At 43.3% G+C, this 144,179-nt stretch overlaps 5 protein-coding genes across 5 annotated transcripts in view; 1 reads left to right on the top strand and 4 right to left on the bottom strand.

Moving 5' to 3' along the window:
• Positions 1-4,268, bottom strand: part of rxfp2b (relaxin family peptide receptor 2b) — a gene marked incomplete at both ends in the record, with an annotated part of 20,411 nt that extends 16,143 nt beyond the window's left edge. Inside the window, 5 exons of the mRNA XM_084460899.1 lie at positions 1-47; positions 629-647; positions 3,167-3,217; positions 3,390-3,467; positions 4,130-4,268. The exon at positions 1-47 is cut by the window's left edge and continues 28 nt beyond it. Coding sequence (XP_084317025.1) covers positions 1-47; positions 629-647; positions 3,167-3,217; positions 3,390-3,467; positions 4,130-4,268 — 334 coding nt within the window. The remainder of the gene's footprint in view (positions 48-628; positions 648-3,166; positions 3,218-3,389; positions 3,468-4,129) is intronic.
• Positions 4,269-10,615: 6,347 nt separating this feature from the next.
• b3glcta (beta 3-glucosyltransferase a) lies at positions 10,616-75,891 on the bottom strand. The gene is made up of 15 exons (XM_084448750.1): positions 75,766-75,891; positions 59,166-59,209; positions 52,819-52,858; positions 46,699-46,808; positions 44,237-44,313; positions 43,569-43,680; positions 33,715-33,851; positions 30,718-30,781; positions 29,009-29,140; positions 28,237-28,306; positions 24,584-24,697; positions 16,682-16,781; positions 16,318-16,437; positions 15,118-15,262; positions 10,616-11,136 (listed from the first exon to the last, which is right to left on the bottom strand). Exons 1-15 carry the CDS (start codon positions 75,827-75,829, stop codon positions 10,972-10,974), a joined length of 1,494 nt encoding a protein of 497 aa, XP_084304876.1. The 5' UTR covers positions 75,830-75,891; the 3' UTR covers positions 10,616-10,971.
• Positions 75,892-88,474: 12,583 nt separating this feature from the next.
• Positions 88,475-102,324, bottom strand: wdr95 (WD40 repeat domain 95; the record flags this gene model as incomplete). The annotated part of the gene is made up of 29 exons (XM_084461010.1): positions 88,475-88,628; positions 88,739-88,842; positions 88,987-89,171; positions 90,337-90,425; positions 90,524-90,563; positions 90,647-90,785; positions 90,881-90,939; positions 91,039-91,137; positions 91,320-91,482; positions 91,597-91,656; positions 92,500-92,545; positions 92,673-92,727; positions 92,808-92,887; positions 92,988-93,094; positions 93,212-93,314; positions 93,997-94,148; positions 94,467-94,572; positions 95,755-95,995; positions 96,535-96,604; positions 96,956-97,073; positions 97,337-97,383; positions 97,487-97,532; positions 97,653-97,745; positions 97,919-98,004; positions 98,216-98,446; positions 98,633-98,698; positions 99,407-99,460; positions 101,239-101,500; positions 102,257-102,324. 29 exons carry the CDS (start codon positions 102,322-102,324, stop codon positions 88,475-88,477), a joined length of 3,123 nt encoding a protein of 1,040 aa, XP_084317136.1.
• A 599-nt stretch (positions 102,325-102,923) lies between these two features.
• tex26 (testis expressed 26) lies at positions 102,924-105,080 on the bottom strand (the record flags this gene model as incomplete). The annotated part of the gene is made up of 7 exons (XM_084461117.1): positions 102,924-103,048; positions 103,427-103,588; positions 103,690-103,866; positions 104,030-104,186; positions 104,540-104,702; positions 104,788-104,872; positions 105,068-105,080. 7 exons carry the CDS (start codon positions 105,078-105,080, stop codon positions 102,924-102,926), a joined length of 882 nt encoding a protein of 293 aa, XP_084317243.1.
• A 4,673-nt stretch (positions 105,081-109,753) lies between these two features.
• hmgb1b (high mobility group box 1b) lies at positions 109,754-115,335 on the top strand. The gene is made up of 5 exons (XM_084443172.1): positions 109,754-109,842; positions 111,031-111,184; positions 112,754-112,899; positions 113,001-113,175; positions 114,798-115,335. The coding sequence occupies exons 2-5, from the start codon at positions 111,038-111,040 to the stop codon at positions 114,912-114,914; spliced, it is 585 nt and encodes a 194-aa protein (XP_084299298.1). The 5' UTR covers positions 109,754-109,842; positions 111,031-111,037; the 3' UTR covers positions 114,915-115,335.
• Positions 115,336-144,179: the final 28,844 nt, after the last annotated feature.

Consider the following 144,179-nt stretch of genomic DNA (forward strand, 5'->3'; position numbering starts at 1 on the left):
ACAGTTTAGCCTCAGGCAAGTGTTCCACAGAAGTGTTCACCATGGACCTGCAAAGAGATTAACATCACAGTTAAATAACTGAACATTCTACCTGTAACCTGTCCTATCATGCTCCAGTTCCTCAGAAACATGCATCCTTTTAAATCCAATAGAAAATGTCATTCATTCATTGATTCATTCATTGATTCATTCATTCAAAGAGGACTGCCAGGGACAGTGCATCACACAGTAATTTGTGAGGTGCAGTGAACGCATGTGCGTTCTATCGAATCATGGATAATAGATTAAAGTAGATATATAGAGACGTTAATTTCATTGAAGGATTTCTTATACTCTGGGAGTTAGCGTATCAATTTTAATTGGGGCAGCACAGTGAACAGTATGACTGTACTGTACAGTAGATGTACTTACAAGAAATATAGTGACTCCAGCCCGATGAATATGTCTTGAGTGATTATATTTAATGGATTATTATCCAAGATTCTGAAATGAAACAGAGGATACAGTAGGATAGATATCAATGTGCAGATATAGCCCAGGTGGTAGCTTCTGCTGTAAGGTTGCTCCTAGACACATGAACAATCAGCTAACCCTCCCCAAACCATGAATTAGAAGGCCAAATGCAAACCTGACCCAGTTAAGGGCCACTGCAATGATAAATCACACAGGGAATGCTAGAGAAGAAAACATCAATTGTAAAACAATTTGTATTACTGTAGCAATTATAGTAGTCATTACACAATCAGCATGTACATTTTTCCTACACATTTACCCTTCCTCTTGTCCCCAGGGCCCCTTCTAGATTAGATATAGATCCACCATGCTAGCATATGCCGCAGTGCAGGCTTAGGTTTTGTTTAACAATGGTCAAACACTTAAAGCTACTGTATGTAACCTTCGGGCTACAAGCCAGCTATGACCTAGCAGCAAGAATACATTCCGTGTGCCAGGGTAAATTCAGTCTGCTTCACATGGTTTGTGGATTTGGGTAGACCCACACCTCCAAATAAGTTCATAAATGTCCTATAATACTCTGGTGTAATTCCCTGACACCAAATTAATATTGTAGCAGCAGAGCCAAACAGCAGCTGTGGTTTTCACAGAGCTCATTCGCTGATCACTTGATTTATCATGGCAAGATATACCTATTATCTATCCCTACATCAAAGCTGATAGACTGATACATTATGTCTGACATTCTTCTAATTCTTCACATGAATGTGCCTAATGGTAGCCTATCTATTACAGGAGCTCTATTAATCGACTAAACTTAATTTAATTTCATTTATTTATTTGCACCATTAAAAAAGAAACAGAACAATAAAAACAAAAACAAAATCAAAACAAAACTGAAATAGGTGCCGGAGAGGTTTGAAACCCTAAAGGGCTTATAATAGTACTTCACACATGTAACAAATAATAGCAAAACTCCTTGGTGCCCTTCACACAGAGACTGGCCTGTGTGTCGGCTCCACCAGCCATCTACTACCCTTTCTGGGGCAAGTTAAATCCCGCTATGAGGTAATGACCATTGAGTAGAAACCAGATCCAGCTGTGAATGGACAGTTGATTGCATACTCACAGCCAGTGTAATCTTTGGAGGTCCCTAAACACACCAGAAGGTAATGATGTAATACAATTCTAGTTGAGATATCTGCAAAAAAAAAGGACACATAAATGATGATTTTATTAACGGAGTCTTCAAAAAGATGGCAATACGACTGTGTGGCGGAGCGTAATGCCATGTAAATGCTTTGTTTTTGCCAGTTCAGTACAATATGTGAGCCTAAATCATGTGATACACACTGTAATTCAGACAAAAATAGAGAGTTGTCCAAGCTTTCTAAGCACATTGCTACGCAAGATCATAGCATCCATCATACAATGGATGTGGGTGGGCACCTTGAAAAATCAAAAATCGAGAGTTTAACATGTTTTTGAAAGATTTTTCAAGGTGCCCACCCACATCCATTGTACGTCCAAAATGGTGGTAGAGCAATTATGAGACTTTCTCAAAAGTGCTAGTTTTGTCAACGTTTTGATCTGAACCATTGTATATGATCATAAGTAACCTTAAAACAGGGCTAAACATGTATTTTCCCTGTACTACTCCTTTAATGCACTGAATACTGAAATTATGATTTTTTCACTGTTGTTGCAATGAGCATTTGCCCCTCAATGGCATGATAATCAGCTAAATGTAAAATGGACTCACAGTTTAAATAGTTTATATAATCCACTGAACGCTGATGGGGAAATAACCTCTATGTAGTTATCTGAAAGAAATCTGCAGATTTGCAGAACAACATACACAATGATCACAGGACTGCTTACATACTGTAGTTACACACTGAAAATCTGAATAGTTTCTACCACATATCTGCACTTACAACTACAGTATTATATTGAGTCTGATGCGATTCAGCTCCTGTGATAATTTAAAATCAGGCTGGATTTTGGCAATCTTCACACGCTGTGCTAGAGATAAACAGGGATTTGCATGTTTAGGGATACATTTCGACTAGACTGATCACACTAGCTAAATGAATGAATGAGTCCCTGTGACTGAGCCTCTTTCCAGGACCAGCAGACACACAGCCAGCTGCTCTCTTCTCACTCTTTCTTCCCTTGATAGACCACGGACTAAAGCTGGGTGCCAGTTAAGGGTATACTGCTCGGGCAGGATGCAAAATAGTGAGATATTCTCTATGAATATCCTTATTTCTTTGGCATTATGTACAGTAAATCACTGCTCTAAAATTAGAAGAGAAATGAGCATCGTATTTGTTTTATGTGACAAAACCCAGAAGCAGCTGGGTCCGTGAGCCATATTTCGTTACATTTCAAGGAAAGCTATTTGGATCAAGCATGTATGGAGTAGACATATGTCTTAAATTATACTCAGAGGAAGCTCTTTTTTTACTTATTGCATGAATACGTACAGTCTCTCAAGGTCAGAGTATCTGGAGAAGGCCCTGTCTTCGACATTTCTAATTTCATTACTCATGAGTGACCTGTTGAGACAGGCAAATGTAAACACATACATGTTAGTAGCTAGTACAGTATAAATCTATAAAATGTTGAATAAATACTGATTCAAAGTTTGCTCACAGAAAGGTAACGTTAGTTGACACCAGTGGGACAGCTTCCAAATGTAAGAGCTCACATTTGAGTTCGGTCTCAACACACTGGCAACCCTCGGGGTACAGCTGTGAATCTGAGAAGAAATAGGTTGTTTTACTACGACCAACAGAGACAAACACCAACTAAATCTATCTGGTCTATGACAAAAATAATCCTATGTAAATGAAAATGTTAATTTCCAACTCAATTGAAACAGGCTTGTACATGATGTGTCATTAAAAGGGTTTTTTGATTAGTTTACTTACAGCAGGAGCTGAGGGCCTGCTGAGGCTGCTCTCTCATTATGGTCCTGAAGAAGAAGGCTGCCCAGCCACTATTGTCCCCTGAAGGTTTATGGCCAAGAGAGAGAGAGAGAGAGAGAGAGAGAGAGAGAGAGAGAGAGAGAGAGAAAGAGAGAGAGAGAAAGAGCAAGGCTATACAATTATTCTCACGCCATTTCAACACATAAACGCAATACTCCCGTTAACTCAGGCTGTACATTTCAATACAGAGCCATATTAGTGGGAGTCACTGCACTCAGAGTCAGCGCAGGACTGATCAGAATAAGGGATGAGGGTCTGTATGGTTCTGTATTGGAATAAGGGACGAGAGTCTGTATGGTTCTGTATTGGAATAAGGGACGAGGGTCTGTATGGTTCTGTATTGGAATAAGGGACGAGAGTCTGTATGGTTCTGTATTGGAATAAGGGATGAGGGTCTGTATGGTTCTGTATTGGAATAAGGGATGAGGGTATGTATGGTTCTGTATTGGAATAAGGGATGAGGGTCTGCACTCAAAACTACTTTAATACACAAACTTTATTTCATACACACGTGACAGACCTCCTGTCTGGTCATGTATGAAATAAAGAGCATATTGAAGTAGTTTTGAGTGCGGACCCTCATCTCTTATTCCAATACAGAGCCATGGAAATAACCTGGGGACATACTGTACAACTGCTTGAGTGAAGACCATGGTACGTTGATGTAATGAAACAGCACTAACCACAGTTCTCCTCGTCCGCCCTGTTCGGGCAGTCCTGCTGGCCGTTGCAGTGGAGCACCTGTGGAAGACACACACTCAGGTTCCCACATTGGAACTGACCCAGCGGGCAGTCCACCAACGACGGCCAGACAGCAGCCATTTCCGCATCTTAAAAAGAAAAAGTAAGGTAATTTGCACTGCAGCAACTTTCAAGTAAATACTTTCAACATGCCTGTCATATCAGCCACCTCAAGTAGACTGGGCTGACCTTATCTGTGAGCTCAACCATTATGCCTTTTGCCACAATTAATTTGTGTCCTTTATTGCCACTGTAATCCTACACTACTCTCACCTTACCCTACAAAGCTCATTCCTAATTATTCACTAATGTGCTTTAAATTCAAGAGGACTTACAGTAGAAGGAATTAAAACTCAGTGCCAAAGGACAGCTTATTGGCTGACATCCAGTTATGAAAAAAAACAACCCATCAGCCCAGGCATACATTCACTCAGCATTAACCCTGAGACAGAGGCCATGGCTACCTGCTTGCCCCCCCCACCCCTTCCTCCCAAATCAAAACCATCCCAAAAACAACTCTCATCCCATACCACTACTATATTTCATAACAACTGCACAGTAAACCTTGTTGTCCCCCACCAATGATGGATCACCCCTTTGTGTCAGTGAAAACGTGGAAGCAAGTGTACATTTGATGCAAACTTGAATTGGAGTGCACAAGAAAACATCCCACAATGCATCTGCGCGCATGACACAATGATGTCCAAAACGACTTGAAAACAACGGCCGATAAAATTATCTCTGATGCGAGAGAAAACTATTTATAACACCACCACTACAGTATATTTTTGACATTGTCAGCTCTAATTGTCGGTAACCTAATGTCAAGTTAAATAAAGCACAATACTGCTCTCTGTGCATCATATTTGCTGTTTATGAGCAGCTGGGTTTGCTCTCATCCACATCCCTTAACAGGCACTACTTGACATATCCTTTCACAGACCGGTGGAGACGCTTCCCCTGACTGTACATGGTACATTACACATGACGGATAAAATAATCTGTATCCGTATCACTAGTACTCATGCTCCAGAGGATGCAGTCAGAGAGTGAACCCCGAGCATGGAACCCAGCTCCATGTGAGCATCGGTTCACCCACAGACACACAACCTATGATCATGACTGTCTAACGGTTGGACACATGCATGACCTAGCCATACACTATCACTAGTCTACTCTAATCTATCCAAGATGATCAAACTTGAGGAGCAAGGAGATTCCTCAAATTCTGAACTCTGGATTTGTAAAGTAAAATGGCCGTGAAGTAGAATGGACTATCTAGTGACATAAAGTATTTTTTTTGTGTGTGTGTACAATGCAATACTATTGGCAAAGATAAAAAATGAACTGTGGCTAGCACCCCCATGGTGGGCTCTGGTACCCCTTTGTGGCGGACGAACAAATGCATGGATGGACATAGACTGTTTTAATAGGCCACAACACCCGGGAACATGGTCGGCCTTATATATCTTTTTTTATATATTAGTGAGATTCACTTGCCCAACGGTGTGTAGCCTACAGAGTCGGTTGAATAAGGAGTGAGGCAAAACATCATAACAATCTATTTTTTTTATCAACTGTTCTATACACGTTAAATGAATATGTGGGTTGTGATATTGCTTATGTACTGTTTTCCTCTAAAGCTACAGTAACCTATGAAGTCTTTATACTGTATAGGTGCATCTGAATAGAGCTATTAGTAGGCTACAGGGTCTTCAGTCTCTATAGAATTGCCAGGATGAAAGCAAAGAGGAGTAGCAGCTCTTATTTTCGAGACAAAGAGGGTTTCTATTGTGGAAAATGACTCAGCCATTCATTCAACACCAAGGCAACACTACAGTACTGTGTGAGAATAGTTGTATCTGTTCATCTATCATGCAGTGCATTCATTTCCTAATTTATGTCTGAATGTGAAATAGCCTTGTTAGTCAAACTATTGTCAGTGCACAATAAGCAGATTTTAGAAAATAATCACAAAACTATCCATATTAGTCTCAAAACAACCCATCATCTCTAATGAACAATCAGCTAAAGCCAAGTTATTCCATTACACCTCTCACATTTACCGTAGCCATTGTTCTCTGTATATCCAGACCATCATGAAATAGAAGAGTGAAAATGAGAAAGAGAAATATACAATTTGTTCATATTTTACACCCCATTAAGAATATTGCATTGGTAATGAAAATCAATTTGACATACTCAAAACACCTCCAGCACCAAAGAGCAGACGTATAGCCGTATATCCGTCTTATTAGGGGATACATTGAGCATGAAAGCAAGGAGGAAGGCAACGGGATAAGACGCAGCGAGAGAATGGGATTGAGGGAAGTAGAGAAAGAAAGATTATCATATTGAATAAAAATGTATAGGCATGGCACACAGAAACGTTAATAAATATATAGAATAATATAGCCTATATAGAAGACTGAGGACCCGTTTCATTGACAACCACAGATGAATCAGTGACAACCGGTCCTGTAGACAACTCCGTATTTAGGGGGCAAATACTTTGAAATTACTTTTCATAAGGAGCTGGGTTGACTTTGCATTTAGGTCATAGGCCTACAGTTGGAGCAGTTTCCAATGGGTTACTGAATCAATATCATCAATACCGAGGAATCACAAAAGTAGCGAATTAATTTCTGAAAGTTTATATAGCCTTGTCATTTTTTCACGCACACAGAACTGTTGGTAGCCTACTTCAAACTCAATGCCAAATCTTACCTTTGATATAATATGTTAAGAGAAAGCTGATGATCATGAACAGATCCGAAAAAGCACCCGGTCGTATTACGATCATATTAACAACTCCAAAAGTCCGCGCTTCGCACAGAGATTGAACGGCATCAAGATCACATTTGCGCGTATGCTGACGCTGGTGGTTTGATGAGGTGCATGGTATTGCGTCGCTGGTCAAATATCGCATGGGAGCTTCAGTCACTTCAGCACCGTTCAACTGGCTAGTGTTTCAATGGGAACAGTTACCATTTAGGTCTATGGGAAAGACATCAGTAAAATGGGACGTACAATGTTGTCGAATTCGCGTGCTCCTGCATTAATGCGATATAAGAAAAATACACCTTCCTCAGGTGACAGTGTCAATGCAGGGCGTGATGGGCTTGTGTCAGAACAGTCCGTCGAAAAATGCATAGAGTGTTGCAGCATAAGCACCTCATTACAAAGAGAATGCACATTGAAACATAGGCACTGGTCGACATGTGGAAAACAAGACCAGGTTCAGCCTGTCTTATGTGCGTGGCTGGCTTGTTTCTGTTTCTGGGGGGGGGGGGGGGGGGGGGGGTGCTGACAGCGGTTTACTTCGCTGAGTTTTTTCTGCTCCTCTTGCCGCCCCCCACGAGATGGCCGTAATCTCTGAAAATGTCCCGCGTGGGAGTCCAATGCTCTGACCACTACTCTACTTGTGGAATTTAGGTAAGGGATGAAAAGGTTGGAGTGAAAGGATGAACGTGTGGAGGTTTGGGTTATAGTCCCATAAAGTTATCCCCACCGGGTCTTGAACCCCAGTCTCCAGGGTGGGAGTCCAATGTTCTGACCCCTACTCTACTTGTGCAGTGGAGATCAGTGGGTTGGTTTTGGTGTCCTTCTTCCAATCCTTAGTGTGGATTGGGGTTAGAAAAAGGGTTGGGACAGGATCTGACCTATAAGGCAAGGGGTTAAGGTTGGAGTGAAAGGATGAACATGTGAAGGTTTGGGGTATAGTCCAAAGTCATCCCCACCGGGTCTTGAACCCCAGTCTCCCGGGTGGGAGTCCAATGCTCTCACCACTACTCTACTTGTGCAGTGGAGATCAGCAGATTGGACCTCATTCCTGAACATTTTCTTAAGTGTCTTCTTAAATGTCTTCTTACGAACTTCGTAAGACCAACCCTAAGAAAGATCCCTGCCGGATTCCTGAACGTGTGGAAATGTGTTCTCAGCTGTGCTCCCCTTCTTAAATTGAATGTGCGTTCTCGTACACCTGAATTTGCCCCGCCAGCTCCTTACTACAGGGCCATGTGCACACAGAATCCCCAGACAGCGCAGAAAAAGTTGAGAGGTTCCCAATTGACATGATTGATGTTCAAGTTCACATGCAAATTATTTTATTACATTTTATTTGTCACATGCAACATACCAGTAAAATGAGCAGTGAGATGTTTCTCTGCTGGCTCTTACAATGTGCACACTAAGCTTAAGCAAGGTGGAAAAAAAACACAATACAAAATAACAATAGAAAACAAGACGGTATATGGACTTTTAATACAAAATGAAAAATATATAGCCTACAAGGGATGGGATGTGCTGAGAGCAGATTAAATTGTACAGTGAGGAAAATGGCTGTTTTCAGAGTATTGTGGCTTAACCTGATCCTGTTAGCTGTTTCTAATTATGATGTTGACTCCTGAGTGTGGCTTTATGCTTGAGTTTTCGGTAAGAAACTGTGTCTCCCTTCCATAGACCTATGATAAGGGTGACATTCCATGGTTGGTACATTCTGTGGACAACAGCAATTGTTGTGGTTAGAGATAGAGACCTGGGCGCAGAACCACTGGCCGGTTATCTCGACAAAGCCATAAGCCACGGGAGAGACCAGACCAGTCTGATCGGGGAAGGGCGGGGGGTGGAACGCCCCGAACCATAAGAACCGTGCTCGAGCACAGATGCTTTGATTTGGGTTAAACAGCCATAAAAACAGGCCAGCTGAACACTAGACTATATGCCATCGTCTTTTGTATGCTAAACCTTCTGTAATAAAACAGCTTTTGATTGTCGCTCAAATCCCATGTTGGAGAGATTCATTTGGAATACACCTGGAAAAGGGACACTGGACTGTGTGGTATTATGAGAGATTGGGGGCCGTCTTTTATTGAAATCAAAACACAACGCAGAGCTGAATAAGGACAATAGCCTAATAAAAGACAACGAAAGTCAACAATTGGTGCCGGATCCTGGATTGGACATCGAATCCTGAAAAAGTCCAAGACTGGTCGTCATCTACAGCCACGGGAGACGCCTGGCAGTGGAGCTGTGACCTGAACGACCCCGGACAGACAATCAGACCCAACTGGGTGAGTGGGTTCGGTATCCCGATCATAAAAACTAATCAGTAAATCTCAGTATACCACACATACAGTAGTCTCTCAACACGTAAAACGAACCAGTGCTGGATATGGATGTGAATGTATGTAGCTACATGTCTTATGTTTGTAATGCCAAGGTATCTGCAAAGGTGCTTGCATTGCTTTGTCTTGTGAAGTACTTCCCCTATATATTTAGCCTTTAGGAACCCCATAATTCATGCTAAATATTTAAAAAAGCCTTTCCAGATGAACTAGAATCGTACTTTATGGCGAATTATATGTCAGAACGCCAACTAACACCTCGGTGAGTTTCTTGTCTTTGAAATTGAGAGTTTAACATGTTTTTTGAATGATTTTTCAAGGTGCCCACCCACATCCATTGTATGACCAAAACGGTGGTAGAGCAATTATCAGACTTTCTCTGAAGTGCTAGTTTTGTCAACGTTTTGATCTGAACCATTGTACTGTATATGATCATAAGTAACCTTAAAACAGGGCTAAACATGCATTTTCCCTTTACTACTCCCTTTAACTCAGGTCCGGTGACATAGGACCGGTAGAAATTGTCTTCTGCAGCCAGGAGCAGTGGGCAGCCATCATTCTTGGCCCCCGGGGACCAAGTCCAAGTGCTCATGTCAGGTCCTGGTCAAGGACCGGAATGAAGAGCATCTGTTCTTCTGCATGTTTTTCCTATTGGGTTCTTTGGGAAGCTAACATGTAAACTCCGCACAGAAAGGCCTGGAGAACCTCTTGCTGTGATGCAACAGTGCTACAGTTAGTACTGCGCCATGTGCTGCACGTGAGCGATTTTGGGATGGAACCGAACCGAGGACCTTGCGATCCCCTGCTAGCCGCTCTACCACCCGAACTACATTTCCCTATTGTGAGTTGATTCAACGCTGAAATAAAACAAGACATTCCTTTCTTTCTTTAAATAATGACACATTTATATCAAAATAGAACACATAGCTATTAGTAATACTGTTGAAATATGTTCTTTAAAAAAAGAGTTTTGACTTACACATGGCAAGGAAGATTATATGATAAAATGTCAAATATTCCTAAACAGGATCCCACGCATACTAAATAACCTCAACATGCAACTCAATTAAAGTGACTATGTATCCTATGCTGTGAGGGTAATTCAGTTTATGCCTGATGCCTGGAGCCTACTTTGAGCAGTCTGGGTACGTCGACAGTCCCAAATACAGTCATAAAAGAATGTTCTGTTCCTGATTTTCCTTAAACTGTGGTGTCGACTGGATACGTTCTGGTAGAATTTTCTGTAGCAGAGTCAGAAACGGTTTTCATGGAGGTCTTCATTGACTGATTCCTCTTGATTCATCATAGCAATATAGAAATATTTAATCACTTAAAACTCATGAAAAAGTTCTCAAACACAAAGTCATGGACAGAGGCGTACATGGTCCTTCCTCATCTCTGCAAGATTCACTATATATATATATATATATATATATATAACATTTACAACTACAGTATGAAGGATACATGTTGACAATACTTGTCCATGACATCAGAAAATACAGACATACATTTGCATACTCTCTTTCTCTCTCTCACACACACACACACACACACACACACACACACACACACACACACACACACACACACACACACACACACACACACACACATACACATACACATACACACACACACACTAGTTGTGTGTCTGATTATAATTCCTCCCTGGTGCTCTTATGTAGTCCAGCCGTCTTTGGCCTGGAGTCATCCTTTAACCACTTGTTGAAGACTGCTATGGGGTCAATGTTCCAGTGTTTGTGGAAGGAGATAGGAACTTGGTGGGCGAGGAAGTCTCTGGCGTAGTCCTCTGGTCGGGCCTGGAAGGGAATAAATTAAAATAGATTAGCTACAGTCAGTCAGAGGAGATCACAAAAGGGAAAATCTGCACTCAATACGTTTAATTGCTCATTTTAATGCATATTACGGCAGACAATGAACGCGTTTCAGCCCTCTGGCCTTTGTCAGCATTTGCCTGATTGAGAAACGCTGATGAAGGCTGGAGGGTTGAAACGTGTTCATTGTCCGAGTTGTTCGACACCCACAGCGAGTGAGTCTCGTGGCTCAAATCTTGCCATGTTTGCAATGGTAGGTAAGTCGTTGCCGTTAATACGGGATTGTCCCATGTTGAAAAATAAAATCCACTTTCAATACTGAATCAACACGAGACGTGAGGATTTTCCTGTATACAGTATGTACATCACGTACAGGGTGTATGTACACCACAAGCCCTGAAAACTGCAGTCGTCAAGCCACTCTTAAAAAAGAATAGTCTAGATACCTCACAAATGAAAAATTATAGGCCCATATCAAACCTCCCGTTTTTAAGTAAAATAATTGAAAAAGCAGTTTTTCAACAGCTGAACAACTTCCTGGCAGTAAATAATTGTTTTGATGTCTTCCAATCAGGATTTCAACCACACTACAGTACCGAGACTGCTCTTGTTAAGGTCTTCAATGACATCCATTTAAACACAACAATGGCAGAATTTCAGTCTTAGTATTACTGGATCTCAACGCTGCATTCGACACAGTTGACCACAACATATTACTAGGCCGACTGGAAAGCTGGCTTGGAATTTCTGGCACAGTGCTAGACTGGTTTGAATCCTACTTGAAGGACAGGGACTACTTTGTGTCTATAGACAATTACAAATCTGAGCAGACAAAAATGACCTGTGGAGTTCCAAGGCTCCGTTCTGGGGCCTCTTCTGTTTAACATTTACATGCTCCCACTAGCTCAAATTATGGAAAACAACAAAATATGTTACCAAAGCTACGCAGACGACACACAAATGTATATTACCATATCACCAGGCGACTATAATCCCATACAAGCGTTGAGTAAGTGCATTGAACAAATCAACGATTGGATGTGCCAGAACTTTCTTCAAGTAAACACAAACAAACACGATTAAAAGTCAGTGCTCAGCTCCGATTAGTAATGCTAAAAACCACAAACAAAGCCATAAATCTTGGTGTAGTCATGGACTCTGACCTGAATTTCAACAGTCACATTAAGACAATTACAAATTCCACCTTCTATCACCTGAAGAATATATAATATCAAGGATTAAAGGATTTATGTCTCAGCAGGATCTGGAAAAACTTGTCCATGCGTTTATCTTCAGTACTCGACTACTGTAACAGTGTGTTTACAGGTCTCTCTAAAAAATCGATCAGACAGCTGCAGCTGATTCAAAACGCTGCTGTTCAAGTCCTCACTAAGACTAATAAAGTGGATTGCATCACTCCAGTTCTGAGGTCCTTACACTGGCTTCCTGTCTGTCAAATAATTTACTTTAAAATACTACTATTGGTTTATAAAGCACTGAATGGTTTGGGGCCAAAATATATTTCTGATCTGCTGCTACAGTACGTTATGAACCATCCAGACCTCTCAAGTCGTCTGGCACAGGCCTGCTTTCTGTCCCCAGAGTTAAAACAAAACATGGAGAAGCAGTGTTCAGTTTTTATGCTCAACATATCTGGAACAAACTTTCAGAAAACTGCATGTCTGCTGCAACTCTCAGGGGCGAATTCACTAAAGGATTGCGCAGCTTTTCCTGACGCAAAGCCTGTGCAAATAAGTCAAAAATTATGTTTGCTATTCACAAAGCCCTCGCAAAGGGTGAAATACGGTGTTAACTGCGTTGCGTTCGTCATTGCGTTTCTCTGCGCCGGTGTTATTAGCTCATATTTAAATTAGGTAATATGGGCGGAGAATGTTCCCCTTTCTATGCAAATGAACATTATTGCAAAACCCGCCCAATTCACAAAGATCGGCGCAAATTGCCTCACGCAGTTAAAGTGAAATTAATTGCGTTTTCAGAGACGTGGTGGTATTTAAGCGCAAGGGGTGTCATGGTCAGCCTTTCCACTGATCATGGCAGCAGTGATTGTTGCGAGGCGAATTCGGCATCGCAATGCCAGGCATGTTGTTCGTGAGAGAATATTTAGAAGAAGGTCACAGATTTTCCTGTATACAGTATACAGTATGTACATCACGTACAGGGTGTATGTACACCACAAGCCCTGAAAACTGCAGTCGTCAAGCCACTCTTAAAAAAGAATAGTCTAGATACCTCACAAATGAAAAATTATAGGCCCATATCAAACCTCCCGTTTTTAACTAAAATAATTGAAAAAGCAGTTTTTCAACAGCTGAACAACTTCCTGGCAGTAAATAATTGTTTTGATGTCTTCCAATCAGGATTTCAACCACACTACAGTACCGAGACTGCTCTTGTTAAGGTCTTCAATGACATCCATTTAAACACAACAATGGCAGAATTTCAGTCTTAGTATTACTGGATCTCAACGCTGCATTCGACACAGTTGACCACAACATATTACTAGGCCGACTGGAAAGCTGGCTGGGAATTTCTGGCACAGTGCTAGACTGGTTTGAACTTGGGAAGACGTAACACAACCTAAAGCCCATTGAATTTGAATATTCTATTGTACGCGGATGACAATTATCCTAGCAGAAAATGAGAATGAGTTGCAGTGTATGTTAAATGAGAAGAGATTATTAGTTAACAGAGAAAAGACTCAAATTGTGCATTTCCGGAGATCAGGAATAGGGAGGAGCACTTTTGATTTTCATCTTGGAACTGATTCCTTGGCATATACAAATTCATAATTATAATTAATTAAAGAATCCTCAATTATTTTGGTTAGACGATGTTGTTAAGTTGGAATGGTTATTTAGAAAGGAAGTATTCAGTTTGGCCAGTTTTATTGGGAGAGCTTGGAAACTGAGATGTGACACTTTGTTTATTTGATTGTACTATGTAATTGTATTGATATACATTTTGTTGCTGACTTGTCAATTTGTTTGTTTTGATGAATCTGAATGGATTGCATCTTGTAAGCCCATGTGGGCTGGGAGCCATATGGCATATGACACAGAAATAAAACTTTCTCTATCTATCTATCTATCTATCTATCTATCTATCTATCTATCTATCTATCTATCCCAGTCTTGTGTGTGTTTTATATAATGTTGCCTTCTGTGTGTTAGGGTTTGTTTGTTTGTATATGTTGTTGACTTTTGTTGACTGGCTCCCTGTAGCGGCTCGCATCCAGTTTAAAACTCTGGCGCTAACCTACAGGGCAATGAAAGGAACAGCCCCCTCCTACCTCCAGGCCATGGTCAAACCCTACATCCCCTCCCGACCACTACGCTCTGCTACCTCAGGGCGACTGGTTGCCCCGTCACTCCGAGGCTCCTGCGGTCGATCGACACGGTCACGGCTCTTCTCTGTCCTGGCCCCGCAGTGGTGGAATGAGCTGCCCACTGATGTCAGGACAGCAGAGTCGCTGCCCATCTTTCGTCGCAGGCTCAAAACTCATCTCTTCAAGAAGTACTACAACAATCCTCCCACCTAAGCACTTATTATATTTTATTGCACTGTACTTTAGATTGTGATTCTTGCACTTTGCCTTCAGCACTAGATTATGCTCTTAGTCACTTGTTTGTTTTAGAAAGAAGATGCACTTGTGAGTTCTGGCAAGTAGTAGTACATTGGCTCTTCCTATGTTAAATGCAATTATTGTTAGTCGCTTTGGATAAAAGCGTCTGCTAAATGACTGTAATGTAAATGTAATGTAATGTTGTATATGTTGATGTTTTTAATGCTGTGTAATCAGGGCACCATCAAAAATGAGACCTTGGTCTCAATGGGTTCCCCTGGATAATTAAAGCTGAAATAAAAATATAAAAATGTGACAGAAACAGAGGGCCTTGTGGGAAGTATGGGACCCCCAGGCGTTGTGTTGGGGGGCGCGGTGGTTACCTGGTGGAACAGCGGGCTGTGAGTGACCGGCAGGCCCAGGGCATTGAGGCACATCCCCAGCACCATGTCATCAGGGGCGTCATTGCTGTAACACTTACAGCCACTCCTCAGGAGTCTCACCACCACCTCCCTGCTGAACACCATGCTGAGGATCACAGAGAACAATATCAGCATTCTGACCCTCGGAGAACGCAAGACGGCAAAGGGGAAAGAAAGTTGGTCAAATAAACTGATAGATAATAATCTAAACTGCCCTTAGAGTGAACTTATTCAATAAAGAATAACAAGTCCAAGACAAAGATTTATGGATTTAATTATATAATTAGAATGGGAGCATCAGATTGAGGATATTAGCTCCAAATCCTGCAAGCTGTGGCAGTTTAAAAATGCTACTGAAAATGGAGGTTGGGTTAAGAACTAATTTCCTCAGGCAGGAGGTTCAGGTGGACAGATTCCAGTATGACAGGTGCAAAATCAAAGTTTGGGTTTTCGGTTTTATGCTGCTCTGTTTAGCGGTTTGCAATCCTAGACGTTCCAGAACATAAGGTTTTGCATTTGTAAGATTAAGAAGCTATCTGAGAAGTACTGCACCAGATGTACCTCCCTCCTGGACCCGGGCAGCAGGAGTTCCTTTGCTAGGTTTTCTCCTTTCTCCTCATGAGGCGAGAACGCCTGGGAACATGTTATGTAAATGGATTCCTCCTAAATATACAGCAGTTCCTCCTGCCTCGCCAATTCAGCGCTAACTTGCATCCTGCTCATGGTAAAGATATATGGCATGGAACCTTTCCTGTTGTTCACAACAATCAATGCGGTTACTTTTATCCACTGTCAATTTTGCACATGCCTCTTCTTCTTCCTGACTTCAGCTGGCCTCATCAACAAGGCCCAGGAACCCCGCTGACATTGGTACACTGACTGGTACTGTATCTTGACCCAAACAGACATATCAGATGTGTATTTTCTTCTATTGTTAATTTGTCACTTATGTTATTGTATTTTATATTTTTACTGCATTACTTTGTACAATGGTATTGCATATTTGTATTGCATCAGTCACTTATGTTATTGTATTTTACACTTGCTTGTTTTGTCCTTCCATGTTTATTGTTATTCATCATCAGTCTAATTGGCAATAAAGCTGTTTCTGATTCTAAGAAACCACCCTATAGTGATCTTCCAGTGAGGGACGTGACTCACCCTCCTCCTCCAGTGATGTAGCTGTAGCCCCCCTGGCTGAGCCCGTAGCCATACCTCTCCCCAAGACACACCGGTTCAGACGGATCGTAGCAGCTCAGCAGGACCTGAAGTCTGGGAAGGCTGAAGTGGCAGAGAACACACTTGTTACACACATGCACACGCATGCACGGATGCACGCACGCACGCACGCACACACACACGTGATCCCTCATAGTGGATTCACACATCCAACACATTGACAAATCAAGCTCTTGTAAAAATAGGATACTTGGAACATCACATACAGTACATTTACAATGTGACATTTTAGACATCAGATAACACATGATCAGATCATGCCATGGTGATATTGATGAACTGATACCTAATAAGTGTGTCATCGTCCACAACTAGCAGCCAGTTTGTCTTTGGTATTGCGTCACTGACAAATCTCTCAAGGATGGCGAATGTTTTCCCACAGTGACCTGCAAATCAACAGACTCTTTTCAGATCGTTGTCTAGAAGCTTGAGATTTGCACATACTGACATGGTCCAACATGGTGACACTTTTATCCAAAGCAACTTAAGATTATCTGGAGAAAGTGAACTGACTGTACATCCGAAGAAGAAGAACAAGAACAAAAACAAGAACAATTCTTTGTTATGCGGCATGCTAGTGCACTTGATTCAAACACACGTGTTATGATGGGCAACACAGGGAACACGCATAAACAAACATGCATCAGGGCCTCATGCACTTATCCTGTCTTCCTTCCCTCAAGAGCAGCCCGGAGAAGACAGTAGGCAGCGTGCCCGGGGGCCAACCAAGTGCTCCTGTCCGTCTTCGTCAGGGAAGCTGGGATCGAACCGGGGACCTTGCAATCCCCAGCCGGCTGCTCTACCTCCTGAGCTACACGCCGTCATTTGCCGATACGGAGGGCTGTACCCTCCTCCTCATGACATTGATTGTTTAGTCCACTCTTTCAACTTGCACTGCTCTGCCATTTTAGATGAAGTTTCTCCTCTAAAATCCTGTACTGTCACCAAATTAATCTCCCTGGTTAAATGATGACATTCATTGCTTTAGGTGCAACTGTCGGAGAATGGAGTGTCTGTGGAAGTCCACAAATCTCCAGGTCAATCGAATTTATTTTAAAGAACTTAACTGAATTCAAAACTATGGTCAAGGTGGTGAGGGCTTCCTATTTCACAAATTGTATCTCTTCAAGTAGGTGAAATCCCAAAGTCCTTTTTTACATTATAAAGAATATTTTCAGTCCCCTTGCCTGCTGGACCCGTGCTCTCTGAAAATAACTGCAATCATTTCCTCTTGTTTTTTGTGGACAAGGTTGCCAGTGTTAGATCTAGTAGAATCCCTTCCACCTCCCCCCTTCCGGTCTGCCCTAACTGGCAATCAATTCTGGGATGTTTCTTGCCCATCTCTCTGCAAGATTTAACTGAGCTAATGAGCAGCATGAAAATCTCCTCCAGCCCTTTAGACATCCTACCAATGTCTCTGCTAAAAGATGTAATTAGGTCCATTGGCCCCTCTACGCTCTCATCATCGCTGGTTTCTGGTTGTGTCCCTTCCTATTTTAAACAGGCTGTTGTTCAGCCTCTCCTTGAAAAGCCTACCTACCTATCAGCCTATTTCTATGCAGACATTTATTTAAAAGATTTTAGAAAAAGTTGTTTCTAACCAGCTCACTGTTGCCATGAATAATCACAATATTTGTAACAAATTCCATTTTACAGAGACATCTCTTCTTAGTCTCAAATGATATCATGATGTGTGGATCACCACATCTTGCTAGACAGGCTTAGAGAGTGGGTGAGCGTCTCAGGGAGCCCTCGACTGGTTTGCCTCTCAGGTAGAAGTTTCTCTGTGGCTGTTGGGCCTCATATGTCTGAGTCCACTCCCCTATCCTGTGGGGTGCCCCAGGGATCGGTTTTAGGTCCAATTCTGTTCGCTTTGTACATGCTTCATCTTGGCCTCATTATCAGCAAATTTGAAGGCAGTTCATATCATTATCATAACAATATTCAATTGTGCTTTTCCTTTAAACCTGACATGACTGATACTTTTAATGTATTGCATGATTGTTTGTCTGCTATTAAGGACTAAATGGCCAGTAACCTTCTTCAACTAAATGCTGACAAAACTGAAGTTCTCATTGTTGCTGCTGACTGCATTGCTTCTATGGTGGCCAGCTGTATTGGGTCCCACAACTGTAATGTCCGCTCTAACCTGAGAAATCTTGGTGTCATCTTTGATCAGGCTATGCACCTTGACACATCACAGCACATCTAGTCCTTGACCCGTACATGTTTTTTCCTCCTAAGAAACACTGCAAAACTCAGATCTATGCATCACACTGAGTTAGAAATTATTATCCATGCCTTTGTCTCATCACGCTTGGATTATTGTAATTCTCTTTTTACTGAATACAAAAAATAAACTACTCTGAACTTGTGTTAAATGTTAGATGAGTGAGTTTAGTATCAGTCATGCTGCCTTGTCACAAACCCTGATGAATATCCTGCTGCATTTGATTGAATTGACATGGTTCAGGTCAGCTTCATTAGAAACAAACAATTACTGTATGCAGGGATTTGACTTTGTAAACAGTTGAGCTGATGAGCCAACCTTTTGTAAATGTGCAGATTATGGTTCTGTCACGGACTATTCAACTGACAGACTCATGAATAAACAGCTGAGCTAAAAAGCTCATATAGCATACATACATAGCATTTCTTTGCTACTTCAAACAAGAGATAGATCAGACAGAAAGCCTGCTGATTATTGATTGAATCATAAAATGATTAATATTGCATGATATGTCGTATAAATAGCAGGAAAAGTGTGCGCTCTTTGATCCTAGCTGATTAGAGAGTCAGGCACGTAAGGCCAAACAAGGTGGTACCAAAAATGGAGGAACTACTTGCACACTGTCAAACATGAGGAGGCATCCAAGTTACAAAAATATGTTTTTAGCGCATAGGGAATAGTGACAAACTGGAAATGTTTCAGTCGTTCAGATCACCGTCAGCCCTAGTACCAGCTATATACTATTGGCTATAAATGGAAAATCAGCCATTGGCAGAAGCCAATAGGAGAGAGGCTGGCACAAGCAAACAATCAGGACAACTGAAGCATGAAGTATGCACATGAAGTACGCAGAATGATAAACATATAGAACCCAAACTAACCCATTATACACAGTAGTCATCCAGAATAGATAGTAGCCTACATGTATCAAAGGATGTAAGATACAGGTTATACAGATGACCGGGACCTGACATGTTCAACACACAGACAGTGTAGTGATGAAAACACGTCAGAGACTGTACCACCTCAGACAACTGAGGAAATTCAGAGCGTCCCAACATATCTGACGGAGCTTCTACTCATCCACGATCGAAAGCATCCTGACTGGGAACATCGCCACCTGGTACGGGAACAGCAGCTCTCAGGATCGCAAGGTTTTACAGAGAGTGGTACGGTCAGCTGAACCTACCCAGGGCTGCGGGGGGCACTCCCCCACCTTGAATTGAACTCTACTCCAGAAGTTGCAAGCCCAAGGCCAACACTATCTATCCATCTATGCAGCAACTGCAAATTCTCGTTCAATAAATCTCCAGTATTCATGAATTTTCAAGACATGGTAGATGTAGTCTGAGGTTTTCAGCACTTTATCAAAAACTGAATTTTTGACAGTATTTTGAAATCTGTACTCATTTTGTCTCCTCAAACTATTGCTGCTCATAGATAAAATAAAATGACGACCCACAAACCTACAGTGCAACCGCAATGTCTCCACCATTCAGAGACGTTGTTAGCAACACCGCCCAAAAAGCGGATCCTAACAGTACAACTGGCTAAATTGACTTTGATTGAGAGGACACCTGTGCCACTGAATGTTTGATTGGTTTCCACCTGTGTCTTTTTAGTGTGTGTACATACAGTATGGCCTACATGTAGCGCCCCCAGTCCAGTTCTCGGTCTGTTCAATATTTGCTGTAGCTGTGTGTTTGAGAGTTACTCATGTGTGTCCGCCACTACAGTACCTACTCTCTCCTCTGTGAGGATATCAAGGGCCTTATTAGAAAACACTGCGATCTTCGTTCTGTAGATCTGTAAATCCTGTAGTTCTGTAGATCCTAAAAGACTGTTATCTGATCATCCTCTCTTCTCACTACAGACCTAGAAATCTAAGAGACTTCCTTGTGCGTGCGGACACTGCGATCCAATCTGGTCCTGTCCAGAGGCGTTTCATTTCAAACCTTTATTTATACTGGTAAAGCACTGAGGTTTCCCTCATTTACAGTGTTGACAAGTTCACACATACACAAATAACAACAGAACAAATACAATATACAATAGTTTGAACGGGATGACTGGCTTCTTCCTTCGCCTCAACTGTACGGCATGTGAGAACTCTGAGAACCAGCACTTTTGCCAGTCATTAGACAATGCCTCACATACAGTATAAATCTGCTGGAGCAGTTTGCCTTCTCTCATGCCCATGCGGGCTACAATATATAGCTAAAACTCTCAAGATATGCATTATCCAACACAAGAGTGCTATACGGAGGAATTATATTAAATCACCCGTTGCCAGGCACGTCCATGGAGCCGGCCATCCTTTGTCAGCACTCTCATTCTGTGTAATACAATAGGTCTGTAAAGCATGCAGAAGAGGTGATGCTAATCTGAGAGTCCTTCAGTCTGAATGCAAATTTATATTTTATATGAAGACAACTGTACATCCAGATGGGGTCAATGAAGAGCTGTCTCTCTCATTCTCGCATTTTATAACTTGTTCTCCTTCTTTTCTCTCCTCAGGGCTTTAGCCTTTAACAATGCCATCACCGCAGGAGCTGTAGGTTACTCTGCAATTGAACATAGACTATTATCTGTTTAACCTGTATATTCTGTCCTTTGATGTATACATGTACTATCTATTCTTGATGACTACTGTGTATAATGGGTTATTACATTACCCTCCCCCATGGAAATCAGTTAGAGTGGAAGTAATATCGGACTGAAGTTCTCAACAGAGTGTAACGAGTTGGCAATTCTGTCATGTTATGCTAGACTTGGCTTGTACCAATGTACAGCAGCCACTGCCAGAACAAAGATGATTCCCAACCTGTGATACACGCAAGCAATGATAATGATGATGATGATGATGTATAGAGACTGTCTAATGAAAAAATTGCTTAATCATGATCATACTGTGGTCTAAACGTGCATGTCATGATGGTGAAGATGGTTACAGAAACATCCATAGTTAACACTTGCCAAAAAATCTCTTAAAACAAATAAACCCCCTAAAGCCTCCACCACCTTCATGTCCGACCTGTCTGAACTCATCTCTACTGTCTGAACTCATCTCTACTGTCTGCACTATGTGCTCATCCACACTCCTGCTTGGGGACTTCAATATCGACATGGACAATTCCAGCTGCTCCACAGCCATTGATTTCCTGTCATTATTGGACTGCTTAAACATCTCACAGCACATCAAAGGTCCCACCCACACCAAAGGCCACACACTAGATCTTGTGTGCTCCACTGGCACAACCCCATCCGATCTACAGTGTCTCGACCACGACCACCGTGCTGTCCTTTTCACAATTCCTGCTTTCCTGCCCAAGCTGCGAAATGCATGCACCATCACTTACAGGAACATTAAAACAGTAAGCGCGCCAGCCCTGACCAACCTTCTAACCACCCACCTGGCTTCAGCTCCCACCAGCACCCTGGTGGATGGTCTGGCTGCCCACTACAACTCCGCCTTATCCCACAGCCTGGACTCTCTTGCCCCCGTCAAAACCCGGACTGTCACTTACACCCGTCCTGCCCCCTGGTTCACCACTGAACTTCGCACCTTGAAGGCTGTTGGCCGCCAAATGGAGTGGCTCCATAAAAGATCTGGCCTCACTATCCACCTTGAGGCCTACAAGGACCATGTGCAGTCCTATAAGGTAGCTCTGTCCAAGGCCAAAACACAGTACTATTCCACCCTCATTGGTAACCAGAAAAACCACCCCAGGATGCTATTCTCCACCATCAACCGGCTACTTCTCCCCCTCGATCCCCCCCGCCCGTCAGGTGCCCACGACCTCTGCTCCAGGTTCCTGGTTTTCTTCCAGGCCAAAGTGAACACCATCCACCAGCAGCTTGTGATGCCCTCCTCCTCCCCTCCACTCGCACTTCCTCCTGGATGCCCCCCCCCAATGCAGCCTCTCCTCCTTCTCCCCTGTGGATGCTCCTCAAGTTGCCAAGCTTATAGTTTCGGCCAATGCCTCCACCTGCTCACTCGACCCCATGTCTACTACCCTGGTCAAGACCTGCCTCCCTGCTCTCTGCCCCACCATGGTCAACATCATCAACTCCTCACTAGAATCTGGTCTCGTCCCCCTCTGCTTCAAAACAGCCTCCGTCACTCCCATCCTCAAGAAGCCCGGCCCCGACCCCGACGAGCTCAACAACTACCGCCCGATCTCTAACCTTCCTTTCCTTAGTAAAATCTTGGAAAGAGCAGTGGCCGCCCAACTCCATCAACATATGTCCAACCATGAGCTCTATGAGTCTCTTCAATCCGGCTTCAGAACTCACCACAGCACAGAGACCGCCCTCATCAAAATCACCAACGACCTTCTCCTCGCAGCTGACTCCGGCCACATCAGCATCCTCATCCGCCTGGACCTTTCTGCAGCTTTTGACATGGTTTCCCATACTATCCTCCTCAACCGCCAATCCGACCACCTTGGCATCACTGGCTCTGCACTCTCCTGGTTTCAGTCCTACCTCACCAACCGGAAACAGTTCATCACCATTGGCGATTCCAGCTCCACCCCGGCCCCAGTCAACCAAGGCGTTCCCCAAGGTTCTGTACTTGGCTCAATCCTATTCACCATTTACATGCTCCCCCTTGGTCAGATCATCCGCCGCCACGGCTTCAGTTTCCACTCCTACGCCGACGACACACAACTTTACCTCTCCACCAATCCATCCACCCAGCTCCCTCCAAGCTCCCTTGTCAACTGCCTTCACGACATAAAAACCTGGATGTCATTTAACCTCCTCAAACTAAACAGAAATAAAACTGAGTTCATGGTTGTGGCACCCAAGGCCCTGCTCCAGAAGGTTGGATATCTCACTCCGGACATTGACAGCTGCTCCATCTGCCCTTTCCCAAAGGTCCGCATCCTGGACTCCACCCTTTCCTACCAAGCCCCCATCAGTCCTGTCACCAAATCCACCTTCTATCACCTCAGAAATATCTCCAGACTCCGACCATCACTCTCCGAGTTCACAGCAGAGACCCTCCTCCATGCCTTCGTCACCTCCCGTCTGGATTACTGTAATGGGGTCCTGTCCGGGGTTCCAAGCAAAACCCTGGACAGGCTCCAGTACATGCAAAACTCAGCTGCTAGGGTTCTCACCCACACCAAACGCTGGCAGCACATCACCCCCACCCTCATCCACCTTCACTGGCTCCCCATCAAATCCCCGCATCACCTACAAAACCCTCCTCATCACTTACAAGTCCCTCTGGCACCTTAGTACCTCACTGACCTCCTCCACCCCTACACTTAGTCACGGTCCCTGCGATCCTCAGACACCGGTCAGCTCTCCATCCCCTGAACCAGACTGCGGACCTTTGGGGACAGAGCTTTCAGCGTGGCAGCTCCCACCCTCTGGAACTCCCTCCTTGTAGAACTCTGCAACGCCCCAACTCTGGACTGCTTCAAGAAACTTCTTAAAACTCACCTCTTTAACATGGCCTTTGACCTCTAGCTTCCCTTTCTTAATGTTGTGTGTCTCTGTCTACCATGTTTGTCTCTTGTCTGTTACTGCCCCTATGTAAAGCGACCTTGGGTTTTATGAAAGGCGCTATATAAATGAAAGTTATTATTATTATTATTAAATGATTTGTTACTCCTTAGAGTATGTTAAAATGCATTTTAGTCAGTTCTGCCTCAATTTTGTTGGCACAATTGGATTCCTTAACCCAGAAAAGATAGGTTTCGCAGTCATTATCAATGTTCTATCTTATTTAGAAGCCGAGATATTACAAAATGCATGTTTTAAGTCGGACACTTTGTAAATTCCAATATGGCCTGGGCATCTGGGCAAATGGAAACAGTTGCATGGTTTTCTGCATCCTTATCCAATACCCTTTCCAAAAATGTAAATCCCCCCAAAAATCCTACGAAAGTTAAAATCCAAACCTAATGACTAGTTGTCAGCCTCCGCCCATCAGCCAAACATTACCTCTCTCTGTGTTGGGAACTCCCAGGTTGATGGTTGGTATTGAGGGGTCAGCATGGTCGCTGTAGTACTCCAGTCGAGAGGCTTCCTTCTCCCAGGTTTTCTTTACCACTGGGACTGGGACAAGGCAATAGGGCAAACAGCAGATCAATACCACACAGACACCGTCACCGGGTATGGGTTCATTACTGAGATGTTACTGTACACCTGGTATAGGAGAAATAACTACAGTACTTTGTAAGCTTGCAAAACAGCAGTGAATACACTGTACATCTTAATATTCCCATTAATCCAACCCTTGTGTTTATTCTATATGACTTTGCAGAGGATACAGTAGTTATAGTAATTAGGGCAATTAGATGTGATTGACATTTGATAGGGCATTTTCTGGATGCTTCCGCATTCAAACTAGAGCACTTTGTCTCATTAAGTGTAAAATTATTTCTGGTACTTAAAGGACTATGCTCGTTTTTGACAACCTGGACCTTATTTACGACATATTATAAGAAGTTTGACTCACCCAGATCACTTTTGTGTTGTTCGGAGGCAGGTAGAAGAAATTTAAAATCCAGCGCGAGCCAGTATATCCATGTAATGGCGGCGCACGGGGCAAAGGGAATGCAGCTTCTAAAAATCCATTTTCGGCCGTTAAACGGTTGTTTTCATCAATCACATTGCATGAATCGACAGTTGATATTCCTCTACGCGAGCCATTCTTTCGGTTTTCAAATACGTGGTCTGTAGCCACTGTAATATGATCTTTACACTGGCTATGCTCCCTCACATTCTCTGCGCTACGATCGGATTGTTGCTGACGAATGACGACGACAATATTCTCGGCACCAACTACGATCGTAGCGCAGAGAACGTGAGCCGGAGAATAGCAGGCTGCGCGCTGGCCTGTGCGCATGCGTGCTGGAGCAAGTGGGGGAGAGGCTTCTAAAGATCATATTACAGTGGCTACAGACCACGTATTTGAAAACCAACCGAAAGAATGGCTCGCGTAGAGGAATATCAACTGTCGATTCATGCAATGTGATTGATGAAAACAACCGTTTAGCGGCCGAAAATGGATTTTGAGAAACTGCATTCCCTATGCCCCGTGCGCCGCCATTACATGGATATACTGGCTCGCGCTGGATTTTAAATTTCTTCTACCTGCCTCCGAACAACACAAAAGTGATCTGGGTGAGTCAAACTTCTTATAATATGTCGTAAATAAGGTCCAGGTTGTCAAAAACGAGCATAGTCCTTTAAGGTTTGCCCAGCGCTGCCATAAAAATTATAGTACAATAACGGTGAAGCTGCTGGAGATGACCACGAGACCTTAACAGACAATTACTCTATGCTGCAGAATGAAGTTAAGGAATAAAGAAGTGACTCTTCTTTTGCTGTTAACCACCCTCAAGGGTGAATGTGCAGGTGTGTGTGTGCATATGCTCTTCCATCATTAACCACTCTTTATGTTGATCAACAGTACAGATGAACACTTGCTACACGAGTGGTGATGCAAAGACTTTGATAGAAATTATAGAAATTATATATCTTTTTAATCATATAAATTCTCTTTTTATATAAATTATAATAATTATAATAGAAATGTCTCCTCCTTGAAGATATTATCGCCCCTAGCCAATCAAGAAATAATATTTCCCCAAGCTGGACTGCGTTCTGTTGAGGCTGCTTGATGCCGTCTCACTATTTAGCAATGATGATGAAATAGTACTTGTCGTTGTAAAATAATGTGTTAGTTAGCTACATTTTCTAAGATTAGTGTAGCTTATTGTCATCAAAACTGTAAGGTTCTTTATTATGATCTCCATGTCTGATAAATGGATGAGCAGATGCTCGCTCACGTTATTTAACAAGTGCTAGCTAGTAACATTAGCTATGCTAGCTAACGTTAGTGCAACACGTTAGTATACGATTAGTTGTAATTGCCATAAAGATCGGAAGGTTTTTTGTTAGCTATGATCTCCATCTTTAATAAATAGATGGCTAGCAGGTGACGTTTGCTAGCTAACGTTAGTTAGACAGTGCTAGCTAGTAGTAGTTAGCTTGCTAGCTAGTGCAGCACATAGTAGCTAACATTTTACATCTGCTATAGATCCATAACTGAACATGATCAGATTCACTAGCATTAATAGCAACTAGTTGGCTTCCTAAAATGACCAACAATTTTTTAAATGTTTGGATGCTAGCCAACTAATCAGCAAACTAGACTGACGTTACTCTACACTAGTTTGACAGAGTGGTGTGCTGCTTTGCCATTTTGTCATTCACAGGCAATCCTGCAAAGTCTACAACCACCAGCTTCTGTCCCAGGCTCTCTCCATCACCAGACTGCCCCAAGCCTCTACTCACCAGACTCTGCCTCAGACATTCCAAGTCCTATGCCCTCTTTTGAGGTGAGTGTGAGAGACATTATATTTGTGGGTGACTAAAGTATCCTTTCTGAGCATGTCAGAGGCCATACACTGTATTATGTTGTCTCACATTCTGTTGCAAAGTCTACAACCACCAGCCTCTGTCCCAGGCTCTCTCCATCAACATCATCTGTCCCAGGCTCTCTCCATCACCAGACTCCTATGCCAAAGTCATATGCCCTCTTTAATGAAATAATGTTAGATAAAAAAAAATTGGTGTTTCACCACACCTCAGCACCATAACTTGAATACTGTAGGTGATTTTTTTTAAAGAACAGGGTAGTACACAGAATTACATTTTCATGTATGTGAAAATGGAGCAACCTGTCGTCCAGGTCACAGAGATGCTATTTTAATGGCAGTCTATCAAACAGTAGATTTAAACTGTGGTGTTACACAGCGGAGCTGCCTTGGCCCGCTCCTTTATTCCATATTCACAAATGATTTGCCATCTGCTATTAGGGAAGCATCCCTGACAATGTACGCAGAGGATTCTACTCTTCATTGTGCCGCTCCCACATGTTTTGACTGAGTATTTGAGTTACGTGCAGTCTGACTTCAGAAACTTGTTTTCTCAGGTTTGTTATTCATAGTCATTCTAGCCAAAAGCTTGCTCAATAACATTCAACATAACAGTTGCAAATTTGCTTTTTCAATTAAATCAAGTTAAAATTCAGTTCTCCCACCCCATTCGTCTTTGTAAATAGGGAAATATATACAGGGAAATGTTGCATTTTGTCTTTATTATTTTCCAAGAATGCACCAGAATGCTTGATTTACATGTGAAAATCACAAAAAAATCTTCTGAAAAAAACTACTATTTTTTTCACCAGCCGCCACTGGTACCAAGGACATTAATACTAACAGGCTTACATTTTTTATTTCACCAGCGAAATGGTTCCATGTGCTTGGCCAACGGGAGTTTTCAGAGATTACTTGATGGGTTCACATACAACGGCCAAAAACGTTATTAAATGTTTAGAATGTTGAGCAACTTTTGGACAACTTTCAACTGTCGCCCACAGACATAATATGTTGCCCTTAGCAGCGGTCAATATTGCCCTGTTGCCCTTGATGTCGGACAATTATCGAGAAATAATTGACCAGTAGAATGCGAGATTGTCCAATCAGAATCGAGTATTTCAGAGAGCTGTGTAATAAACAGTATATATCATGGAAATGTCAACGGAAACTGGGCAAGTTTAGGCACTAATATATAGTATGACTCACCTCTCTCAGCATGGAACTTCTTACAAGTTTTCACAGCAACAAATATGTCGTCCTTATTTACTGGATCCCCCTTAATGAATGTAGAAATATTGGATTTCAACATTTTGATAGATTAACAAAATGTAGCTAACCATTCTCTTGCACTTCAAATTTGACTACCTGTATTGTATGTCATTTTTTCCAATTACCCTCTTCAAAGGCTGAGGAGATGGCTCTAAAATAAATTGTGGGAAGTACAGAAGTGTCTGTTTGAGGGCAAAAAGTGAATCCTCATTCCTGTCCATTATTCGTGAGAGCAGGCCTATTTGCCCGGCTGAAAGCCATCGACTGCCTCTCAGGATATCTAAGGACTTGCAGAATGCTGAGCCATCAGTACTTCCTCAGCATACGGCAGCCCTGGAAAGTGTAAGGCGAGGAAGGGATGAGAGACGAGGGAAGGTAAGAGGGTCGCAAGGAGAGAGGAGCACCGTGTTCATTCTGATCTCTCTGAGCACTTAATTTGCCTTGATCACATCAGAAGCAGATAGGATATGTTGCGTTTGAGAAGTGGCACTGCCTTAGCTTAACAGAACACTTCGCAATGGGAAGATGTCTACAATGAATCTCAAAAGAATAGGAAGCGTCATAATGTGGGACTTCTACACAACAAGCCGTTTCTATTCATTTATTATTTGACACAAGCCATTGTACGAAGCGCTTTGTGTAAATTCTCCTGCATTAGGGGTAGTGAGAGTGTAAGATGGGGGGAGGGGGGGGGGGTTAAGGTACCCACACACAGGGGAGGCGGGCTGCTGAGAGAGGTGGCACAGTGCTGGGCTCGGGGAGAATCCGCTGCTTCTGTGCACAGCTCAGGCACAGCAGTGAGACACGGCCCCTTCCCGTTCTCCCAGATGAACAGGGCAACCTGCAACCACACATGGGCAGTGATGCTCTACAGGCCCCATTCATTTATCTGATAGCAAATCTCAACAAACAAGTGATAGGATAGAGAAATACAGGTGCATCTCCGAAAATTAGAATATTGTGGAAAGTAATCTATCATCCATCTATCTATCTATCTATCTATCTATATGTATATTGTAAATCTGTAATTTAATTTAAAAAATCTGTGATTCTTAAATTCATAAATGTTATTTAAATTCATGAATTCACAAATCTGTAATTTCAATTCATAAATTTATAATTCTGTTTGAATTCATAAATCTGTAATTTAATTCAAAAAGTGAAACTTTCATATATTATAGATTAATTACACATGTAGTGAAATATTTCAAGGCTGATTGCCTCCATGCCACACTCCCCGTTGATGTAGTAATTTGTGCAAGAGGAAAGTATTGAGTGTATAAATGAAAAGACTGAACATACCGTACAATCATAAAGATAAAAACAAAAAAGGCTTGAAATATTTCACTTTGGATCTAGAATACATGAAAGTTTCACTGTTTTAATTAAATTACGGAAAATAATATCACAATATTCTATTCTTTTCAGTTTTTGGGGGATGCACCTGTATTATATTTCCCATTAGATCATTAGTAACACATTAGATCATCATTATTAGTGACGGAGTTAAGAGACATAATGTAGGAGGCCATAGATTGTGTTCTTCGTCTTTTAAAAATAGTCCTCGAGGTACGGAAATGTGAAAGGCAATGTGAATCCTGGCAGTTTGACGAGAACCCAGTATACGCTAGTAAGGAGAGGACTAACAAAAGAGGTGGTGGTGGCGGTACATGAGTGTCCTTTCTCTCCCTCTGCCGCTCTGGAATGGGGTAACAACTCTCCACCATTAGAGAAGGAGATGGATGACTCAGGGACAGACTGTGCCCAGACGGACAATGTGACACACTGGGACTGGGTACAAAAGCGGACAAATATGGATCAATTGTAACCACACTACTGTGAGAGATAATCGGATTTTGAGACCAGGCTATTTGGAAATCATACTTTATACTAAAAGTTGGAGTAAACTGACATCAACAAGAGATGAAAGAAGCCGAGGACACAGGAGGTGGAAGAGAGCAGGACGAAGCACAGTCACTCCACAATGAGAACAGAGGATAAAATATGTTATTACTTCCACAATACACAGATAATGCATCCGGGACGTACTCACACCTTCACCTTTTACAGGCTTATTCCAAAATTGAGAATAAAAAAATAAAAATAAAATAAAAAAAACTCTCTCTCAAAGATCTACACACAATACCCCATAGTGACAAAGTGAAAAAAGGTTTTTTTTGAAAAATGTATTAAATAATAATAATAATAATTACTAAATAAATGAATATCACATGTACATAAGTATTCAGACCCTTTACTCAGTACTTTTCTTTACAAAAAGAATTCCATGCATTTTGGGATAAGGCTGTAACATAAAAGGTGTAAAAAGTGAAGGGGTGTGAGTACTTTCCAGATGCACTGTAACTATATCAGAAAGACAAAGCAAACAAAAAGAAAATACTTGCAAAATATTCTTACCTCGTGTTTCAGGTCAATACTGAAGTCAGATTTAAGAGGGTCCTCTCTTACTTTCTTTGCAAGCCTAAACAATTAGATTACCGCGTTAGTTATTTAATAATGAATACTGTGATGACAAATTCTGTTTAATGACAATAAACCAACCCATTATCAGGAGGAACATCTACCATTCTGACACCTGTGCAGGTTAGTGTTTCATCTAGATGTATTGACCCTTAAGTGAATACATTTACTTTAATACAGCAGACCTAACTCTTACCACAAAAGTGTCTAACATAACTCTAACCTTACACGTGTAATGCCGAACCGTAACCAGTCAAAATGGCAACAAAATATAATTTCGGCAAAATAGGAGACAAAATGACAGCTACATAGGAGATGACTATAGGGAATTTAATATATTGGCAAAAAACATTGTCCAGTAAAGCATGTTTTATACATTTATAGTTGTTATAATATACTTTATACATTTGTTTATTTGGAATATATTTAGGTGTCCTACGGAACCCTATTGTTAGGAGTCCTACGGTAGTCAATATCTAAGCTGTAACATTTATACTTTTTGAGCTAGAGCTATCTGAGGCCGGCATGCCTTCCCATTGAAGTAAATGATGGGATGTTCAGAATGACATATTCCTACAGTACCTTCCTTCCTAACGTCCTCCCTACTTTCCTTCCTTCCCATCTTCCTTTCTTCCCTACTACTGTACCTACCCTTCTTCCTTCCTTCCTTCCTTCCTTCCTTCCTTCCTTCCTTCCTTCCTTCCTTCCTTCCTTCCTTCCTTCCTTCCTTCCTTCCTTCCTTCCTTCCTACCACAATTTATGATGGCTGACACTCAAGGACGAGGCCTCTTCACTATTGGGATTAGTTTGGCATCTCTTAAGCCGAATCTACACTGTACGACTGATTTTTTTTTAGATCGGGGATCCTTTCCCACTGTACGACCGGGACTCTGTCTCAAGACCATACGATGTGTGTATTCACACTATGTGATTTGTATTCACACTATACGATTTCTGTCAGCCCCAATTACGCCCACGATTCATCTTGGCTGCAGCGTGAACCTCTACGATTGTGCCACGACTTGTGCATTTGTTGAAAATGTTAGATTGCAAACTGTCAAGAAATAAAAGTTCTTAGCAATGGCGGACCGTCAACAACAAGCTGCAATGCTGGTGTGCGCACTTTTTTGTGTGGAGAAAAGCAAAGACACATTTGGGCCCATTGTGTTCCATAGCAAACAAACAAAACATGAATGAACATGGTTGGCACACATGACTATACGGAAGTATAGTCAAGTCGGCGGAAGGTTGTTTTGCGCACCTGTCTCTTGTGGTCGTGTCGTAGAGCCATTCACACCTGCGATCTACAATGAAAATATCTGACATGCCAGATATTTTGTCGGGAGGTCGTAGCCTCGTTGTAGAACGTCGTAGCAATTAATCGCAGATCGTACACCTTCTCACACTGTGCGACTCGCGAGTCCCGATTTTGCATACGATGAGCTACGATTGTGTGCGACAATCCATGACCACCTTGACCATGACCTCAGAATCATGGGTTTTATCGCACAGTGTATATTCGGTTTTAGACATCTCAGTAAGTGATACCTTATGGTTGAGAACATTCGTATCTATCGAAGGTAACGATGAGACTAACAAGCTCTGCACATAGGAACATTTTATCTGTTAGCTAAAAGCCTCCTCAGTGGTGTGTCCTTGGTAGTGCTGGATTTCAAATCAAATCAAACTCTATTTGTATAGCACATTTCATACAGAGGCAACACAAGGCACTTTACAGAGAGCAATGGGGGGGGGGGGGGTGGACATACTGTAGGTCCTACACTATCCTACTTAAATCCAGAGCGAAGCAAAAAAAACGAAAAAGTGAGCTGTAAAAATTAATAGGAGAGACAAGACCATCAGTAGAGTAAATAGTTACAGAGATGTTTCCTACATGGTCGGCCATTATGCGTTAGCTATCCCTGTAGTCCATAATAGGATATTTAGGTGGATCATATAACAAAGCACAATAAGCACTTAGCAGATATCATAAAGAATGTAAACTAGGTAGAGCCGCGAAGTAGAAATTGAGAGACAAAAAGCAGAGAGCCAAGAGTAAAAATGTGTGTGTGGGGGGGGAGTGGCAAGTAACACATAGTGGGATGGAACTGGATGAGGATAATAGGGAGGCTCTTCAGGGACCATGGGGGAGACAGTATTTGTGATGCTGAAGCCAGAGAGGGGTCAAGATAACCTGGTGGTGTGGGCGTTTTATGGGAGCGAGAAGAGTACATAAGGTGGTGATGAGACTGTCTCTTTGTTGTGAGTCGTCTCCTCTGTGAAAGCTGGCTGCCGTGCTGAGAGCTGAGCTGTAACTTTACTTTTTGCTACCATAGAAACAAATCCTGCTTCTCCTACGCTGTTATCCATGCATGCCTATGCGCAACACCGGCACCGGCTGGACACTGTGTACCACAGTGCCCTGAGGTTTATCACAGGGTGCAAAGCTCTGACCCATCACTGCACACCGCCAAAGTCTGGTGGCCCTCACTGGCTCTGCGCAGACTAACACACTGGTATATTTTCATTTATAAGTCCAATATCGGCCTGCTTCCCTACTACCTATGCAGGTACATCACACTGTAAACCAGCACATTGCTGAAATTTGGTGTGTAGTCCAAAATCTGTCAGTCTACACTTTGCAACTCTGTCCTCCTGTCTGTCAGTCTGCCTCCCTGTCTGTCAGTCTCCTGATTATGGTTATGATGGCGTGCCTTTAGGACCCCCTCCCATTACCACTTGCGGTTATATTACTATATATATTTGAATTTCTGTATACTTTATCTATTCTGGTTATCTATACTATGTGTACCTAGTCTGGTTGCGTTACTTTGTTTCCTTGATGCTGTAACAGTGCACTTTATCCCCAGGGATCAATGCTGAGATTAGCCTGGGTTTATGTGAAGGGAAGACTGGGGTGTTATTTGGACTTACCTATAAACGAGGGGTATGCTGAGGGCCCACGCAGCAGCAAAGTCTGGGTACTTGAAGAATGAGGGATTCTCTGCAAAGGCATAGTGATGGATGATGGTGGACTCCTCATCATGGAGAGGCTTACCTAGGAACCACTCCTGAGGGATGGACAGGGACATCAAAATAGGCAAGGATACTGTACTTCACAACAAAAACACTGTCATAGAGGAGTTCATAAAAGCTGCAACAGTTTATTTCGAATGGCTTGCTACTGTAATAGACAAAAATCCATCAGATCAAAGTGATCCAGGTCTCTAATCTGAGAAGATGCATCTGAGGTCTTTGCACCTTGGCCAACTCTGTCCTCCTAGAGCACATGTAACTGAGTTGAATTGGTTAATAAAGAGGTGTTTATGTAAGGCAGTCATGTGCGTTGTGTAATAGATAAATTCAAATTAGTGTATTCTCTGCTCAAGTCATTGTCATAGGAAATCTACACTGTGAATCCTGTCTTATAAAATTAGCACTGTCTCCTGTATATTGCCCTGACCCCTTTTCTCCAGGCCTTCTGAAAGACTTTATGGCAGGAGACCTCTCCAGGGGCCCCCTCCTCCCAGTTAATCTTTGATCTCTGAAAATGTTTACTTCAGCTGTTGACCCTCAGACCTAGCCTACTCACTGATAATTGGCTAGTGAAGTATTTGCATATGCAGGTATGGTCACACCCACAGTGTTTATAATGCTCTGTTTTGATGATAATCAGGGCTTTTGGTGGATTTTAACTTCTCTGAGAGTCCGACTTTGCAAACTCAAACTATTTGGAATAAAAGTAACGAGCTTGGACTTGCAAAGATGAACCTTTCGACTACTCTTCTCTTAATTATTAGAATAAATCTAGAACAGAAGTGATACTGATGAGTGACGCAAAGACAGTGGTGCCAGTGACTACGGATACACAGTGGGACTCAGCTCAACCATGACACTAGACATTACACAAGCGATGAGCTTCTGGGCTGGGTTACAATGAGCTGAAAATAACAGACATCACATCTTTATAAGCCTGCACTGTCAAGAGTGATTAGTGTGCGATGAAGCAAGGCATAAAGATGCTGAGTACGTGATGTCCACGCCTGCCTTTATGAGGAGTGTCTGTGGATGATACAAAAATTAATTCAATTTCTGAGTTGAAATTGAATCCAGTACAGGTTAGGAAATGCCAGAACCCGCAGATGTTTGTTTTTTAAATTAATTTGTTATGCATAGGTTTCCAGAGGAACAAAACCAACTTTAACTTTCAAAACCAACTAACTTTTTTTTTTTTTTTTTTTTATGTTCTGCAAAGTACAAGAGACTGTTAATAGAACGACTTGAGGGAGGAAGGGAAAGAAGGAAATGTATGTTGGAAATGGAGAAGTTGGATTTTTGGTGCAAGGTGTGCCTAGTGGCACAACAGTAGACCACCGACAGCTGATGTGGTCCCTTGCTCAGAAAGGATGTTTGAGGCACTGGTGAAAAGCCAGCGAGCAACTACACAAGAAGAACATTGTACGTAAGTGAGTTGAGAGAGAGAAGGTTTCAGTATGTGATAAAGAAAAGTGTCCTTTTTTGCATTTCGTTTTACATGACCTTTTATGTGTTGCACATTGTCTTGATGTCTCATGTAAAGCACTTTGAATTGCCTTGTTGCTGAAATGTGCTATACAAATGTTGAATATTGGTGATTTTCAGAGAAATGCCTTTTAATATGACCCTGTTAGCTATTATTCTAATTATGATGATTGACCTCTGAGTATGGCTGTCGGCTTGAGTTTTCGGTAAGAAGTGCCCCTCTTCCATAGACTTATGAGATAAGGACAGCTCATGGCTGGTACACTCTGGGATAAACACCATTGTTGTGGTTAGAGATAAAGGCCTGGGCGCCGAGGCGGCGTAGGTTAACGGGACAAAGCAAGGCCACAGAAGAGACCAGAGAAACAGTCTTATCGGAGAAGAGACGAGGGAGGGGGGACACTCAAACCACATAAGAACGTTGCAGCGAGAGCAATGCTTTGATTTTGGGTTCCGACAGCATACAGAGAGGTCAACTGTACATTAGGCATGCCATCGTCTTTTGTATGAAAAACCTTCTGTAATAAATCGCTTTTGCTGAGGCTCAAATCCCGTGTTGGAGAGATTCATTTGAACACCTGAGAAAGGAGAAACTGGACTGTGTGGTACATATTAGAGATTGGGGGTCCGTCTTTTATCGGAAACAACAAAACACAACGCAGAGCTAATCAAGGACAATAATAAAAGACGAAGAGATTCATCAATTGGTGCCGTGACCCGGATCGGACATCCAAAACCTGGACAAGCCCAAAGACTGGTCGAGCAGACAGTCAGCAGTCAGCCAGCTGTGACCTGATCCGCCTCAGAGACCAAAAACTACAACGGGTGAGTGGGTTGGATGTCCCGATCCTAAAGAACCAATCAGTAAATCTAAGAATGCCACACATAATCTCTCAACACGTAAAACAAAACCAGTGCTGGATGTAAATGTATGTCTATATGTAGCTACATGTCTGATGTTTGGAATGCTAGATACCTGCCATGGTGTGTGCATTGTTTGGTTATGTGAAGTAGACCACTTCTCTATGTGTAACTACATGTCTTATGTTAGTAATGCCAAGGTATCTGCCATGGTGTGTGCATTGTTTGGTTATGTGAAGTAGACCACTTCTCTATGTGTAACTACATGTCTTATGTAGTAATGCCAAGGTATCTGCCATGGTGTGTGCATTGTTTGGTTATGTGAAGTAGACCACTTCTCTATGTGTAACTACATGTCTTATGTTAGTAATGCCAGGGGTTTTTGGTTAGTTTGGTTAGTTCACTTCTAAGGTCTGCAGCCCTTGAGAAGGCCCCCGTGAAAGACCGGGGTTTTTGGTTAGTTTGGTTAGTTCACTTCTAAGGTCTGCAGCCCTTGAGAAGGCCCCCGTGAAAGACCGGGGGTTTTTGGTTAGTTTGGTTAGTTCACTTCTAAGGCCTTGAGAAGGCCCCCGTGAAAGACCGGGGGTTTTTGGTTAGTTTGGTTAGTTTGGTTAGTTTGGTTAGGTCACTGTGATAAAATCATAGTGTGTGAACCAAGACCTTATCTGCTCCAGCGGAGTGCTGGAGCCTTTATTTCTCACTCCCGACTCAGCCCCTCCTTTACACAGCCACCGAGCTAAACTCCGGTCAGCCAGTCGCTTGACTATCAGTGAGAGCAGAGTAGGTTTAGCGAGGAGAGTCGGAGGAGGAGATAGCACACCGTCGATGACGATCCGATATGCTTATTGCTGGGTATGGAAACTAGATGTATATGTATGTGTGCATAGGCCTGTGCGTATGTATATATAGTCTAGGGTGGCATATTTGGTTACGCGCTGGTTTAAAACCAGTATTTTGATACATTCTCTCTTCGCCTCAGCAGAGTTGGCCAAACGCCCAGTAGCCTACACACGACTCAGCCCCTCCCCTACAGCACAACAGAGCTAAACTACAGTCAGCCAGTCGCTTGACTATCAGTGAGTGCAGAGTAAGCTTAGGAGGGGCGAACGATGATGATGAGGAAGAAGAGAACTTAGGAGAGGCGATGTGTCTTAGGTCCGCAATAGGGCCACGGTTGGACACAAACTATAGACAAGGAAGGGCCGCCCCCGAGCGGGAGGCGGACCCGGGTGAGCAGCCAGATCCAGGCGCCAGTGACGAGAGGTTAAAGGAGGAGCCCAAGTTTTCCGCCCCCTCCTCACAAGCTCAGGAGAGAGAGGAGGGATCGTATTGTAGATGTAACACTCCCACCAGCTGTTTCAAACTGGCGCCCCCTACGACCGGGGGGTGTTACTGTCGGTGCAGATGACAATCTAGAATGCTGGTCGGTTAGTGTAAAATATCCATGCGATGTAGGTGATGTGAACATGGCTCAGGCCAGTCACCCGTTGGTCGGTGACATTCTAACTAAAGCAATCACCACCGAGGTCAGGAGAGTAGAGGAGAAAGCCAGAGCTCCACAGATCCCATTCAGAGCTAGGGATGACAAACGAGAACGCTGTCATTTTTGTGGGAGCAGAAGCTCAGAGAACAGCTTTCACCCTCACACGGCTCCCCCATTATTCAGAAGCTGATGCCGCTCCGTGGCCAAGGCCGTTCTGTTACAAAAGCCAGAAGGCCTGGGTGTAACAACCACCTTGAACGGAAGCCAAAACATGTAGAGTTCCTCCTCGATGCGAGGGGGGGTGGCCACCGTCACTCCTCATCGCTGTCTGGAGGGAACCAACACCATGGTGAGAGAGCAAGGCATGCATGCATTGGTGATGGGGGGGGAGCCTATTTTGGGTGAGAAAAACCAGGCCATTCCTGCTGAAATTGGGATCTGTCTCTCACGACCTCTGTGTGTGTGGGACCGGTAGGATTACCCCTACTGGGCCTTGAGGTGTTAACAAATAGATTCATCCCCTCAGTTCCCACAAGGGAAAGTTAAATGGAGTCGGAGTTGGTTAAACAAACCTGACTTAGCAGATTTGCCAATCTGGGCAAAAGACAGAAGTGATAGAAGGTTTCTGAAGAAACTCACAGGGCCTCCAAAAGCCCAGCGTGGCCTGTGTTGAAACCTTCAGGTGAATGGCGCCTCTGTGTGAACTACAGAGTGGCCAATGAGTATGGGGATAAGATAGAGCCCCTGGTGGAGACCGGTCCACCATTTTCAGTGCCTTGAAACCTGAACACCAATGGGTTTCAGTCATGACACAAGGCTTAGCGTCCCTCTTGCAGAAGAGGTGCAACCAGGGACAGCTTTCAATATTGATGGAGATCAATATCAGTTCATTTGAACGCCAATTGGGTTTACACAGCTTCCCAAACACCTATCATCAGGTGTTGCGTAATCACCTACGCGAAATGTCTCCCATCACTTTCCACTTAAAGGGCAAGACTGCAAACATCCATGTAGTCAGTCGGTATGCACATGGCATGACTTTGGAGAGCGTTGGAAACAGAGAGGTTTCCTGTCAGCGTTTAGGGACGCCCATTAAGAAGGGAGAGTTGGTTAGGGAGCTCATGGAGGCCATCAGCCTGCCAAAAGGTGACAGTGATTAAGGTCAAAGGACACTCTCATGGAGTTTGAGTCGAGGTAACACTCATGGAGGCCTGTACCCCTCCCCCTCCCTCTCCGACGGCCGTGACACCACGCACGGCCCCCTCCTCTCAGCCCTCCTCTCGGCCTTCCTCTCAGCCCCCCCCATTTTTAGTTGTCCTTAAGGCGGCCCTGATACAGACTGAAGGTTTCAAAGACCGGTATATCAGGGGGTCCTTGAATGGGCGCAGACAACTTGACTTCCTCCTCAGTGCCTATCAGGAACTGACATTAAACTAACTAAACAGGAAGTGTGCATGCAGGGGGAGAGCCGATATGGGTAAAGAAAAGGCTTTGGGGCTTGATGTGCTGACACAAATTAATTAATCCCTTCAGTTTCAACAAAGGGAAAGTCAGATGGAATCTAAACCAGGTAACAAAACCTGATTTAGCAAATTTGCCAACCTGGGCAAAAGACAAAGTCCTTCAATATGTGGATGATATTCTCTTGGCCAGTGCGACTGAGTCAGAACACGAACATGACCTCAAAGTCCTGCTGACACATCTTTATGAGCAGGGCGACAAGGCCAGTCTGGGGAAAGCTCAGATTATGCAGGAACAGGTCATTTATTTAGGGCAGAGAATATCACAAGCAGCAGAACAGACATAGAGACATAGACACAGAGATACCATACTAGCCATTTGTCCTCAGCTCAACCTGCACCCCCGTATCAGATTGATACTGTCACTGACTACAAGGTGATGCAGTTAGAAACTGAGAGGGGGGGGGAAGGTGTGGACTTAGATGGAAAAATGGGGCAGATATGAACTCAGACGAGTGTGGCGACAAGGTCAGAAATTGGTTGCACCACAACGGTTGCTCCCTTATCTGGCAACACAGATTCACTTCACTGTTCTTATCATCCTCAGAGCAGTGGACTCAGACTGAAAGGATGAACCGTGTCATCAAAGAGAGACTCACCAAATACCACCAAGAAAAGGTGGCTTGGCCCGATGCGTTGAGTCTTGTGCTCTGCTCCATTCGAGCAACACACAATCGGGAAACTGGACTCATGCCAGTCAATGCAAGGTGGTTGCACCACCAGAGACAGAGTAGACTGAGTACACCTCAAAGCAAACACACCCTTGTAGTACTGCATCAGATAAATTGAAGAGCCAACCACTCCAGACTTAAAAACATCGGGTAGAATAGCGTTCAGGCTTAGCGCCCCAAAACTAGGGACAGCCGTGGCAGCTGTTGTTCGAGCAGAGTCCTTGAGCTAAAGAACCATCCGTCTAGCGGTGGGGGCCGACTCGGGATGAAGACGACAACTTAGAGAATTACGACGTAATGCTCTATACCTGTGCCCACTGCTCGGATGACTGTAGCGCTGCTAAAGGGACAGGAGAATGGGTGTTAAGACCGCAGGCAGGCTTAGAACGGACCTTCTCGGAGGGTCACAGTCTGGAGTGGAAAGGGGTTTTTTTTCTAGAAATTAATAATGCTAAAATTAAGAATTTTGTGAAACCATAATCTCTAGGTCTGGTCTGAATGAGAGAGTGAGTGAGAGATATATGCTGTTACAAACTGAGTTTTGGAATACATGATACTGTCGCCGTTTCTTGTGTTTTCCTGTGTTCACAGGTGGAGTTGGAGAGAAGTCTGGGCAGACCGCGGGTGCTGGAGCAAAAGGGAAGACAACACCATCGCGGGCGGAGCCACAGTCACGTGGACACTTGAACTTCCACACCACACCCCATATATCATAACCGTTTCCTCCTACATTTATAGCTTGCTGGTCGGGGACAGGACGCTAACTGGGGACAAGTCAATGCCAGCAATTGTGAAGTGTATGAGTTGTAGTTATACGGTGAATAAAACTCCACAGGTTACAATCGAGGTATACTCATTAAAATTGAAACAGAAGTGCGGTAGGACTGTGAAGCTGATTAATCAGTGGACAGGGAAAGCTACTAGCCAATGTGAATATAGGGACGTGTATTTTGTCAAAAAGGTTATTTATTTCTGGGTCGGGGCCACTCAGATCTGGAGTAATTTTCCTTTCACAGCAGAGATACACACAGCAATTAAAGATCATCTCTCAGGGAGAAGACACTTTGATTTCGAACTAACAGACTAGGTTTCAGGTTGCTATAATGAAGGGTTTGTGTTTTATCATCCTGTGGCTCTCCGTGGTTGGACTCACACAGTCAGCCGTGGAGAACCTTGCTTTGAAGTGGGCTTATGAGGTAGCTACGTCAGTGAGGAATGTTTCATCATGTTTTGTGTGTATGCAGATCCCAGACTCCCAAGCGAGTGGGGTGCCTCAGATGGCACACCCCTTTAACTTTACCCTAATGCGACGATACATCCACCGTCTCAGGCTATTGTCAGATGCAGAGCTGGAGAGAGGTATTGCTCAGGTGATGGTGTGGGATTCCTCTGTTGAGAGTTTTCCAGAAGACGAGGAGTTAGGACCACAAAAGTGGGCTCAGATCAGTTCACCAGTGCCGCTTCCGCAAAGGACGCAAGGTTATTTCTGTCTGCAGAGAGAGGGAGGAGCCGTGGTCGTAGGGCACAGCCAGTGTCTGCATACTAGGCTTTGTACTTCTCCGAAATGTGGAAGATGGATTTTGCGCACTTTGGAGGGCGTTTACTGGGTTTGTGGGGAGACGGCCTATTCGGTTTTACCAAGAAATTGGACGGGTTCCTGTTTCCTGGGGTTTACCTTGCCAGGGGTGGTTATTCACCGAGATTGGGAGTCAGCGTTGGCAGTACATGTTAAAGGGTGGGTCGGGGAAAGACCGATTCAACATTCAGACACCCGCCGTACTAGGAGAGAGGTTAAGGCGGGGTTTGTGGACGGCCTACTTTCGCAACATGGAGTGTGGGAGGATATTTTGCTTTTCTTTGCGCCGAGTGTGGGGGTCGAACTATTAGTGACGGACATTGAGAAACTTGCAGTGGCATTCGGAACGTTGGCCAACAGAACAACCAAGGCTTTGGGTTTGATTAATGAGGAGATGTCTGGTATGCGGAAGGCAGTGATTGAGAATCGTATGGGATTGGATTTGATATTTGCACAGGCAGGGGGCCTATGTAAGAAGTTAAATCGTACATGTTGTTTCACCATCGCAGATAATCGTATTCCGTTGCAGAATCAGATTGAACAGATCAGAGACATGACTAATTCTCTGCACATCAGCGAGGTGTCCCATTTCACAGATTTGTTTGGTTGGTTGCATGGCAATCCGCTCCTATCTTTCTTATTGCAGCTAGCGGCACCGTTTGTTGTGGGTGTGGTAATGATAGCGACCCTTGTTTATGCATCTCGTTGTCTTCTCAGCCGGGCATGTTCTACCGCGACGTCACATTCGTCCGCCCGTAGACCAATGATGAGAGGCCCATTACCGACAGGGGTTATGTAATAATGTGTAAGGAGTATCTGTATGAATGTCAGATTCATACAGAAAGTATTTTAGATTAAAGTGTTTAATCCTTCACTGTTTATCTTAAGCACGTTTTTCTGTTCAGTTATTCTTTTTCTTTCTGCATAATGGCTGTTCAGGTTTAGGTTTTGGATGACAACATTTCTCTTGATCATTATGATTCTGCGTGTTCACGTATAATCTTAGGGGGGATTGTTGAATATTGGTGATTTTCAGAGAAATGCCTCTGAGTATGGCTGTCGGCTTGAGTTTTCGGTAAGAAGTGCCCCTCTTCCATAGACTTATGAGATAAGGACAGCTCATGGCTGGTACACTCTGGGATAAACACCATTGTTGTGGTTAGAGATAAAGGCCTGGGCGCCGAGGCGGCGTAGGTTAACGGGACAAAGCAAGGCCACAGAAGAGACCAGAGAAACAGTCTTATCGGAGAAGAGACGAGGGAGGGGGGACACTCAAACCACATAAGAACGTTGCAGCGAGAGCAATGCTTTGATTTTGGGTTCCGACAGCATACAGAGAGGTCAACTGTACATTAGGCATGCCATCGTCTTTTGTATGAAAAACCTTCTGTAATAAATCGCTTTTGCTGAGGCTCAAATCCCGTGTTGGAGAGATTCATTTGAACACCTGAGAAAGGAGAAACTGGACTGTGTGGTACATATTAGAGATTGGGGGTCCGTCTTTTATCGGAAACAACAAAACACAACGCAGAGCTAATCAAGGACAATAATAAAAGACGAAGAGATTCATCACAAATAAACTTGCTTTGCCTTTCGTTACGGCCATGTTCATACAAGAACTGTCATCAGCTTGGTAGCTTTCGGTGGCGTCAAATTGCAGTTTGAGGTTGTAACATCAAAAAGTGTTTTAACTACTGTGGCTTGTGAACTTGCTGAGGCTTATCAGCAAGCACATACTATCCAAATTTAAGCTGCAAAACAGTATTTGAGAATTCTTGAAAATGACCTGTTTGTAGTACAGGCAGGTAATTTGAAATTCAAACAAACACCACAAACACCACAAATTAATGATGACGACAACAAAATACATGTACGCATTCAGTTGAACGGCAGATGTGTCATTTCAAACATTTCCATGATTGTTGGCACACAGTTAAAAGCAACCAGTTAATAAACCAGCAACACCTGGAAGCTGTGTTCTACAAGTGAGAAGCCACTCTCAAGCTCAGTGCTGTTGGTAAAATGCAATCATAACAGTGTTATCATGGTTGAAGAAAAGAGAAACTAGGCTGCAACACCATAATGTTCTTGTTTTCAGCCAAGAAATGTAGTTAAAACACACAGGTTTTGACTGCAAAAAGAGAGTATGCACTTACTTTTCTCTTGTCAAACTTCATGAGGACCTGAATAAGTTTGGTCAACTTCACTCTGGTTTCTTCCTCAAGGAAGACAATCCAGGAAGAGTTTTTCTCAAAGGTGGAAGATAAGCTGATGAGGCAAAACCGCTTGTCACCAGTTTGTACCCAAAGTTTGTACACTAAAATGGAGGTTAAATTCAAAAATGTCACGTGGACCTTGAAATCCTATTACATTACAGTCATTTAGCAGACACTTTGATCCAAAGCGACTAACAATAATTGCATTTAACGTAGGAAAAGCCAATGTACTACTACTTGCCAGAACTCACAAGTGCATCTCCTTTCTAAAACAAGTGACCAAGAGCATAATCTAGTGCTGAAGGCAAAGTGCAAGAATAGCAATCTCAAATACAATAGGTGCTTATTCATCTACAACTACAGTTTATCAAGTGTTGAGCGTGCAGGTTTCACTAGGTGAGTCATTTCTAATGCAAATTGTCAAATGAACATTCATATTTTTCTATCACTGCCTGCTCGACTCCGCATTTAGTTTAAGCTATTGACCCCAGTAGGTGGAGGCATCTCTCTGCTGTCAAGGTGAGACTGGATGGAGAGCACAAGCAGGAGGTCTTTGGTGGATCCTGATAATGGCTTTCTTTCAAGCCTGACAGCTCAGGAGCACTTACTGAGGCAGCAGAGGAAGAATGCTCCAGTCCCCCTCATTGTCTGACAGACTGTGGAGCAGGAGTACAGTAGGTAGATTCTGAAAGAGAAAAGCAAATGAGAGGAGGCCTGTTACTTTACAGCCATCCCGAGGAAAGGAAGATATGGAGAGAGCCATCCCTCTCCATCCCCATGACAGGTTTAAAATGAACATGCTAATGTAACAGAGAGACACAGTGCAGACAAAATACTGTCAAATGATTAATTGTATGATTGTGTCTTAAATCTGAATAAAATAATAGCCAATATGTATATGAGAAGCAAAATAGGATAAATAAACACAGACATATATCCACCGCTTTCTAACACATTTTGAGATGAATGTGCAACATCTGCCCCAATAAAACATTCTATAATCCTAACTTGTGAGGAATGGAGAGGGCATGTGAGGGTTGTCAGGGGCAGCCTGAGGTCTGTACTGTATACTGCATGTATAAAGACTCCCATCTCTCTACACTCAATTCGATTTGAGAGATGGGCCCTCTTCTGTGTCCAGTAAGCCAGCTCTATCCCTCAGCTGAGGCTGGCAATAAGCAATTATCTCGGACAACTTGTATCTTCAGGCTGTTAACATAATGAAGCTTAAAATGCAACACCCACCCTCCGGTCTTGACATTATCTTCAACGGCGCAGGCACCGAGACAAAAATGTAAAATGAGTAAAATGACGAGCTGCAGTGGCTACAGTTTCTTGCCACTCCAAGAAGTGGAGAGGAGTGACAATGCAAATAGAGTTTCTGTGATTCTTTTTTTTGGCCCATGTGCGCATGCTGACTCCTAATCAGGAGAGGAGAGCATTCTTGTGTTGACATGGTGACTGACTAACAGGACGCTGATTGCATTGTGACTCAGGAGAATATGAGGGTCAGGGACACCCTTCCACCTGCAGGAAGCTATACTTCTAATCATGGAGGAGACGCCGGAGGGCTTTGTCTCAACCTGCAGCCACCGTCTCCTATTCCTAGACGCAGATGAGCCTGTCTGTCTGTGTCACATCATCAAGGAAATGTACACACATCTCGCCAACACCAGTTCTGAGAGAAGCTCTGGGCAAGCTCAGGTCCGCTCAAATCCAATCATGTTGATTGCAGGAACTGTTTTTGTTGATTGCTTAAGGATCCCTGTGCTGCTCTAGAGACCTCCCAAAGGAGAGGATATAGCCCTGCTGAAGTTTCAGCACCTTTGAAAAAGAAAAAGTTAACCTGCTGCTGAGTTCACAGGTTTCATCACAGCTTATCTAGAGGTGAATGACCCGAGGAGCAAAAACTAGTCTCCGTGACCTTCAGAGAAATCTCTCTGAAATATAAAAGCATACACAATGAGGTGAATTCAACAACAAAGTACCAATGTGGAATGAAGGACCTGATTTTAGGATGTAACCCAGCCAGAGGTGATTCAAAACACTCGTTAACAAACATGAGGGCTCGTTTACGCAGCAGGTTTTGCGAGCTGCTAAGAGAGGAGGCGCACGGCATGGTCATCGACCGACACTATTCGCTGCCAAGCGAAAGAGCACAACAATCAGAGGGTGTTTCAAAATTAATTATGAATGTAACATGTCATGGTAGAGTATTTTGATGATGAATAGAAACATAATGTCACACTCAGGTGATCCTGACCTGAAAATGTTTTTACTGATGGCGTGACGGGGTAAAATATCCATGCGTGTGACACATAGACAACCAGCGGAAAAAGATACGAGGCTTTTGTATTTCAGAAATCATATTCTTCAAGTCAGAATAATGATTCAGTAAGCCAACAAATTGGAAAAAGACAATATGAGAGAGAGAGAGAGAGAGAGAGAGAGAGAGAGAGAAGACAGATGGCATGATAAACACAAAATAATTATGCAAATAATCCCGGACATCAAGGGCACTACCAGGCCATTCACATACACCAGACCATTCACATATACCAGACCATTCACATACACCAGACCATTCGCATTTACATAGAGAATGATGGAGTTCCACTGTTAGCCCATCTCTCTGGCTTTCTCCATACACAGGGCTTACAGCCTTTCCATCTTATGGCAAAGCAATACTGACACCATGTGGCGATGTATGACAACAGGCCAGATTTAATACAGTGAGGGTGTTGATAGTTTGTTGTTGAGTCCGAGGGTTAAGTATTTATTTGCAGTACAGATGTAGATGTTTAGAGGTGCCACTCAAGTTTCAGATTTTTCAGATTGTTATTTCTTATCTGTATCTATGTGTATGCGTGCGTGTGTGTGTGTGTAGTGTGTATGTGTATGTGTGTGTATGTATACATGTGTGTGTGTGTGTGTGTGTGTGTGTGTGTACGCGGCGTGTGTGTGTGTGTGTGTGTGTGTGTGTGTGTGTGTGTGTGCGGTGTGTGTGTATGCGTGTGTGTGTGTGTGTGACAGAGAGAGAGAGATCATAGTCACTGGGCAGCACTGTTACCTGTGTAAGGCTCTGGGCCTGTCGGAGCAGGTCTGCTCTCAGTCTCTCCGCCCGTCTTGCATGGAAGGAGTTACTCTGGCTTTGAATGACAAACGCTATCTCCCGCAGGTCTGCAACACACAGCACACAGTCACTGTCCCTCCATCACACAGTCACCGACAGGCTCAGGAATAGGAACAAACTCCAAATTGCCAATGACGGGTACCTCTATGGAGGGCATAGCCATGGTTACAATCCCATCAAGAACTAAAGTAATCTAGTCGGTAAATGTCAGATGCCAGACGGTGTAACTTTCCAGAATGATTTTCCGTCAGATGTGTTTGGGGTATGCAGTGGCATACTTTAACACAAAGGCTGCTGACCCAGCAAATAGTCCCGCTTTCTGCCTCCGGCTGAGTGATAGAGCAGTCTTGTAAAGATCATTGAGTATCCCCATGCATAATGAGTTAAGTTTAACAGAGAGCCGGTCAATAGCTTGGTGTAGGAGTTGAAAACTGCCTGTTTAACTACCTTGATGGTTCTCAGTGGAGTGTTCTGCCTCAGAGATTGTAGCAGCTTTACATCTCATGATTGTCATCTTTATAGGCCAATATAACAGGCCCAGTAATACAGTTTGGCTTCATGTAGAATCCATTTATAGAATAGTAATAATGGACCTCAATGACTAATCACATTGATTGCCATGGGTACCAGTGCTCATACTGTAATCCTCCCCTGCTCTCCTGTCTCTCACCACTAATACAATCGAAACCAAAATGGCTAAACAAAGGACTACGGTAGTGGGGGAAAAATGTAAGCAATTTTGTCCATCACACAGTTTAATGGAATGACAACCACTAACTAATCAAATCCTTTAAGCTGTCTTCCACGTGAGATCTTTATAGCACTTCCTTTGGAGGATTGTGTCAACATGGAGGCTTTTTCCCACTGGGCTGCAAAACAGCGGGCCGGTGGGCTGTGTTCAGCTGTGTTCATGTGCCGGAGACGGAGGAGGAAGCAGGATAGGAGCCAAGCTTTTTAAGTCATGATGAGCGAGACTAACAGTCCCTGCTCTAATGAGTTATGCAGCCCTATGGGTCCTGTGCGCAATCTAGCACTATTCTGGCCCCGAACAAACATGCTGCCTGCTGCCAATTCATTTTACTTAATCAGCTGCTTAAGTATTTGCACAGAATGTAGTCGCAAAGGAAGTATTACCTGTCATAAAGTATTACCATATTACAAGTGTTATATAGCTATAAATCTTTGTCAAATTGTGCTGAGTAACACTGGGACATCTTTCAAAACACAAACAAGTCACAGCAGCCATGGCAGCTCATCATCTTCTTTACAGAATGGTGGTGGGGAGAGAGAGAGAGAGAGAGAGAGAGAGAGAGAGAGAAGGACAAGTAAGCAAGACAGAGCAAAAGAGCAGAGAGAAAGAGGAGAGAGGGCAAGAAGGAGAGATGGGAAGAGAAACAGAGGAGAGAGAGAGAGAGATGGGGAGGTGAGGAAGAGAAACAGAGGACAGAGAGAGAGAGAGAGAGAGAGATGGGGAGGTGAGGAAGGAAGGAGCTGATATTGGGAGGATCGGATGTATCGCCACCTCTTCAATTACAGCACTTGAACTCATTCCCACACAGAGCTGTGATATTAGCGCTGGGGTCAGGGGTAAACACTGTATCAGTGTCATATCTTTTTAATTAAGTGTTAGTGTGGTCATCTCTGCCCGTCTTCCCTTATCACAAAGCGCCCATTGATCTCCAGGCTCGGGCAAAATGAGGGGGGTTTTACCTGCGAAACCTCAACATGTCCGTCTCCTAGACATTCTCCTCTGAGAGCAGCTTAGATACGCTATATACAGAATGTGTTTCGTACCATCACACAACCTCTAGACATCCCTCTGCTGAGTGTGTGTCCCTCTGCTGAGTGTATGTGTGTGTGTGTACTAACAGGGGATCTGTAAGTATAGGGTTAGTCTGTCAGCTTTTGGTGTCTTTTCACACCCTTCAGACACCTGATACTGCTAAGTACAGCAATAACAACAGCTGCAGGGGACTGGTGCAGGCATCAGATAAGCAGCATGCCAATCTCTCATTGTGTAGATAACACGCACCGGATGTCAAAGCAGGAGAGAATACAAAAAAGAAGAAACTAATTAAGAGTGAATTCACTGGCCGGGACTCCGCACTAATGGGTTTCGATTAATCATCAAATAACGGAGTGCAATCGGGGAAAAGGAGAAATCCTGTTACATTCTCCCTTCTCTCCTAATCACCATCACTCCCTGTCCTCTTCCCTCCGGGAACAATCGGCTTTGTACGTTCTAATGCCCCGCTGCCCAACGCCGGCCATCCCGGGCAGAGTAAGCAATCGATAAATCTATTGAATTACAGAGCAAAGATTTCAAACGGCAACTCCTATGCCAGAACACTTCTCAATGACAAACGGTGGGTTCTGTGACACCTCTCGGGTGGGGGTGGAACCGCGGTGGGTGAGAGAGGAGCTGGTGGGGGAGATAGTTCCGGAACCCTGGGTCATGCCAGCGACAGATCATTTTATTTCGCCGGGACTGTTGTCTGATCGCAGCGCGAAAAAACATATGAGTCCGGTGTTCCTTTATCTCCTCTCACCTGCTCTGTATTCCTCAGAGGGGCCTCGCTGTAGATAAAAAGGTCTCGCTGCCCTGAGATATATTGGCTGAAATGAGACACAGGAGAATACTACTCCTCCCTGCTTTTCTCATCACAGGAGCCAAGCTTTCCAAACCTCGGTTCAATGGTGATCTCTGTGAGGAGTCAGTGCCATTAGTCTGTGTGAAGGGGGATGAGAAAAATAGAACGACATGCCAGAAAAAGGCAAATGTGTTACAGTGCAGTATGCATGTACGTATGTATGCATGTATGTACTGTGTGTGTGTGTGTGTGTGTGTGTGTGTGCGCATGTCTGTGCCTGCGGTGCTGTCATTGAGTCACAAATCAATGCCGACACTCACTCAGAGCGGGGTTATAGGGGTGAGGGGGCAGTGGCGTATGTCACCTCTGGCAACTCCTGTAGCCCTGTCACCTCCCTCAGCGTCACAGAACAGGTGCGGGGGAGTCATCGAAACTGTCACTTAACCCCTCACTACAGCCCCAGGCTCTCTCGCACACACGCACATACACACACACACACACATGCACGCACGCACACGCACGCACGCACACACGCACACTCACACTCACACTCGCGCAGGCATGGCAGCAGAACTAGGAAGAAAGACAAAATATGAAAGTGGGTCTTTGACTAGCTGTGTGACAGCAAGTTATTTAGCCCCATAGGAAATTCAGTTAGGGATGCTGATTGCACAATTGCAATGACAAAAGTTTGTTTGAAAAATGACACCTTCGACTGCAGCTCCGCAAGTAAGGCCATTACGTTGTTGCGGAGAACAATCAAGCTGTCATTGCAGATGGGGAGCTCTCCATCTCCCGCAATCAGCAGAGACTGGGGAGGATGTCAGCAGCTCATCTTCATAAGCGGCAGACCGGCGTCCTTGCCCGGCTGCTGATTGTGTTGGTGTAAAAAAAAACAAAAAAACTTGTTCCGATGACTCACATCAATGCCCACTGCCCCCCCCCCCCCCCCCCTCCGTCTCCGTTAAAATCCACTCCCATCTCAAACTCCTGGTCATGTCTAACTCACAGAACAGCATAGAGCTGCAGTGTCCTGGGCAAACCATCCAGGACCGTCACACCAGATAGCGACACAATTGAAAAGCAATACCTCTGGGGTGGGGTGGGGGGGGGGGGGGGGGGGGGTTCTATCCAGAAGTACAAATTCAATGAAACCAACTTTTGGTTTGTTAGGAGTTCGATTCAGTCATTTGGAATATAATTTATATTCAACCAGGTTAATCTGCTGTGCCACCAGTCTCTGCTGTACAGTAAGCGAACAGATTTCCTCTCAGCCTCCCTCTCAAATTCATCCAGACTTTTAAATTGCACTGCATAGAGATCAATAGAAAACACAAGTGTTTAACTCTCAGCTTGCGGCTGTAAAGGTCAGTGACATAAATATCTGTGATTTGGAGAGGAGAAAACGAGAGCTTGTAGACAGAGAGAGGGAAACATAGCTGGAGGAAGTGACTGAGAGAAAGAGAGAGAGAGAGAGAGAGAGAATCTACTCCCCACTACAGGAAAAAGAATTAGCTCATTACAATTCTTTCAGAGTAATGGGCACAAAAAAAGCCTGGCTGGATTCAACACCTGAAGTTCGTAAAGGGTCTTCAGACTAGTCTGATTACACTCATTATAAATGCTACAGTCCGTGTCTCTGTGGACGACTCTGGTGGAGACTAATGAGTGTTGAAGGCAGCCTCAAACCCCTTCTTTGCATCAATAATTCAGGATCCACTGGGAAGTCAGTTTTAACAGATTCCAAATCCTCAACCCCATGATCTGCCTTTAAAAAGCACACACACAGAGACAATGGGTATACTCGACATGGATCTTCCCACCACACAGATGCCGCATGTTTGTGCATTGCTGAGGAGAGGAGGGCACAGAGGGAGGACTGTGTGTGCGGGAGGATTAACCTTCCTCCGTGTTTTCCACGTTTCCATAGGGAGGTGTGAGTGCTGCTATCTTGATCTAGTAAATAAACCGCCGGTCAGTCAAGTTCAGAGAAAACCCAGAAAGAGTGGGTGGCTGTTGCCCGGCTCGGCAGGCAGTATACACGATTCTCCTCTGGTGAGATACACACTGATGAGCACTCTTGACAAGTGCAGCACTCCCACGGTGCTTTGATGAAGATATATACATCTAGGCCATCGCAAAATGACTATCTTAAGCTGCTACATCTTTTAATAGAGAGCTGTTACTGTGCAGTTCGGCCTCTGTCAGCATGTTGGGAGCTACCGGGAAGACCTCTCATGGCCTGGCTTGTAGCCATGGATATCATACTGCTGCAGGAATGACTAGAATGAATAGCTTGCCAATGCTTAGCCACACCTAATTATCTTCATGGCTGTAATCAGATTTTTAATACCACTAGACACTAGATTTATACATAATACATACATGCATAATACGTCTAGATATGCATGTTTATGTGACAATATTTAACCATACATTTTGTACACCTTCTTTTGAGGTCCCTTAGTGCAGATTCAGTGCCTGCGGTAGAGTTCTCTCTGAAGAAAATGAACACACTCCTCATAGCCTGCAGCTACTGTTGGAGCTATACCATGTCCAATCCACAAACAATATTCTCTGCTCAGGCTAGCTTTGTGTCCCCGGCGTGGCAAAAGGAATTGCCATGGCGCTGCCAGAGAGCTCGATTTATTCAGATAACTGTCTGTGTGCGATTCCTCTGTTAAGGTGCCAAATTAAGGCATTATAAACTTGTTTTTGCAGGCCTTTGTTTCCCAGGAGACCCAGTTGAATGAACATCCGGCAAATGTCCAGAGAGAAGGCTCCCAATTCCTCTGCAGGCTGCCCAAAATCACTCCAAGACAGAGCACTCTGCAATTGTGCAAGTTCTCTCATGCATGAAAGGTGAAACTTCAGATCTTCCAACTCGCTCTACTTATGAGATTCTGCCATCAAATCAATAAGGGGGGGCCAGTCATGAGGATAAGTGTAGAGCTAGATTTAAGCTTTCAAGAGGCTTTTGCACCACAATGTTTGTCTTTAATAAGACATCAGACAGAGAACTTTTCAATCAGCTCGATTCATTAAAGTAGTAACCGGACTGATATTAACAGTTTAACTGGTGAGCATGCACACTACAGTATAGGGTATGGCCTCTTCTCGCTTGGGTGAATTAAAATATTGAGACAGAGGATGCAGTATGATACATCGGTACAGTATGAATCCTCAGTGATCTGTTCATTCCATCAAGTGTCATGCTGTATTACTTATTTGCATTGATGCTTCTGAATATTAAACACGGTATCACACTCCAAACTGCGACCCAAATGAATTAGCATCAGCCTTGAAGACAGACACTGTCTTGATTTATTGTGGAAGGACGGAGCTTTACCAAATGTAAAATATAAATGCAAGGGACAGCACTGCTTTTAATTGGTTTGTCTAATTGCTAACATTAAAAGTAATTGTTATTCATATCTGGCTGCTGAAAGAAAACAGGGAGACTCACCCAGTTGGCTGTCATATATGGCTTCCACATTGTCTTGGCTCTGAAAAGACAGACAGAACAATCATTTCATAAGATTGACTGATAAAACCACCCAGCAGCTACAAGCGCCCTTCTTTTCATATGACACACCGAAAACTAATTATGTTCATACATGCACCATGCTCCATCACAGAAAGGTACAAGCCAAATGGCGTTTTTTGGGTCTAATGGGAGGATTAAGCAGTAAAACTAAGATATAAATCGCAAAACAGTAACTCCACTTCCCCAATTCCACCTAAATTACTAAATTTCTCTTTAAGCGATGCCAAGTGTAGGAACCCCTATGGGTTATTTGGAGAAATAACAAATGATTCTCCACGTCATTAGTTCTACTTCCTGTAATTGTGTGGGTTTTGTGCCTGCAGCTTTGAAGCTCCTTCGCTCCAAGCCCTCGGCTCAATTAAGGCGCGGGGTGCCGTTCCTCAGAGCTGTCAGAGTCTGCAGCAGACCATGGAGGGATGTGTAAATCAATCACAATCCAGGCAACTTTGAAGAGGATTATTTTCACCTCTGTTTTTCAGAAGAACTGTTCCAGTCTACGGGGGAGTAGAGAAGAATGTCCACAGAAGAATGTTAAGTCTACAGTCTTCTAGCATTCCACCACTCTGGAGTGCTGGTGCTGTAGCAGGAGCCGCACAGTATTAATAGATAATGACAAAGTGAGACATGTTTTGATTTATGACCATCTCCAGACTAACAATTACTCTACTGCAGGCACCCGCAGCCTTTGGAGAGCCCAATTTAAACAAGTCGTAAATTCACATCGAGTCGGGCGTGGTGCGTCGCCACTGCACCAGAGCTCGATGTGCTGGAACAGGGAGCTAGGTGGCGGTCATCGTGAGACGCTCCGAGCGCAGGAAGCCATCTATTTAAACAGACTCAGGAGACCACTAATATAACAACAGTTCTTCACTTGGCTCATTTCCTGCCACAGACTGAATTGCCTGGCACCTGTCATTGCACCATTTCCCTCTCGCTCATGTTTCCACTCCACTTCCTCCCTTGTAGTATTCATCAAACCCCTTAATAGGGGGATCTGACAGGTAACAGTATCTAGCGGCGGTAGCTATCTAAAAGGATGCTGGGTAAAATTGAGAAGAGCTGAGCGAATGAATAATGCATCTTCCACGGTGCTTTTAAGTTGCTCCTTCTGTTGTCAAGAGTTAGATGCTGATCAGAGTGAGAACTACATGTAAACACATACGCAGACACGTTCACATCAGACCGATTTTATTCAGGGCCATCAACTTAATTGGGCTCAGTCGTTGGGGAGTCAGACCCACAGGTTTCTGTCTCATACTCACACATACGCTATCCATCTGTTTTGTTCCTGAGGAGAGGAGATGGCATCCTAGGGCTATACATACATTACTTCTCAGAAGCCTGGAGAAGACTGTCATGTCATTAATACAATTCTGAAAATCGGACAGCCACAAACATGAACCGCTGACATATGCTATTTACAGCGACAACGAAAAACCCCTTCGATACATTGGATAGAAAACTACAGACAGGTGCCTCAGCCTTGGATGCTAATGAGGTGAAAACGCTGCTGTCCTTCGCATGTCCCCGGGTGAAGATCGGTGTGGTGACAGACGGGACGGAGTGCGGCCCTTAGTCTCATCTGTGCTCGGGAGTTCCAGTCCTGTGCACCGACCTGCCCTCCCACCCCTCCCCCCTGCAGCAACCAGGATCTGACAGCAGTCTGTCTCTCTCTCTCTCATCGCTCTGCCATGAAGGGAATGTGGGTGATGCGTTGACTAGGGGATGCAATGACTGGTCAGGGAGCCGCTGCCAGTAAATGGACAGTGTGTGTGTGTGTATCCATGCCTGTCCCTTTCTTCTCCTTTGTGTCCCAGTCTGGGCTACGACAAGTAAAAGTAAGCAAGAAAAAAAAAAGGAAAAGAAAGCAATAAGCCATTGTCCTCATCTTGTCCCTACAAACAGAAGGACAGGCTAGGCATACTGAGGGAGATCGACACAAAGAAACAGGCAACCATGACCCTCTCTACCCCTGTGACTAGTCTGTAGTAACTCAGAGATACTTATCAATGCTCAGGCTTAATGAATGGACGGTATTACAGACAAGCAATTAAGGATCTGAATGTCTTCTTTATCATGCTGCAGCTTGTAAGTGTTCAGGACTAAAAAATAGCTCTCAATGCAATATGCAAGGCACAGGAATCCTTTAAGAAGCAAAAAGTTAATTTCCCAAAGACCTCCCAAGACAAAATTGGGGAATATACCTTTTTTAAACCGCTTCAATTTGCACAGTAAATGTTTTATGGACAGTGGCAGGGAGCACTATGGTTAAGTCTGGCAGCGTTTCCACCAGGGGAGAGTTGTATTCAGCTCAGGGAGCTAGCTATGGTCTTTTTCCATCAGTGCACCCAGGTACTGCTCCTTCAAAGCAGTGCTCTCAGTAATCCTATCTGGCTAGGAGGGGTCCTGAAACCCAGCGGTGTTGAAAACACATTACATTGAGTCTGCACTATTCAAACTATCTTGGAAGTCTTTCACAAATCTCTTGCTGGAAAGAAAAACTTGACCCTCTCCCTCTCCCCGGAGTCTTTCTGATTTAAGCAGAAGCCATGCTGGCTCAGAGAGACACACAAATGGAAGCTGGCAGTAACTTTGACAGCTATGTAACCTCATAACAGGGTGGCACAATGGTACTATACTGTGGGTATCAGTCCATTTATAGTGTACTTGAATTAAAATGTACCTTGACTCTACGCCAATGCATGAGATCAGGGGCGATATTTAATGGGGTCAGAGGTCACTCGGGCAGATCTTCCTGAACTGTTTAATAAGTGCTATCTCATCAAGTGCACCAGCTGAGATTACGCTCAGATCATTGGCTCTGCTTCTCTGGACAGTCACAAGCAGGGTAAAGCTGGCTTTCTGCCCCACATGCTCCATCTGTGAAAATCACGGTTCACTGGAGGTTACAGACGCTGCAGTGACATTGAACCGTCATATCACATTAGCACTCTATTCAGTGAGTGGACTTTCAGAAATGCTTATAGAAATATAGAATGTAGAAGCTGTAGAGAACGATGGATGGTAGAAGCTGTCATTTCCATACTGTATGTGATGTATTGCCAATACACACAAGCAGGTGTTAGGCATGTATTGAACAAAAACTAGTTAAGTAATTTTGAAGAAGCCATGATTTTAGGTAGAAAGACTAGATCTAGAATATATTAGCAACAAACAGGACTACCAAATAAATTAAGTTCATCCAACAAAATATTAATTAAAACCTCCCAACATCAACTGTTCTTGGTTTTCGCAGTAAGAAAGCTTGATAAAACCTGATTATGACATTTAGCAGACACTTTTATCCAAAGCCACTTAGTATATTACATTTTGTCTGCAGTAAGTGAAATGACTGTACATCCTAGTCTTTTTATTTCATATATATATACAGATCCTTTCCAAAAAATTATAATACATGGAAAAGTTTTTTGCCATAATTCCTTTCAAAAAGCGAAACGTTAATAGATTATAGATTAATTACACAAACACAAAGTATTGCAAGTATTTGTTTAACTTTGCATAAGTTTCAGCTCAGAAAAAAACCCAAAACAGTATTTCAAGAAATTAAATATCACACAAAATCTATCAAAAAATACTATTTTCAAAACAAATGTCAATCTTCTGAAAAGTTATGTTCATGCCTGCACTCAATACTTCCTCAATCTCAGTCTCAATACTACCCTGATGCGCCGTGACATGGAGGCGACCAGGCTGTGGCAGTGCTATGGAATTATGGAAGCCCAGGTTGCCTTGATGCCTGCCTTCAGCTCCTCTGTGTTGTTGGGTCTGGTGTCTCATGTTCCTCTTGACAATACCCCATAGATTCTCTATGGGGTTCAGGTCAGGTGAGTTGGCTGGCCAATCGAGCACTGTTATAGCATGGCTATTAAACCAGGTATTGATTGTTTGGGCAGTATGGGCAGTCCTGCTGAAAAATAAAATCAGCATCTCCATAAAGGTTTTCAGCAGAAGGAATCATGAAGTGATCCAACATCTCCTGGTAGACAGCTGCAGTGACCGTGGACTTGAGAAAGCACAGTGGCCCAACACCAGCACTTAACACGGCACCCCAAATCATCAGTGACTATGGAAACTTCACACTGGACCTCAAGCAGCTTGGATTCTGTGCCTCTCCAGTCTTCCTCCAGACACTGGGACCTTGATTTCCATGAAATACAGACTTTACTCTCATCTGAACATTGGACCACTGGGTAAGAGTCCAGTCCTTCTTCTCCTTAGCCCAGGTGAGATGCTTCCGACTTGTCTCAGGTTCAGTAGTGGCTTGACTTGAGGAATCCGACAGTTATAGCCAATGTCCCGGATATGTCTGTATGTGGTGTTTTTGAAGCACTAGCTCCAGCCACAGTTCACACCCTGTGAATGTCTGCCAAATTTGTGAATAATTTTTGCTTGACTATCCGCTGAAGCCTGCAGTCATCCATTTTGCTTGTGCACCTTCTCCTGCCACATTTTTCCCTTCCACTAAATTTCTATTGATTATATGCTTGGATACTGCACTCTGTGAACAGCCAGCCTCCTTAGTGATGACCTTTTGTGGCTTACCCATCTTCTGGAGGGTGTCAATGATGGTCTTCTGGACAACTGCAGTCTTTCCCATACTGAACCAAACTGAGATACAATTTAACAACATACTGTATGAAAGTGTTGCATGTTTTTAGTAAATTAAATTATTAGAGTGTGTTTCATTCTCTTAAATAACAGAAGTTAATTCTGTTTTGCTTCACACTATTCTGATTTCTTGAAATACTGTTTTGGGGAATTTCTGGAGCTGTAAGTCAAATTTATGAAACATGAAACGAATAAAGGCTAGAAATATTTCCATTTGTGTGTAATGAATCTACAATCTATGACAGTTCCACTTTCTGAAAGGAATCATGGCAAAAAAAAATAACTTTTCCATAATATCCTAATTTTTTGGAAAGGATTTGTACATGAATCAAAGGTTGACGTAGCATCGGGTGCTAAAGTGATACCAGGGAGAGGTCAGTGGAGGAGAAGCTCAGCTGTTCTCTAAAGAGAAAGATGGGTAGAGAGAGACTCCGCCATCCTGGCAGGGAGCTCATTCCACCATGTGGCATCAAATCTACGAGGAGAAGAGTAATCCTGTCACACTGAGGCTAAATACATTCCTACAGAATGTCCTCAGGATCTATTTAACCTTTAAAGCCTATTGATTTAGCCTTAATGTCCCATTAGTGTGTCCTGTTGAGATGTTTGCAGTAGACTGATAACACCTATGTGGACGGCATCCAAGTTCATTTGTTATAAAAATGTAGAACCTGAATGCTACACTTTGGCTAAAGCTGCAACTATTCCAATGAAAAGATTTATGTTAGTGTAGTGTGTGTGTATGACACCACCCTGGAGATATCTCGTTTTTATCTGTTGAAGTAATGCTAGTGTGCAGCTGGTATGGAGCCAACCACCACCCAGTTCTTGTTCCGACTCCCTATGGAGCAGATATCATCATCTGAGCCAAGAGTGTGTGTGGGTGTGCGTGTGTGTGAAAGTGATATATACAAGTATTTTCACAAAAGAGAGTAATATTGGGGCAGTAACAAACAGAGCAATTAATTCACAGCGCAATTACAGTTTTAGACACAGGTTAGATAACTTTGAACTGTAAGGTTATCTCACTGTGGATAAGTCTCACTGTGGGAACAAAAATGCTACGTTGCTGTCTCAGGGTGTATTTTCCCTCCTTTAGATTGCAGAGCAGTTCTTGTCTAGTGCCACTATCAAAAACTGATAGAAGCTAAATGGAAAAAAATATGACACTCCCGTTGGTGAGGTACTAACAGCTGACACTAGTCAGCATTAGAATATCTTTCAGAGAGATTGGTGTTAAAACACTTGTCAAAATCCTTCCTGTCAAACCAAAAACATTCTCACACTAAAAACAAATCGGGTCACTGAGAGCATGCTCATTATTTATTGAGAGGGAAGTGCAGGGACTTGTCGACAACAGAAAAACAAGAGCAACCAAGAGAGGATAAGGGATAAGGATTTGTATGGCTTTGTATTGCAGTGGAAATTAAACTTAGGCTACTTTGACCTGGGGTGACATTGATCAATCCATAAAAAGTCGTTTTTATTTTAATTGTTCATGAATGAAGCCTTTAATAGGGGTGAGGTAACTTGGAAATGAATGAGAGGCCTACCAATTACTGCAAGAAACAAAGTAGCAACAGAGCCCAATAAGGTTCAGATTTGCATAGGGTTATGACACAATAAGAAATCCTTACCTGTGAGCTCTCACTTGGGCGGTCAGTGACAATAGTGACAGGAACTGCAACACAAAAAAGCAAACAACATTTTAGAAAATGATACACCAAAAGCCATACAATAAATCCTCTATATTGGAACCATAAAGGCTTTATATATATAAACAAAACAAAAAACACTGCATTAAGTCTCCTTTACCAATTACCATTTTTTAAGTTAAGTCAACATGAGATGCATGATAAATGTCCCATTTTCTTCATTTCTGATAGTATGCTGCGACCCATTAATCCTTGAAATTTTAGAATTAGAGCACAGAGAGCCTCTATCCAATTATATCACCATCGATTCTGAGACAAGAAGGTCCTTGCATCAGGATTCCAAATCAATACATACAGCATAAAAACAGCAGTGTGGTAGAAAATAAATTTATATAAGTCAATTTAAATCAGGCAGCTGTGTTGGAGCATTTGGGCCTTCAAGCAGTCCTATTATGCTAATTTTCAACAATTTAATATAAGTCTTTGCGGTCCCCAAAACATGTCTTTGAATATTTTTGCTGAAAATACCACTCAGAATAAGCGTTCAAGCATGCCTCTGTACCCCTCTGTTGACCACAAGATCAGATTGAGCGGATTGTGTAATGTGTTGTGATTGAGACCATTGCTTTTTGTAGTGTGTGGTCTCCCATAGCCTAGGTACAATGCTTGATGTATTGTTCATCAAAAGAATGGCTCCCCACAAAATCGGTCGTGCTGTCAAGTCTGTTACATGGTGCGAGATGTCTGAATAGAACAAAGAAGTAGAAGATGGCGTCTTCACAGTTTGAACACCCCAAAATCGATCTGACTTATATCAAGTTTGACAGATTTAGGAGTCGTGTCACGTTTGTCTTGGACGGTCCTCTCTCCAAACTAGAAGCTAAGCAGAAGGCAGGCTGGCTAGGCATGTGGATCGGAGAGCAAGGTAGAGAAATCTACAAGACTAACTTGGGCAGACGGTGAGAAAAATGACCCATCCAAGGTTATAGAAGTTTGCTAACTATAGGCCTATCAGACGTAGGAAAAATAAGAGAATAGCCAGACATCGGTTCAAACAGAGGAAGCAAGGGCCGAGTGAAAGCTTTGATCACTCAGTTATGGATTTGAGGCTAATACTAATGGACTGCCCAACAAACACAAAGCATAATAACTTACAGTTTCTGCATAATTTCCACACAGTTGGTATTTAAGCATGTAACGGTAACCGCGGTATTACGGTAACCGCAGTATTTTTTGGTCACGGTAACCTTGGGACTGGCTCGGTAAAACCGTAGGCTAAAGTCACTGTTCTGGACTGGTCAGATGTCTTAGTTATATCAAGCTAACTATTGGCATCGGTGTGCTTATCGGTGTCATATTTATTCAGTTTAAGTAATTTACGATCAAGCTATAGCTAACCACCTTTAGCTCAATTGACTCAGTTGCTGGTTAGCGATGAGAGGCGGAGTCCCAGCCAAGGTGATAACCCTAGGATCCTGCCTCTCATAGCTAACCAGCAACTGGTCACGTAGGGCGCATGTTAAATCCACACTAGTCACGTAGCTTTCCGTTGCCCTGGAGGTCCACCCGTCTGTGAGCGCAAAAGAGAATGCCTGGGATAATTCACTGACAACTTTTGCCTTTTCCTGCTCATAAAGATTTGGCAGTGGGTGCGTAACGTAACGTGGCTCAAGCACATCCAGTATATGTTTAAACCCCTCGTTTTACAGAACGGAATATGGCTTCATGTCTGCACCCCAATAATACCTTTTGTAATAGCTTTAGCCCGGTCGGATACTTAAGCTAATAAGGGCTGCTTAAATGCCGTGGTGATGAACGGTTGTTGAGCAGGGGTTTTTCAAGCTCTTCAGCTCCTCGGCTAGCCATGTCTACCGCTGGCAGCGCCTGACTAGTGTGGATCGAACATGCGCCCTACGTGACCACGATGCCTACATTCTTTTTTTGTTTTATTATTTTTTATAAATCTATCCGCGGACCACGTGCGTGCCGAACCGTAGGGAGATTTTCTGTAACTAGATGTCAGAACCATCCAGCCTAGATCTGCACCCAGCCCCTTGTCCTAACATCGTTTCTTTCTATTCTCTCTTTCCTCATTCATCTCTTCTTTCTCTTCCTTGTCTTTTTTTTTTTTGACCTGTCACTTCTTTCATCCAGTCTCCTGCCGTAGAAGCGCAGCATCAGAGATCAGACCTGGGCTCTCTGCTCAGCCTCTTTGCCTCTTTTTCTCACTGCTCAACGCACCATCTATACCCACAGACCTCCTCCATCACTGCTCAACACACCATCTATACCCACAGACCTCTATCACTGCTCAACACACCGTCTATACCCACAGACCTCCTCTATCACTACTAAATAGTGGTGCAACGGATCATCGTTGATCCGTGATTGTAAACAGAAGCACTTTAAATTAAAAGAAAAAAAACGTACACATCAGAAGTGTTTAATAAATGCTATGGTGTTTTTTCCAAAGTAAAAATCTTCTTCCCTCTTTAAATTTTGTTTTGAAACTGTATTTAATACCGTGATATACCGTACCATGGACCTTGATACCGTGATATTACCGTACCGTGAGTTTTTGATACCGTTACATGCTTATTGGTATTGCTTGATCATTCAGAAAGTGTTTATCTGAAAATCTTGCATTGTACTGACCCAGGTCGGAAAAGCAATTAGGCAAAAAATGGCTAGCAGACACTCCCAATTTCAGCGGGAACGTTGCCATCAAAAATAAAATGTATCCACTCAGTTCTGCTGTCCTTTGAGCTTGAAAGATGATCTGTACTGCTTAGTACATCCAACAACAGAGCATTTTCTGTGCCAAGACATTATGCTAGCTAGCGGGACCTGCAAATGTCTCTATTGCCAAACAAACGCTTATGATTGGAGGTATTCAGATGGGGGCAGGATTATTATAAAAGGTCCCAGACTGTGACGTAAAGTGACCCAGGAGATTTGAATGGCTTGCAAGGACTGACTTTTTTTTCTAATGTTTTCATTTCAGCTGACCACAACAAAATGACTGGGTTGTTTCACGTCATACTTTGTGTGTTAGTAGGCCCATCAGAGACTCAAATGTACATGCAAAAACAATGAAAAAGTTAGTTTTGCAAACGTGGACCCCTTTCAGTAGTTCGTCCGCCTTTCTTTTTTTTGGATCAAGGTCTTTTTTATTGAAGATTTCAAGAGAATACAAAATAGTGTCAAAGTATCAACAGTACTAAATCCCTACAGTATACCCACCCCGCCCACCACTCCAGACCTGTACAAATGAGATTGACCTACATATTCCACATTTATGTAAACAGCTGTTATATTGTAAAAATAACATCAATTGCAAGACTTTAGTTATCCTCAATCTTCCCCCTGTATATGCACTTAGCCCTTCTCAGCTCTCTCATCATCTCCTTCTGGGCCAGCTTGACTCCCTCACTGTCCTTAGCCATGAAGGCTCTCTTCTTCCTATTGAGAAGGGCTTCGGTGTCCTTGTTGATCCATGGCTTGTTGTTGGCATAGCTTCGTACCTTCTTCGTTGGCACTGTGCTCTCCTCACAAGCCTGGACATACAGTGTTGTGCACTGAGCCAAGCCCTGCACATCCTCCCTGAAGTCCTCTGTGAACAAGCTCCAGTCTGTGATGTGGAGACAGTCCTGGAGCCTGTCCTCAGCCTCTTTAGACCACAGCTGTACAGTCCTGATGGTGGGCCGGTGTTGTCTGACCACTGACTTATGTGTTGGTAACTGGTGTAATATGAACAGTAGCTACCTTAAAGGATAAGGACACTGAATTTCATGTTTAGCCCTATTCCTGGCTTCCCTGGCATGTATCTGACTAGTACAGGTTACAGTAGTGTGTGTACTGTCGCGGTGGTGGAGAGGAGGACAAGAGACAAACTGTTCCATCCTTAACAACCCCTTGCATTCCCTCTATGATGATCTGCAGCAGATGAGGAGTACCTTCAGCGACAGGCTCATCCCCCCCAGGTGTAGAATGGACCGGTTTCTATGCTTCTTTGTGGCAGCTGCCATCAAACTATACAAGGACCTCTCCCACTGATTAATGTTGCTCTCTGTATGTCTGCGCAACAGTACAACAGCCCTCCCTTCACGCTGTAAACCTCCGAGAAATTCATCCGAATCCGAATTTCGTGGAGGTTTACAGCATGAAGGGAGGGCTGTTGTATGTTCGGTAAAATTAGTACTGTTTACAAGTTACTGTCGTTTCGAAATGCAGAGGTGAGAGGACCTATGGTGTTTACAGGACACTTCAGAGCTTGATAAGCATAAACCATGTAATTCCTGAACTTGAAATCCACGTATATCATACTTTTAGAGTTTTTCGAGTGTGCCCATAGCTAGCAACGAGCACGCCGACGTTATTGACACAGAACTCTGTACCTCACAAAACAGAAATACTTTAACCTGTACTAGTCAGATACATGCCAGGAAAGCCAGGAATAGGGCTAAACATGAAATTCAGTGTCCTTATCCTTTAAGAATGGTAGCTAAGTCGCTAGTGTGGTAGCTAGTTCGCTAGCTAGCACTGATATTAGCTAGTTGCTGGTAAAACTGTGTCGTTAGCTGGTTTTGCACTCGGTTTTGTCTCGTCAAAGTTGTTGGAACTCCTCACAAGGAGGTGGGTAGAGTTTGAACACTCAAACTACAATAAGCCATGAATTCAGCACACCATGACGTCAACTGCGATCAAATCCTGTCTCTTAAACGAGGGCACGATGAGTGGATTGATGAATACCATCAAAACAAGGCTGCATTGCTCAGGTTATGACCTTAGTTCAACCATTGATTCATCAGTTATTGTTTGAAGGCAGTACAGGGGCCTTTCAGATAGATCTATTTTAATTGAACATCGCTGAGCAGAATATTGCCCCCACAAGCGACGTTCCAAGCAGCGTTAATTTCGTTGACGAGAACTATGATGAGAACTATTCGTCAACGACATTTTTTGGGTTATCGTCACGAGATGATAACTAAATAAAAATGAATGTATGATGACAAAAACTATGACTATATCTATTCACATTTTCGTCAACAAATAAAAACTAGACTAAAATGGTTATGGAGGGACGTATGGGAAAAGTTCAAATCAGAATGTCGAGGTTCGGGATGTGCGCAGTTGGATCATGGATGTATTAATAGAACGAGTTGGATGCAACCTACAGGTAGCCTGTGTGTATAGCCTACATTTGAATAGTACCGTTGCTACACCGGCCGGTGGGAAGTCAACTAACAGCATACGACTGCTGCGCCTGAACTGTTCAGTAAATGACCACAGTTCAGAAATGTCTTTGTCAACGTTCGCACACATCGGGAGAAAGAGGAGAGCAGACATCTGGATAAACTTCATATTTGATGCAAAGGAAAACAAAACCATTTGTAAACCGTGTGGGGTGAAAATTACTGGCAAAAATACAACAAACTTAAAGCGACATTTGGAGAACAGTCATCCCGAAATTCACGAGAAGGTAAGCACCCCCCCACCCCCGGCTAACGTTACTGTATTAGCTTAACCCAAGCTGGTGTGTTTCTGAAATACTTCAAATACAATACAAGCTAAAAGAAACCAGTGTTTCACGTAGGTTTGTGGCGGGGGAGAACTGAAGTGTCTGATCATTGCAACGCTAACGTTAGTGGCTAGCTAATGTTAGGCACAGGTTAGCTAACGTTACACTGTGTAGCAACAAGTGGGGCTATGCTTGTGGCGGCTGGCGGGGGTATCAAGCGTTAGCTAGTCTGGGTAAGCTAGCTAAGCAACTACTGCTGCTGTCTAATGTTATACTGTAGCTAGATGGATAACACACAAACAGTTAGCTACCTGGCGCCGCCATAGCCCCTCTCCTCCGGTGTGACGTTAGCTAGCCTGTGCCTGATGTTAGCTAGCCAGACTTGGGGAGAGGAATGCTTCATTATGAAACTGTCTGACAGAAGCAGCCACGCTTCTGTCAGTCTGCCCCAGGGCAGCTGTGGCTACAGATGTAGCTTACCACTACCGGTATGACTGTGTCTGAATGAATACTGGACTCTGTAAAGCGCTCTGGGTTTCATGAAGGGCGCTATATAAATCCAACTTGATTGAATGATTGAACTAAGCCTGTTAAATTTGAGTTGTCTAAATCTATGGTAGATTTTGTCGACTAAAATCGTAATTATATTTAGTCAACTAAAACTAGACTAAAACAAGTCAGATGACTAAATTATGACTAAAACTAAATGACATTTTAGTCAAAAGACTATGACTAAAACAAAATCATAATTTGCTGTCAAAATTAACACTGGTTCCAAGAAGCATGTGTCTTGACCATACGCGGCGCCAAGGAGGGGCTTGCCGGTGCTTGAGTACCCTCTAGTGGTGAAATAGCACCCCCATGAACTAAAATAAAAATCTACCTAACAAAATTTACGGTTATTTGAAATATTCTATTTTGCATTGTATCTCATTTCTCTCCGAAAATGCCCCCAGTTTAATTAGTGATATTACAAATTACTTTTTTAATGTTGACATGAGATCTGACGTCTCCTGCGCTTTCCCCAGTGCTGCGTCAACGTGAATATTCACACTTGCGGTCTCGCGCTCATTTAGTTGACTACCGTAGTCTCTTCAGTAGCTTGTCTTCCATCTCAAAATGGAATGTTTTCTCATACCAAAGAAGCCAACCATTGTGCCATTGGTGGATTATGATTTTATTTATTTTTTAAAGGTAGCATAGTTTAAGTAATAAATACACTTTTAAAATTAATGAGTTAAACTAACATTAAACTGGTACAAACCACAATTATGTATTTAATAATTGTGTTAATTATTTAACATTATTTTATAAATAAATAGAATTTGAGCAGAGTTGGGCTGGCCAATCAGGGGGGGCTAATTGCCCTCCCTGCCCCCCCTATAAAATCGCCCATGTGCAAGGGATTACGTTTGAATTTTCAGCAATTTCAGTAAGTAGGTGGGCTTGTAGAAGATAGCCCAACTTGTGATACTCCCACTTTCTTTATTATAGTTCTCCCTAACTTTTGGAACCTTAACTAGTTCTTCATACTTTGTGCTAGAAACTTCATTCAAACTTTAAAATGGTCATGATGTTTAGCCGTTGCAGGGATACATTCAGATTTTTGATATTGTTTATAGTTTTTTAGTAATTTAACTTTTAATAGTAATTTTTGTACCATTGAAACTGCTGGTGGAATGTTCAGTATCATTGTGTTTTGAGAGTGGTGGCAGCTGTTGCTTTGAAAATATTCACACATTTTGGAAACTGCTAGCACTCCTACAGTTTTGAAAGCTCACACACATATTATACATCAAAACGTTCACACAACTGTGCTGATTCGTACAATGTAAGTATCTAAGCTGTGTGACATGGTTTTTGCTGTGTGACGATTTGTTCGGCAACTGCGCTCCTCATTGAAACGTATGGTGAGTGAGTCAGTGAATTCTGTGTGTTCTGTGCTTTGGTGCTGTACAGCTGTGCTGCTGAGCTGTGGTTGCTATGGTGACAGTTCACAGGAGAGAGCTGGAAGGTATCTTAAAGGTACACACACCTAAGCCCAATTTATGAAGCAAGACCTATTTGAAGCCAAATTATTCAATCAAACATTTGTGGAACCTTTTTGTATTACAGCATAGTTTAGATTAAAGGAGTAGTAAAGGAAAAATGCATGTTTAGCCCTATTTTAAGGTTACTTATAATCATATACAATGGTTCAGATCAAAACGTTGACAAAACTAGTCTGATCATTGCTCTACCACCGTTTTGGTCATACAATGGATGTTGGTGGGCACCGTGAAAAATCATTCAAAAAACATGTTAAACTCTCAATTTCAAAGACGAGAAACTCACTGAGGTGTTAGTTGGCGTTCTGACATATAATTTGCCATAAAGTAAGATCCTAGTTCATCTGGAAAGGCTTTTTTAAATATTTAGCATAGAACTATTTAGACGCAGCACATACGTGTGTAAACTTCCGCAAACTAGGTAGCCTAGCAACATAAACAATAACAATAGCTACCCTAAGTAGTTCCGCTTCCTGAATCCCCTCTGTGGATTGATCTACACATCTACCACGGTCGCTTCAATACAAGTCAATGGATTTCATAAAATAATCAATAAAACCCTACAGGATTCATACTTTGCGGCGAATTCGATGTCAGAACACCAACGGACACCAATTACCCCCTCGGTGAGCTTCTTGTCTTTGAAATCGAGAGGTTAACATGTTTTTGAAAGATTTTTCAAGGTGCCCACCCACATCCATTGTATGACCAAAACGGTGGTAGAGCAATTATCAGACTTTCTCAAAAGTGCTAGTTTTGTCAACGTTTTGATCTGAACCATTGTATATGATCATAAGTAACCTTAAAACAGGGCTAAACACACATTCCCTTTACTACTCCTTTAAATTATTTAAAGGACATGGCCAACATTTTGGGAAATACACTTGTTTTCCATCTTCCCTGGGGTTAGACAGTGTGATGCGTGTAATCCCTACGCCTGGTTCTAAAGAAAATAGTTCCAAGTATTTCTGCTTAGAAAACGAAAATGTTGAATTAAAATTGTGATCACTCAACATGGTAAATACACACATTAAAAACTCTAAACAGAATAGTTTTGGAGTTGTATTGGGGGGTTATTTCGTGACATTTGGAAAGTAGGCTAATCGGCCTAAACTGGTACCAGTGAATGTCGCTAAGCTAGGCTAGCTAGGCTAGGCTAATCGGTCCAGGTCTCGCCACTCCATATTGCACGCACAGAATTGAAAATGCTTCATACTGCTTGTCTAACTCCAGGGAAGATGGAAAACAAGCGTATTTCCCAAAATGTTGGCCATGTCCTTTAAGTATTATATTACAGTACCTTAGTCTCGCCACCACGCCACAGGCCCCACAACTCAGCCCCTGATAGCCCTTTTCCACCAAAAGAACTCTGGTTCGTGAACCGGTTCGTTTCAAAATTCCTGGAACCTTGGTTCTGTCCAGAGAACGGGCCCGCGTTTCGACCAGTTTTGAGCTGAACCGTTGTACACCAGCCCACTCCCATGATGTCGTCACGGTTCGCACTGAAAAACCTACAATTTAGTGGTGCCGGTTCGGAACCAGCTTTCGGGTTCCCGAACTCATTTCTTTTTGGTCGAAATGCTCGGAACCATTCAAATTTAGGTTCGCGAACCGGCACCGAACCGGTTCCCTCTTTGTGGAAAAGGCCTATGGGTGTGCTAGAGAGACACAGTCTTCACCGGTGGGGGAAAGTGGGTGGCCCAGAGAGGGGTACACTGTCCGTGACTGGCTCTGAACTGAAGAGGTGGAGTCTCGCCACCACGCCACTATCCACGCCACAGGCCCCACAACTCGGCCCGTGAGTGGGCTAGAGACACACAGTCTTCACCGGTGGAGTCAGGTAGGTGGCCCAGAGAGGGGTACACTGTCCCCGACCGGCTCTGACATGAGGGGGCGGAGTCTCGCCATCACGCCACTGTCCATGCCACGGACCCCACAATTCAGCCCGAGTGGGCTAGAGACACACGGTCTTCGCCGGTGGGTGCATGGAGATTGCCCGGTCCGTAGTAGGACTAGCAGTGAGCTGTTACACACAGCTGCGGCAGCTAGCCCACCTCACATTTTCTCCAGGAAATGTACTTTCTAGTTTCAGATTACAGTTACTGACCTAATAAAATGTGATTACTATGAGTTAATTAAGCGTGTGCCTGCTCCCTTTCATTTGGTTGATTTGCTCTGCAGTCATGGTGGAACTTGTTTATGTAATCAGGGTCGAGATGTGCCGAGATTGCACAACTGATCCTATATAACAGGGGTATCAAGTAAAGTTCAATTTTGACAAAGTGGCCTCAAGCCAGGGTCCGGTGGTGATGCGTGCGTTTTTTATGCCCTCAACACAGATTTGTTTCCTTGCATATTCCTATCAAATTATTGTATAGCAGCAAGTATGTTACTGTGAAACACGCATGGAAGTTAAAATATTTTTCACTTCAGTTGTATGGTCCCCAACTTACTTTAAAATCAAATGAAGTAGGCTACATTTCAACAATATTTCAACCTGTTTATTGACACTTCACATTTAGGAGGGATTTCACATTTAGGAGGGATTATAAATAAAAAGTAGGCTACTATAAACTTGAGTAAAATGAGGTCTACATTTAAAAACAAGGTAGCTTTTGAAATATATGAGACAAACAGGTTTAGAGCTACCCGCGGTGAGAATGAATATATACAACTCGGTCCATTCTTGATGTAACGCCCTATTTTCAACATCTATTTTTCTTATTTTAGAGCACAGCATGTATATGCTGATGTTACTTCTGTCTTGTAGCATCTCACTTCCCTCTTCGTTTGTCATTACGTTTCTCTGGTCATGCAGTGTCCAACTCCAACTAATGTTAGCAAGGAATCGCTCTGATTACAGTAACGTTAACGATAGCTAGGCTGGGTGACTGATGAAAATGCAAATTTGATTGGCTAGCGACGCGTGAGATAGTAAACAAATGCCTAAATGTGCTACAAAGGCTGCGCAGGCTCAAATTAGTTGCCTACGCTCCGTCAAAAGGGAGAAATTCTCATTGATTTAGCGGGTTATAGACGCAGTCCGGATTGGATGGCTTCTGGGTCCGGATCCGGACCGCGGTCTGCCTGTTGGTGATGGCTGGTATATAAGGAATGATATGGTTTTACAAAGTAACTCAACAGTAGTAATCTGAATCCTTTTCAGATATGCTCCACATATCTGGAACAAACTTCCAGAAAACTGCAGGTCTGCTGCAACTCTGTTATTTTAAATCAAGACTGAAGACTTTTCTTTTTGCCGCTGCTTTTTCTTAAATCAAATAATTATTTATTCATACACTGCAATGTAACTTGTATTCCTGTATTTTATTTTTCCTGCATTTTGTTTTAAATGTCCTTTTTTGCATTTCATTTTATATGACCTTTTATGTGTTGCACTTTGTCTTGATGCTTTTAATGTCTCATGTAAAGCACTTTGAATTGCCTTGTTGCTGAAATGTGCTATACAAATAAACTTCCCTTTCCTTGCCTTCAGAAATAGTAATTAGCAAAGTAATCTAATTACAATTTAGAGCAAGTCATCAGTAACTGTACTTGGTTACCTTTAAGTAACTTGCCCAACACTGGTGACTAGTAGCTGGGTGGCTAACCATAATATTATACTAGGCAGCAATTAACATGTCAAACAAGCATGCATAACATTTATTTAATAAGTTAGCTTTCTATCCATGTGTTAACAAGTTCCCTACACTTTCTAGAGCAGCAGCAAAAACTGGTTAGGGAAAAATAGCTGGCTAGCATAACAAGTTTGTTGGAAATTTGTTTTGACAACTGGTCACTTAAAGGGGTAGTGTGCTATTTTGGACATTTAGCCCTATTTGTGGTCTGTCTACCATGAAGCTGAAACATAGAGACCATAACTTCACTGATCGTTCCAGTATTGAGCTAGCTGCAGTTTTTATGCAGACTCTCACTGGGCTACAATGGAAGTGAATGGGGCATACACAAATGCATTGGAACAACTATGATTAAGCAGTTTTCAAAGACGGGTAAGCACAGGATGTAATCTTACCAGTCCCAGTATGCTCTACTGTGAAATATATCGCAATCCGTATGTTTTTACATGTTTGGCATGGCTTGGACATAAGCATTCCCCTGGCGCTTGTTTTCACTGTTCCCACTGAGGACTATGTGCAAGTCATGCTAAACATCTAAAAATATTAGGATTACATTTCACAGGAGAGCATACTGAGACTGGTAAGATTACACCCTGTGCTTCCTGTCTCAAAAATGCAAATTTATCATAGTTTTTCCAACGCATTTACATATGCCCCATTGACTTCCATTGTAGCCCAGTGAGAGTCTGCATAAAAACTGCAGCTAGCTCAATACTGGAACGATCAGTTAAATTATCAATTTATTAGCAATTGGCAAGTAGCCATGTATTGTTCTCATGCTATCAAAAGTATAGGAAGCTGCATAAGAAAAAAGCACAATGCATGGCTATTGTACTGTGTTCATTACTTTGCTTTTAAAAAAGACAGTATGCCTGCGTCAAGTGTTTTAAAAGGGGCCTCAACAATTCATTGTCATGTACTTCATTACACTTTTAATTATTTTTTATACACCTCACCCCATTGCCAAGGGTTAGCTTATTAGACTATTAAGGGGGGTTGTTTCAAGTAACCTATTGTATGAGTAAATTCATTTTAGTTTGTTCATTTAAGAAAAATGTCGTAATGAATAGCAATAGCCTTTATATAAAGAAATTTGTAATGAGTTTTGGTAAATTGTAAATGGATTGCACTTAAACAGTATAGCGCTTTTATCCAAAATGCTTTACAATGGCATCACATTCACACTCATTCACACCCCAGTGGTGGCCAGCTGCCATGCAAGGTGCCAGCCGGCTCATTGGGAGCAATTTAGGGTTCAGTGTCTTGCCCAAGGACACTTCGACATGTGGACAGGAGGAGCCAGGAATTGAATTGCTGCCCCTGCAGTCATTGGACAGCCCGCTCTACCTCTTGAGCCACAGCCTCGTCTTAAAGTTGTACCAGCACGAACACATGCAGAATGGGCATTCATAGCGCCAGGCAGAGCCACAACAGGTATCATACTATAATAGAAGGGGGAACACAACTATGTCATGCCAAGTGCATTCGAACAGGCACTTTGCACTATAGTAATTAAAATGGCTGAATCAAGGTATTGACATCTATTCTTCAAGTCTTTGGAGATAAAGTCACAAATAGTATAATACACGCATCAAATTTTTTTGCCAAACATGTTCATGCAACTTGTAGATTCCTCCATGTTGTAGCCTACACGTGGCTGGTGCACTCCTTTTGATTTGCCAAAAGCTGTCAATCCCAGGCCAAATCCCAGACCTGACTGCCTCTGATAAACGCACCCAAGCTGCAGCTCCACCAGAGCCAACATGAATTCATGCCATGGAGTTTGCACACACTATACACTATCACTCTCCTCCAGACACTCCGACTGCTCTATTCATTCTTTTAGACACAATCCCAATACACCCCTTGACCGATAGGGTATTTTTTTTATAGGTTTGATCATTACTAACGACATGCTTAACCTTAATGGTAGGGATGTTAACAGTTAACCTGCTAACCCTAACATTCCAAGCGCTCCGTTGAATGGCTATAACTTCCAGTCAGGTAAGGGCTTTTTATCAGCCTAGTGATCAAGAGACAGGCCTATTAAATGTTTTGCACTAAATTATATTTGCTGTTGTATAGGCATACAAGCAGCAGCAGTCTGGTGGATGTCTCTGAAATGTGTATTGCCACAAGAGAATATTTTTGTTTCTCAACTCAACTCAAATTTTATTCATAGAGCACATTTAAAAACGACTGTGGTCGAACCAAAGTGCTGTACAGGTAGTTGACATAAGTTAATACATAATAAATAAATAACATAAAACATTATAAAACGAAATAAAAACAAACAATAGGCCTTCAGGCGCAGAATAAAATAGCTTGCAGTACAAGAAAATATTTTTAAAAAGGGTGATGAGCTATGATGATGGCTTATGATAGACCTGCGGTCATAGTTTACGGTGTGGATTAAGGGCATACGGGAATAGGACTAATGTTGCGTATTTCTTGTAAGATTATCAACAAGGCTACACTACAGCACACATCACCAAGGCTAATATTGTTGGCAATAAGGCCACCACAACCCTAGACTTGTTGATTATACCTTACAAGAAATACTGTAGGCCTATAGAGTCTTAATAGGTTAACACCCCCGTAACGGTGAATGGAACGCTATTTTTCGTTCAAAACCGGTTCAAGAATGTATGGAAGAGCATTAGGGCCAACAGCTGAGTTTTTTTTTTTTTCAAGCTTCTTAGTTTAAAGTCAGAAATTCTGACTTTTTTTCTCAGAAGTTATTTCTGACTTTTTTCTCAGAAATCAAGTTTTTTTTTTCTCAGAAATTCTGACTTTAAACTCAGAAGCTTAAAAATAAAATAAAATCAGTTGTTGGCCCTAATGCTCTTCTGTAGGAACTCTATGTTGGTGGCGGAACACGAGAACGGAAACGTTAAATATGCTGGTTCTGCTCGGAGCGAACCGATTGAAAAATAATTTCATTTTTAAGCCCTGGTTGACTACAGACTTCAACTCCTATTTGTTTGGGGATACATGTGTGTGTGCAAGAGCATGTAAGTGATGTTTCTTTTCCTATTTACAGAGTGATATGTTCGACTTGGAATGCTAGCTAACTAATATGTAGCCTAGCCTGGCGCCGTTCGACTTGGAATGCTAACTAATATGTAGCCTAGCATTGTGCGTATGAAGCAGCATGAAGCTGCGCGTGCAGTATTTTCCAGCATTATGTGCAGAGCTATGTTGTAGTCTATGCTGCCCTCTAGGGGGATTAGAGAATAGTGTTACGTTGATAACGTTGAATGCCGTTGCGTATGGTAGCCTACAGTATGTTATTCATGTTATTGCTAGGGACAATGATTCTTTAGCTATATCCTTATCTGTTATATTTCAGAGACCACACACACACTCACCAATGCAAATTAAACCAATGTAAATACCATCTAAACTGTGATTCAAGTTGTGGAAGTCATAATCCTTCATTGTGATGCCCGCCAGCTTTCTGACAGAAGCAAGGGATATCAGGCTGTAGCACGCCAGTCTATTCTCAGCACACCTGTGTCACTTGCAAGGGTGAAACATAAATAGAGGGGGATTTAAAAATAAGTTCAGCCAGCTTTGATGCACATAAACAAACAGAAGTGATATTTTCTGCAAAAAGGTGTGGCCTGTCATTTTCATTATGAACCAATCTGTGTCCAGAAATAGAGAGAAAAGACACTTGGCTAAGTGCAATCATGTGCGTAAATTGCACACAAGTGGCAAATTTGTGGGCGTGTTTGCCAGGGTACATTAGAGCAAAATCTTTTGTGGATAAACTGGAGCAGATTGCTGTTGCAATTGCTGTGCAAAGCATCTTTGTGGATTTGGGCCTAAGTATTTTGGGGATAAACTAAGTGTCTTTCACATCTGAAGGGAGTAAACCAGGAATGCATCAGTGAAGGAGGGTTCATTTCAGTTTAAGATGCAGCATGGATGGGATGCGCTGTCACTTTAAAAAAAATATGTCCCTTTGGCTGATTATAAATAAAACAGGAAGGTGGCTCTACCAAAGTTGCATTTTTCAAAAGACAATACAATTTTCTGTAAAATACTTCCTGATAAAAAAAGAGAAGGGGACAAAATAATGTAACTATTTCAGATAGCCGAGTCCGGCGCTGGTGAAAGTAGGTCAGTGTCACTAGTAATTAATAGGAAAGCTCACAGCAAGGCACACTAGCCAATTTACAAATCTTTGCATATGCTGTGGTTTGATCATCAGACCTCTTGGCAAGTTCTCCTCACAAATACTCACCAGGACTAGAAGGAAGCCTGAGGATAGGTGGTTAGAGTTATACTTTAATTGTGTGGGCAGAAGTCTCTCTCATTATTCTCTGCCTAAGCAATCCAGCGTATTATAACTGTGAGCATAAGCAAAACATATATTATGTAGCATACATTAAGTGCAAACTAAACGAAGGCATAGGCAACCAAATATATCAGCTATGGTGTATGCAATCCATCACAAGTCAAACTTTGACCACACATCTAATGTGCCCTGCTTAATCAAGGGGCAGGGGGGATCATTGACTTTTGTCTTTTCTATAAAATAAAAAAAGAAGAACGATTTGAAATACCAAAGCCAGTTAACACATAGTTTGTTCTTATCAATCTCATTAATGCAATTCAGTAAGTCAGCCAGGCTTCAAATGATTTTGGTATGATAATTTGACAGCCCGATATGGGCTGAGGTTTTCATCCATTTCTCGCTCACGCTCACAATTGTGTGCCTTCATATTTTACATTATTGCGTGCAATGATCGTCAGCATATCTACAATAGAGCTGCCTTGCAGTCGCGTGCCCTCTCACAAACTCCAGTAGCCTAGGTTACAATACTGTTGAGACTTCCTAATATCCAGTGGTGTAGTCGTGACTATCGAAGTGGGTATTACTCTGACTAAAGAAGTGTGTAGCAGAAATGTTAGTTTGTACATGTGGTGGTGTTTAAAGAAGTGAGTATGGGTAAAGAAGTGGGTTTATACTCCGTATACCTCTGCATGCCCTCCACTACACCATTGCCAATATCCACCAGTGTTTGCAAAAGTATGCTATTCTCAATATCCCCCTATACATTCGGACACGAAAGCACCTATCAAGCATGCAACCAACACAACAAACTTGGAAGTTTGAAAAGAAAGAGCCTACGCCTTCTTTTAGCCTACTTTTCACTCGCAATTGTATTTGCAGCTAAGGACCCCTCGAAAGTCGCCTCGCGATATCAAAACACCCAATCGACAGTCGATCGAGTTCGCCCAACAGAAATGTGCAACATGGTGTTCCTGAATCCTGAACTAGGCAAGACTTTAGCCTACGTAGCCCGGGCTACGGTTTGTCAAGACGTGGGGAATTAATAACTTCACACATGTAAGATACTCACAGAACGACAGAAAAAAAAAAAAAAAAGCCACTTTGTGACCGACGTCATGGGTTCCAGGTACCATCTTCGGAGTCTGCGAGGGATTGAACTGACAGCCTCACTGAATGGGTCTCCGACAGCGTTTAGAATGGAATGCTTTCCTTCCGACTGTTTAAAGAGAGGAGGGGAGAGGGTTCTGTCGTCTCTCCCTCCACGCGACTCAGAAGCGCACTCTCGTGGCCAAAGGTGAGTAAGAAATAGCCTACATGCAATGATTCGGCACACCCGTGACTACTGGCGATGCAATGTAGGCTCTCAAGCACACGTGTTAGCAGGATGTTAACATTCCACGTGTAGCCTGCAATATACCGTGGCGTACAATCCGTCTCGGATCGATGTTCTTTTAGGTTATCCAAACAATTGATATTTCAGTCATCAGATGTGAGTAGTATGTACGGAAGAGCATTAGGGCCAACAGCTGAGTTTTTTTTTTTTTTTTTTTTAAAGCTTCTGAGTTTAAAGTCAGAAATTCCGAGAAGGGTATCTCTGCAGGCCCGGAGACTTCGAGGGGGCGGGTCAACTGTCAATCAATTTCTACTTTGGCCAATCAGAGGCTGACAATCGTCTTGTCAATCAAAAACTAATTTCGCCTGAAACGGTTGTCAATGACTTTTTATTTGGCGAATCGCTTTTCTCTTAGGAGAAGGGGTGTGAGACGCAAAGCTAATTTGTCATTAATAAGTGTCAGCTGCGGACGATCAAGCGAACATATTGGACGTCTTTCGAGGTAAGGGAGATTGACACAAGTAACATAACAATAAGCAGTTATTTTAACGTATTTTCAATTAGTTATAACATTGACAGCGCCTAAATGCTCACATTTAAGAACGTAGACGAAGATGCTGAGATGCCTAACGTTAGCTAAATAGCTAAGTTAGTGTATACATCCATGATCCTAGCCGTCACAACGTGGCTAGCTAGGTGTAGGCTATTCTTGACCCAAGTTAACATTAGCAAAGCGGTGTACCTGCGCACATGCACAAACAGAGCAGTGCTTCTACAAAGAAATCTATCATATTTATTTTCTCATGTAAACACTGGGCGTTTGGTGTTGCCAAGCAATTAGGCTCTTTGCACAAGCTCCACTACTTCCTGAAATTCTACAGGCATCCTTATTTCCTGTCCTATACCATTGGATGGAAGTTATTAATCAGGTGTGCCGCTTATATAGATAAACAAATAGACAGGTAGGTGTGTATACATATACACAGTATGCATGATTATGTTCTGTTAAAAATATATAATTTGTTGACAGGAAACCAAGAGGTACAAGAGAGTGGAAGATACCTGATGTTAGCCAGAGACACTACATTAATTAGATCCTGGCAAGTTTGAAAAATAATGTGGATGGGTGGGTGGGTGGGGGTGTGTGTGTTTATAGCTTATGTTTATGTTTTGTTAATTTGTGGACAGGAGATGAAAATGGACACCACAGTGGAAGAGAGGTGACAGGAGGAGACCAACATGGACACCACAGTGGAAGAGAGGTGACAGGAGGAGACCAACATGGACAAGAGTGGAAGAGAGGTGACAGGAGGAGACCAACATGGGACACCACAGTGGAAGAGAGGTGACAGGAGGAGACCAACATGGACATCAGAGTGGAGGAGGCCAGGCTGGGAGAGAGGTGACAGGAGGAGCTAGTCTCATGTTTCTAATAGATGGTGTGTTCTCATCAACATTCACTTAAGTTGTGTCCTCTCTGGATGACCTCCACTGCTATCAGTTAAAGATGATATTAATCCAATATGATGCGTGTTGTTCTTTATAGATCTAGCCTCTTCATTTTGCTCTCAAAGTGCACCAGATTGAAGCACCACAACTAAATGACCTCGGTATTACAAAAATCCTGCGTACAGCCCTGGTCCTGAATGTTTCAGAGGGCAGATGATAACCTCCTTCTAATCAAGGAGCAGGTGTTCATAACTCTGTCTGCATCACTACACTGTGGTGACATTTTGGTTGTACCGTCTGATCACAACACTAAGAGTTCTAATCTATTTTTTTTACCTATCTGTCTACATGTCTGTCTGTCCATCTATCTTTCATTGTCTGCCCCCGTTTTATTATTGTATCTGAGGCTTCACGTTTGGTGATGGGACCTCAGTGGGTGAGAACAGACATGCTGAATAGACATAAAGATCTAGGCATGGGCAGCATCTTTCCATCCATTTAAAAATAAATATGTATTATTTTATGCCAACCTACATTCAGTCTAGCCCTAACCCTAACCTCTTAGAGTGCAGGAAGTGTCGGCCAGCTGTGTCGTGTGTGTCTCCATTCTCAGCGTCAGTACATCCAGTTTGATGGTTCACCTGGGCCAGCAGACTAAGCAGAGCCTCGACCCAAACAAGGTGTCCTGAATGGTCTCGCAGGTCCGCCTTGTACAACTGAACTGTCAGCCCAGTGTTTCAGTGTGGTCTACAAGCTATTCAATAAAACCTGGAGAAAATGATCTGTATCTTGTCTTTACACTTACAGCACACATGCTGCACAAATGATAACCTTAATTGTATGACACTTGTTTTGTCAAATGCACAAGGGTATCTCTAACTTGGCTAGACTGTGGATGTGGTGACTAGTCCAGGCCAGTCAGCATGGTATAAGCTGCATACAGGTGAGCGGAAGCTGAAACGCTTGTTCCTTGGCTAGGCCCAAGGCAGCTTGCCAGCAGGGTCAGGCCTGTGCCGGGAGGTCAGTACATTAGAACCCCCTTAGGCGGGCTGTATGTATCCTAGGTTCTCAAACGTATATTTGTGGTATAGAAAGGTAGAACTTGCTTGGTTGATTATGTAAGTGTGTGTGTGTGTGGGGTGCTGTTGATTTTCCTCCACACATCTCTCAGCCATATGTTTCCCCTATGTGGATCTGAAAATGGTGATAGGGATTAAATTAGGTTGCTAAGAGAACTGCTAGTCACCAGAAGCATTCAAGAACATAACCCGTGCTGGGATACTAGTGTATGAACAAATCAATACAAGTAGAGCACATCTACTGACAGGCTGGCTGAATGACTAGAAGACTGACTTGGGACCTCCACTGAGGACATCCCAGTCCTGGCTATGGATCAGTAGTGATGCTCCCCTGCCCCTGTAGTCCAGGCATTTTATGACATAACCTTGAACAAATTGCAACAGAAATTATTTCAACTGTTGTAGTGTCATACATAATGTTCTTTATAACATATCAGTTAGTCCCCCAAAATCCCAGTGGTGGAAAGTAATGAAAAATGCAGATGGAAGGTATGTGACAAATATACCAATTTCCAATTTTCGCCTATGTAAAAGAAAAAGGTTTATGCATGTTTTCTTCTCTGATGTCCACACAACACTGTCCCCCAATCAACCAGAAACTATATAGGATGTATCACAGTGCATATCCAGAAATATATTTGGAATTCTATTGGCAATTGGTGAAGAGAAAAGGGGTGAATCTCACACATAATGGTATAGGACAGGAAATAAGGATGCCTGTAGAATTTCAGGAAGTAGTGGAGCTTGCGCAAAGAGCCTAATTACTTGGCAACACCAAACGCCCAGTGTTTATGTAACCAGGTATTACATAAAACCTATACTTTCCTGCTGAAACAAGTCTACAGGGTCTAGGATCACTACACCAAGAGTCCTGGGTTGGAGTATGAAGAAGGATGATAATTGTGAAGACATACAACTATTTCCTCACTTACGGGCTGTGGGAATACCTAGTTTGAATCAAACAACGGAAACACAGGTTTTAGAAAAAAATATTATTTTGAATAGATTTGATTTGTCAAAATCACTTAGAATCGATTAGCAACTCGTATACAATATTATTGTTCCACCTCCAAAATGAGATGGCCACTCAGAAAAAAGAAGAAAAAAAGAAGCTAAATAAAGGGCCTAGCTGCAGCAATATCAAGGTTATTTGTTGTGCACAACCGTGTCCCACAGTGTTCTGAGCCACAAATGCTCGGAATGGTCTTACTTCTGATTGAAGAGAAATCTTCCTAGTGTCCTTTGCTTTTTTTAAGCAAAGGAGCCAAATGCTGGCGCGATGTCCAGACAGTCCAAGCAGTTCGCATGCACCCGTCACGTGCACCCACAAAGGTCCCGTCTTTCCAGCGCAGATGTCGCAGCAGCAGCAGCACACAGTATAGTCTAATACAGAAGCAGGATTTCAGACACACAATTCTGTGGTAGACACACCAAATACTTGGGAATAATATACTCTTTCAATAATTTCTCTATAGGCTACGCAGCAGAACTTTCCCTCTTGTCACCCATCAATCATTTCTCTAAAACAGCACGTGCACGCAGGCGCAGCTGTATAAAGCTAGGGGGCGCTGACGTAAAGAGATGTTCACTATACCAAGTATGCAGCAGGCCTATAATTTAGATGAAAATGAGTATACTTTATGTCAAGTTAGTGTCTGAAATGTATGGTATGAAGATATATAAGCATTGATAACTAAACCACTTTTAGTGGGTGGGTTACATTTACATGAGAAAATAAATATGATAGATTTCTTTGTAGAAGCACTGCTCTGTTTGTGCATGTGCGCAGGTACACCGCTTTGCTAATGTTAACTTGGGTCAAGAATAGCCTACACCTAGCTAGCCACGTTGTGACGGCTAGGATCATGGATGTATACACTAACTTAGCTATTTAGCTAACGTTAGGCATCTCAGCATCTTCGTCTACGTTCTTAAATGTGAGCATTTAGGCGCTGTCAATGTTATAACTAATTGAAAATACGTTAAAATAACTGCTTATTGTTATGTTACTTGTGTCAATCTCCCTTACCTCGAAAGACGTCCAATATGTTCGCTTGATCGTCCGCAGCTGACACTTATTAATGACAAATTAGCTTTGCGTCTCACACCCCTTCTCCTAAGAGAAAAGCGATTCGCCAAATAAAAAGTCATTGACAACCGTTTCAGGCGAAATTAGTTTTTGATTGACAAGACGATTGTCAGCCTCTGATTGGCCAAAGTAGAAATTGATTGACAGTTGACCCGCCCCCTCGAAGTTATTTCTGACATTTTTCTCTGAAATTCTGACTTTTTTCTCTGAAATTCTAACTTTAATCTCAGAAGTTATTTCAGACTTTTTTCTCTGAAATTCTGACTATAAAGCCAGAAATTCTGACTTTAAACTCAGAAGCTTAAAAAAAAAAAAAACTCAGTTGTTGGCCCTAATGCTCTTCCGTAAGTATGCCTAGGCTATATATTACTTAGCAAAACATAAATGACAACTGTTTTTATCAGGTCTCAATTAGGCCACTTTTTTGCGGTACAGCCAAGCCCATAGGCTATCATATTGTGCAATCACAGACTAGCCTACAGTAGCTTCAACACAAATTGCAATCGCTTGGTAGGCTATACTTATCGACTTGCAGGCGGCCTACTACTTATCGAGGCATCGATGCAAAAAATGGCTAAAATGTTCATTTAAATTCATGTCTCTGTTCTGTTTAATTTATGTGTGGCATAGCCTCTTGCCCTGTCAGGAATATCAGCCTGGGTCTACAGTTCAATTTGGTCCTTGGCTCGCAGGTCCACAACTATCAAGCTTGTGGCACAGCACATTGTGAGGATTAGAAAGGTGACCTGAGATTTGACAAAAGACAGGCAATCAACACCCCACCCACATCTGGCCGTCGCTTCTGATCACATTTGGATTTTTCGGAAGTCGAATAATGATCTGTCATATTGTGTTGTGTCATATTGTGTCTGTGTTGGATAGGCCAAAAGTGTCAGTTTCAACAGCTTAAGATGGATGAATGACAGAAACTGGATGATGAATGGCGGTGCTCTTGAAACTTCATTACCTCAGTGCACAACTCGGAACAACTATAAAGAGACAAGAAAAAGAAATGTAGGCCTACGTATTGTTATGAAGGCTCAGACGTTAGTATAATTGGTTGGCAGTCATTAATAAATTATATTAGTAGATAATCTCAGTACCAGTGGTCCAGTCACCCCGGCCCAGTATAGGGTTTGGGAAAATGTAGTCCCAGACCGGCCACCACAGGTGTATCTATTTGTCTGATTGCATAGGATTCTATGCAGTAGAGTCAATCAGACAAATAGATACACCTGTGTAGAAACAAGATGGTCGTGTCTGGGACTACATTTTCCCAAACCCTATAGCATATCATTCGAACTTGATTTAGACACCCCCCCCGCCCTGTCCTACATTTCTATTGGTTTGTTATTTTCTTATTTCATTGTTTTATTGGTTATGACCACTGCAGAAATAGTATTATGGCGCGTTCCAGGCAACCCGTAACTCGTGTTTTTCCTACCTCCTACACGTGAAAATGCTCTGGAATGGCAGTCAAACCCGTAACTTCCCACCCGTGAACTCGTACAGATCGATGTACTCCCAGTTGCGCTCTCTGACGTCACATAGCCCTCTAAGCAAGATGGCAGCCCCCATGGGTATGGCGACAAAGATAACTTTAGGGCAACGTAAAGTAAATTTGTACGTTGTAATCAAAATAATACAAACGATTATGCACTACAACCTGCTATGTGTATGTAATGATGCCCAAATATGTTGGCAAGAGATAGCTAGTGCTAGCTAGCTAACATTAAGGTAAACCTGAACGTGACCATGCAAACGGCGAAAAGTCGATGATGTCAATAAATAAAATGTAACGTACAATTTCTTAGCATAGCGAAATTAGGCATACAATGTTTAGCTTGTCAGCATATCGGCTTGTTTACATTTATCCAGAATGCCACGCATTCAGGCAGTTTGCCTGGAACGCTATGAAGTCGTGAGTCGTGACTTGAAATCGTAACTTACGAGCTCAAAATCCTATCTGGAACGCGGCATTAGTTCTGGATGTGCTTTTACGTTATGTTGTCATTGAACTCCAAACAGTCGGTTAGAGAGGTGAATAGTCTACAATATGTAGCTGAGTAGCTAACAGTTTATTTGAGTGTTTAGAAAGTTTGGCGTTAGTTGCTCACAGAGAGTGATTTGGAGTGAGTGATAGAAAAACCCGGGATGACGTGTTTGTTGACGATGTTCAGCCTTTCAAGTGTGCATGTTCAATAAGGATAAATCAAAGCTACATGCAGGTTTAAAAAGGGATACATTTTGCATTTTTATGACTGAATACCATTCACATGTATGCATCTCTTTCAGGTATTGGCTACAGCTTGGCTACAGCTTTCAATCCACACTTGGAAGGAAGAGTCACCATCATCAACCTTTATTTTGCTAGGCAAGTTAATTAAGAGCAACTCTTATTTACAATAACGGCCTAGAAAGAGATCTAGACTCAAGGCATTTCTTTGCAGAAAAGCAGTTTGACGACATGGATATCTTTGTGATTAAACAGGTGGGGCTCCACATAGTAAGATAAGAAAAACTTTGTCAATTACATTTACATGGAATGGAAATTTGTCTTTGGCACTCTGGCAACAGTATAAAAACAGTCAATGCTAAAGAACTAAAGAACTTGCATGGGAATTGGTGGGGCAGGGGAGGGGGGGGGGTTATTGTACTATATGTCCCTGTTTAGAATACAGCAGAGGGCACAATGATTTTCTCCTGGCTAGTGGAACATTGAGGCTGCGTTCCGAATCGCATACTTCTACTGTACTTCTTACTACCAGTACCTATTACAGCTGCCCTTAGAAAGTACATACTTTGCAAGCAGTAGGCATCCAATTGGGACATAGCCTACTACCTTGTCATAACATTTCGCCTTGAAATTTGCCCACATCCGTAGCTGTCCATAACGCAGCATTCGTCTACAGCGGTCATGACTCGCACATGTGACGCACATTTCCGCTGCGCACAGGATTGTGGGTCAGAATAGCCAGAAAAGCCTGTTGGCTTGCATACTGCAAAATACGACCGGATGTAGTAGGACATCCTGGTATTTTTGCCATACTGCATGTGGCATACTATGTATTGGGACATACATAGTATGTCCTGTTTTGGCATACTATATAGTATGGAAGTATGCGATTCGAACACAGCCTGAGTCTCCTGCAACAGCTGGAATGATGAGTGAAGGGAGGTCATTATAGATCTGGGCTGCTTTTTTTTGTTATGAGCCAATTGAATAGGTTCTGGAGTTACAGTTGTTTGTCTAAGGTGATCTTGCTGGCCTGGTTGACCACCTGACTACTTGTTCCTGTGTTTAACTATGAGGTCCCCATACCAGGATGATGGTGAAGGTGAGAACACTATCAGTGAGTGACCTGTAGACCATGGTCAGGGTGTTTGCTGGCGTTGAAGCTCCTCATATACCTTTTTATAGGTATAGGTCTGTAAGGTGAGTTTATTGTCAGTGATTGTTCCCAGATATATAAAGTGAATGAGCTGTTCCACTTACTGCCCCTTCATGATAGCTGGTTTGAAGACAGGCCCTATGCTCCCTGCTCCCACCCCACCTCCCAGACACAGCTCCTTGGTATTACTGACACAGGTCAAGGATCTAGCAATCTAAAATACCTATTGTATTTTAGATTGCTATTCTTGCCCTTTGCTTTCAGCACTAGATTATGCTCTCAGTCACTTGTATTAGAAAGGAGAGGCACTTCCGAGTTCTGGCAAGTAGTAGTACATTGGCTTTTCCTACGTTAAACGCAATTATTAAGGTGGTGGATGTGCTGTGAGTAGGAAGGGCTGGTCACATCCTGCAGGCTTGCAGCCAGGGCCAGGTCATCAGCATATTTTGGCAGGGAGAGGTCTTTGCTGTTGTATTTTACCTCATTTGTCAGGGTTTTTCCTGGCTCAGAATGGGTCTTTGCGGGGTGATGCGCACACAATTTTGGGGGGAAACCACAGTTTTATGCCAAATAGCATATATAGGCCTATATTATTTGCTGTCGTTCTGACTGAGCTCACTTTTCACAATTGTGGGAAATCTCCTGACATGACACAACATTAATATGAAGACAACATGTTTAAGATACTAATAATTAATACTGATAATTAATACACAGGTTATCTCGATTACTAGTGGTCCAAACCATGGACAATGCATGAAAGAGGGATGGGCTGCACTTGAAACAAGCTATCAAACACATTTGGAGAGGATTTGAATTGCTATTTTTATTCAGAATTGTTTTGCATTTTGGCACTGGTGATTTTCCTTTGGTTCTGGCTAAAATCTCTTTGGGGGGCACCAAGAAATCCTCTATGCAGGAAAAACCCTGTTTGTGTATATGGAGAATAGACAGGGAGATAGAATGCACCCCTGTGGAACACCGGTATTCAGGACACCGGTGTTCAGGACATGGCAGTGGGAGAAGGTGTTGCTGCAGACCTGCAGCCCCTCCCTCAGGAACTCCCTGATCCACAGGACAAGGCTGCTACTGACATTTAGGTCACACATGTGTCTCAGGAGAAGATGGGGCCATTTAAAGTGTGTTTTCCATGACCAATGTCATCTTAGTATGATTAAATTGTGAGCATTGGATACCCATGATATGTCTTCAAGTATTTATTTTCTTCAAAGTTCTCACATTTTAAACAAATAATATTTTACTCTGCCTCTTTGCCTCATCCAAAGCCAAATATTGTAAAATGTCTCGCAATTCCATTAAAGTGTTTCTTGGTTTACGTTTTAAGAGTGGAATGGATAGAACCTCCCTCCCTGAATTTGCAGTGCAGAAAGGTTTAACCTCAAGAAAATGGAGAGAATTCAAAGGTCAAGGTCAAGGCGCAAATAACTACAGATGGACTAGCGAGCATGTGCTCTGAAAAAAGTAGTGGCCAAAGCCCTTGAGGGGGAGCGAGCGGCCGGGAGGAGCTGAGAGCTCAGTGTCTGACAGAGGAAGGTGCTCTCCTGTGCTCCTAACAGCAGGGATATGCCAACACCTAATATAGGCCATGAGCTAACTGGAAATAGAGAAGCAGCACTTGATGGTCTCTGCGCTTCAGGGGATAACCTGTTTCGTGCGGTGCATGTCGAGCACAGTCCTTTGCTCTTTTTGTGCGTGGCTGGCTAGCCGCGCAGCTAGAATAGCAAATGCCCAGTAGTCGTCACTGCCTTTGTGCCGTTGTTGACATGCACTTCTATGTTGCTACCACAAGAGGCAGTGGCCCCCAGTGTTTCCCACAGGATTTTGGGCAGCTATGGGGGGTGGACCTCCGACCCTGTAGGGGGGTCCGGGGGCATGCCCCCCCGGGATAATTTTTAACATTGTTAATTTAAATGCATCAATTTGGCGCACTTTGAGAGCAAAATCAAGAAGCCATAGCAATTAAATCATCGGACCACATTTGGTTATGAAAGGGGATGTAAAGAAGTAGTCATACACAAATCATGGTAAACGACAGGACTTTAATAAATAAAAATCAATATTAAATAACATCCAGTGTCGTGCCCAGTTTTTTGTAATGAAAATAACAATAACAACACCCGGACAAACAACTCAATGTGCCAAAGACCACATTTCCATCTACTGTACAAAAGGCTATTTAATGCAACATACTGCAGGACATGAGCCCTTAAAAATGTCAGTTCTGAAAAGGAAAAATCTGGGAGAAAATGTGCCAGGGGAAGCTGAAATGACTGCAGTTGCTAAAAAGAGCCAGCTGACCATCATCTAATAGAGATCCCTCAGAGATGGCAATCGTGCAGTCTGAACGAGGCTTCCCCTCTGCCACACACTGGTCTAATATATCTCCCACACTCTCTCCCTATCTAATGAGCCTCTGACACTAACAGACTGCGAGTGTGTGTGTGAGAGAGAGAGTGCGTGTGAGAGAGAGAGAATGATGAGTGAGGGAGCTACCTGCCCTGCTGCCTCTACCTGCCATCTGAGAGTCAGAGTCAGTCCCTCTCTCTCTCTCTCTCCCTCTTTGAGAGACTGCTGGCTGGAGAGGAAGCTCTCCTGCCTGGAGAAGCCGTCTCTCCTGTTGTAAATAAACATTTCACTGTTAGTCAATCCACTTTATTTTTTATTGACAAAAGCGTATGAATAATAATTATTCATAGGCAATATGTTTGGCTATTGACTTGGCATCTATTGCTACGTTATCCTAGCTAGCAAGCCAACGTTACCTCAGGTTCCGCAGCAGTTTCTTCATCTGCTTCTACTCTCACTTTCTTCTTGAAGAATGTATATATTGGTCTGGTACTCATGACCTTAAAGTCAAGAGTACAAACATATTAGCTAAGCTTAAGACAGTCCCGTTTTTCAATGACATTGGCCTGACTAACGTTACATGCAAACCTATATAGTTAACGTTAGCTAGTGCTAGCCTAGACCTGGTCCAGGGCGATATCCTACAGATAACCCCGTTACTCTCAATGCAATTTACCTATGAATGCGCTTCCTCGGCCCGCTCGTCCGAGTCTACAGACAAAACCGTTTCGTTACTCACCAAAGTAAACACATCGTTGGAAAGATGAAAGTCTTTTCTCCGAGGTTGCTACAGGTTGTAGTCCCCCACCTTTCAAATAAAAGGCAAATTTGTACACTTAAAACCTAATATCCACAGCGCATCGACTGTCTTCTTTTACCAGCGTTTCGGCGCTCTCCGCTTTGTTTAGCCTACTCACTGCTGCTGCCCATGTTGGGGATGATGCATTACATTACATTACATTACATTATTTACATGTTTTATTTACATGTTTTAAAGTTTAAAATGTGCCATAGTTAATAACTCAGCGTAAATGTTCTCCCGCTAATCAGATACCTCACCGGAGTCTCAACACCATTTAAGATGTAATGCATCATCAGTCTTTGAAATTGAGAGTTTAACATGTTTTTTGAATGATTTTTCACGGTGCCCACCCATATCCGTTGTATGACCAAAACGGTGGTGGAGCAATTATCAGACTTTCTCAAAAGTGCTAGTTTTGTCAATGTTTTTTTACTAATTTATTCATCCATCTTATTGAGCTACATTTTAGTTTTATTAAAGCCACCTAAAGCTCTGATGCTAGATGTTCTTGGCTTACTCACCAAGTCCTTGGGCCTATGGGGTCAAGCGTGGATGGATTAGTCTTGGTTTTTATTTTGTTTTTGGTGTGTGTGTTGTCTTGTTTGTCTGTCTGTGTCTGCAAATCATTGTATCTGGTATGTCTTGCAATGTACTTTTCTTGATCTGCTGTGTTCTATTGTGGTTGGTCACGGATAGTCCTAAACTTCATGTGTCAAACTTGATAATATCAAAGGTCTTCAAATAATACATCTGAATATCAGAAGTCTTCTGCCAAAAATTGATTTACTTCAAGTATGGGTTGAACAGTGTAAGCTTTAAGTCATCACCGAAACTTAGCTTACCAACAGAATATGTGACACTGAAATGTATCTTGCGAACTATGTACTGTATACATTACAGTCATTTAGCAGACACCTTTATCCAAAGCGACTAACAATAATTGCATTTAATGTAGGAAAAGTCAATGTACTACAACTTGCCAAAACTCACAAGTATATCTCCTTTATAAAACAAGTGACTAAGAGCATAATCTAGTACTGAAGGCAAATGCACGAATAGCAATCTAAAATATAATAGGTGCTTAAGAGGGAGGATCGTTGTAGTAAGGAGGAAGTTGCAGTAGTCCAGGCGGGAGATGACCAGGGCCTGGATGAGCACCTGCCTCGTCTTTTCTCCACCAGAGCAGACGTTAATCCACCTGTAAGCTACAGATAACATTTACAAGCAAATAGACTCATTGGGATTGAGAAGACTCCAGCTTCAGGTGCTAGATGAAAGGGTCAATTCCAGCGAGGGAAAGATCTGGTCTTTCACAGGTGGTTGGGGCATCAGCGATATCAAAGTACTTCAGAGTGTGATAGGCCTTGGGACCTCCATGGTTGGGTGGCTTGTTCGCATGCTTGAATATTTCGTGACGGAGTCTGATACAAGAGATAACAAACTTATTATACAGCCAGAAATACATTTCTTCCCATGAGACAGTTGTGTTGCATGACACATACTTTTAACAGTTATAATGAGCTTAATTTACCGTTTCCCATGTCCTTCTGGGTAACAAGTGGTTTTAATCTCCTCCTCAATGTCTGTGTCACTGATGGATGTCTGAGGATGTCTAAGCTTGCTGTGTGAGTCCGACTGCAATTGCATCTCAAGAGGAGCGGGTCAGATCGGTATACAAGGCAGAGAGAGGATTGAGTGAAAAAGAGAAACAAGTCATTTGAAACCATAGATATTCAACATGGGCTTTGGCAGCAATGAAGAAATTGTTAATATTCCCACCTTCGGCTCAGCTGCAGTAACTTCAGCTTCATTAGGGTTGATGACCTCAGACATTCTTATCTCTCCATCCAGAATGTGATGAATTGGCATGCTTAGAGGATCTACCAAAACCTCATAGGGAACTGCAGGATGCTTCCAGGAAGAGGGAGTGTGGATACTCCAATTTTCAGTTTGCCCGAATGTCCCTTGGAGAGAAAGCAAGGACTCACTCACTCACTCACTGAGGCTCGTGTTGTGCCGAACTGTGTCCCCCTGCCAGAATCCCCCCCCCCCCTTGGTGTGAGGTGTACAAAATGCTCTGAATAGTGAGGCATTGACATTGATAGTACACATATGAAACCCTGTCTTCCTCTCTCCTCCCTAGTGTCTCTCCCTCTTATACTCGAACCAGGTCCTGTGGTCTCCCCACCTCCTGCAGGCCACCCTGTGTCTAGTAGAAATCCCCCTGACCACTGTAAAGACCCAGTGCAGCTACTAACCCTGTCTTCCTCTCTCCTCCCTAGTGTCTCTCCCTCTTGTACTACACCCAGAAAGTCCTCCCCTCCCCCGATTCCTGGTCAAGATCCTCCTAAGGTCCCCATGGCTCCCGGACAGGCTCCATCCCACTGTATCACCAGCTGTCCCTATCAACCCCCCCCCCCCTCCCCCTATCTTGGCTCTTTGCATTTTGTTTGCTAGCAGGCACCCTCCTGTGCGATTCTAATCGGCTGGTTTACATTGATTTTCTTGAATAAATCGTCTGATTCCTGCTGTATCAGGTCATTCAGTAGAACGCAGCACCTGATTGGTTCCCGTAATTGATGACGTGAATTACAGGCCGCTGGCAAAACTAATAGCATCTCCCGAAGTAACAAGCAGTAATGTTAACATTAGTAGAATGAGCAGACAGACATAAGTGCAGTTATTGCAGAAATATATGCAACAACAACATTAAACGAGAGCAAGAATATTCATCAGGGTTTCTTGGTGGAAAACACTGGATTTGGTTTTGTTACACTGATAGGCTGTAAGGCGTTTGTCAAGGAAAGTAGCCTACTCCCACCAACTGAAATCGATGTAGATACGAGGAAGGCCAGACTGATCTGAGCTCTCAAGATCAGAATGGTCTCACAAGGCTTTAACGTCGCTGGACTATGGGCGTTTTGGGGGGGGGGGGGGGTTTGCAGGAAGGGCCTCGGCCTTATGGGGGACTATACAAAATGCAGCCCGCTGCGCCCTGCCATAGGGGAACGTACAGGTATCCCCTACTACACCCCCACCCCATCTACTGATCATGACTCTTATTTGAATAACAATAAGTTAGTGACAACAAAAATGATGATCCTTAAAAATTATCCATACAATACCTACCTATGAAGTCTCCATAGGCACTCCACAGGCGCACAGTGCAGTCTATGGACGAGGTGAGCACCACTTGATCGTTGTCAACAATCTGCAAACTGGATAAGATGGAAAGGGCATGCAGCTAACAAACCTGGAGTTTATCTTCATGTTTATATTTTAAAGAATGCTCCTCATTGACAATCCCTACACATACCCAGTAATGCTGCTAGTGTGAGCGCGCCAGTAGTTCTCAGCTAAATGAATAAAGACAAGGATCAATATGCTGTGAGAAAAATATTTTTTATCAAACCACTGCCAATGACACCAGAAAACTGACCTCTCAGTGGTGTTTGCTCTGGACCAAGAGCATATGTCTTGATTCCATATACATAGACGTAGCCAATTTGGTCAGCTGCATACAGTGAAGTGTCATCCTTTGTTACAGCTAGTTTTGTGATCTGACGCTGGAATCTGGACTGTAGAACAAATCACACCACGTGCCAACTTCACACCCAGTTTTATGTGAACATAAAAGATAAATAATTTATAAAGATAGTGTAATAAAACATACCGCTTCAAAGCTGGCCACAAATTTCCCACCATTAAGCACATTCCAGAAATTAATGTAACCTTTGTTTTGAGACAGAAAATACATCATAAGATGAATGACTCATGTGAACTCCACTGTACAATTAATTACATTAACTATCTCTGTGTCATGACACTGACCTTTAGCCCCTGAGGATACTAGGCATGCTGCGGAAGAAAACTCAACGTGGAAGGCTCGAGTCCGCAAAAAGATAATGCTTGGGACACTTGTATCCATTCCTGTAGATGGAAAACATATCCAGATTAAAAAGGAACATCCCTTTAGTCGGAGCCGGAGCTCGATTATTCTTAGAGTTGAAAGCTGTGTGTAATTATTGTGCACAACGTCTAAATATTTCATATTGAGTTTGAATGTACAGTATTACTGTATATTCTCACATCTTCAGAGCAGGATCTCTCACCTTGAAGATTGCTGCTAGGGGGCGGTGGCGGATTTACGTAGCGACACTGTATGTGTCCAGACACCAGGTTCCACACGATGATCTCCCCGTCGTAGCTCCCGGTGGCCAGGAGAGAGGGGGGGCACTGCGCCATACAGAGGATGTCCTCTTTGTGGCCGTTCCTCTGAGGACAGGAAATGAAGAACGGACAATACAGGGTTTAATGAACAAGCTAACGGTGAGAACAGACATTGATAACTGTTTGGGGTTTTTCTGTTTGGTTTGCTCATGTGATCACCAGGTCATCCTGCCAGGCTGGCTGAGGCCTCTGGATGTGATGTGGGGCTTCTGGTGTATCCTAACATAGAGACAAACAGTAATCATGCAGTAGTCATATGATAGAATGAATAATGTGTTTGTATTTTGCATAGTATTTATCTCAGGGGTGGCTGTGGCTCAGGAGGTAGAGTGGGTCATCCAATGATTGTAGGGTCGGCGATTCGAATCCTGGCTCCTTCTGTCCACAGGTCGAAGTGTCCTTGGGCAAGACACTGAACCCCAAATTGCTCCCAGTGAGCAGGCTAGCACATTTGTGAATGAGAGGCCATTCTTGGCTTTGAATAAAATCACTATATATGTGTAATCCATTTACCTGGGGTTAGGGTTAGGGTTAAAATCATTTGAGTGATTTTGTGTACAGAGAGATCTGTGAGTCATCATGAAAAGTGATTCTTGTGTACAGAGTGAAATGTTAAGTGGCTGGGCAACTAAAGCTCTATAGACATGTGTTTTTAACCTTGTACCTATAACACTGCAATTTCCCTCCAGAGAGCAATTAAGTACCTGCCTACCTAAAATACCTAACAATAAGCCATTGTATCTCAAGCCGGTTAATGTTCTTACACATACACATACTGACACAAACTCTAGTTCCTGAATGCATGTCTCTCAAAAGAGCCCAGATAGATATATAGATAGATAGATAGATAGATAGATAGATAGATAGATAGATAGATAGATACGATAGATAGATAGATAGATAGATAGATCCGATAGATAGATAGATACGATAGATAGATACTATAGATACGATAGATAGAGAAGACAAAGACAGGTCATTCAAGTAAGTAAATGTATCAATTTCAACTGAGAATAAAAAATATCCTATCTTGCTTACAGCTCTCCTGTTTCTAATACTCACAGGGTAAATGTCAATTTTCCGGTCCCAGCCAACAGACATCACATAGCTTAAAAAATAATTTACATATGGTTAAAATGAAGGAATATTTTTTCTCAAAACAATTGTGTACCAGTTACATACTAAAACACAAATAAACAAAAAAGAAACATACTGTACTGCACATTGTTACTCACGTGTTTCTGTACACGGTCAGATAAGTGCAGTCACACACCTCACAGCATTCACCATCTAATAGAAATACAGGAATTATTTTAATACAGTAACTAGCGGTAAACATGTTTCTCTCTGAAATTAATATATTAAGTTACCCTTCTTTAGTATCTTTAAACACTGCCCATTGTTGAAGTTCCAGATCTTTAGACAGCCATCTCGCCCCCCTGTGACAAGTCTGTAAAGATTAAATCATCTATTATTCATAAGATAGCTCGTGCATATAATAGAAACATATTGCATTACTATATCCACTAATAGCCGCCTCTCACACAGACCTCCTTCCTTTGGGGTCAAAGGTCATGCATGTGATGGCAAACAGTCCATGTGCACCACCAAACTCAAAAACTTGACTTCCTGTATCAATATCCCAGACTTTCACAACCTAGGAACAAGTAAAAAATAACATGCCGTGATTATGATTTGTGTTTATTAATAGCATTATGATTGCAACAGCAGCTAGATGTGACTGTCCAGTTGAACTGATGGTGGTTTGACTCACTGATCCCTCTGTGCAGCTGACCACCTGATGGAACTCCTCACTGTAGCCACAACACATCACAGGCTCCCTGTGTGACACAATCACATGGCCCAGGGGCTGTGCCCTGCAATTAAGGGTAAAAAGACCAAGATAAAATTCAGAGACTGTACCACCACTCCCCCACCTTGAAGACATCTACTCCAGAAGATGCAAGACCAAGGCCAACAGGATCCTGAGAGACCCCAGCCACCCAGGCAACAGACTGTTCTCTCTGCTACGGTCAGGGAAAAGATACTGCACACACAGGGTGAGACCGCACACACAGGGCGAGCACAGAAAGACTCAGGAAGAGCTTCTTTCCGCAAGCCATGCGGCTCTTGAATGACTCTATACCCAGAGGAGCAGGATACCTAGTGTAAATAACACAACCACTTACAACGCAATATCATACCCCTCCTCACCTTGGATTATTATTATAGCTATAGCATGTACATAACTCACCCATGCCCCCCCCCCAGGTTATGTATTTATTATTTATTCATATAGCACGTAAATAATCCATCTTATACTGTATAGAAAGGGTATCTATTGTGTAATTAGTGTTTGTAAACTTTGTAAATTTTGTAATTTATAAATTTGTAACTTCAGTATTAGATTTTATCTGTATCAAGCATAATCTTTGGGCCGACGGCAACATTTCACTGTGACTGTACACCGTACATTACATGTGATGAATAAAGGATTCTTGAATCTTGAGCAAGAACTTGATGTGGGTGTGGGTAAAAAGGAGTAATGAACCCACCAACCTGGTCTTGAGAGACAGCAGTGCTATAGAGTCTGCTGCGATGTAGAGGGACTTCATGGAAGGAGAGAACAGGCATGCTGACATGTCCCCACGTATCAGGCTTGCTTTGGGGTGGGCAGTGTACAGGCAGCACTGGTCCTGAATATCCCAGATCTAAAGCACAAAGACAGCCTTCTGTTGTTTCCACTGCTGTTATGATAAGTGATTTTTAACCTTTATTTAACCAGGTAAAGAAGTTGAGATCAAAGAACTATTTTTCAAGCAACACCTGACCTAAATGGCAGCATAAAAAAACAAACACAAAACTAAAAGAAAGACAGACCAATATAGAACACAGCTGGCCAGAAGACAGAGAACACAGACAAAAGGGAGAAAGATAAAATGGAGCATGCAGTAGCCAAAGTGTGTGTGTGTGTGTGGGGGGGGGGGGGGGGGGGCAAGAGGGAGTTTTCAGTGGAGAAGACGTCCAACCTTCACGGTGTTGTCCATGGAGGCAGAGAAGATACGGTTGTCCTCTGAGGAGATGCAGAGGTAGAAGATGGGGGTGGAGTGGCCCTTCAGAACGGCTGTCGGCTTCCTGTGTAATGGAAATTCTGTATTATTAGATCTTAATTGAACCCCTTAACATATTAGACCTCAGTTGAAGGAATTTAACAGACTGTATGTTGTTTTGGCCAGTTAGAACTGGCCTCTCATTCCTTGCACAGACAGAATTTTATGCATCTCTTAACTTATGTTTGGAGAACTAAGCGCCCTTGATTGTCTTTGCTCACACGGTCCTCGCCACCAACCCTCTCTGTCAACAAAACAGGAATACACCTGGGCTGGGCGGGTGGGAAGCGAGGGCTGGGAAGTAACTCAGACACCACGGTCGCTCCCTTTGACTATAAATGTTGACTGTTACCGCAGATCTGGGCCGCCATTTCTCACATTGCAGACTGCTGTGTGCATGAAGCAACTGAGATGTGAAGGTCCCCTTCTCCAGACGGGTTATTGGGGGTGTTTGTATGTTATTGTGCTGTTTGTATGTATTGTATGTGGCTAATGTGCTGCTTGCGTGCCTGCATGTAATAAACTTTGTTAAACTTAAAGCAATACATCGCGATATTTGGACCTTTACAAACATGTCTGGTGCTAATTCTCCAATTTGATTTACTAAATGTAAGCTGAATCGTCCAAACAGTCTACTCAGAAAGATAATACATTGACATTTTTACCTTTTAAAACTCGCGCCCCCGGGACGCAGCATTCAGTCGAAGTGTGCAAGCGCAACGTTGTGCTTAAACAACACAGTAGTAGCTAACTATTCCGGCGTCTATGGATATCATGCATGGATGTATTAATAGAACATGCAATGATATCATGGTGGAGGTGAGAAAACCGAAGCGAAACATCATGGAGGAAGCCAGAAAAAGAAAAAGACAATCTGTCTTTACGACAGTACGACAGTGCACTTACTCGCAGAGGGCGCAGTTCCGAGAAAACCGGAGAAAATGCTATGTATTGCTTTAAATAAAGAATCCTGTTAAATATTTCTTTATTTTTTAAACTTAGAACGTTGGCATTGAATCTCTCCTGAACAATACTCTGTGACAGAAATTTCCACAACACTTGTCAGAAGGATTATTTAATCAATAATTTTTGCATTAGGCAGAGAGTTTGTGACTTAAATTTGACCTTCATAACAAAAAATGTAAGCCTAAAGTTGCAGAGTGATACATAATGTAAGCCTTCTCTCTGGAGCATCCTTGTAACTCACCCAGGAACGTAGGGGTTCCACATGCGTAGGAGTCTGTCCATCCCACCTGTCACCAGGAGGTTGTGCTTCTTGGACAGGTCAAAGGTCCTCACTCCTTTGTAGATGGGGAAGACTGTCTGGTCACATGACGCCCTGGGCTGTGGTGTGCAGTTAGGTGGGGCCTTCTTGGCCTTACTCTCCTGGCAGACCTCGCTGATCTCCCTCATCTGCTGCTCAATGTTCGTTGATGGGAGTACACAGCCTTTCAGTGAAACAACGCAAAGAGCCACATGTGAATTATTCAGTTATACAATAACATCAATTGCATTTATGTACACTACAAACACAAACACACACACACACACACACACACACACTCACTCACTCACTCACTCACTCACTCACTCACTCACTCACTCACTCACTCACTCACTCACTCACTCACTCCCACAAACACAACAGATTGATGGACTTCTGCTAGATAAGTCATCAGCCTGACTGAATGTTATTCATCAGACTGATACACATTTCTTCGCATGAAGACTTCAAATACTACACAGATCAAATGTGCCTTTATATCAATTGCTGTTTCTATCGCTATTCTATGCCCTCAATATCTTCATTGTGAGCAAGGAGTTTAATTATTGATGCAAGAAAAGCATTCAGGGGCATATGCTTGTAAGTTCTGAGCAATACATGTTCAGAGCAAGAAATGTAGATAATGATTGATATCTCTTTTATTTTAAACTCAAAATTCTTCCCTTACGAGAACTCTTCTAATGTGGACATGACAGGAATTACCTATGACAAGAGCAGATGCTTCATGGTTCGAGGTGGATACAACAGCACGGATATTTTGAAAGTATTTCACCTGAAATTCAAAATAAGTGAAAAACAGTTGTGAAAATTACATTTGGATAGTAACAGCACAGAACATAATTCAGGGGATGTTTGTGTACCAGAAGACAAATTGACACAAAACCGTTCAAAAGGTCAACCCCTTAATCTCTTATTAAAGGGGAACGCCACTGTCATAGCAAGTTTAGCTCAAATGTCGCTTTGACCAAAAAATAATTTGACTTTTCTAAAATTGAGGGAGGGGTACATGTTGTTGGAATTTAAAAAAAAAAATCACCAGGAGAGTTTTCTAGACTATTCCAATGAATTCCGGGGGTTGGAGCTTAAAATAACTAGTGTGTTTCTGGGCAGGAGCAACATTCACCTTTGTGACCCAGTCTTGATGGACCTTCCAGCGAATGTATGTCACATTTGGATTAAGAACAGCATTGTCTATTCCAATGTTGGGCACATTTTCAATCTTTGGTAACTTCTTCCACATTCTGCAAAGGAATTTCATAATACAGTTATAGTGTTGGCATGAAGCCATGTGGTTGTCTTTCACATTTTGTGCAGCCACAAATACATTTCTACATTCACCATTCTGTATCATCAGTAACCAGTAGTAGTCTGATTGTTAAGCCATGTATTGTGTGGTGTCTGATTGATAAACCATGCATTGTCACAGAAGATGTGGTCATTTTGTTGTGTTCAATCCACAAACTATTGCATTTCTGATATACTGATTTCCCCAGAACAGGTTTACCTCAGTGTCTCACCAACAGATGTGATTAATATGATATTCACGCATCCCTAGATGACAAACAGAAAAAAACAACCTTTCATAATTAATCAGGCGAGTGGCATTTAATGAGCCGTCTTACTGGAACAGTTGTCAGACAGAAAAATGAGCTACCTGGGCATCTCCATACAGAATAGCACACTCATCAGGGCCAGTGTAGCTTTGGAGAAAGAATCACGGAACACTGAGAACACAGACATAGCCAGAGACTCTATACAGTAGAACCCATTACAGTTTCTCTGACATAATGTTTGTCTGACAGTGTTCACTGGAGACTCACCAGTAGTCTAACCTCAGAGGCACCGTCTCCAGTGCACTAATCTGGCAATAAGGCTCCAGAGAAGAGAGCTCATAAAGCTGGATCTCTCTGTCCCTGGAAGACAGAAGAGAAAGGCATGAATATGCACCATTGACCAACATGCGATGAACCTTGTTTGGGCTGAGGATTTTGAGTGTAATTTATAGTGCATACTGCGCTCCAGTAAAAGTTGGTGTAGCCATGTCCTGCCTAGGTTTTGGAAATTGACATTTATTTTGTATTATTACCCTGTTCCGATGACCAGTTTGTTGTACTGCATCATTGTGATGAAATCGGTTGCCCACTTGGGTTTTCTATTTACAGGTCTTTCATCCTTCAGTAAAAAGAAAGAAGGCAAATCTTTAAGAAACTGCATGAAAACAGGTGATAGAAGACAACCTTAAAATGAGGCACATCTAATCTGTTTACATTATGCAGTGCCATTCATCATACAGTACGGTATTAACAACAGTAACTTGAATATCCAGAAATGCAAATGCACAGCATAGACTTTTGCAAATGAGCTACATATGTATGTAACATACAAACACACTCTTGCTCTTCTTCAGTTGAAGCTCAGAGCTCCAGTAGTAGACGGCCCCATCCTCTCTAAGTGTTACGATGGTGCCGTCAGGGGTGGCGTGTACCCGCAGAATGGGATCTCCGTGGCATAAGGGCTTGATGATGGCTGGCAAAGTGAAGGCTACCTGTTTGGTGCGTGTCACAGACTCCTCCTTCTCGGTGTACTCCAGCTGCATGTATGTGCAAAACTCATCCTTCCATGCATGAGTTGGGCCAATTAAGATCAATTAAGTACAATGGATTAGACAAACCCCTCACATTTGATAACCATAATTTGCTTTGAATACGGGCACAAAGATGTTTAGCATGGGCAATCACTACCATTGTAAGTAGAAAGAATCATACTGTCCTGAGAGACAAAATAATACATTTAATCTCACCCATGCAATCCTCCCCTGGCCTGAATAATCAATCTTCATGAATAGCTCTTGAATTTGTGCATTGTTCTGTGACATTCAATGAACATAAAAAGGAGGAATAACACCAGTATTAGGTTAGATTGTTATGAAATGTAAAACATGTTAAAGTTCAAAGATGAAAGGAAAGCAGAAGAGAGATAAAGAAGGAAAGAGGAGAGGAATAGAGAGATGCATTGTTATAAAGAGCTTATCAGGAATAAATACTATTCTGACGCCCAAACATATTTAATTTTTAAATTAAATATATTTTAATTTCCATATGTATTGATGCCTAAGTAAATACATTAATTGAATCCAGACAACATTTTGTCACTTATATTGACAAAATACAATAGTTTCAAGGAGGCAGATTGAGGATGATGAAAGCGTTTCTGTAACCAAAAGGTTCGATCCTAGCAAAGTGCAAACCTTTCGTTGTGCTAGTGCTTTTTGCTGGAGTAAACCTAACATTAATCATAACCACGCAAATGTCTTACCTACAATTAATCTGATGTCAACACATCTGTTGTAATGCTTACATGGACAGGTGTCAGAATAGTTTCAGTTCAAACCTCTTACTATGTTGTTCAAACCCAAACACTTCTTCACAATCACTCCAAAATTCATCTCATCAAGTGGTCTCATCCCACCCATTTCAAATTCCTGCAAAGAAGGAGTTCATCGTCATAAAATGTTTTGAATATGAGGAAACAAGCAAAGCCTTAAATTATAGCAAACACCTAGTCAGTAACTCACCTCAAAGGCCAGTTTAAGTTTTAATAGATGCTCAAGGGATATCCTCTGCTCAATCTTTAGACAAATAAGATACATTTATGGGTGAAGGAATGAACAGACTCCTAAAATTAAACCACATTCAACTAAAGACAGCAGTGTTTCTTCCATTTTCTCTGGATAGTGAACAGAATACAAAAGACAGTGACGGTTTGAATTGGTCCTTTGAAATTCACACAGCCCATGTAAGAATCAACTTACCAGCCAGTTGATCAACTCTGAGCGCTAAGAATACGAGGCAAGGCAGGGAGAGAAGATTGAGAGAGGACTCGGACTGACACGGCACACCGTTTCAATTAACACCACATCAGTAGGTGCCACCTTTGAGTGGTAATGCCAGTCTGTAATACAGCCGCCGTGGATGGCGGGACTGCCCGTGCCAGAGGCCCCGGGAAGCACAGACCAGGGGGTGTGAATCGCCATGCTCTGTGTATTAATGGCCTGTCTCTGATTTTGGCATGGTCTCCTAGCAACAGGCTCTTCGTCCACAGAGACTCTTTGATCTATCGTTATTAACTGTGATAACCAGACCAACTCCTTCAGGATGCAACCATAGTAGAGGCAGCCTGCCCTCTGGCTCCTCTGAATTGTCGAGACAGTCAATGCCCCCTCAACAGGATGAAGGCTAGGTCTGTATTTCAGAACCTCGTTTATTTGTCTATTAATTGACTTCTGATAGGACATATGGGCATAGGGCATCCATAGAAAGCATGCCACATGGCGTGAGAGGAGGCATTTCTGGGTCACTTTTGAAATGAGACTGACCCCAAATTTGTCCTTACTATCACATACAACAGTTATGCCTCTCCTACACAAAACAGCAGTGTTCTCATTACAGAACACAGCTACAGTAGCCTGGCGTCGCAAGCCTGATCTCACAAGCTTACGTTCTACAGCTACAGGGGATTGAAAAACAATTCTGCATGCACCACTAAAAATTAACTTAATAAGCTAGGGTCGGGTGCTTTGCTCTTACTGTCACCATGTCCTATGTTCTTTCTATTCAAGTGAATTACTCTGCAAGGCCACTATATCGTTCTTGTCAGGTCGATTACTGTAATTTGTATCAATGAGAATCATTTTAAACAGATGGCACGGTAATTGTGTTTTTTTTTTTATGGCCTAAAATGTGGCCGTCATTGGCATCGATCACTAATTTGATACCCTATAAAGTAATTAATACATTTATTCTCAACATCACTCAAAATGACACTTCTGGCATATCCTCAAATTAACTCTGCTAGAGCAGGGGTTCCCAACCTTTCTTCCCCAGAGCCCCCCACTTACACCTGATGGAATTTGCACCCCCCCAATCGCTGTGAATGTCCAGTCTGTGTATGTTTGTGTGCGCAAATTACATCAGGTGTAAGTTGGAGTACAATGAAGTGCTTCATCAATGTAGCAATGATATTAATGTTGACACGATTCATAAATTTGTTGATTTTATATGGTATTGTAGTGCCGTAAATACAAGGCTTTTTGGCCCTTCATCAGATATAATCATGTATTTTGTTAAAATTGCTGTGTGACATGTCAATAACATGATTCTTTGACAAATATTTGTCTAGCTAATATTAAGGCCTCAAATTGTTTGAGGGCTGGCGCCCCCCCTGCAATTGTTGGTGCCCCCCTAAGGGGGGCCTGGACCCCAGGTTGGGAAACCCTGTGCTAGAGGATGTCTGTTTCAATTGTTCCATTCCAAAGGGAAGGATACTGGTAAATGGAGCAGGGAAGGATTCCAACTGAAACTCTACTGACACCTTGAGGTAGAATACATATAAAACACACTTTTTTACCTTCAGTTTGCAGAGACTATGACGTGAATCAGCCTTGTAGTGCAGTAGTGTAGTGATCTGAGCTTCATCTGCCAGAGTAGCAGAGTGTCGTCGGTGGTCGTGTTTCAGCAGCTCTCGCTCCAGCCACTCGGGCTGCGCTCTGCTCTCTGCGTTGGCCGCCGGGCAGCTCGCCCCAACGGTAGGGGCCACTCTCTCACCCCTGACCTCCTGCCCTGAGGTCTTCACTCTCTGCTCACCTGCACTCCACAGCTCATTTAGGATACTACAGAAACACAATGTTTTCAGTGCCAAATACCTGATCTTATGGAATCATAATGTTGCATTTTAGCAGGATAAGTTTCAAACCCACAATCAGCCACCCACAAACCCCACCGCACCCCTCCATCAAACGGGAGACAAAAATACCAGTCTATGGATGCATGTTTAAACAGGTAATAAATGTGTACAATTTCTAGTGAAGCCAGAAGTCTAAATGTTTGTCAGAAGTCTAGCCACACATCATCAGCAGCAGCTGTGCATGATTACTATGCGAGGCTCTTAACTTAGCCTGATACTACTTGGCAATATTGCGACAGTCATGTTGTAGTAATTACATTTCGTTTACCCAAATGGTACCCAGAGGGATGGGGTAGGAATGGCAGAACTGGAATTTAATAAAGCTTGGGAATTGTGAGATGTGCTCAGATTAATTAGGCTTCCCGTTTTACCAATGCTCAGTGCCGCCACTGAGGGATATTCCACAATCCCTTGACAACTGTAAACATTCACTGAACAACAGAATGCATGGCAGAGCAGCAAGAAAGCCCTTCAAACTAAATAACCCCAACCTCCTTGTTCCATGTTGAGATGAAAGCTCACAATGCCAAATCATCTTATTACTGTAAGATAATAATACCGAACACAACTGGTAATAACGGTGACCTAATATTAAGACAACAATACCGTAGAACAATAGCTCATGACATACTGTGAGAGAAGCTACTGTAGACTATAAAATACATCAGTCATGACAGAATACCTGGATACATTTTGAGTTTCTAATTTGCCAGCAGCTGAGGACGGACGAACTTTCTTCCCCAACGGCATTTCTCCAGTGGCGTCCCACGGTTGTACTGTACAGCGGTACATTATAGGCTGGGTGATCGTCTCCCTGATAGCCCTACCCTCAGAGCATGTTCTCACGTTACCTGGCACTCTAGGATTACACATGGAAGAGATGGAACACTCTGGTAACCAAGGGGTCCAATACAACAAACTAATACAGTAAACAATTCCATTTTACTCCCTGCAAACTCAACTCCTTATCAGCTTTCGCTTGTAAACCACACAACTCTATGGGAATTTGCCATAGAAGATTTCATAAGAAAGAAAAAACACTGTTCTTTAAATCAAAAAAGCATAATTGTATCCAATTAAAAATAAACAAAAGTAAAGCTGAAACCACACAAGCATGAAATCACTTTTTGTAATGAATGAATTACTGTAACACAGGGGGAAGAGATGTGTCTTTGCATAGATTAAGAGGCTTTATTATCATGAATGCCAAGGAAGCAATTAACACACACACACACACACACACACACACACACACACACACACACTGAATGAACATTCATTCACAAAGTTCCACTGAGACTCTTGTTGACTTGACTGGGTCTTTGGTTGAGAGATGCTGCCGGCGATATTTACAGGGGACCTGGCCAAGCTGACATCCATTCTGGCTTGGATAGTTTAGGGGGCAGATGTATCACTTTCTTCACCTGTATAGATGGGGTTGCTCTGCTCAAAAATGTATGGACAACTTCCTTATCTGTAAACAAAAAAATGTAATCGTTAAAAAACAAAAACAGTAGTGGGTTATATAGCCTTGTGTGTTTCCTAATACCGAGGCCGCACAAAACAGAGAGGGGCAATGCATTGTCAATGAGCTGAGGCAGGTAGAAATAACTGCGGCATAGACCAATGGTCAAACAAGATACCAAAACAACTCTGGGTGTCTGCAAACATTTTACACAGAGCTTAAAATTGACACTTTGAAAAAGGATGGCTAGATTATCTTTCAGAATTCCCATACATGTGTTCCCATGGCCACTGACAAATACAGCTGTCTAGAATCAGGTGGCTGAGAGCGACTGGCTGCCCCTGATCACATTTAGTGTGTTCTAGGTATAATGTTAATATAGTTTACCTTTTTCAGGTAAATGTTTGGAGAACTGCTGGAGCTCTTGGGGTTGCAGAGACCTGAGTACAGCAGTGACGTCGGTGGTTTTCCCTCCAAAGTGCCGATCATAGGTGGTCAACTGTGACCTGTTCTCTTGATTGCGGATGTGACTAGGAACAACAGTCGGAACTGGAAGATAAAATACAGACTTTCAAATAGCCTTGACGGATGACTGATACCAGAAGTCATGTTTTTTTCTGTATAATTGTTCACAGTTCTTTTAATATTACCTATGCCTCTGGGGGCCACATTGTGCAGTGCATTGCAGCCATATCGGGAAATGTTGCCTTGAAGTTCAGATTTCTGCCTCGGCTGGCGGTAGTTGTGCCTCATCTCTGTGAGAGTGGAGTGAGGGCCCGGCTGTGTCCAGCTCAGAGGGGCAAGAATCACGTGATTCCTCTGACAACCTGTAAAACAAGTCCCAAGGCAAATATTACATTTTGGAGAAAGTTTAGAGAGGAAAATGTGGGGAAATGTATGTACAATTTTGGTAATCTACTTTTCAATATACTGGCCAGAAAAATGTTGTTCATAGTGGTTATTCATAGTGGTGAGTACAGGGGTCTATACCTTGAGGTATACCCAGGAAGTCTGTCCTGTAGGTGGAGCGGTACTGAGCGGTCAAGGCATTCCGGATCTCATCTTCAGATGGAGGGCTCTTCCAGGGAGATCTGCCATCCACTGAGCTCTGTTTTACACCCTTGGGCAGCCTCCACACCATGAAAGACTTGGGGGGCACCACGTTGGAAAGACATTACCATTACTTATCAAATCAAATCAAACATTATTTGTGTAGCGCATTTCATACACAGAGGCAACACAATGCGCTTTACAGAGAGCAATGGGTGTGTGTGTGGGGGGGGGTGGGGCATAGGTCCCACCCCTACATATTCCAGAGGGAAGCAAAAAAAAACAGTTTCACAGAAAAACAGAAAAGTGAGCTGTAAAAATTCTTCCTTGACCTCCCTACTAATAGAGCTATAATCTTCAGTGTTTGTAAAGCATCTTCTTATACAGAACACGTGTAAAGAGCTGATATTCTATACACCAAAAATGAAGGATACTGCTGTCTACACCTACCTGGCTTGGATGAGGGTTATTTCTCCGGTTTCCTGAGGCTGATGCTGTGCGAATGCTGTCAGGTCTCGATGCTTGCTTCCAGCTAAAGTCCTCATTGTACACCGTTGAGCCCACAGGGCCACTTAACAAATAGGAATTTCTGAAGGCTTTTGTTGTTGTGGGGCTACGAAAAAAGTACATACAATGAGAGGAATACATGATGCAATCTGAAGGTATGAAGATAGAATAAATACAAAAATTTTACTTACCGTAAAACTGGAGTTGATGAATTGGGCCGGTAGATAAAATCTCTTTTCTGAGATGTTTCATAAGGGTCCCACCACTGCTTCTCATCTTCAAAATCAAACCGTTTTAAAGGGATAGTTCACCTAAATTTGCTCTGTCTTCGCCGAAACTACTCGTTATGACATTGAATATGACTTTGTGGTAGTCTTTTGACTAGGTCTAAATGACAAAAAAGTGCATGTCTGAAATTGCTATTACACAACATTACATACTGTAGGCTACTGTGTGTTAAAAGCTACTCACCCAGAGCTGCCATCTTTGTCAAGAGACTAAAGCATCATTTGATTTAGTTTTGGCTACTTCAGTTCCTTGGATTGCGACAATTTATTAACAGATGTTTACTTTTTTTCTCCAATTTATTCTTTCTATTAAGTGCATATATGTCTGCTATACTATCTCCTACTAGTTGAATGAAAGTTGCCAGTCATTTGATTTATTATGACATAGCATAATCCATTGTTATAACATAAAAATGATGCAGATAGAATGATATATCTGTCACAATAGGCCTAATAAGGTTCTAGAGTTTGCATTTCCAGTAGACACTGTGGTAGACCTATGCCCACTGTTGTTACGGGAGACATACAACAAGCTGTGATGATAGCTCGGCAGGGGGCGACGAGACGCATGAAAGATTTATCAGCTACTCCACTGTGGCATCGCTGGAAGCATGGGTGCTGTCAAGGGGGGAGGAGTCATAGGAAGTGGGGGTGCGGGGGTTCCCTAACCCCCTGTCAAATGAACTGAACGGTCAAAAATTAATAATACTTGTACTGAAACCAGGCCAGGTCAAGCCTGGCTTATGTGCGTGGCTGGCTTGTTTCTGTTAAGGACTGGTAGGACCGAAGCTAGTCATGCCTCTGAAATAACTGTGAATTGAAGTGACATGAAGTAATGTCTGATAAATAAAGATGGGTCTTGTCACCTGGACACATCAGTTCCAATGCTTCCAATGCTAATCCAGCACAATAAGAGTGGGATAGCCAGTTAGCTCATGGGCTCACAACAACTAGCAGCAGCTTCCATAACATTAATGGTAGCGGTCAGTGGCTAAAGCAGTTACACTGATGATAACATAAAGTCATCCCCACCGGGAACCCCAGTCTCCTGGGTGGGAGTCCAATGCTCTCTCCACTACTCTACTTGTGCAGTGGAGATCGGCGTGTGGGTTTTGGTGTCCTTCTTCCAGTCCCTAGTGTGGGTTGGGGTTAGAATATGGGTTGGGACAGGATCTGATCTATAAGGCAAGGGGTAAAGGTTGGAGTGAAAGGATGAACATGTGGAGGTTTGGGGTATAGTCCCATAAAGTCATCCCCACCGGGTCTTCAACCCCAGTCTCCAGGGTGGGAGTCCAATGCTCTCACCACTACTCTACTTGTGCAGTGGAGATCGGCGGGTTGATTTTGGTGTCCTTCTTGATTTTGGTGTGCTGGGACTACTGCGTCTTGTGGTGCCAACAGAGAAATGCAGGCCAACATTGTCCGCAGTACAGCCACGCACAAAGAAGCATCAATACATTAAGCTCATTCCTCCATCACCACCTAAAGCTGTGCCAGTCAACAGTCAGTCTAATCACCAAAAATAAACCACATGTAGGCGTAGACCGACTGGTGCATCACATCCCATACAAAAATGAATTACTATAGGATTTGAAGTGTCCTACTCCTATTGTAATGAGGACTGTCTGTCTATAATGCAGTAGCGTACCGTGGGGTCTTTCACAGGGTCTTCTCCGACATTGTTATTACTCCCCCCACCCTGTACACACACACGCAGATAGGGAGAGAAACTACGCACGTAGCGGTCAGTGGCGTCTGGTGGGTCCTAGAACCGGGTAAGCCAGGACCAACAAAGCACGCACGCGCAGCACGCACAATTTTTTGGCATGCCCTGATGGGTTTCACAGCACCAGAAGGGCGATGAGCATTGGCATTTATATGTAAAAACATACAGGAAAACGATAGTAGCCTAGGCTACTGATGGTTTTTTTTAACACATCAACAAAGGCCAATAATTTGAGAGCGAGCGAATAAGAGGGCAATATTTAGGCCGATACAACCAAGCTTTTAGGGACACACTAAATAAACTACAGAGCCATTATATGACAATAATGGCCAAGCACCACGAAGAGTAATGACAGGACGATAAAATACACTCCCTTAGGGCAATGCACTCAATAGCCTACTCCCCTAATCAGTGTTTAGGCTACTAGCTTAATAGGCTACTAGGCGTATTAGCCCACAACTCCAGTTCTTGATTTGGTCTTGATTTGATTTGGTCTTGACTTCTGTAAGCTAGAATCATTTTACCTGGCCTACAATGTTAAGTGAATAACGAGCTAGTAAGACCGGTGTCAACGGACCGTAACGTGGACTGTATTTTCATGAGGACTGAAACACGGATGAAAATTAAGCGATATGGCAGAATACAAGATGCATTTAAGTCAAAAACAGTCTGAAAGTCGATTTTCGTGCCTTCTTTCACTGAAGGAAGGCGCACAAATCACGTTTTATTTGGATTTGTATAGGTAAGCCAGGCTTACCCTGGCTTATAGTAGCAATTGCCACTGGTAGGGGTACCAATAATTTGCAACACTTGGGACAATTTAATTGTTCCTACCAAAACGTAAACAACAATAATTCCAAACCAAAACGAAGTCCATCACAAGAGTACGACAACTCGTGCTCAAACACCACAACGCCTTTTATCAAACTGAAAATAGCCCTGCCAGTGCTAACCATCTCTGGGCTACTGGATAACATTGCATTCATAAGCCATCGTTCTGACACCATAATAAGGGGAAGCTTTTGTCAACGACATGCAACAACAGGTCCTTATCTCTTACATAGCAGCAAATTCACACACATTGCCAAAATGATCAATCTGAAATGCATAAAGCTGCAAAGCAGGACTCACCATTTCATTAGGTTTTGCTAGCCGTTAGCCATCTTCGACTCCCCAGGCCTCGAGTTAGCTAGCTAACACGTTATCATAGTTTGTTGCTATCATTAGGCTTCAATTCCTGATATTAGCTTTAGCTTAGCGTGCAGCCAGGTTATGGGTTACTGTTTACTTCAGATATTACTCTACATTTCAACCTCACATCCCAGTGAAACCAGGTAGTCAAAATAACTTACCTGATATAAAATGGGCACTGCAAACGCGGGCATTTCTGATGATGTCCTCAGTCCATTCCGTACGCTTAATGGCTTGTAGCCACAGGCGACTCCAGTTCTGAACAGGCCGGTTTCCTCTTAAAACGAATAAAGTTTGCCACTAGAGCACCGATTTCTACACCCGTAGACGCAACAGCCAGACATTTTGATGGTATATAAAATACTAGTCTTTGCACTAAAATACAGCTCACTCTGAATTCGTCTGTCTCCCCCTGCTACTGTTTCAAGAATGCATGCGCATACTTGTGCTGACGAAGGCTGTAAAAGGGTCTATAATGAACAAATATAACCCACGCTCGTTTATTTATGGGCGGTGGCTCTACCACATAAATTCAATAACTGACATAGAACCACCAGGTAACCACATTTTTACATAGCTTCTATAACATCCAGTGACAAAAAGCTGTCCACACCACAAGTTTTTTTTAACTCCCAATGTTCAACTAGGCCACCAGAGCTCTTAAAATTAAATGGTGTCATAGGCTGTGTTCGGAATCGCTCCCTATTCACTATATAGTGCACTATATGGGGCGTCAGCCATTTTGTTTGTAGTGTCCGAATTCTCCACTGAATTTCCGTTCCCTATATAGTCCACTATGTATTACCCACAATTCACCTTGATTTCCAGGGAACAGCACATGTACCCTACATTTTCTCTGTTCCCTAGGTAGTTCACTATGGTGAACCCCATATAGGGAATAGGGAGTGAGGGAGCGATTCCGAACGCAGCTAGTCTTTTGTTTTGATGTTCTTGGACCACTGCCTCTTGTGGTAGCAACATAGAACTGCAGGTCAACCACGGAAGAGATTGCGAGGGACAACCTGACATTTTTTGATCTTCAAGTGCCTGTTTGATGCACACCCATGGTTAGCCGACAGCACGAGTGACGTGACCCCTCAAATAAACTCCCTTAAATTAGGGTCGGCAAAGGTAGTGTTTTGTGTTGGTGTTCTGCTTTTATCTTTATGTCTTTATGAAAACTCAATAAAAACGTAAAGGAGTAGCCTAGTTTGGTATAGCATTATACGCAAATGTTCTTTACGTAAGGTCCATATAAGACATTTGACGAATTGTGCACACGAAATTCCATAGAAATCCACTGTGTACATAAGCACTAGGCTATATCTCAAGAATGCACAGTCGTCCACACACGTAATGGATCTTTGCATATGATCATAAATAACCTTACAGGATTCATACCAAACTACTCCTGAGAATAAAGGAATGGAAACTGGCTTCCCAGACAGAAGCATCTTCAACATTTTCGTTAGGCTAGCTGTTATGAGATTTTAAGAGTCTATCATGCTGGCTGGAAGGGAACCCCGTATCATTCAGGGGAGGGGGGGTAGGTCCCTGGAATAAAGCAGGTTCCGCTGTGAAAGCGACCTACAACATCGTTATAGCATACCGTGGATGCATTATTAAACTAGCCTAAACATTAATTGCTAAATGCAAAAACGCGTAGCCTATATATCTTATTACTCATTTAATTATTTCATTCATCCATCACGGCGCATAAGCGAATAATACCTAGAGTGACAATTTAGGCTGTTTATTAGGCCTACATGTTTTTATTCCATCCGACTTTTCTTCTAAATGTGTGCAAAAAGGATGCATCTTGAAAGACCAATCGTTCGACATTCCTCGTGATGACTTAGAATTCCTGTGGCCAATGAAATAGGATGAAGGTTTGGGGGCAGCCAATGGGAACCACCATGTCCCAGGACGATGAGCCCGCACATTTCTCTGAGTGAAAAGAGCGCGCATTGATTGAGGTTATCGGTGTTCCATTGTCTGAGACGTAGCGCCAGACAGTTAGCTAACTAGCTAGGTATCTGAGGGTGAGTATTTACACCAAAATATCTGCACATTCTGAGTACTACTCTAATAGTGCAAATTTAATGTATTATATTTTGCGTTTTCAGAAACGAATATAAATTCCCTCTGTTTTGTTCCGATTGTCCATTATTGGGTCAGCTAACCCTAACGTTAGTAACTGGCATAGATAGCGCAGACCTAGCTAGCTATGGGCCCCGCTATAGCTAACAAAGAGTAGCTAGCTAGCTATGCGCAAACAGCCGTGCATGTTGCAATGCATTTTTCTCGTTACCGAGGAAGCTGGGAGGGACGGACTAACGTTGGCCTCTAAGGATGTTTGCTAACGTTAGCTGGTAGCGTTGGCTAGCGAATGTTTCCCCTGCATTTATTTCCTAAACAGACAGTGGAGCACCAGTCACATATATAAATCTGAGCTCAGAATTGGCTAATTTGCTGGCTAACTGGCTAGACATAGCTAGCTTGGTCCACCGAGGGTCACGGCGAAGCATCTCCCCGTCTGCAGCAGAACATCGCCAATCTGCTCAATAACAATTTAGTCAATGGCCAGTGTTATGACTGGCTAGCTAACGTTACATCACGGAACCACCTCGAATCTGCGCAATCACAGTCGAAGCAAATTACGTTAGGTTGGCATCTGGCAGCTGCACGGCTAACGTTGGACTGCACATACAGCTAGCTAATCTCAGCGGAGACAAAGCAGGGGATTCATTATGTGCATCTTGTTGCAGCTAACTAGCTAGCCTCCCATGCTATCAGACGTTAGCCAGCATTGTTGTCCTAGCCTAGCTTGAACGCTAAGCGTAGCTAATGCCCGGGCTTCATTGGAATCTCAAATGGGAACTGTTAGTACGCGCTCACACGCCCCCCGATAAAATTGAACTTGCAGCCAGCTGCTTAACGTTAGCTACCTACTACTTGATGAATGGACTAATCATCCAACGTTTCTAGAATAGCTAGCGTGCTGCCATTATCAATGCCAGCGAACGAATCCAGAATTGATTGACAATTATATCGTTATAGTAAATGGTCCTGAGCTAGAGCTACCCAATCCAAACCTTGGACAAGTATAATATTAACAGTAACTGTGACAAACCTGCTAACTACGTTATTAGGTTCACTTAATTATCTTGCTCTCTTTCTTTTTTTCCTTTTTTTTTTTTTTACATTCTGCAATGCCTTTCAACACAAAGGGCCAACATGGTGAAGGATCCAAGAAAACCGAGGGGCAAGATGTCCTCCTATGCCTATTTTGTGCAAACCTGCCGAGAGGAGCACAAGAAGAAACATCCAGAAGCCAGCGTCAACTTCGCTGAGTTCTCCAAGAAGTGCTCTGAGAGATGGAGGGTAGGCACATAGGCCTCAGTTTCATAATTTGCTGATGTCTCCAAAATCCCATGTTCTGTTCAGACTACTCCAGGATAGATTCTATGTGGGGATGTTAACGGTTAGCCGATAATAAAAATATGAGCTGTCAATCCTATCGGTTAAATGGTTCATTTCAAATTAACAATGCTGCCGATTTGAATTGGCTATGGCGCAGTACACTATCCCCATTGAACATAAATCCTTGAATGTTGCAAAGTCAGCTGGGCACAGTTCTGATCCAGGCATTAGGAATGGGTAGCCTAAGATGAGATATACTTTAATAATCCCCGTGGGGGAAATTTGGGGTTTCAGCAGTGGAAAAAATACAGTAGCAGTTTCACAATCACGGAAAATCTCCCGACATGACACAAATTGGATATGAAGACAACATGTTTAAGATACCGATAACCTGGCTATTAATTCTCGATTACTAGTGGTCCAAACCATGGACAATGCCAGAAAGAGGGATGGGCTGCATTTGAAACAAGATATCAAACACATTTGGAGAGGATTTTAATTGATATTTGTATCCTCAATTTTTAGCATTTTGGAACTGGTGATTTACCTTTGGCTCTGGCTAAAATCTCTTTGGGGGGCGCCAACAAATCCTCTATGCAGGAAAGCCCCTGTGTCTATATATATATATACAGTTTGCCTAGACGTTGGATACATGCATACATAAAATATGTTTAGGCATATTTATAATAATACTCAAACATAAGTCTGTTCAGTAAGTCTGGTCTTGACTGCTGTAGTGGTGACTTTTTGAGTTGTTGATTCCTGTTCATTCGTCAGATACAACCTTGGTGGCTAGCAAGCTGACAATTTTAGCTTTCATTTGATATAGCCTAATTAAATTTATTAAATTCAAACTTTATTTCAGACACTTCATTTCATTTCAAACCTTTATTTCAACTCGTTAGACACAGGTTTCCCTCATTTGCGGTGTCGACGAGCTAACACAATCATACACAACCATAAACAATAACACAGCCCACAATGAGGTATATAGTACAATAAAATGCATACAATAAAATACATACAAACAATTATAAAAATAAGATAAAATAAAAATAAGACCTAGACTAAGTGGAAATGAGTTCAGTTCAATACAAATTCAGTATAAACATGAGAGCCCGTGGCTCCACATTCTAGAAGTGAACCTGACAGCTGTGTCTAGGGTTGATTATTACAGAAATAATGTCATTTTCTGATTTAGAGACTACACATACATTTATACATCAGATTTCGTAGAACAGTGGGGCAGGTGGAAGGAAGACACTTGCAGTTTCTTAAAAAAAAACACCTTTTATTGTATTAAAATATGACAGCTAATTACATTTTCTGCCTTTCTGCACTTTGAGCATTATATTTTAATTTGGCTATCGTCTTGTGTTTTCAGGTTTTAGGCTTATCGGTCAGAAGAATTTTGATTTTTTTCATAATTTGCGTCCCTACTATATCCCTCTATGGTAACACCATGGGAAGCTCAGCTGTTACCTTACCTATTATAATGTACATGCATTTGTGTTTTGTATTTTTCTCTAGACCATGACTGCTAAAGAGAAAGGCAAGTTTGAGGATATGGCAAAGCTGGACAAGGTGCGTTATGAGAGGGAAATGAAAAACTACGACCCACCCAAAGGCCAGAAGAAGAAGCGATTTAAGGATCCCAATGCACCCAAAAGACCGCCGTATGTATTAGCTACACACTACCTGATAATAGCAATCAAATAGACGGGCCTCAGGGGACTATATTACATGAATGGCGTTATGATTTCTTTTTGCTCTCTAGGTCTGCGTTCTTCATTTTCTGTGCAGACTTCCGTCCCAAGGTGAAGACCGACAGTCCAGGGCTGTCCATCGGAGACACCGCAAAGAAGTTGGGAGAGATGTGGAACAGGTCATCCGCTGAGGAAAAGCAACCATATGAGAAGAAGGCAGCCAAACTGAAGGAGAAATATGACAAGGTGAACAGGTGTACTATTGGACTTTGACATATTGAATTCGGGTGATGAATTAAGGCAAGGCAAGTTTATTTGTATAGCACATTTTCAATCCAACCCTTAATGCTTGTTCCCAAGCAGGGAGGCATCGGGTATCATTTTTTTATAGTCTTTGGTGTGACTCGGCTGGGGATCGAACTCACGACCTCCCAGTCTCAGGGCAGACAAACCCCTCATTCAAAGATGAAGGTACTGTCTGAAAAAGTGATATGGTCAGACGAGTCATCCTTCACCATACTCACAACAAGTGGATGAGTGCATGTGTGGCCTATACCAAGAGAACGGTACAGGCCTGAGTGCTTGACCTGAGGGGATCCGGTAGCTCTGTTATACTGTGGGGGGCATTTTTCTGGCATGGTTTGGGTCCACTTGTCCCTGTAGAGGGCAGGGTCACTGCAAATCAATACAAAGTTGATGTTAAAGCGATCACCTTTACTCAATCCTGATGAAAGTGGTCTCTTCCAGGCCCATGACAGTGTCCCCTTCTACAGGGCGCGATGGGTCACTGAATGGTTTGATGAGAAAATGTGGATCGTTTGCTATGGCCTTCGTGGTCACCAGATCTCAACCCAATCGAACACTGATGGGAGATTTTGGACCGATGTATTCGACAGCACTCCCCACCACCATCATAGCACCACATTAGGGAATATCATTTGAAAGTATGGTTTGCCATCCCTCCAGTAGTCCCCGAGACTTAGAACCTATGCAAAGGTGCAATGAAGCTGTTCTGGAGGCTTGTGGTGGCCCAACACCTTACTAAGAAAGACACCGCACACTCAGGTCTAGATGCGAACAAACAATTTAAAAGGACAACGTTTCGGCCGTAGCCTTCATCACAGTCTTGACTCTCAAGACTGTGATGAAGGCTACGGCCGAAATGTTGTCATTTTAAATCGTTTGTTCGCATCTAGACCTGAGTGTGCGGTGTCTTTCTTTTCAATTTTGTTCCCCGTCTCCAGCACCTCTCCTAGCTTCCCAGGTGTGCGTTTTCTCCATTTTTTCTCCAACACCTTACTAAAACACTTAATTTGTCAGCTATTTGTATACACACACATGCAGTTGTGTGTCACCTGCTTGCTCATTGACACAAATAGCCTGCTCCTCCAAACAGTGAATAATGTGTAATATATAATTTATATATTACACATTTCACTGTTTTGAGGAGCATGTAGACATGGTCAAGTGGCTGAGTTGTTCGGCCAAACATTACAATGGGCAAGGCGTGTGATTTATGCGAAACGGCTGACGCCTCCTGGGATTTTCACACAGTTTAGAGGATGGTGTGATAAACAGACACCCAGTGAGTGCCAGTTCTGTGGGGGAAAATACCTTGTTAATGAGCGGTCAGAGGAAAACGGCCAGGCTTGTTCAGGTTAACACAAAGGCCTCAAATGCCGTTTACAACAGTGGTGTACAGAAGGGCACCTTGTTGAACCCATGTCACAAAGAACTCCAGCTGTTCTGGAGGAAAAGGGGGTCCTACCTGGTATAGGTGTACCTAAAGTGGCCACCGAGTATCAGAAGGCTCCATGTTTACACAAAGGACATGAAACTCGCTCTAAAGATTGCCTCTTTCTCCACAGGATATGATAGCCTACCGTACAAAGGGTACTAAACTGGACTCTGGGCCAGCTGCTGCAGCAGAAGATGACGAGGATGATGATGATGAGGATGACGATGATGATGATGATGACGAGTAGATCGGCGTATTAAGAGCCTGGATTCTTGTTCATGCCATTTATCCTTATACACTACACATCATCTTGAAACAAAACCAGATTCGACATGAAACATGTTAGGCAGTTTATATTTAATGTTTTTAAGATGTACAGTGTTATCCTCCCTTTTCTTGTAAAATTAACACTACATATCTTAAGAGTTTAGTGGTAGATCCCTTCCCCTGTCCTGTATCAATCTAGGAGGATTATAAAGTAGTATGAGAGTAGTTATGTAGGCGTGCAACTCAGAAATCAGATTTTTGGGTTTATAGTGTATTCTGTATTTGTTTTGAAAAATATTTTTTCATGTATTGTCATGTCTCTTTATTGTTCTTTGAATACCACTCTAATAACAGATGCAGCTGTCGACATTCAATTGAATGTTGTCAATAAAGGCCTTTTTTTAAATACATGCTGCCTCGTTCTTCAACTTATTACAAAAAGAATGTGGTTGAGACTCAGGAACACATGTATTAAAATAAATAAATGTTCTGTATGAAAATGTATGCAGATAAATTGACAAAGTGAAGGAGTCATGAACATCGAGCTTGATGTTAAAGAAATCGATTGTATGCAAAGCCAGTAGCCATCTTGTATACATAAAGAGTAATTAATGGGACCTGTGATGGATGGTGAAATGGTGACCAGTATGACCGCTAACTCTCATTGGACTCCTGAACGGTTCTACTGATAGGACTGGACACTCAGGGTTTACTGTGAAGTTCTCACGTGCAAATGACAGGCCCACTTGAGTGCCATGGTGAGGTGTTGTGCAGTATTTTTTATATACAAGAGAATAATTAATGCATATTCTGTAAGTAGTCCAAATAGTAAGCCGGTCGTGTCCAGTAGGTGGTGCCATGACACACAAACATGAATTGGTCAAAAAGATCTCAAGGTGGTTTATTTGTCTTGTACATAATAGGCATACCATGTTCAATGAAATGCTTGTTTGAGAGCCGCTCAAAAACAAGCAAAAAAAAAAGAAGCTAAAACAAACAACAAAAAATACTGAATATAAAATACAAAATTGTGCATTAAAGTTCCTTCAGGAGCCTCATGGCTCGAGGATAGAAACTGTTAAATAGTGTCTTGTATGTTAACATGACAATGGACAAGCTAGATGTTAAAATAAAATGATGAAATCATTACAATATCAGAACTTTTTTCTTACAACTTTATTTTAGTCATTAAGAACAAATTCTTATTTACAATAGCGGCATGGGAAGTGACAAGAGCCACTTAAGGGAAAGAGAGATGGGCTAGAAGATAAAATCATGTTAAAAGCACAAAATACATCAATAACTAAACAGACCTTGTCAGGTGCTTTAGATGGGCTTGGCTTTGCTTCACTAAAGGTTAAAAAGAGGTCTGCTGACAGAATCTCCCCATGGTTGAATAATAGCAGTTATTAGGATGATATGTCGGACAGCTATACTTACAGTTCACTGCACTGTTCTTCAATAATAAAATAACATTAATTAGATGTTATTATTCCTGCTTTATTTTGTCTATTTTTGTGTGTTGTCTGTAAGCCAATGCCCCCATGAAGAGGGAATCCTATTTGTCGCTCCCTGGCCCTTTCTCCGCCAGTTGTTGACCTGCAGTTCTGTGTTGCTACCACAAGAGGCAGTGGTCCCAGAACATCCAAACAAAAAGACTCCACAGATTTCCCACGGACTGGACTGAGGACATCATCAGAAATGCCCGCGTTTGCGGTGCCCATTTTATATAAGGTAAGTTATTTTGACTACCTGGTTTCACTGGAATGTCTGGTTGAAATGTAGCCCTTCTCAGTCCCGTTGTCACATTCCGCTCGCTCATGCCAGACAACAGTCCTTTGCTGGTCCATTCACTTTGCCGTCAAAATAAATCGGTGTCGGCCTAGTTAGGAGAGGCGCTCATATTTACAAGTGTCAGATAAACATGAAACTTCACTTGCCTAAGCAAAAGGGTCTATTTGTCAGGTGTTGGTTCGAGTGTACAGTGGTGCAGAGTCAGTTGTCATAACATGTCAAGTGTACTGTACAGTAGTATACAATAGTGCAGAGTGAGTTCTCTATTGTATAGACAAGGTGTTCTATTGCTCAAGTGTTGTCAGGTGTTGATTCAAGTGATAGAGTGTACAGTAGTGCAGAGTCAGTTGTCTATTGTATAGACAAGGTGCAAGGTGTCACATGTTCACTTCTGTTATGATGAGGCTCAAGACATCACTTGCCCCCTGCCAAAGAGTAGCTCGGAAGAAGCCCCCTGCTAACCAGCAGCTCAGAAGAAGACTGTCCGTTTATAGTACTCTGGTTGTACTATACATAGGCCCTCACTCTCATTATAACAATGGCACACATGTCACCCCCTGGACCAACAAGTGAACACGTGACACCTTGCACCTTGTCTATACAATAGACAACTGACTATGCACCACTGTACACTCGAACCAACACTTGAGCAATTGCACACCTTGTCTATACAATAGACAACTGACTCTGCACTACTGTATACATGTGTATTACATGCCTCTCTTCTTTACAAAGATGGTCACAACCACATGTCCTGAGAGCACTTGCAAAATAACAACTTATGGCTACTTTTAATGTGTACGTCTGTATGTTTAATAAAGCTTTAAAGAAAAGTTTCAAGACTTGAGTATTACCTATTCTCTTGAGTACTATGTTTACAATTGTTCATTCATGATATTACAATTGGCCTTTCAAGTCTGCCTACACTTAGGTTACTTAGCTAAGAACCATTTTAATTACAATTTACTTCTAAGGGCAAATCCTTTCTTCATATCAATATAATATCAAGATCCTAGTAGATGTCCAAATAACCCACTGTCTTGGGTCTACTTATTCACCATCTAAAGGGAAGTGTTATGATTTGGGCCGGGTCCGCCCCGGCTCACCCCCTGCTCCCAGTCTGGACCCGCGTTCCTGCCCTGGACCCCCGATTCGCCCCGGACCCCTGGTTCGCCCCGGACCCCTGGTCCACTCTGCTCGCTCCTGGTCCAGACCCTCGCCCCTGCCCGGGCCCCTGGTTCGCCCTGCTCACCCCCTGATCCTGGCCTGGATTCCTGACCCTGAGCTCCTGTCCCCCCTGGACCTTCCTGGACCCTGAGCACCTCCTCTCCCAGTGACTGCCCCTGCACTACCCCCAGAGACTATTGTACACTTTGTCCACATTGTCACTTGGTTTTGTTCTACCTCCTTGTGTGTTTGGTCTTGTGTTCGTTGTCTTGTCGTCTATGTTGGTTTGTGTCCTCCCAGCCCTAGCTCTAGACACCTGTCCCCTCACTAGTCTCACGTCACTCCAGTCCCTCCTCTCCTGGCCCTTTAGTTCCCCCCTCTAGGTCTGCCCTGTCCTTTTTTCCCTGTCCCAGCCTCGTTCCCCGTTCCCTTCCTTTGTGTCCTTGTTCCGGTGTCCTTGTGTTGGTGTCTTGTTGGAATCCCTCCTAGTCCTTGTCTGGGTGATTGTCTGCACCTGTGTCTCGTTATGTCTTGTTGCACACCTGTACGTTGTTCCTTGATTGTTCTCCCAGAGTATATATGCCCTCCTGTTTCCTTTGTTCTCTGTCGGTTCATTGTCAATGTTAGTGCGTGTTTCCCCTGCGTTTCCTCCCGGTATTATTTGGAAATTAAAACCCATATTTTGAACCTGAGCTGCTTGCCTGCCGTCTGCTTTTGGGTCCTGCCTCAAACCCTAACAGAATGAACTGACCAATTATGGACCCAGCGGACGATTTAAGACAGCTACCATCGAATGTTTGGCGCTTTGTGGAGGCGGCTGTTAATGCCTTTCGCCTGACTGATGAAAAGATGTTTTATGAGTTGGCTCTCCAGGAGATCTCTAGCAGGCCTTTTTTAGCAGACTCTTTAGCCGGGACTACAAAGCGGTTGACCTCCGCCATCGCCTTGGCATCTGCCAGACTGCAGCCTGATTACAAGCCTGATTATCTCACTGAGATCGACTACTACTTTGACCCCACTGAGTACATTGATCCGGTGTTGGACTGGTCTGAGGGCAAGGAGATGGCAGCGTCTCTCGGACCCCAGGTTCTTCCTGATGCCCCCCGGTGTCCTAAGAGGGCATCCAAGAGGCGGTGGCGTTCCCGTGGCAGCCGTTGCCTCCGCTCCTGCGCCCCGGCGTCTGCGCTCCCCAGTGCCCCGGCGTCTGCGCTCCCCAGTGCCCCGGCGTCTGCGCTCCCCAGTGCCCCGGCGTCTGCGCTCCCCAGTGCCCCGGCGTCTGCGCTCCCCAGTGCCCCGGCGTCTGCGCTCCCCAGCGTATCAGACGTTCCCCTGCTGACCAGCGGCCCAGTGACTCCGCTGTCCAGTGTCCTCGAGCTACGACAACCCAGCACCCCGGAGCATCTTTGGTTCAGCGCTCTGGCGCCTCCTAGTCTCTGCACCGTGGGCACCTCCAGGTCTCCGTGCCACAGACGCCCCCTGTGTTCCATGCCTCAGCAATCCACGGAGTCCCAGCCGCAGCTGTCACCCATCAGTGACCTGCAGTGTTTCCTGGACACCGAGCTGCAAGCATCTCCAGTTCCTCATGTGCTCCAGTGGCCACCTGTGGTTGCATCCCAGCAGCCCTCCATGACTGTGCTCCAGCAGGCCCCATTGGCTATGCTGTTCCCTGAGCTACAAGAGACTCCTGTTCCTCATGAGCCCCGGCAGCCTTCCATGGCTATGCTCCAGCAGGCCCCCTTGGCTGTGCTGTTCCCTGAGCTACAAGAGACTCCTGTTCCTCGTGAGCCTCAGCAGTCCTCCATGGCTGCGCCCCCACAGGGCCCTGTTCCAGGCCCTGTAGCTGTCCCTGGACCGGCAGCTGACACTGACCCTATAGCCGTCGCCATTGCTGTAGCCATAGCTGTGGCTATTGCGGTAGCAATTCCGGTTCCAGACTCCAACTCCTTACCTGACCCAGTTCCTGTCCCCTTAGTGGTGGCTGTCCCTGACCCCGGCAACCCTGTTAGCTCCAGCCCTGTTAGCTCCAGCCCTGTTAGCTCCAGCCCTGTTAGCTCCAGCCCTGTTAGCTCCAGCCCTGTTAGCTCCAGCCCTGTTAGCTCCAGCCCTGTTAGTAGCTCAGGCCCTGTTAGCCCCTGTTCCTCAAGCCCCAATCCTGTGAGACCTACTAGCCCCAGTCCCGTTGTCCCTGTAGTCATCCCATTCTCTGTAGATGACTCGGCCCCTGACCCCATAGTCATTATTGTAGCGACTTCTAAACAAAACAATATAGGGTCGCTGAGAGGCTTAGATGGACTCGTTGCTGTTTGACTCGTTTCAGTGATCCATGTCCAGACGTGGTGACGTTTAGGTTTTATTAAATCAAACTAAATAGCACTTAAACTTATGAGGAAGAGAACACTATTAAACTAAACTGAAAGAAATGAATGAAAACGTAAATATGACGGTCAACAGAAAATATCCCGAGCCAACTAACCCCCTCTCTCTGTCTACCTGTTCTAGGCCCTCCCTCCAGTTATGTAGGTAGAACCACACCCTGTAGGTAGACACACCCACACCACAATTAGAGGAACCCAATTACAAAATAATAGACAATAAACAAAGGCAGTTATGCAGGCTCATAAACAATAAACCAAATATAAACATACACAAACAAAATAAACATTATGGCTCCTACAATTCCGGCCCCTAATTATTGTGTTACAGACAGTAATAACAATAATTACCATTACACATACACACTAACAAACTATCAACTACTGGTATAACAGTAATAACACGGTTAACGTTGTGTAGATCTTCATTCTTCATAAAGCCAGAGATGCTTTACAAGAGCGATAGAGGGGCAAAGAGATAGAGATAGATCAGTAAGACCAGAGGTTACTAGCACATGGTCTTCTGAGTCTGAGCGATTGAATCACTCTTTGTCCATCAGTCAAAGTCTGTAGTGTAGTGAATAAGGGGCAAGGGGCAATGGTGCTAAAAAGAGGGCAAAATAAACAAAAGGAAGTCTGTATGGGTCTTCATGGAAGTTCTTCTGCCTCTTGCAAAAGGCACACCTTGGTGATGGGTCTGTTCAAAAATCCGAACTTGGTCTTGATCCGTAGGATGCGCACAAGTCCTTTCCTGTCCATGATGGTCTCGACAACTTTCCCGACAGGCCAGGAGTTTCGTGGTGCTGAATCATCAACGATGATCACAATGTCTCCTGGGGTGAAGTTGCGTTTGGTTTGAGACCATTTCTGCCGCTCCTGCATTTGTGGAAGATATTCCTTAATCCATCTTTTCCAGAATACATCCGACATATACTGTATCTGCCTCCATCTGCGGCGAGCATACATGTCCGTCTTTTGGAAGAGACCTGGTGGCAATGATGGTGTAGCTTTGAGAAGCAGGAGATGGTTCGGAGTTAGTGCTTCAAGGTCATTAGAATCCGTTGAGGCTTTGGTGATTGGTCGACCATTGAGGATAGCTTCAGCTTCACAAAAAACTGTTTGCAAACCCTCCTCATCAAGACTCTGCAGGTTAAAGGTGGAATTAAGAACCTTGCGCACTGACCTAATCAATCTCTCCCATACACCACCATGGTGTGAGCCAGCAGGGGGATGAAAAATCCAGCGTATTCCTTTCTGCAGCAGTGCATTGTGGATCTGATCCTGATTCCAGCTCTCAATGGCTTCCTTCAGCTCGCGCTGAGCTCCCACGAAATTGGTGCCATTGTCAGATCTCAGCTCCTTTACTTGACCACGTCTGGCTGTAAAACGACGGAGGGCATGAATGAATGAGTCGGTGTCAAGTGAGGATGCCACCTCAAGGTGAATTGCTCTCACAGTCAAGCATGTGAAAATCACACCATAACGCTTTACAACACTCCTGCCACGTTTGACTCCAAAGGGTCCGAAGTAATCGACTCCAACATACGTGAAAGGTGGTTCGTCGGGTAAAACTCTGTCCACAGGCAAATCAGCCATCAGTTGTTTCCCAGGAGTAACGTTCATACGCCGGCAAACAACGCACTTTGACACGATCCTTCTGATCGACACAGTGGCGCCAGGAATCCAGTACTTCTGGCGTAATCTGGATAACATATAGTTCCGGCCACCATGACCAGTGTCCTGATGAACATGTTGGAGAATCAGATCAGAAATGTGGAAATCTTTGGCGAGTATGACGGGATGCTTCGCTTCTTCCGGCATCGCTGCTCGGCTAAGACGTCCCCCAACTCTTAGCACATCCTTCTCCAGAGTGGGGTTGAGTTTATGAATGTAACTGTTCTTCTTGACATTCATCCCCTTTTTCAGACATGAGATTTCGTCTGCAAATCTCTTCTTCTGGCAGAAGCGGACTATCTCTATTTCGGCTTGAGCGAGTTCTCCAAGTCCAAGTCTGTCAGTTTTCTGAGGGTCATGTTGATCGGCTTGTCTGTTCTTCCTGCTCTGAGACAGAAGCAGTCCTTTGAATCTGAGCATCCATGCCACTGCTCTTTTCAAACGAGTCCAGGATGAGAAATGATGGATCAAGCGGGTTGTTGGATCCACTTCCTCTGATGTCATCTGAGCAGCGTTCACCCTGATGCTCTTCACTTCAGAGTCCTCCAATAAAATCTCTTCCAACCCATCTGGATTTTGAGGCCATACCTCCTGAGGCTGGTACAGAAATGGAGGCCCAGCTGGCCAGATCTCTTTCTTCAGAAAGGCTTTGACTGTCAGGCCCCGAGAGGCCATGTCCGCAGGATTGTTAGCAGAGTTGACGTATCTCCATTGCTGTGCATGTGACACCTTTGCAATCTCAGAAACTCTGTTCGCCACAAATGTTCGGAACCTTGTTGTTTTGTTGTTGATGTATTTTAGCACAGAGGTGCTGTCAGTCCAGAACACAGAGTCTGACAATTCCATCTGCAGCTCCTTCTTCAACACTGTGTCCATCCTGCTTGCCATGGTAGCTGCGGTCAACTCCATGCGAGGAATAGTGGCTGGCTTTAATGGAGCCACTCTCGCTTTCCCCATCACAAATGCACAATGTGCCTGGTCACTGTCATTGTGTAGCAGCAGGTAGCTGACAGTTCCATACCCGTCCTCACACGCATCAGCAAAGTGATGCAGTTGTGCAGATGTCATGGTTCCAAAATTTGTGGGTTTGAAGCATCTGTCAACTTTGAAGTCTTCTAGTTGATGAAGATCTTCAATCCAGCTCATCCATTCCTGTATGATGCTGTCTGGTACTTCATCATCCCATCCAATCTTTTTCCGACATAGATCCTGCAAGATCCTTTTTGCAGTCAAGACAACTGGAGCCACCAGTCCAAGAGGATCATAAATGGAACTGACAGTTGACAGAATCCCCCTTCTTGTGCAAGGTTGGTTCTTCAGGACGAACTTGAACCTGAAAGTGTCAGACTGTATGCACCATTGCACTCCCAACACTCTCTCCATGGGAAGACTGTCATGATCCAAATCCAAGGTCATCACCTCTTTGGCTCTGTCCTTTTCAGGTATTGCAGCCAACACATGACGGCTATTACTTATCCACTTGTTGAGTAGAAAGCCTCCTTTAGAGCAGATTGCTCGAAGCTCATGGTACAGAGCAATCGCCTCTTCTTCAGAAGCCACTGAAGCGAGACAGTCGTCCACGTAGAAGTTGTTCTGAATGATGTCTATGGCTTGAGGGCTGAACTGTGCCACATTGTCTTCAGCACATCTCCTAAGGGCAAAGTTCGAACAACTTGGAGATGATGTTGCCCCAAACAAGTGTACAGTCATTCTGTATTCCACCATGTTTTGATTGCAGTTTCCATCAGGCCACCAGAGGAACCGTAACAGATCACGGTCCTCACACGGCACCTTTACTTGGTGAAACATTGCTTCAATATCTGCAGCAATGACCACAGACTCTTTCCGGAATCTGGCGAAGACTCCAAGCAACGAACTGGTCAAATCCGGTCCCTGCAGGAGTTGGGAATTCAACGACACTCCCTGAAACATTGCTCCGCAGTCGAAGACCACTCGAAGTTTTTTCTTCCTTGGATGCACAACTCCATGATGTGGTAGGTACCATTTTCTGCCATCATTGCGCTCCAAGACTTCATCAGGTACCTTCTCTGCATACCCTTTCGATATCATGTCAGACATGAAGTTGGTGTAGTCTGAATAAAACACAGAATCCTTCTTGAACCTTCTCTTCAAGTTCAGTGTGCGCTGTTCAGCAATACTTCTGTTGTCAGGCATGCAGATTTGGTTTGTCTTTAAAGGCAATTCAATACTGTAGTGGCCGTCGACCATTTTGGATGACTTTGTGACCAACTCCAAGAACTGTTCATCTTCTCTTGAAGGTTCATGGTTGTCTCTAATGCACTCAGGAAAGTCAGTCTTGAACTGCTGATCCCACAATTCCTCAAGCTTCACAACTGATATCCTGTTGGCAGAATGCTCCTGGACATCATTTTCCCCTCCTAGAGGCCCATTGACCGTCCAACCAAGAATGGTTTCCACTGCATATGGACCATCTCCCACACTCCTGATGACATTCAGTGGTTCCAAAGCCTTTGGTACATCTGAGCCAATCAGTAACTCAATCTCAGAGTCAATTTCAGGCAGGCGTACATTCCTCAGATGAGACCACTGTTCAATGTCGCTCTGACGTGGGATGTTTCCTTTATGCACAGGCATTGCTCTCTGTGTGTACAGGCCAGGGAGAGCACAAAAGTCACTGCTTTCCAGTCCTGCAATCTCTAGGCCTGAGACAATGTTTGTTTCAACAATCTTCCTTTGACCCATGGTTCTTAACAGAATATTTGATCTTCTTCCCTGCACATTAAGCTTGTTCATGAGACCAACTGTGCAAAATGATGCAGTGCTGCCTGGGTCAAGAAAAGCAAAGGTATGCACTACTGTACTCCCCTTCTTGGCCTTCACCTTTACAGGTACAATTGAGAGCTTACAGTTGTCTTCACCGGCCCCAGTGAGACCACTTGACTGTACAGAGGTCACAGAGGTTGCAGCACTGCCCTCTACTGTTGCAGTACTGTCCTCTGTCTTCTTTGGTTCTGCCTGCTCTTTGTCCATGTCCTTCCTCTTCACTTGGTGGATATGCAGCATCTTTGGATGCTTTAGACCACATATGGCGCAGCTCAGTCGCTTCTTACAGTCTTTGCTTATGTGTCCTTTACACAAACAGCCAAAACATATACCATTTTCCTTTATGAAAGAGACTTTCTCATTATGTGCCTTCTTTTCAAATTGTGGACACATATCTAAAGCATGTCCACCTCCACAGGATAAACATCTGGACACAGCAGGCAGACTCTCCTTTTCCTTAGTTCCTTTGTGCAGTTTCTTCTCAGTGACTGTCACAGTGGTGGCAAAGGCACTTCCTTTCTTTGGTTGAGGTTGAGACTTCAATCTCCTTGCATCTCTACTCTCTGCTGGAGTGTCTTTAATATCCCCAAAGACTGGGTCTGTTGCAATCCTCACTTGCCTTTCCAGAAAATCCACCAGGTTCTTAAATTTAGCTCTATTGTTGTATCTCTCTTGGAAATCACAAGCCACAGTTCTCCATTTATCCCTCAATCGATATGGCAACTTCTTTATGATGACCATCAGGTTAGCAGTCATGTTGAGCTCCTGCAAATAACTGACGTCATCCATTGTGTTACAACAACCACGTAAAAACAAGGTGTATGCTTGCAGAGCCTTTGTGTCATCAGATTTTATTGATGTCCAGGAAAGAACCTTGTCCATGTAAGCTGCAGCAATTTTATGCTCGTTACCAAAATTCTTCTCCAACAAAGATTTGGCCTTCAAGAATCCAGAGTCTGAGGCCATATATAGGCAACTCCTTACAAGTTCTCTTGGATGTCCTCTTGTATATTGCTCCAAATAGTAGAGACAATCTTTGGGATGCGTATTCCTGCTTTCAATATTATGCTCAAAAGATTTAATGAATGTTTGGTACTTGAGGGGATCACCGTCAAAAACGTCAATCTCTTTCTTAGGCATGGTTGAAAGACACTGTTGCTGAAGTAATAGTGCAGTGATTTCATTTTGTTTTTCCATCAGTCTATAAATATTACTCTGCTCGCTGTTGCTTAAAACAGGCAGTGTAGCTGTAGATGTCACAGTCCTTCCTTGATTTCCATCTTCATTTCCACTACGTGAATGATGTGTTAAAGGAGCAGCAGCCACAACTTGGCTGCCAGTTACAGCACCGTCCAAGGTAGGTGACATTTGTTGTGATAACCTCACGCTGTGCTCTGGGAGAGCCCGTCCATCTGTAGGCTCGCTGGGAGCTGCAGCCACAGCTTGGCTGCTAGTTACAGCCCCCCCTGAAGGCCTGGCTTGGTTCTGTGCCGGGTTTTCAATTTGTTGTCTCTCAAAATATGAATTCATACCATCACTTCCTCTTGATGCTCTCCATTTGCTGCGAACACTTGATCCTTTTAATGAGCTTAGAACTTTCACTTTGGCCAAAGTAGCAGCAATGGTTGCTTCCAGCTCCATCTGCTCCCTTTTCTTTCTTAACTGCTCCTCCTGCTCTTCCAAGGCATGTTTACCCTTTAGCAGTTGTTGTTTCACTTTAAGAGCAGCTACTTCAGCTTCAGCTATGATTCGTGCAGCCGTAGTGCTTGAAACTCTGGAGCCTGAGTTATGAATTCCAATATTTGATGCACTATCCTCTGGCCGTATTTGATCCAGCAAGGCATTCTCTCCCTCCATGTTTGACTCAGAGGTGAGAACATCATAGTGTGGAGCATCATCCATATGAAGGTCTGTCTCCTTTGATTGCTCGCGTGTGACCATTTTCCCAGGTACACTCTCAGGTGCCAAAGGAATGGCCGTCTCTGCAGCGTCTGGGTTTTCTTCAGTCACATGCAATTTCCAATGAAGCTTTTCAATTTCCCCAAGCCATCTTATCACGTCTTCCTTAAAGCCCATGTTGCATTTTGTTATGCATTCAAACCATTCATTTTGGTGTTTCTGTTCATCTTTGGGAATTAACACAATCACTGATTCATGAGAAACCTTTGCATTTTCATACAGTTGAAGCATTAGGTCCAGTTTGCATCGCACTTCCTTTGCATTCAAATCACTTTGCATTAGCCCTTTAATTTCATTTGCGAGCCTTTGATTCCTTTTCACACAGGTTTGACGTTCCTTTTGAAGTGTTTCAATTTTGTTTGCCAAAGCCTTGGCTGAAAGTTTGACAACCCTCTTTCCTTCCATTTCATTAACCACTTGTTTTGTTTCGCTCATTGTATCACTTTGAACCGCATTCAGAACCGCATTCAACAGGCGATTGCCCAATCACGAGTCGGAGACGCGATATTCAACACAACGCCAACAGCCACAACAAGTGGCCATAACAAAACCAGACCAACGCGCGCAACACAAACAATAGTCCCCAATGGACAAGCGGCACAATCGGCTTTCAAACAACAAAATAGCCTACCGCTTCTGGTGCTGTGCGTTGCTGGCTGGGGCGATGTTTCCGTGTCTACAATCAATTAGCCCGGGCTCGGCTCCATCTTAGGTTACAAACTGAAGGGGTGAAAACGCTGTAATCCATTTCTTTGATTGCGAATTCGGTGTCCGCCTCGACTCCCGTGGTTCTTCTCATTGACCCTTTCTGTTGACTATATTGTAGCGACTTCTAAACAAAACAATATAGGGTCGCTGAGAGGCTTAGATGGACTCGTTGCTGTTTGACTCGTTTCAGTGATCCATGTCCAGACGTGGTGACGTTTAAGGTTTTATTAAATCAAACTAAATAGCACTTAAACTTATGAGGAAGAGAACACTATTAAACTAAACTGAAAGAAATGAATGAAAACGTAAATATGACGGTCAACAGAAAATATCCCGAGCCAACTAACCCCCTCTCTCTGTCTACCTGTTCTAGGCCCTCCCTCCAGTTATGTAGGTAGAACCACACCCTGTAGGTAGACACACCCACACCACAATTAGAGGAACCCAATTACAAAATAATAGACAATAAACAAAGGCAGTTATGCAGGCTCATAAACAATAAACCAAATATAAACATACACAAACAAAATAAACATTATGGCTCCTACAGTCATAGTCGTAGCTATAGTTGTAGGGGTAACGGTAGCAGTTGCAGGTCCTGACCCTGTCTGCCCAGCTAGTCTCGGTCCCGTTAGCCCTGTTAGGCCCAGGCTATCGAACCCTGTTCAGTTAGGGGATCCGGACTCTGATCTCCAAGATACCCCTGGCTCAGCTGCCACGCCAGGCCCTGTGGCCACCCCAGCCCCAGGGCTGGTCCTCTGGCGATCTTCCAGCTCTGTTCCCCCAGACACCGCTCTTCTTGCCCTCCTGCTTCATGGCAGACCACCTGAGCGGTTTCGCCGGCCTCGGGGGTTCCGTCTACGTCGCCAGCCGCCTTGGTGGGTCCGTCTGTGCCGTCGGCCCCCTGAGCGGGCTCTCCTGCGCCGTCGGCCCCCTGAGCGTTCCTGCCTGCGCCGTCGGTCCCCTGAGCGGTCTCTCCTGCGCCGTCGGCCCCCTGAGCGGTCTCCTGCGCCGTCGGCCCCCTGAGCGGTCTCTCCTGCGCCGTCGGCCCCCTGAGCGGTCTCTCCTGCGCCGTCGGCCCCCTGAGCGGTCTCTCCTGCGCCGTCGGCCCCCTGAGCGGTCTCTCCTGCGCCGTCGGCCCCCTGAGCGGTCTCTCCTGCGCCGTCGGCCCCCTGAGCGGTCTCTCCTGCGCCGTCGGCCCCCTGAGCGGTCCTGCCTGCGCTGTCGGCCCCTTGAGCGATCCTGCCCTCGCCGTCGGCCCCTTGGGCGATCCTGCCTGTGCCGTCGGTCCCCTGAGCGGTCCTGCCGTCGCCTCTGGAGGCCAGCTCTGCTTCCCAGATGCTTCCGCCGTTCGGCCGGGCCTCCTGGTCGTCCTCCGGACCTGCCCTGCCCTGCCGTTTTGCTCTCTGGTTGCCCGCCTGAGTCGCCCTGTTCTGCCTCTGGCCAGTTCTCTGGCCGTCTGCCGGAGGGGTTCTGCTCTGTCCCTGGTCAGCCCTCTGGCCGTCCGCCAGAGGAGTTCTGCACTGTCCATGGCCAGTTCCCAGGCTGTCCGCCCGAGGCTCCCAGTGCTGTCCGTTTCCCTCCTCCGGGCCCCCTCCGCCCTCCCTGGTTGGGGTTTTTGGGCCGTCTGGGATTCGGCCTTTGGGGGGGGGTACTGTTATGATTTGGGCCGGGTCCGTGCCGGCTCACCCCCTGCTCCCAGTCTGGACCCGCGTTCCTGCCCTGGACCCCCGATTCGCCCCGGATCCCTGGTTCGCCCCGGACCCCTGGTCCACTCTGCTCGCTCCTGGTCCAGACCCTCGCCCCTGCCCGGGCCCCTGGTTCGCCCTGCTCACCCCCTGATCCTGGCCTGGATTCCTGACCCTGAGCTCCTGTCCCCCCTGGACCTTCCTGGACCCTGAGCACCTCCTCTCCCAGTGACTGCCCCTGCACTACCCCCAGAGACTATTGTACACTTTGTCCACATTGTCACTTGGTTTTGTTCTACCTCCTTGTGTGTTTGGTCTTGTGTTCGTTGTCTTGTCGTCTATGTTGGTTTGTGTCCTCCCAGCCCTAGCTCTAGACACCTGTCCCCTCACTAGTCTCACGTCACTCCAGTCCCTCCTCTCCTGGCCCTTTAGTTCCCCCCTCTAGGTCTGCCCTGTCCTTTTTTTCCCTGTCCCAGCCTCGTTCCCCGTTCCCTTCCTTTGTGTCCTTGTTCCGGTGTCCTTGTCTTGTTGGAATCCCTCCTAGTCCTTGTCTGGGTGATTGTCTGCACGTGTCTCGTTATGTCTTGTTGCACACCTGTACATTGTTCCTTGATTGTTCTCCCAGAGTATATATGCCCTCCTGTTTCCTTTGTTCTCTGTCGGTTCATTGTCAATGTTAGTGCGTGTTTCCCCTGCGTTTCCTCCCGGTATTATTTGGAAATTAAAACCCATATTTTGAACCTGAGCTGCTTGCCTGCTGTCTGCTTTTGGGTCCTGCCTCAAACCCTAACAGGAAGTGCAAAACAGCAAGTCATGACCTTTATCCAGAAACAAAAGTTGAACCCATTGCAGCAAAATAGCTAACATAACAGGAATCATCAGTGTAACTGCTTAAGCCACTGATCGCTACCATTAATGTTATGGAAGCTGCTGCTAGTTGTTGTGAGCCCATGAGCTTACTGGCTATCCCGCTCTCCTTGTGCTGGATAAGCATTGGAACTGATGTGTCCAGGTGATAAGACCCATCTTTAATTATCAGACATTACCGTCCTACCAGTCCCGCACAGAAACAAGCCAGCCAACACACATAAGCCAGGCTGGACCTGGCCTGGTTATTTGAAGCATGCACATGCTCTGTTGTAAAGCACTTTGAGCTACATCCCCCCACCTTGAGGACATCAAAGACCCCAGCCATCCAGGAAACGGACTGTTCTCTCTGCTACGGTCAGGGAAAAGATACCATATACACAGGGCGAGCACGGACAGACTCAGGAAGAGCTTCTTTCCACAAGCCATCCGACTCCTGAATGACTCACCCATAACCACCTTGTGTTGTGTATATTTAAATAAGATAATCAGGTTAAGAATTTTTTACAGATCATGTAATGAATTGCATCTGGTGCTGTTTCCAATATAATGAAGCAAAATGTAAGCTGTAGGTATCTTTTTGCGTGCTAGGCTGTGACCCAGAGTAGCCTGCTCGGCCTCTAACTAGAGACTGTCTTTAACCCTGTCACTTAAAGGGGGATCACATATCCATTTACCTCTCATTTCCCAGTGAAGGTGCCCTTTTCCATACAAAGAAAATCTTTCAGTCTTAAAGGTGGTGGTAATCGATACAGCCTTTCCCCCCCAAGGAATCCAACTATAAAAGCAAGCTGAAAACAAAATAAAAAGTTTTGAGTGACCTGACCAAACTGAACTGACCAAACAAGGCATTCATGACCATCCCAGGAGCAGTTTCAGTCACCGCATCCAGTTATTTTTAATAGGACGGTTTTGTGTTGTTTTCATTCTCTCTCTCTCTCTCTCTCTCTCTCTCTCTCTCTCTCTCTCTCTCTCTCTATCTCAGACTGTGAACTTCCTAGCAGAAAATGATTATAAACCTATGTAATAATCATAATTTTAATTTGTAATGCACTTTACATTTGAAAACAAATCTCAAAGTGCTACAGAGAAACACAAGAATAAAAACAGGCGTTAAGAAAGAAGTCAAAACGTTAAAGTCAGAAAAGGCTCTGCTAAAAAGGACGATTTTTAGTCCTTTTCTAAAGGCACCAGCAGTCTGTGGTGCTCTCAGGGGGTCAGGGAGAGTGTTCAACAGACAGGAGCGGCCGTGCGGAAGGCTGGAGCCCCCATGGTGCAGAACTAGGTCCTGGGGGGGAAGGAGAAGGCTGCTGTTTCCAGAGCGAAGGATTTGTGAGGAGATCTGAGGGGTGAGTAGGCCTAGTTCCTTGAGGTAGGGGGCATTGCTGTGGATGTAGTTTACAATTTTCATCATCAGTTGGTATTAGATGAAAACAGGCTTTCCGTGTCAGCTCGATACATTTTAATGGTTTGTGCTATTATGCATTTCCCTCTTCCCCTGCCCCCCACCCCCCCCCCCCCCCCCCGCCCACAGGAAAACTTGGCTTCAAAGACAGGCTGGGTCCATTTTCCCTTCTCTCCTTTCACCTATTGACTGAATGCAATGCAGGCTCTGAATGAATCCCCCATGAACACCCCAAACAGCGGTGACTTCATTGCTATGGATACAGCAGTATTCCCTTCTCTAATCTTGCGATGAAGAGTGGTACTATGAGGTCCTGTTGAAATAATCATCAATGACTGGTTGACATGGTTTCTTTTAGAACATGAAACTTTATCAAACGTGCACTTGACAGTGCAGAGACATATGCATTGGGAGAATGAACATGGATGCTGGATTATTCAGTAAATACACTGTCTTGCTTTATACACTGGTGAGTATATTCATCCAACACTGCACATGTTCATGATCTGGTACTTTGAAATGTAAGGTGTAGTCTATCCGTAATGCTTTGTGTTTAATAATGCTTTTTTTTCCTGAAAAAAGGCCATATTAATTGACTTACTTGAGACTTCAGGTCACAGATGTTTGCATTAAAATCCAGAAAGCTATGAGCAGTTCAAAGTAGCAGAACAAAACATAATGCTTGTGAGTTAGGTCCAAAAGCGCTAATGAGACTGCAGTAATACACTGTATTCAAATTCAGTTTCAAGTTTGTTTATTTGTCGTCATATGTACAAAATACATGTAGGTATAATGAAAACTCAGTGGTGTTGGGGAACAGAGCTAAAAGACTGGAGTTGACCTATCCTATTCAGGGTATAGGCTAATGTTACAGGCTTTAGAAACAATTACTTTTCTTTGGAACAGCCAGTTGACAGTTGACACAGTACTCCAATTACCTTTTTATGCTTACTAACGCTATGGAGGCTACACATTGATTCTACACTCACAGTACACATAACAAGCATGCATTTACCATACTTATTTGGTGGCCCAATAGGTTTTCAACACCCTATGCTCTCATGGACCGACACCTGTAAATATGCCTGATGCAAGCCAGCCAGCCAGCAGCCAGAGGTTGTCCAGTGATATGACCGTGGAGCAGTATGCCCAGGAACAGCCCTCCACATCTGGCCATGGTGTGCACAAGCAGGGCAAAGCCAGCAGGCACTCTCATAACAGAAGGCTTTCACAGCTGTCTTTCTCCAAACCTGTCTACTCATTTGAAGTGAATGAAGACACAGATCCAGGTGAGACAATGTCCTCTCTAGTCCACTGTATCTACTTCAAGACTGAAACAGGTTATCAAAGAGTTTATAATTCAACAGTAATTCCCACTGATTCATGTGGAGGGTGAAGTGACAGCCCTTGACTAGTGGGAGGTATCTCAAATCTTATCATTTGTGTTTTGTTGCTTTTGTGGCCACTTTTGTATATGATATGGCATGTATTCCCAAATTTTCACAAAAATAAACATCCTAACACTTTACCCCTAAGTTATTACAATACCGTACCTGTAATACCTGTATTAACATTGTAGTTACATAGCAACTGCTATCTACAGTAATTGCATGGTATTACGGTTTAGTGGTATGGTTATTACACAAGTGGGAAAACGCATGATCTCACATGCTGTTTACTTGCTACCTTCTCTATCATGAGATCATGTGATCAGGGTCGCAAAGCTGAAATTTGAACATACTGCAGTTTTGAATGCTTATCAAAGCATTATCTACAAAATGCTTACAATTGTACTGCACACACAACATACAACGTTGCACAGGGGTTTCCCATAAATGAAGTGTTTTCCAGACTGGAAAGTGGTCACTTGCATAGTAATATTGTCGTATGATCCAACGTATAACCCACACCACAGTTATGTCCTTAGTAGGCTATGTCTGGTGTGATTTGAGTTTGATCTGGTCCTATAATGCCTATAGTGTCTCATGCATCGGGCCTTCCTGTGTTTATACAGGAACAATGGTGGGAAAGGTGGAGGCAGTGCATCATGGGAGATTCACACACTTCATCTACTCTGTGCTGGAGGATGACGGGGAAGGTCTTTTTCTCCTCAACCCACACTCTGGGGAGTGCCTATTGTCCCGTGGCCTGGACTATGAGACTCAGAGACATTACGTTCTCACAGTCGGCGCGCAGCAGGGGGATTCGCAGATCTCCAGTGTCAGGGTGTACTTCAACGTGGCAGATGTCAACGATAACCCTCCCGTTTTCAGACAGGCCATCTACTCCACCTCGTTGCCTGAGGACACACCTGTTGGAACCTGCTTCCTTGCCTTCAATGTGTCTGATGAAGACTATGGTGTGTATAAGAAACAATCTGTGTGTGAAACACATCTGTATACAGTATATAATATGTTCTTTCTTTTATTTGCTCTGCTGATTGAATATGATAATCATTGCCAGATAATACAGTGCCTGGGGGGAGGGGGGGGCTCTGCTCTCTGAGAGGGAAAGTCAGACATTTTCACTGTAGCTGCCCATATGTTATGTTATGTTATGTTATTTTTATTTATAATGCGCCCCCCAACCAACTGTTACATCAGGCCGGGGCGCAGCCCGGGTACAAAAAGAGACAAACAAAAACAATGGACTGCAGAGACACAAAATCTAGCGGTTCTTTGCACTGCAGCCATATTTCATCAAGTTGTATTTAATGGAAAATACATTGCATTTGCATAGTGTTTTTCTCCATTTACATTGAACTAAAAAATATACACGGTTTTCGCTTCCTCACCAAAGATAGACAGGTGCCCTCATTGTTAAACACATCTGCTGCTGTCGTCTGTCGATGTGAGCTTTGTGAGTTTGTTCATGATGAACATGATAACCTACTACTACAGCAGTACACATTCAATATTTCCTTAAGTTTTAGGGGGGCTCATTATTGAAATCAATGATTATTGATTACCGACAAATTGGAATCCCTCGTCAAAATAGCAGCATTCTGTCTGGGGTTTCTTTTTCAATTAAGAGCATTTTGTCATTTTATTGATAGAAACTTTCACTTGTCTGATAGGGTTGGAAAGAGAGGTAGAGAACAACATATTGTTCCCAACTATTTGATTCCTGTTTCAGATAAAGTTGTCTGACTAAGATAACGAGGGTAGGATAGGCTATATAACCATCAACCAAGAAATGAAAAAATTAAATAAATAAAAAATAAAATCAGATAATATGAATTTTAATAATCCCCATGGTGGGGAATATGGTCAGAAAAAAAGCAACCATTTAGTCAGCCATTTAGATTTATCCCAATAACCTTCTTCCTGTAAAAGATAAGACTTGCACAATTTCTGAGATGTCTTAAAAACAACCAAGGAACATCTGTGCAAATGTCCAACATGTCATTTCACAGTTGCTGTCTATTGGTTGAATGGAGGTAGATATTTTTGCAAGACAGTTGTTTTTCTGCTCATGGAGACAGTAAAAAGACAACTTTATCTGATCTAGTATGCTACATCGAAACGTATCATGAACAAAACAGAAACCATGTTTTGGTAAAATACATTTTGTACATGACAGTGTCCTAATCCATTGTCCATGACAATGTGACTCCTTTATATATATATATATATATATATATATATATATATATATATATATATACTTTTGATATTTGAATAAAACCCTTTATCTTATATTCCTCATGGGCATAAAAGACAGAAATAACTCTCCTCAGTATGTTTATGCTGGAAACACAGAAAATACAACATTATGACATGTGCCTCTAGCTGTTATGAATAATATTTGTGGTGGACTAATCATAGCTGTCCTTTATTTTTTTGCTCAGGTTTAAATGGAGAGACGGATGTGGAGGTCATTACAGGAGATAAGGAGGCCACATTCCTGGTGAACCCTAATGGTGTTTTATGCCTGAATGCTGCGTTAGACAGGGAGAGCAGATCAATCTACAATCTGAGAGTCCAAGCCAAGGACCGTGCCCAGTCTCCAACTTTACAACTCACTAGCACAACACATGTTAGTGTTCTAGTAGACGATGTGAATGACAACGCCCCATACTTTGTGTCAGCCAGGAGTGTCAATATCCCTGAAGATACTCCACTTTATACTGCTGTAATGGTCATACAGGCGATCGATATTGACATAGGGTCCAATGGAGATGTTCTCTACTCTTTAGTGGACTCAGCTGGAGGTGTGCTAAGCATCAACAGCACTAGTGGAATTTTGTACTTGCAGGAATCTTTAGACAGAGAACAGATTGATAAGATGACCATCACCTTGACAGCTACGGATAAAGGATCGCCCCAGTTGACCACTTCCTTGGACCTCACAGTGATTGTTGAGGACGCCAATGACCACGATCCAGAGTTCACACAGGATTCCTACAGCCTGACAGTGCGAGAGGATGTTCCAGGGGGAACCAGCCTTCTCCAGGTTCAGGCTCACGATCAAGACATCGGGTCAAATGGAGAGGTCCGTTACCAGTTATCCCTGAGTGGCCCCTTTGTGGTGGACTCTTTTCGAGGTGTCGTGTCAGTGATGGACAGACTAGACAGGGAGAGGGATTCTTCTTACGTGTTCTCTGTAACAGCCATGGACCGGGGCAACAGTCCCAGGTCAGACAGGGCTATTGTGAATGTCACCCTCCTGGATGTGAATGACTTCATCCCTCAATTCACTCCATCAACACTGACTCTCCATGTGCTGGAGAATGGAGGTGACCCCTCTCAGCTCATTCATCAGGTAAAACGTGATGTAGACATTTTCTTATTTTATAGTCTTATTTAAGCCCACATTTTTACTATGTATCCGGATAATTATTGTAATCCCATTGTTATTTTATTTCATTTGGTTAGATACTAGCTGTGGATGAAGATTTGGGGGTCAACAGTCAGCTAACATATTTCATCCAAGGAGGAAATGAAAAGGGTTTTTTCTCACTGTCTCCAAATGGCACATTTCAAATTGTACACAACCTGGATAGGGAAATGGAATCGGTGTACACCATAGACATGATTACTGTCGACTCAGGTAATCATAATTTTAGATGATAATTGTAATGGACTCAGAATAGTATTTTGTCTGATTAGGATATAAGGTAGCACTTCAGAATAAATATCCCCTATAACTAGTTAATAGATCATTCACAAACTGTTAGTTAATAAGTCATTAATGATGTGTCAAATGTTTGTTAATAGTTGGCTAATTATTTAAAACTGTCCCTTATAAATAGTCAATAGATCATCCACAAGCTGTTAGTTCATTCATGACTTATTAAATGTATTGGTTAATGATTTAAAACTACAGCTTATAAATAGTTAATAGATCATGAACATGCGATTAGTAAACTACTTACTAATGACTTGTTAAAGGTATAATATGTTATATGTGGATTAAAATAAAATAAAATAAAAATAAAATACATCCATAGGGCTTTGCGAAGGCTGCAGAGTAAAAGTATTGCTTTTCCATAAAAAATGATATTTTGTCTGAAATTATTACTCTATGAAATTTTGACGGCCCGACAATAACACTCTGTTGATATCATACCAGCCAGCGTTGGTACTGCACCGGGTTGCCAGGTACTATTCTAGCTTCACCACTGTGAGATTAGCAGTAGCCAGCTAACGTTATACTTCCATGAATTAGCAGCATTATACAGTAGATGTTGGTTAGTGTGTGTGCGACTAAATGGCAGCTTTTCCGTCCACTTCCGCTCACTCTTTTCAGCTAAAGGTTTGGTAAAATGGCAGAGTTTCGTCATCCTGCTAATCCGCCTGAGCCTCGGCGAACCGTGCCTTACGAATCTCAAAAGCTCAGTGACCGAAGAAGGAGCAAAAGTCGGATAAATATCGGGCCAGTCTTTGCTCGTTGGACAGAGTTTATGGAGTTTCATGGGATAAAGTCGCATGGTGACATATGGCTACTTTTCTACTAGACCGGTAAGCTAGCTAACTAGCTATCGTTATCTTTCTTGGAATCTGCATAGCCAGACCTAACGTTATCTCCACACTACAGCATCAACGTAACTTATTACATGGCACTCTGTCAATACTTGATTGTGATTACTGATTAGTGTAAAGTTATGTTCCTCTCGGAGTGAAGATCTTATCATAGTATGACTGAAACAGTGCATTCTCTGGCATTTTGGCAACCAATATGTTGTGTTGTTGCAGTTCTTATCGTGAGACACTATATGGGGGAAATAATCCACATACTACATATTATACCTTTAAGTATTTGCTAATAGTTGATCCACATACAGCTGGCCGCATCTGCCTTTCCATCAGGGGACCCATCTACTATTCCTCATTTACTAACACTAGTGCACAGATGGACAGACGGACGGACGGACGGACGGACGGACGGACGGATGGATGGATGGATGGATGGAAGAGAACAACCATGACGGCTCCAAGGGCACTGTGCACCATTGTTAGTAAATGAAGAATAGTTGCAACGTCCCAAAAAGGTCTATAACTCATGAACATGTTATTATTAAGTGTTTGTTACCATATAATTGTTTCAGAAAGTGACAGCATGTTTATTAACTCTGTCCCAGCCACAGCGCAGGGTGAGTGGTAGTGTTTTCGGTGGCGTGCGTGTGTTTGTGTGTTTGTCTCTAAGCAGGATTATGCAAAAACTACTGGACCGATTTTCACAGAACTTGGTGACAGGGTGTAGCATGGTCCATCTTAGAAGCCATTAAATTTTGGAGCAGATCCGAAACACGGGCCGCCCAAACACAGCCGGCCGTTCACCATTCATTTTTTGAACCAGGATTATGCAAAAACTACCAGATTTTTATGAAATTCGGTGGAGAGGTGTATCATGGTCCACCTTAGAACATTATATTTTGGAGCAGATCCGAATCATGGGCCAGATCCACGAATGAAAACAAAACTTAGAACGAAGCCAGCTCCCTGTGTGAGGGTGCTAGAGACATGGGTTTGGACTGGGGTGTGCGGGGCGAGAGCCCAGAGTGCACCGCACGGCCCCCCGCTGGCTGTGTCCCGAGAGGGGTGCCACAGAGCCAGCCAAATACAGCCACCCATTCACCTCCAGTCATTTTTTACTGGTCTGTGCTCTCTGAGACCCATTTCTAGTTTAAATTGCTAAAGTCGTTGAAATTCGATACTCCATTAATTTCACCATTGGGAGTCAGAGGCTGTTTACTTTTATGACGCGGCCACCTACCGTTTTCCTGGCATGTCTGAACAATCTGCAGGCGCGTGAGCAGGTTGCAGTATTTCTTCCATCATGTTATATAGCCTCCAGAATAACATGAAGGCCATTGTTGCCCTTGAACAAATATATTTACTAACCTTTACTTAATGATTTGTTACTCAATTTGTCTTGAGATGGGTCCCCTGATGGAAGGCCAGATGCGGCCAGCTGTAGGTGGATCAACTAATAACAAATACTTATGTCATTAATAAGTAGTTCATGATCTATCAACAAGCCTATTTATTATAAGTTGTAGTTTTAAATCATTAACCAACTATTAACACACATGTAATAAGTCATTATTACAACAACTCATTTACTAACAGTTTGTGGATGATCTATTGACTATAAGGGATAGTTGTGAATCATTAACTGACTATTAACAAATTTTTACATGATTAATAACTCAAGTAGTTTATTCAAGTGTTACCAGATAGGCTTATTTTGTTTCATCCACAGGCTTGCCACCTTTAACAGGAACTGCAACTGTACTTGTGATAGTCGATGATATGAATGACAACATGCCAGTATTTACTGAGGAAGTCTTCACCACCATAGTACCTGAGGATGCCCCTTTTGGTACTGTGTTTGCCATGATAACTGCCTCTGACCTGGATGATGGAGTCAGTGGACAAATAAGGTATTGTACCAGATCTCTTCCTCTGAATGTAGGCTAGGTCACCTCTGTTTACTGTCTATGGAACTGAGCCGCTATGGACCTCTTTACACTTTGTTGTGGACATGGTTGTCAGGGTGTGGAGCGTGTAGCAGCAGGGTCGGACCAAAACAAGGGGACAAAGGAAATTGTCTAGTATAGACATATATAACACAAGGAGCAAATCAGGGAAGGGAGCTCAGACATAACAAGACGATGGACGACAGGGGCCGGTTGCACAAAACACTTTAAGGTTTCACTTAAGTATGACCCTTAAGGATTAATTTCCCCTTAGTTAATGGAATTACATAAGGGTGTTGCACAGAAACCTTACCTTATGTTTCTTTTCCCTTAATTTGGTTGTTAAGGTCTTTTGTGCAACAGTTTAAGGGACTCCTTAAGTATTAGACAAGATAAGGAGAAAAGCTTAAATACTTAAGGAACATATTAAGGAAACCTTAAGGGGAAGAATTAAGGGTGTTTGTGCAACAGATTTTATTTTAAGGAAACCTTAACTCAGACTTTAAGGGGAATATTAACTTAAGGTGTTTTGTGCAACTGGCCCCAGGTGTGCAGGACCACGTAACACAACCACAGAGAAACGATGCAGGGCACCAGAGGAGAGTGAGCACAGAACACAAGGCAGGGCGGGAAGGGCAAGAGGGGAGCTAGAGTGAAGGTCTAGTGAGGGACGAGGGCGAGGATGTCCAGGGCCAGGATGGCCAGGGAGACAGGCGGGGCGTGCCAATGGGATTTCATTGAGACGTCTCGCACACGCAACTGTAAATAGCCCACAGACCTCCGCCCCTGAATGCATTCTGTGGCTCTGTGCACGCCAAAACTGAATGGGTTCTAAATTGGTCCATGCTACACCCCTCCACGAGCTTCATGAAAATCAGTCTGGTAGTTTTTGTGTAATCCTGGTCCAAAAAATGAATGGAGGTGAATGGCCACCCGTGTTTGGGTGGCTCATGGACCCGCCCTGTGATTCGGATCCGGGGCGTAACGGGTTCTAAGGTGACCCGTGCTACACCCTTCCACCGAGTTTCGTGAATATCTGTGCTGTAGTGTTTGCGTAATCCCATTGACTGACGTATGGACAGACGAACATACAAACGCCACCGAAAACATTACCTACGCTGCCGCTGTAGTAGTTTTGTGTATCCTGTTGAAAGCACTGATGTATTTTTGTTAAATTAATGCAGGTATTCTGTGGATGGTTTTGATGGACCCTTCTCCATTGATGTGACATCCGGGGAGCTGTTCACCACTGGTGCACTGGACAGGGAGACAGTGGCCATGTATACGCTGACTGTGATTGGCAGAGACACACACCCCACACATCCTCTGTCCAGCTCAGCACTGGTTACTGTGCTCATTGGAGATGTGAACGACCACTGGCCTCAGTTCCTCCATGGCCCATATGTTGCCAACGTGCCTGTTGAGATGGACAGAGGTGAGGGCGGTCTCTAACACCAGCTATTATGACATCAACCTTAGTAACAAGCCAGATGTAAACAGCTAAACATGTTGTCCCCCACCCATGATGCATGTTCCTTTGTGGTAAACGTGATGTTTTCTTCATGAATATTAATACTAGGCTATATTAAATGTTTTAAGTGTTATTCCATTCAATTCAAATTTATAGTTAAATAATTTAAGGGGTAGTGTGCTATTTTGGACATTTCGCCCTGTTTGTGGTCTATCTACAATGAACCTGAAACATAGAGACCATCATTTCACTGATCGTTCCAGTATTGAGCTAGCTGCAGTTTTTATGCAGGCTCTCACTGGGCTACAATGGAAATCAATGGGACATACATAAATGCGTTGGACAAACTATGATAACTATGTTTTCCAAGATGGGAAGCACAGGGTGTAATCTTACCAGTCCCAGTATGCTCTCCTGTGAAATGTATCTCAATCTGAATGTTTTTACATGTTTGGCATGGCTTGGACATACGCATTCCCCTGGTGCTTAGTCATTATATTAACAGTCAAATACTGTATGAACGAGCGATACGCGCACATTCTGTCTGCTTGTTGACAGGACACGACGAGGGAGAGAGAGAGAGAGAGAGAGAGAGAGAGAGAGAGAGACAGAGGCACACACGCTTGCAGTCTCGCACCTGATGTCTGTCTAGACATTAGACAATGTGGAGAGGGAGAGAAAGTTTGGAGCGCGCTGAGAAGCCAGTAGGCAGGCAACGAACGGCTATAGCACCGAGGGCTTTTGTCCCTAGTTAACTGGTTTATTCAGACAGTTATTGGATTTTGTTTTCTTGTTGTAGCCTACCTGCTGCAATAGCCTATGTGAACTGTAGCGTTTGTTTGAGCAGAGGAGGACCGGTAGCTAGCTTGTTAGCTCAGTGTAGTATATCTAGCTAACGCTAGCTATTTCAACTACGCATGCTCAGCCTCTCACTAGCCTATATAATATCCGGTGATTTTGAAATATGAAATAATTATGAAAGTATATTTTAACAACTGAAACACAACTGATCAAATGTTTGATCCATGCCGTTCAGTTTTTAGCACAACAGAGTAGTCTAGTGTAGGCCTAGGATAGGCTATAATCAAAGTCCTTATCTCTGATATAACAATAATAAACTATTTAAACAGATTTAAAAAATAATAAGAATAACTTCCCTACAACACCTTACTTACCCATGGTTTAAGCACTGTTGAAACTTGAGTAGGCTATAGGCCTACATTTAGGCATATAGTCATTTTCCTTGGCTTATTAGCCTATAGCCTAGGCTATATTTAATTTGGCTTTATGTCATATTTGCTGTGCAAATGCATGATTGAGTGAATATGTAGCTTAGAAATTGAATATTTGGGTTGTTGGAATATTGTTTATTGAACATTTGTAATGTTCTTTTCATCCATAGGTCCTAGCGCATAGACCCAAGCACATTCTAGAGGCGCACGCTTTTTTGAACCATTTAGGCCTACACGTTGTTGTAGTGGCTCACACATGATCCTAATTTGAATAGACCTATATAATTTGTGTTTAATGGTTGTGCTGAAGCAGTGACATGACACCTCCGATTTGTTTGGAAAAGGAAATAGAAAGCAGAAACTTTGGATTACGGACTCCTGACAACTTTCGGAGTTATTTCTGGGTTAACAAGTGTTAAAAAAAAGAGATAATAATAATAATAATATATATAAACAGCAATTCTGATGCGTTGAAAGCACAGCAATTGCAATGCCAATTAATATTAGGCTAAAGAAATGACATTTCCCCACAGTTTAAACCGTTTTGAACCGACTTCCGCCCGCCCACTTCCGGTTTAGTCTGAATACGAATCCGAATCCGAATAATTAGCTGTCAAATACAAATACAAATAGTGGGCTCCCGGCACACCCCTACATAGGACTACAGTATGTTCAAGTCATGCTAAATGCATTTCAATATCCTCCATTGGCAATGAATGGGGGATGCATGAATGGAGGACGAACGCATGTACCACTAACATACACAGTGTGATCTAAAGTTGGGTACAATTAGATCTTTATAAATATTAGTGTGACATGATTATAGCATTTTTATTTTTTTTATTTAGATGCGGTTTTTTTCTCTCCATATTATGCAGGATCTGTTATCTGTGCAGTGAGAGCATCAGACGGAGATACAGGAATGAATGCCCAGCTCCTGTTTTCATTATACGGACGGAATGCTGATCAATTCTCCATCAGTCCACACAGTGGCGCTGTGTTCACCTCAAGCCGCCTCAGAGGAACTAATGACATCACAGTAAATGTGCATGTGGAAGACGGGGGACCAAATCCTAAATTTGACACGACAACTATAACCTTCAGGTTCCAGAACACATCCGACTTCCCTGTGGTGAACGTGGATATTGAAAGACCCTCTCTCTCAGAGGATGAGGCGGTCGGGACACTGATTACTGTGATCTCAGCAGAAAGTTCCAGAAGGGGCCCAGTATCCTTCTACCTGGTCTCTGGAAACCTGGATGAGGCATTTCAGCTTCACCAGTCGAGTGGCAAGTTAACAATCAAGAACCCCTTGGATTATGAGTCCACCAAGAATTATGTTCTTTTGGCAGAAGCCAGAGATGCAGGCTCCCCACCTTTTTCCTCCTATACAGAGATTCACATTAATATCAGTGATATAAATGATAATGTTCCAGAGTTCACCCAGGTTGAGTACCGGTGTGAGGTGTTTGAGAACGCCCCAGCGACATGGGTCTGTGATGTGCTGGCCATTGATGTTGACTCTGGAAGTTATGGGTCTGTCCATTACAGCATCATTGATGGAAACATTGATGATGTTTTTACTATTGACTCCGAAAATGGCATACTAAGCACAACAAGGAGTTTAGACCGGGAGACAATTCCTGAATATAATTTGACAATTGAATCTGTAGATAAAGATAACAATCTTCATAGAGATACAGCAATTGTGCTAGTGATGGTTTTGGACACAAATGACCATGCACCTCGATTTCTACAAATTGTCCTGGCTGTGATCCCTGAGGATACACCTATTGGATATCCAGTCATCCACATACGCTCAACAGATGATGACATCGGTCCCAATGCTGTGATTGCCTATTCAATAATCGACCAAAATAATGACATCCCCTTCAGTATTGATAAAACAAGTGGCTGCATAATAGTTGTGCAGTATTTGGACAGGGAGACTCAGGACCACTATGTTGTTAAGGTGAATGCCAATGATTCAGCTTGGAGCATTAGTACAGATGTCACCATAGATATAACAGACATCAATGACAATAAACCTGTCTTCTCTCAACACCTATTCTCTGTCACACTAGCTGAGACTGAAGCCAATGACATGTTTGTCATGCAGGTCCTTGCTACAGATGCAGATATTGGACAAAATAGTCACATTCTGTATCTCATTGAACCC

Source organism: Borostomias antarcticus (assembly GCF_949987555.1).
Source record: "Borostomias antarcticus genome assembly, chromosome: 1".
In the NCBI taxonomy this organism is placed as follows: Eukaryota; Metazoa; Chordata; class Actinopteri; order Stomiiformes; family Stomiidae; genus Borostomias; species Borostomias antarcticus.

Bases quoted from the DNA above. Each gene is read 5' to 3' on its own strand.
- hmgb1b (XM_084443172.1), top strand. From the start codon at position 111,038: ATGGTGAAGGATCCAAGAAAACCGAGGGGCAAGATGTCCTCCTATGCC. The intron at 112,900-113,000 runs GTATGTATTAGC...TTTGCTCTCTAG, and splicing joins AATGCACCCAAAAGACCGCC to GTCTGCGTTCTTCATTTTCT. The intron at 113,176-114,797 runs GTGAACAGGTGT...CTTTCTCCACAG, and splicing joins TGAAGGAGAAATATGACAAG to GATATGATAGCCTACCGTAC.
- b3glcta (XM_084448750.1), bottom strand. From the start codon at position 75,829: ATGGTACCTGGAACCCATGACGTCGGTCACAAAGTGGCTTTTTTTTTT. The intron at 52,859-59,165 runs GTAAGGATTTCT...CTGTCTTTTCAG, and splicing joins GCCCAAGTGAGAGCTCACAG to AGCCAAGACAATGTGGAAGC. The intron at 16,438-16,681 runs GTATCAGTTCAT...CTGCCACTTCAG, and splicing joins GACGATGACACACTTATTAG to CCTTCCCAGACTTCAGGTCC.